General features: G+C 57.8%; 5 protein-coding genes across 14 annotated transcripts; 2 read left to right on the top strand and 3 right to left on the bottom strand.

The window, feature by feature from the left end:
• Positions 1-485: 485 nt before the first annotated feature.
• TMEM104 (transmembrane protein 104) lies at positions 486-44,576 on the bottom strand. 2 transcript variants are annotated; one of them, XM_037167271.2, is made up of 10 exons: positions 44,462-44,576; positions 43,738-43,853; positions 36,587-36,708; positions 34,198-34,279; positions 33,658-33,757; positions 32,947-33,027; positions 29,474-29,573; positions 28,926-29,034; positions 11,331-11,424; positions 486-3,097 (listed from the first exon to the last, which is right to left on the bottom strand). In XM_037167271.2, the coding sequence occupies exons 2-10, from the start codon at positions 43,780-43,782 to the stop codon at positions 2,337-2,339; spliced, it is 1,494 nt and encodes a 497-aa protein (XP_037023166.2). In that variant the 5' UTR covers positions 43,783-43,853; positions 44,462-44,576; the 3' UTR covers positions 486-2,336. The 2 variants fall into 2 exon arrangements, with proteins under 2 accessions (XP_037023166.2, XP_037023167.2); XM_037167272.2 differs by having other exon boundaries at positions 28,926-29,031.
• Positions 44,577-44,727: 151 nt separating this feature from the next.
• On the top strand, positions 44,728-48,671 carry NAT9 (N-acetyltransferase 9 (putative)). 6 transcript variants are annotated; one of them, XM_037167256.2, is made up of 8 exons: positions 44,728-44,794; positions 45,365-45,450; positions 46,312-46,421; positions 46,970-47,113; positions 47,708-47,767; positions 48,002-48,096; positions 48,200-48,353; positions 48,509-48,671. In XM_037167256.2, the coding sequence occupies exons 2-7, from the start codon at positions 45,374-45,376 to the stop codon at positions 48,320-48,322; spliced, it is 609 nt and encodes a 202-aa protein (XP_037023151.2). In that variant the 5' UTR covers positions 44,728-44,794; positions 45,365-45,373; the 3' UTR covers positions 48,323-48,353; positions 48,509-48,671. The 6 variants fall into 6 exon arrangements, with proteins under 6 accessions (XP_037023151.2, XP_037023149.2, XP_037023153.2 ...); XM_037167254.2 differs by having other exon boundaries at positions 48,200-48,671; XM_037167255.2 differs by lacking the exon at positions 44,728-44,794 and adding an exon at positions 44,818-44,836 and having other exon boundaries at positions 48,200-48,671.
• A 1,761-nt stretch (positions 48,672-50,432) lies between these two features.
• NHERF1 (NHERF family PDZ scaffold protein 1) lies at positions 50,433-66,921 on the bottom strand. Its single transcript, XM_037167253.2, has 6 exons — positions 66,227-66,921; positions 55,756-55,917; positions 54,855-55,008; positions 52,701-52,741; positions 51,507-51,596; positions 50,433-51,276 (listed from the first exon to the last, which is right to left on the bottom strand). The coding sequence occupies exons 1-6, from the start codon at positions 66,686-66,688 to the stop codon at positions 51,082-51,084; spliced, it is 1,104 nt and encodes a 367-aa protein (XP_037023148.2). The 5' UTR covers positions 66,689-66,921; the 3' UTR covers positions 50,433-51,081.
• A 917-nt stretch (positions 66,922-67,838) lies between these two features.
• On the bottom strand, positions 67,839-119,335 carry RAB37 (RAB37, member RAS oncogene family). 3 transcript variants are annotated; one of them, XM_053661095.1, is made up of 9 exons: positions 119,113-119,335; positions 81,081-81,191; positions 73,023-73,064; positions 72,462-72,528; positions 72,312-72,364; positions 70,635-70,700; positions 69,961-70,017; positions 69,809-69,885; positions 67,839-69,605 (listed from the first exon to the last, which is right to left on the bottom strand). In XM_053661095.1, exons 1-9 carry the CDS (start codon positions 119,182-119,184, stop codon positions 69,500-69,502), a joined length of 651 nt encoding a protein of 216 aa, XP_053517070.1. In that variant the 5' UTR covers positions 119,185-119,335; the 3' UTR covers positions 67,839-69,499. The 3 variants fall into 3 exon arrangements, with proteins under 3 accessions (XP_053517070.1, XP_037023170.2, XP_037023171.2); XM_037167275.2 differs by lacking the exons at positions 81,081-81,191; positions 119,113-119,335 and adding exons at positions 74,094-74,204; positions 76,908-77,329; XM_037167276.2 differs by lacking the exons at positions 81,081-81,191; positions 119,113-119,335 and adding an exon at positions 76,908-77,332.
• Positions 90,785-105,146, top strand: CD300LF (CD300 molecule like family member f). Of its 2 annotated transcripts, none has more exons than XM_053661112.1 (7): positions 90,785-90,934; positions 99,480-99,812; positions 101,081-101,144; positions 101,665-101,777; positions 103,441-103,463; positions 103,742-103,888; positions 104,356-105,146. In XM_053661112.1, exons 1-7 carry the CDS (start codon positions 90,892-90,894, stop codon positions 104,509-104,511), a joined length of 879 nt encoding a protein of 292 aa, XP_053517087.1. In that variant the 5' UTR covers positions 90,785-90,891; the 3' UTR covers positions 104,512-105,146. The 2 variants fall into 2 exon arrangements, with proteins under 2 accessions (XP_053517087.1, XP_053517078.1); XM_053661103.1 differs by having other exon boundaries at positions 101,039-101,144.
• Positions 119,336-121,896: the final 2,561 nt, after the last annotated feature.

The following is a 121,896-nucleotide window of genomic DNA, read 5'->3' as shown; positions in this document are numbered from 1 at the left end:
CTGGGGCCATGGTGTCCGGTGAAGGCTGCCATCTTCATCCTCCTCCACGGTGAAGGCTGTAGGGCTGCTGTCCTCTGCCTTCCCACCACCACCCCTGGCCCCTCCATGAAATGGAGACCATGACCCAACTGCCCACCTCGCCAAGCAGGTGTGAAAACAGATGTGCTTGATGCGCCTTGATGCGCACAGTGAGCCAACATCACCTGCGAACATCCTCCCCACCCAACCCTGAGGTTCCCCACAGGTGAGAGGGAGGCGACCCCCCCCCCCCCACCTCCAGTGGGACAGACAGCAGGGGACCACGGAGGCACACAGGAACCAGACACTGGCAGTGGGGAGCGCGGGCTGCTCCCAGTGATGTGCACACCTCAGGCTACTTCCCTCCGGGCCTGGGGCTGCCCAGCCCAGAGGGGATCACAGCCACCAGACTCTCTGCTGGGGCTGGACTGTTGCATAAATCAACCCGGGCTTTATGATGCTAATAAATTCACATCCAAAATTTGGCCTGGAGCCTGGGGAAGCAGGATGATTTAATTTGCTTTGTCCTTAAGCAAAAGGGAACGTGATTTGAGAAAGGTAAGTACAGATGTTTTAACTGAGTTTTCAGCAAACAGTGGGGCAGCTCCAGGGAGGGCTCGAGCCACAGGGCTGGCCCACCTCAGAGCCCCCCACTGCTCTGCCCACCTTGGGTAGGCTTCCTGGGAAGAAGCCACGATGGCAGGTGGAGAAGGGGCGTCTATTTTTCAGGTAAATGGGAAATGATGACACCTAGGGACAAGATGGGAACTGAAAATGTGTGACCTCGGTGAGAAAGCAGATCGTGGCTGATTATGACACCAGGTTCTCACAGGCTGGGGTGGCTGAGGCCAAAGGCGGGGGAAGTGTATCCTGTAAACGCCCCATGTTCCTGCGAGTCCCGCGTGCCCCTCTGCCCTCCCAAGACCACCGTGGGCCCCAGGAGAAGGGGCATGGCCACTCTGTGCAAGGCATGAAGCTGATGCTGTGCAAAGGGAGGCTACAGGTTTCCTGCCGAGGGCTCAGCAAGGCACTGAAATCAAAAGAGAACGGGGCAGGGGCCCAAGATCCCACCCAGAGAGGTGGCTGCAGGCCCCACTGCTCTGGGCTCCAGGCCAGGTGGGGCCAGGTGCCCAGCTGGGGCAGGAAGGAGCCCCAAGTCCTGAGGCAGAAGGCACATTGAAAAGATTCCATCAGTCAGCCGTTTCCGAGGAAGGCTGCCCTGAAGGTGCATGATTGTGGCAGGGCAGGGGTCACGGAGGGCTGGCAAGGTGGCGGGACCTGGGCCTCTTTCCTTGGGAATGGTGGCCGGTACCCCACCTCACCCCATGGCGCCCAAGGGATGTGAAGTGTGTGAACACAGAGCCCAGCAGCCTGGCTGGACAAGGAGGCGTGTTTAGTGTTGGTGCAGGGACGGTGGGGGAGGGGGGCCTCCCACAGGATGGGAACCATCACGAAGGCCACTCACGGCCATGGCCCGGGGCACTCTCCAGTCACTGCAGCGGCAGGGGGTGTGGCTCCCCTTTAGTGGCCCTTGCCCATTAACCCCCACACCGCAGGAGGCCCCAAGAGCTCCAGCAGGTCAGCCCAAGAGCAGAGGACTCCCTTTGGGGGTCACGAGCTGCTGTGCCCATGGAAGGGCTGCTCCTGAGTCATCGCGAGCTCAGCCCAGAACAGGAGCTGGCGCCCACAGCAGGGCCCTCACAGACCCCATGTGGGGACCGTGGTGCCAAGTAGCACCTCCTGTTCTCGTCACCAGGGCAGGCCAGGCAGGGCAGTAGGCTACTCTAGGCCTGGCGGGAAGGTGGGCCCTGCGCGTCTGCAGCAGGCCCAGTGGGGCGGGGGCTGGGCCCGGGAGCGTCCTGAGGAGGCAGCTTCCAGTGGAGTGGATTTTGCAGACAAGGACGGGGGAGGGTGCCGGGAGGGCGGGGATACGGCTACTAGTATAAATAGTGGCAGTGCCAGCGCTGCGCACCTACTGCTCGGGGAGAGGAGCCCACCCCAGCGGGAGCAGGTGGCGGGCGTGTGCGTACAGCAGAGGGGTCGCATCCAGGAACCCGTCCCAGAATCTGGGGGTGCCAAGCACCCATGTGCGGCTCCCCGGGCTGGGAGCAGCCCCGGGCGGAGACCAGGGCAGGTGCAGGCTGTGCCACAGGAAGCCTGGGCGGGGACAGGATCCCCGGCTGGAGGGTCCCGCCCAGAGTCTGGGCCTTGTCCGTCCCTTGGAGCCCGGGGAGGCAACCAGACATGGGCTCTGCAGACAGAGGGGCAAAGCAGGGCTGCCCTGGCCCCACCCCACTGGTCAGCAGACACACCTGCCATCAGAGCTTGGTCTCACTAAGGACGATGTTGGCTGTGACGAAGAAGAAGCAGGAGAAGGCCCAGAGCAGCACAAAGCCCACCCAGAAGGTGTGGTGGAAGGGCGACCTGTGCTTGTTGGCGGTCCCTCGGCCGAAGGCCAGAGCGGTGTCCTTGCGGCAGTGGTACACCAGGAAGGCCGGGGTGACGTACTGGATGCCGGTGCCCGCGTAGGCCCCCGTGATGCCCACCAGAGACTCCAGGTCGTGGGTGCAGAAGGCCACCAGCACCGGGGGCACCAGTGTGATGGTGGGGAACACCACGCGGTCCACTACCCAGGGGTATGTGCCCCCCTCGCGGTGGAAGAGTGTCTTCCAGTTGTTGCGCAGGGTCACGGCGATGATGGGGAAGTTGGTGCTGATGGTGAAGACGGGGAAGAGGCCCAAGAAGAAGCGTATGGCGGCCACACCCACGATGTCGCAGCCCGCAAAGTTGAGGGTGTACATGTCCAGCAGCCTGTCGCCGCGGAAGCAGAAGATGGCGGTGAAGGAGAGGAGGCCGTAGAAGGAGAGGATCAGCACGTAGTCCAGGAAGACCAGGCGCGTGAGGTGGCGCTTGGAGGAGACGGGCGTGAGGAGGGACGGCAGGGAGTGCTGGCACATGAAGGAGTACACGCACACCCCGAACAGGTTCCGGACCCCGGAGAGGTCGGCCAGGGGCGGGCGCCCCTCCCCGTGCCCGCGCCCGATGCGGACCAGGGCGAGCACGATCATGACGGCAAAGGCTGGAAAGGAGAGAGGCGTCAGCTAGCAGGCGCAGCAGCCCCGCTGGGGCTGTGTCTGGTCCGGGGGCGGGGGAGCCCTGTGGGCAGGGATTGCTGGGCTCACGTACCCTGGGTGGCCACAGCCTGGGGCGGGTCGGCAGTGGCTGTTGCTGCTGTGAATGTCCCATGTGTCCCTCCCTCTGTCCAGTTCTCCACACCATCCCACCAGCAGATAAGGGAATGCGTTCCTGGTGGGGGTGGGGCCTGGGCAGGACAGGAGGGTGGCCGCACTGTCTCCTCGGAGGGACCCACACACACTCCGGACCAGGCACAGCCCGCTCCCCTACCGGCCCCAGGGGCTCTCTGGGGGTGGGGGCCCTGCCAGCTTCTTGCCAGGGAGCAGTCCTCGGGTATGACTCGTTTGCTCCCTCCCCCTTGCTTTAAAAATGTGTCTGGGGGACGGAGGGCACAGGGCGTTTGGCAGGAGTTGTCCTCCCAGGCCAAGGGCACCTGAGGGGACATGGGAGGAGAGCTGGCAGCCCTGAGCAGAGCGGGCAGCCGGCGGCACCTGTGGCCACTCAAGGGGAGGAGGAAAGGCCCTGGAGGCAGAGCTGGGGGGGCGTGCGGCACATGGCCGTTCTCCTGGGCCTGTGGCTCGGGTTGGGGACCAAAGTGGCTCCAGGCTGGGCTTGCCGCCGACGGGGAGGGTCCCGGCCGGTTGCCCTGCAGCCTCTCACGGCAGGCCCCGGCCCCAGAGCCGCCCACAGGCGCTCCAGGACCTGAGCTCCCTGAAGACAGACTCGCCGGGTCTCACTGGCTTCTCAAACCTGCCTCCCAGATTACCCAGAGCTGCTGCCATTAACTACTCAGCACACAAAGGGACTGCTGGTGTCCCTGTCCCCAGGGCTGGAATTCACAGACCACCGCTTTGTTCACAGCAGACCCAAGAGCCCCTCGTGGCTGTGCCCCAACCTTTCAGGTAGAGCTTGCAGCGACACCTGCCACTTCTGGGCAGGTGACACAGGCATCAAGGGGCACTGGGTTGGCCTCACAGAGATGCAGGGCTCCTCCTGGGCGGGGGCGCTGGGGTCTCCTCACTGTCCCCTCCCTTCTCCTGGGACTCAAAAGGAAGCCAGCCCGCCCTCCCCCAACGACGAAGTGGGCCGGTGGGGACGCCATCTACTGCTTTTAGTCTGGTTGCCTGCCGCTGCGGGGGCGGGGTGCAGGAGGGGAGGGGCGGGGTGAAGGAGGGGGGACGGGGTGAAGGGGGGCAGGGTGAAGGAGCTGGCCGGTGAGCTTGGCCCAGAAAGGCGGTGGCAGGCTCCTGACTCCGAGCCCGCCCTGCCTCTGCGGGCCCCTCGACTCTTTGCTGCCCAGGGAGGTCACCAATCTTGCCAGCTCGGGTCAGCGAGGGGGAAAGCATGGACCCACCTCCCTCCTTGAGGTCACAGCCCAGGAGCTGCCTGTGGCTTAACCCTCTAGGGGGGCTGGGGGACGTGTGACAGGACACCCCCCCCCCCCGGGGCCTCCCTGCTCCTCAGGATGCCCAGGACCCTGGCAGCCTGCTGTGCAGGAGGACCAGCCGCAGACGGACGGAGCGCTGGGGCAGGGGGCTGGGGCTGCGGCTGCCTGGTGATTAGCTATTTAAGAGGCTGCAGCTGACAGTTCTGTCACCAGAGGCAGGGCACTGGGGTCAGAGCAGAGGGGACAGCGCTGTAAGGCAAGATTCAAATCCTGCTGTGCCTCCGCCGGGGCGTCCCCTCATGACCTGCTGCTCCTCCTGGCCAGGGACTCGGCTGGCGCGGACTCAGAATAAGCAAGTGGAGAAACCCGCTGGGAGTCCTGTGGGCCTTGGCCCCGGCCCTGGGAGCGTGTGAGTGTGTGAGCGTGTGAGCGGGCAGGAGGAAGCCGGCTGCTGGGGTGCCAGCGCCTCCCGCTCACCACTCTGTGGCCGTGATGCGCAGCAGTGCTGGTCCGAGCTGCTCGGCTCATCCTCCTCCTCAGCCCTAAATCTCCAAGATGGTGTAAGAAACACAGAAACTGGCTTGTGAGCTGTCCGGGCAGCGGTGACCGGGGGCTCTGCTGCTTGTGAACAAACAACTCATGAAGCAGGCTTCGAAAGCCACGAGACGGATCTTTAAAGCATGCCCCCCTCCCCACCAGAAATGTGCACCTGCTGATGGGGGCCCCCTATGGGTGGTAAGAAAAGTGCCCGTCACAATCCTGCAGCTGTAATCGGCTTTAGCAAACAACACTACCACCTAGATCACTCACCCACCTCATTTTCTTAACCAAGCAAGTCTATTTCCAAAACCAACAGGTCTGCTTCCAAAAGCTGGATCTCCCTTCACGGGCTGGATGCCAGGAATTGGGATGCCAGGGGCTCCCAGGAGGCAATTCCAGGAGCGTGAAGAAGTGGCCCCAATATGCCCTCGCCAACCTTGAGAGGGGGCAGGGGATGTGTGAGTCGTGGGCCCCACAGGCCCCCCTGTGAGGACGGGGCAGTGCTGGGCTGCTGTCGGGGGTGAGCAGGGAAGGGAAAACGCCCCAACGTGGTCCCCAAGTTGGCAAGTTCAAGAGAAACCAGGGACACCCCAACATGGCACTGCAGTGGAGGGGTGGAAGGAGGGGAGGGAAGGAAGCAGGAGGCCGGGCCCAGTGGCTCCGACCTTGGAGGGTCCTGGACCTAGAGGACCAAGTCCCCACCCCCCACTGCTGTCCAGCCCTGCCCCTGCGACCACGGTCCTCTGCCCTGGCTCCCCTCTCCCCTGCTGGCTGTCCGAGGGGCAGGGCTCAGTGGCCGTCTTCTAGATTGATGGCCCTGTCCCTGGGAGATAGCTGCTTGGAAAACTCATTAGCTCTGATAGCAAATCAAGATGAAGATGATAGGCCGTGAGCGACAGTCACAGCCGGGAAGCGCGACGCCAGGGCTCGCCGCCCAGCGAGGCAGCTTGCACCCACCTGGCTGAGGCTACGTGGGAGGCGGATGGGCACCAAGGTGGACGGAGCAGCGAGCTCCCCTCAACCCCAGCGACCAGGGCCTGCAGTCCCCTGGTGGCAGGGTGGCCTTGGCTGCTCTCTGACCCTCGCAGGCCGTGCTCAGGGGACAGAGCCCGTGTGGTGGACGAGGGCCAGTCCACACCCACCTGCATCCCGCACCGAGGTCATGCTCTGTGGCGTGAGCAGGTGGCAATGAGCTGCAGTGAGGGGGGAGGCTGCGGGGCTGAGGCCCTGGCACATGTCGCACGAGGAGTGGCTGCCGGGACTTGAGAGGTGCGGTCACAAGATGCGGTGGGACAGAATACCCCTCTTTTAATACCTGAACTAACAGCCCTCGAGAAAAAACCTGCACTTGTTCTGGGTACCTTACGGGGCTCCCTGGGGCGACCCCATCCTTGCAACAAAGATGAACTGAGCGCGCGCTGTGGGCTGGCGCTGCCCTGGGCCTCTAGGGCAGTGCCCCGAGCACAGGCAGACGCCCCTGTCCTTCTGGGGCCTCTGGTCCACGGGGACCATGGGGTGGGAGTTATGGGAGGCGGCCACCTTAGCTGGCCGGGTACATGGCGAGGTCTCTGTCACGGGAGGTATCCAAGCCCAAGGGTAGAAGACGACCGGGGACACCAAGGGGGACCAGGAGTGAGAGCCTGAAGAGGAGGAGCTTGTCGGGCTGTCCCACTCCGCCGGCCCAGGTCTCGGGCAAACAGGAAGCTCTGTCCCTCCTGCCCTTGCCCAGCTCTCCTTTTGCTCCAGAGGGTACACACCAGTGACCCCGTCTTCCCTGGCCGGGCTGAGGTGGTCACGACCCTTTCCAGGTGCCTCCCCAGCCCTGAGTGTCTCAGGCCCAGACATCAGGGTGGGGGTGGGGTGAGGAAGACCCAGGACGGCTGCTGACCCCTGCTCCTGCTGACCCCCTGCTCCGTGAGCCAGAGGACGCTTCAGCTCTTCTTGCTCCCCCTAATGTCACACAAGGCCAAGCTGTCCCCACTGTCACTTGGCGAAGGGAGGACTCTGGCTAAGTGACAAGGAGAAAGCATTCTGTTTGGGTTCTTCGGGTGCTCTGTCCTCCCCATCACCGCCCTCCCGTCGGAGCACGGACTGTGGGTCGGGGAGGGGCCCATTTCACTTCCCGAGAAGGCAGGACCCACTGGGGCTCTGGAGGGCAGGCGGCCCCCGCCCCCGCCCCCGCCGAAAAGCTCCCTGCACTGGTGTTCGCACCTCCCGACACCCCTTGGCCTTGGGTCAGGGTTTTCATCTCAGGCCTGCAAGACATTCTGTGATTGCTGGTCCTGCCTGTAATAACTCACCAGAAGGAATCACTTGGGTTTCTGCTGAAGGGAGGGAATTTAAAGCTAATCTGACTCTCTTCCCGTGCTGGGTCGGCCCTGTGGTTTCTGGAGGGTTCCAGCTCTGCCCTCCTCTTCCTCCTCCTCATCACCAGGGAAGCAGAGGAAAGATGTTTAAGGAGTCAGATGACTGGACTGAGGTTCCAGATGACTTGTCCCAGAGGCCTCGGCCCAGAGTGCTCCCCTTGCCAAGTGTGTCGGGGGAGGGGGTCGATGGTGACGAGCAGGCATGGAGTCTCTGGGGCAATCAAGCCTGACACACGAGCTCAGGAGTTCAGGCCTCTCCATCCTTCAGCGTTCCCCGCTGTGGCAAGCGGCGTCGGGGCGGGAAGGGTCTCCATTTTTCACCCGGGCTGTCAGAGCCGGCTGCGTCTGTGACTGTTAGGAGAGCGCAGCCGCGGGGCCTGGGGCTGCTGGCGGACCGGTCTCCCCGGAGATTGGAACTGTCACCTTTCCCGAGGGCCGTCGGCCTTCTCCTCTTGTTGCAGACTGTCCCCCCACAATTCTCCCATCGAAGCCTGACCCCCAGCACAACTGCCCGGGGACAGGGCGCACGGGAGGGAAGAAAGGTGCCTCGAGGCCCTAAGATTAGGTGGCACCTAATCTGGTGTCACCGGCGCTCTCACGGGAGGAGGAAGGGGCACCAGCCCCTCTCTCTGTGTGCACCGAGCACGGGCCACGTGAGGATGCAGCGGGAAGGTGGCCATGGAAAAGCCAGAAAAAGAGGCGTCACCGGAGACCAACCCTGCGGCACCTTGATCTTGGGCTTCCAGCGCCCAGAACTGTGAGCAAGCCGGCTTCTGCTGGCCAGGCTGCCCGGCCGCGGTGCTGCCTCAGCCTGAGCTAAGTCTGCCCAGAAGTGGCTGCTGGAAAGCAAAGCAGGGACGAGAGGCGGAGGAGCTGGGGCAGGGGGACCGGGAAGGTGGGACTGTGAGCAGCCTGGACTCCCCTGGGCCGAATGTCACTTCCCGAGCTCGGGCTGCCATGGGCCACCTGGCTCTGCAGACGAATGGGGCTGCCTGACTGCTGTGAGGCTCAGGTTCCCTGGGGCCGTGCAAAGCCCAGCTCCGCAGAGGCACTCCTATCACTGCTGCTGGTCAGCCCTGCCTTGCTTCTGCCCAGGCAGCACTGCCCGGGTAGAGCGGGAGACCCTTCCAACGGCCAGGTCAGTGCCCGTCTCAGCCACACGAAGAGCAAAGCACTGAGGGCAAAGGCTGCCCGGAGGGGCCGACAGGGTGGGCCTTTGCTCCGGGCCAGGCCTGCTGTGGAGGGAAGGGATTGTCTGTGGCTCGTGGCTGGCGCTTCTGCAGACTTGAATTAAGTGTCCACTCTATTGCCCTAAGAGACTTAAGATAGAAGCCCCGGGTTCCTCTCCTTTAAACTGACCTCTGTGTTTGCAGAGAGAACGTTTAGAAAACCCAGACTAAATCAAGACTAAAATGGATGCTTAATGGCCCAGGAGAGCCTTGGACAGGGGCCCAGAGGGCGGGCGGGCGGGCACAGAGCGCAGCGCTGGCTGGGGCGCCTTCGCTTTGAGAAGGGGTCTGTCCTGGCCTCCGAGAAGCCCTGGGTGAGGGTGTGGCTGTGGAGGAACGTGTGTACCAAGCTGGCCTCTGAAGCAACAGCATGTGAGCAGATGGCCCGGAGACAGAAGACCCCTGGCTGCTGCCGGTGACAGATCAGAGCGCTCCCACCAGGGGACACTCTGCTGAGACCAGTCACGGACCTGCAGGGGAGTCAGCCAGGCGGCCACAGATAATTCTGGGGACAGGTAAAACCAGAGAGCCCTTCTGCTCCCTCCCAGGTGGTGGTCTCCTCCTGGGGACCTTCTGCCACTCGGGCCACCACCACTGAGTCCCACCTCTCCCCCCAGTTCTGTCCAGAACACAAATCTGGGGCACCTGCCAGGGGCGGGTGGGGAGAGAAGGGCTGAGAAGCTTCCCGAGGCAGGGTCAAGTTTATCCACGGACGCTCGCTCGGAGAGGACGCGCCTGACCCACTTGGAGAGGCGCGTGGAGACAGGCGCGGCGTGTGCGGTGGCCGCTCTGAATACACAATCAGAGGCCAGGCAGCCCTGCGGGTGCTCGGCAGCCCAGCCCCCGGCTGAGGAGGGCGCTGCCTCCAGAGCCGAGTTCATTACGGAAAGTCGGTGTTTTAATAAGGCCACAGGCATCCTGGGTGGAGCCAGCTGGTTGCTCTGGGGGGTGCCTGCCGGTACTGAGGGAAGCTGGTAATGGGGGTGAAGTAACGACACCCCCGCCGGTGTCCCGGGGGGAACAGTCCACGGTCATCGTACGAGCAGCTCAGGGCTTGGGCTCTGGAGCCACAGCGGCTGGGCCCGGAGGCACGAGGCACAGGACTTCCGGCTGCGTCTCTCTGAGTGTCCCTGGCCTGCTGACCACGGACCGTGAGAGAGCCAGGACTTACAAAGGAAGCCCCCAGCAGCTCTGTGCGGGACCTGCTTCTCCTTTCCCTCGGGCCCAGGCGGTGGTGGGGTGGGGGCCAGTGCAGGCACCGGGCAGGGGGAGGCTGCACGGAGCAACCGGCCATGCTCCAAGGTCCCGCTGGGGCACCGGCGCCACAGCTCTTTCTGGGGGTGGCCTGGGCCACGTCCCTGATCTCTCGGCCTCCCCAAGGGAGAGGGCACTAAGAAATGGAAGGGCCAACAGAGAGGGCGACGATGGCTGACAGGTGGCTGCCCACCTCGGCCGGGCACCGTGCTACTGGTGCTTCCCACTCGGCCACTTGACCTGCGCAGCTGCTCCTCCGGGTCCGGCTTTCGCTGCTGCTGGACAAGGGACCTGGCAGGGCACCTTCGGAGTAAACGCTGTCCCACTCGAGGAAGCGAACAAAGGGGGGAGGTGCAGTGGGAAGGCTGGCAAGAGGCAGCCGAGGGTCGGGGGAGAGGGGAGCGGCTGGGTGGCCAGGAAGCCCGCTGAGGCCTGACCAAGTGTCACCTGCCGGGTGGTGATCAGAGACCGCCATTGCACATGTGAATTCAGAGGCATCTGAAATCGCCCCAATGACCAGCCTGGTCTCCCCAGAACTTATTTGGGGAGCAACAGAAATGAATCAACACTGCCACCTGGCATACATGTCCCCACATTTCCTGGGACAAGTGGCTGTTCCAAAAGGCCATCCGACCCTCTGGACCCCATCCTGGCAGAGCGAGGGGCTCTGGGCTGATGCCGAAGGACGGCGCAGAGAAAGTGGGGGGGCAGCCTCAGGCGTCTGGGCCTGCCCAGAGCCCCGGGGGCCGCTCGGGGGGCTTCTGCGGTCCTCCCGCCTTGTTCCAACAGAGGGCAGGACAAATTCTAATTAAGCACGAGGAAGTTTCCGGCTCAGCACATCTATGATTTTCCGGTCCCTTTGGTGCTTGCTTTTCCCTTTTGCCTTCCTAGAACCCAAGCCAGCTCACGGCCGCCCCGAGCAACCCGCTGGCTGTCGGCAGTCGGGGCCCTCGGATGGGAGAGGGGGGAGGCGGAGTGTCGGAGGGTCAGAGGGACATGGCCGCAACTCAAAAAGGGAGTTGGCTGCGCACTGACACCCTGGTGCAGACTTGAGAGGGCAAGCAGGGCTCTGGTGCCTCTGCCTTTGGAGTTCCAGAAAAGCCACCTGGGGCGAGCTCGGGCCAGAGGAGGGACCCTCAGACGCCTGCACAGGTCCAGTGGGCGGACCTCGGCCCCTCGCGCAGCGGGCAGCCTCGCCCGGTGCCTGGTGCTCCCGGCTCCCTCCTGAGGCCGAGCTGCTGTTTCACGGCTAAGTTCCCTTACCGGTAAAAAGTCAGGCGGGGCCCCTGCCTTCCCTGGGCCCCGGGAGCCCACAGAAACCCGAACCATACCCCGGCCGGGGCCAGGAGCCCACCTGGCTGTCTCCGGAAGGGCTGGAGAAGGGACAAGGGGGAGACTCACCGATCCACCTCATCACAGAGGTCAGGATCTGCAGGTACTTGGTCTTCTGGACGTCAAAGAAGGTGAAGGGTCCCAGGAAGAGAGTAAAGACAGCCTGGGTGACAAAAACAGGAGTGAGGGGGGCACAGACCTGCGGCACACAGCATACCCGGGCTCCCCGGGGTCCAACAGCGTCAGCTCTGAGTTTCTGGGGTCACGGCTGCAATGGGGACCCGGAGCCGCGCTTCGCTGCCGTTCCCCACACCTACTGTCCTGAGACTCCTGGAAAGGGGTTTCCTGGGGAGTCCCAGGGGACAAGCTGGGGATGTCTCCTGTGCACTGGTCTTCCGCACACACTAAGGACAAGCAGCCGGGCACGGCTGAGCGGGCACCGACCAGGCACAGGCGGCAGGAAGAAGCTGCCCGCACGCCGTGTGCCCCGGCGGCGGCTTACTGGGAAGGACACGGGGAGGAGGGGGCTGGGGGCCCTGGCGGAGCGGCGCAGTGCGGGGGGCACCGCTCTGCAGGGTTCAGAGGGAAGGGCCCACAGGGTGTCGCTCACTAGCGATGTTCGGAACTTCCGAGAAGGGGAGCAGAGAACCAGCGCCAGTGGCGTCCAGGGCCAACCGCTCAGAGAACTACCTGGGCCAAGGAGAGAAGAGCCCGCACCCAGGGAAGTGGGCGTGGAAGGTTGGCGTGGGGCTGGGGGTCTGGCCCGAGGGGTGGGGACCGCCAGCACCTCCGGTCTCTCTTTGGAGAGAGAACAGGGGAGAGTGTTCACTTTAAAGAAAAACCCTGAAAGCCTGTCTTAGAAAACTGGTCTGTGGGGAATGGAACCTTCTTTCCGGCCCCCAGCAGTCCCCTGAGGCCCAGGGAGAGAGCTGGGGACTCAGGAAGGTGCGGAAAGAAAATGGGCACACGAGGCCCAGCAGAGACGGGGTGGGGAATTAGGGGAGGCGGGGACCGCCATGCCGAACTGGCCGCCCAGGGAGCGGAGGCATGAAAGCACTGCTGGCTGGCATCACGGTGACGGCACCATTTCCAAGCTGCCACTCGGAAGCAGCGGAAGCATCAAGCCTAATTACCACTTACGCGGAGCCGTTTTATCGCGTCAACGCTAATGACACTCACCAGAGACTTGCAGCCGGCTGGGACGCCTGGCTGTGAAGCCTGGCTGTGGGGGGCGGGGCCGCTCTGGGGAGCCAGGCCCTGGTCCTGTGATGGGGGGTGAACATCTCACAGCTGCTGGGCCTCAGGGCCAGCTAGCTGCCCTGTGGCAGGCAGGCAGGAGCCCTGCCAGAGGGGGGCTGAGCCCAGCCCTCCCCCACCCACATCGCAAGGAGAGCAGGATGTGGCAGAAGCTGTGACCTCTTATCCAAGTCCATTATCACTGTGAGAATGAACCACAGAGAAGATTAAAGCACCCGCTTAAGAAAAAGGCTCTAATTAGCTGGGGTGGAAAGGCTTGGCCATTGCCAGGGCGGGGAGCTGTCTGGAGAGGGCTTCACACTGGGCGCCCACACCCCGATCCGCTTCCGTTCGGGGTGGGGAGAGAGGCACCTTCACTAGGCCAGGCACGACTGGGGAGCAGAGGACAGGGACAGTCGGGCCAGCCCCCAGCAGTCCCCTGAGGCCCAGGGAGAGGGGCTGGGGACTCAGGGAGGTGCAGAATGGCCCCCTCTTGGCAGAGCAGCTTCAGCAGTCACTTTGGAAAATTGCTGCTTCAGGGAGACTTTTCACTGACGGGTCTCCTCTGAAGGACAGGAAAGGGAGATGCCGTGGGGAAGAACACGGACAAAGCCACCGGCCACCAAAGTTTCCATGCACCTGTGGCCGGGCCGAATCGGGACTCCCGGTGCGCCCAGGGGCCTCTGACCTGCGATGCCTCCCACTGAGCACGCGGTGCTCCAGCTGCTGTGGGGCCTGGGCATCCCCAGGGGAGGCTTCCATGGGAGGTGAGCTCTCATCTTTGAAGGCTGACGACTGGTCTTTATCGAGCTCCACTGTGTAAAACGGGGGGAGAGCAGAGGCAGCCGCAGAGGCAGGTGGGCCCTTCCTTCCCTCCAGGAACCCTCCCTCGGATGCCAAAGCCACCTTCAGCCCCCCCCTTAGTGGATGTTTAAGAAGACCCCATCACACAAGCCCCTTTTATAAAACTCCATCGGACGGGACCCCAGCCCACTAGGGCATCCCGCTGTGTAGAGAGACCAGGGCACGGCACGTCTCAAGAAGGCAGAGTAACAGCTGTGCAGGCGGCGCCTCTCCCAGAGGAGAGGCTGCCCTTGCTTGGCCCTGTGATGTCCGGGTTAGGGACAGCAGGCCTGTGCTCAGAGTGGGGACGGGCTCTTTTGGGAGACTTGTTCTGTCACCAGCTGGGACACCCACAGCTGGACGGCAGCTGGTATGTGGTTTCTTTTTCTTTAAACGCCTAGGACCACAGACTGACTGCCCCACTTGGAAGGGCGCAGGGCTGCTTAGTCAGAGGGACATGCACAGACTGCCGCACAGGGGCCCAGGCTCGGCCCAGAGGGTGCCCAGCCCGAGACACACGGCGCAAGCTGGGGCTCATCACGGAACAGGTGTGCTCTGCGAATTAGTCAGAGCCCGGCTCTGCAGGGCCGGCATCCGGCAGGGCAAGGACAGAGGCTTCACAGCGGTGCACAGGCTGCCATGCCGTGGGGGTTCCGGGTCTCTGGGAAGAAGGGGGGATGCACAGGAGACCAAACAGCCCCGGTGTCCCGATGGTCTAGTGTGGACGGAGCTCGTCTCTGAATGCTGAACGGCCGAGCGTGGCTCCTTCTGTTTTCCCTTCCCGTTTTCAAAAAGAGAAAAAAAAAAAAAAGCCCAGAGACAGCCAATCCTCTGGGGCCTTCCTGTCTAGCCTACGCGACATCATCAACTAGCTCCTGAGCACTTTTCCAGCCCCCAGACGCCATCAATCAACTCACAGTCTCTGTTCAAGGGCTCGCCTAACCCAGCCCACAACAGAGCGCAGGGGCGCCAACTGCTGCAGCCAAATGCACAGGAAGGAAGAGAGGGAGGGAGGGAGGGAGGGAGGGAGGGAGGGAGGGAGGACACTACTTCGGGTTCTGATAAAATCTTCAAAACTGGTCACCAGGAAAAAAGCCCGAGAGAGACCTGGGCGAAGGGCTGCTGCTGCACCGCCCAAGGGCGGGGGGAGTTCAGACGTGCACCCAAGGCCCCCAGCAGCCCTGCCGAACTCAAGGGACACACAGTGGCACGTGTCCCCGAGGTGCTGCCGGCAGCGCTCGGCCGCGGCTTGGTCAGTGTCCTGGCGGCACTGCAGATGCCACACGGGGCCTGAGGCTCACGCGGCCACCTCCCCTCCTGCGTCCCCCAAGTGGGTCAAGCGCACCAGCCACCTCTGGGCGCCCTGGCTCCAGACTTCCAACATTCCCCAACTCCCCCCTCTGGCTCTGGGCTGGTGTCTCCCTGCTGGCGTGGCCGCCACAGAAATGGGCTGGTTGCAGCCCCAGGCAGGGAGCAGGGGCGCAGCGCAAGCACTCCCGACCCTGTCTCTCGGGGACACGGGGTTAACGGGGGAACTAACGTCCAAAACAAGAGGAATCCAGGAGGCAGAGGGCTGGGGGGGGGGGGAGCTGCGGACTGTCCCTGGGGAATCTGTCCCCGTAGACTTGTCCCTGTCCCCTCCCTCCTAGGCCCACAGCCAGCTGGTGCCAGCACCGTCCCCCCACACTCAGCCCTGGCCACGCCGGCTCTCGCCAACTCTCAAGGACTTGTCGTTGTAGAGAGGACACAGTCCGGTGGCCCATGGTCTGGTTCCAGCCGTGTTCTCAGCCTTGCTTCTCAAGAAGGCGCCCCAAAGCCCCCAGTCCAGCAGCCCTGGGCAGCACACGCCCCCATGGGCTCAGCACCTCCCGCCACTGTGCTCGGCCAGCTCCTTGATCATGTCTGGGGGCAGAGTCCTGCTGTCCCTCAGGACCCACTCAGAAGCCCGCCCTTCACTCTGCGGTTGCCTTCTGGTTGTCCTCTCTGAGACGAGCCATGTCCCCCCACAGAAGGACGGAGCCGACTGGGCACGAGCCTGGAGGGCGGGTCTGGCAGGGAGGAGCTGAGTTTAGGCAGCTTCTGCCAAAAAAGAGACCCGAGGACAGGGGACTAAAGAGAGTCCTAATGCAATTTCAGTCCTCTGTCCGCCAGAGGCAGGAGGGACAGCAGCTCCTTAGAACCCGTGTCACAGATGCTGGGCGGGACCGTGGCTTTGCCGAAGACCCGAGGTGCAGAGGCCCAGGAATCTGTGGCACCAGGGACCAAAGGTTCAGCTCCAATCCAAGCTGCCCCTTCCTCTCTCAGTCAGGGCAGCTGGCCCCCCGGCTACGGAGTGGGGGACACACGCTGTGCTGCCCGAGAGAAGGGACCCTTGCCCGGGAACCCCCAGCCCAGACCCGCCCTGTCTTCGCATCTCAGCCGCCCCCCTGCCCACCCAGTGCCCGCCGCACTTGGGGAGGGGAGGCTCCAGCACCAGCCGGCCTGGTCCCACGCACAACGAGGCCGTGTGCGCGCGCGCGTGTGTGCGGTGACATCAGAACACAGGCGGAGCACGCAGCTCCGCGTCTCTCCCTGACCCCAGATTTCTGTGCATTTCGCTGGTCAGAAACCGAGCGGAAATTTAAATGAGGAGCAACTCGCAAAGGGACTGCAGCGTAGCAGGCTGCTCGCTCTCCGGGCCCACCTTCTGCCTGCGCACCCCTCACGTCAACCCTGTCTTCCCAGGGGCTGCTCCTGCTGACCCCGTGCCATGGCCAAGCTGTTCCCCGGTCACACCACTGCCCTGGGCTGCAGGGCCCCTTGCTCATCGTCTACCTCAGTCCCCTCAAAGGGGGGCAGAGGGGACACAGGGTACGCTGTTCCCGGAGGAGAGGAGACCGGAGAGAATGACATGCTAAAGTGACAGCCCCCACACAGGACAAATGTCCCAAGAACCTCTGAGCCACTTCACGGGACAGAGAATGATGACCGAGATCACCTTCTGCAACAAATGACAGAGAGAAAATGCCCTAGAAGACGGGAGGGTCAGCCAGCTGACTGTGGATCCAGCTGGGGGGTCCTCCCAGCCCTGTCCCCTGACCTGGACGTGAGCCAAGGGCAGCATTGGGGCGGAGGGGGGCGAGGACAAATGCCTGGTGGTCACGAAGCCAGCAGCGGCCAGTGAGGCACAAAGGCAATGCTGCAGGGCCCCCTCCCTCTGAGGGCCGGTGACTTGCTACGTGGCCAGTTCTCAGAGAGCTGGCTCACTCATTTCCCTGGAGAAACAAGGGGCTTGGGGCTTGTCTGTGGCTCCCGGCGTGGAGAGATGGAGCTTCCGGGAGCCACGAATCCAGGCGCCAGCCTTCCCGTCACCAGTTTCTGGAGCTTCAACAGAAAAGATCTGCTTAGCACCGCCTCCCTCCTTGCTCTGGGCTGGGGGGACAGGGGTCTCTCTGTCACCTGACGGGTGGCGAAGCGACAGGTCTCAGAAAGTTGCCTGGCGGGTGTCACCTGGCGACCCCGCACACGCAGGCCCCGTGGGGCTGCCTGTGGCCGCATGGGCGCAGCAGGCTCGGGGGCTCCTTCAGGTGCAGAGGGCAGAGTGCCGATGGCCCAGCAGAGCTCTCTGCACCGGCCCGGAGGCCCCTCTAAGTGGTGGAGGGAAGGGGTGCCGGGCCCGCAGGCTGTCCCCAGGGAGGGGGTGGTGGTGGTGAAGAGTCAGTTGGGTTAATGGTGACTCGGCGGGAGCCCATCCCTGCAGGGACCTGCACTTGCACGTGACCTTGAAGTGCGGTGAAGGAGTGTTTGAGGGTTTCTATTTTTGTTTCTCAAGTGGCTCTGAACATTTTGATTTGGGAGCTGTCGTCTTTCCAACTTGAATGACAACGTCTGGGGCGCCATCCACCAAGAGGGGTTGGGGGACAGCACGGGGGCCACAGGCTTCAGGGCCACAAGGTGCGTCTGCCTAGCACCCCCCGCTCAGAGCGTGCTACCCTGGCGTCCGGCCCCTCTCCCCCGGGTTGCACCTGCCCCCTCCCCACCCCTCACCTAGGACACACTTGGGAGATGCTTCCTGAGTGGGTGAAAAGGTCGAGAAAGTCAGGCGAGGCCGAAAGAGACACCTGGAGAGTTAAGGCCTCGGCATTTCACAGGCGTGTGCTCCTCGAGCGCAGAGGGTCACTCGGTGGACCCAACGGTAGCTCACGGCGTCCTTCAGCAGAGCCGAGTCTGCTCGTGTTGAAGACTCAGCCCCACTCTGTGTGAGGGCCTGTGGGGACATGTGATGTCACCGGCTCTCATGGAAAGCTGGGCCTCTGGCTGCTACGAGACATCAAGCCCCCAGGACTGGGAGTGCTGAGCCCCCGAGGCAGCTTCTCAGTGCGGATGCAGATGGGCCAGAGCGGTGAAACCTCAGCCAACTGTGAAAATGCCGGCAAAGGGTCACCTGGCCCGGCTGCCGTCCCCCTCACCCTCTTATTGGACAAGACCGCATGCCTGCGTTCTGTTTCACCTGAAAGGCCAGATGGTACCCGATGGTGGGCAGACTCCCAAGGATCTGATGCCAAAGCTGCGACCTTTGTGGTTTGGGGGGAAAGATACATATTGTGGAAAACCCACACAGTCATCACTCCACGACTATAAGCCACCAGGGTTTATAAAGGACAGCCTGGCCGTGAAAGAGGGAGATGAAGCCCACACCCCGTGCACAGGTGGAAAGACGGAGGCTTGACCTTGAACTAGGACTTTAAGGTCTTAGGCCAAGGAGCAAGCGGAGACAGAGGGTGCGTGTGTGCGAGGCTGGGGGCTCTGCCTGGAGGAACAGACCTGACGCCTACCCTGGAACCTCACTGCTCGCACTTCAGGCACCAGAGACGGCGAGAAAGCATACAACCTGCTTCTGTTTGCTTCCCTCCACCCTCTGGCCCAAAGACAGGTGTCCCTGAGCCCTGGCCGAGGAGTAGCTTCTGCCCTGCAATGAGGCACAGAGGATGGCAGGGCCTCTGGGAAAGGAGGGGCCAGGTGGGCGGGGAGGTTTCCTGGCTGGGGCGGTGGCCGCCAGCTGTGGTGAGTGGCTCTGAGGCTGATGCAGGGATTCGCCCAGTGGTCGTGGCCCACCTGAGGGTGGCCTTGTTCATCCCAGCAACCTCGGAGCAAGCCCCCGTGTGAGGCCCCATGCTGGCTCCAGACAGAGCCCTGCCCGGGGAGCTCACAGTGAGGCAGAGCAGCTGCAGAGAAACATGTGCAAGTCCCAGGAACACCACGGCAGGGGCGAGGGGAGGAGTGTGGGCTGCAGGAGCCTCAGCCAGGGGCCCCGAGCTCAGTCTGGAATAAGTGCTCACTGAACTCAAGCGAGGGTAAGGCAAGCGAGGGCCACGGAGCTGGGAAGGAGCCCTGTGTCTCTGGAGGTTGGTGGCCAGCGAGGGTGGGCAGTGTGGAGAGAGAAGCTTCCAGAATGAGACTGGAGCAGACGATGCCCCATGAATTTAGATACTGCCTTACAGAGAGCAGCTTCTAAAGGGCTGTAAGCAAGGAAATGACAGTCAGATTCACTGTAGTCAGTAGGGCTGAAAGAATGAAACTCCAGAAGCGGAAAAGCCACCTGACCTTGGGGCAAGCCTCCTACTGGGAGGGGCCTGGCCTCCCCAAGCAGCAGGGCCTCTCTGAGGCCGAGCATGGTGGCCTTGGGGCTCTCCTACCTCCCCTGGGAGAGGGGACTCCTTCCTGTTCTAATGGGAACATTTGAATCCTTTGAACTACAAGCTCTGGGTGGCGGGAGAGCTCCCTGCCCACCCAGCTGGGCCTAAGTGGACACGCTGCCCAGGTCCTTGCAGTGAGCCTGGGGCTGCAGCGAGGAGGGTGTGAGTGCCCAGGGCAGGCTGCAATGCAGCCTCTGGGGCAAAAGGGAATGGGTACGGGGGGGGCGGGGGGAAGCGGGGCTGCCGCGCGGGCGGGCAGTGGGAACGCTCCAGAGAGCAGCAAGGTCCCACTCTCCTTGGGCCGAGTGGGCGGATCAGAGACAAAAACTTCCCTGGGCACCAAGGCTTGGTCTGCTGGCTCTCACTTTTTAGCCACTGAGGTCTCTGCATGGAGGGAGAATCAAACCAGCTGTGTCCTGGTCCATCTCCGCAGGAGGCCAGCGAGGAGAGGGCGTGTGCATGGCATTGCCTGCCCAGGGCCGCTCCTGGACAGCGGGGCCTGGGGAGGGGCAGTCGGGGCCAGGCAGGGTCAACTGGTCCTTCCAGGTCCTCAGCATGAAAGGACTTGGGAAGAGGTAGGCTGGGGAGTGTGCTGCACACCACGGACTGTCGTGAGTGATGCGAGTGGGAGCCTCGGGGCCATCAATCCTGCACCTCAGCCCCCCACTCTGTGGGGGACCCAGCTGCCCAGACGCTCTGGGTGAGGAGCGGTGTGTCTGCATCTCTGGTTACCCGCAGGGATCTGATTGCTCCCGGGCCCCTGCTCGGGGCTGTGAGGGGGCAGAGCCATCGCCCTCTGTCACCTCAGCAGCCTGGTGTTTGTGCTTGAGAGGTGCCAGGTGATCTCGGCAGATGCTCTCGCTCCTTCCCTCCTCGTTCCAGCTCTGCCGCTTGTCCCTGTGCAGCAAGCGCGGGTGGGTGGCGGCGGGAGGGAAGGAGTCAGGTGCCCAGAACACGGGGGCCCTGCCGAGAGGAGCCGCACAGGAGCTGGCTCCACCCCTCTGCCCGCTGACGTGAGGCCTCGAAATAGACCCAACCGAGCAGGGTTGGAACAGGACTCCTTCCCGGCTCTGAGTAACCTTGGAGGTGGGGAAGGCGGGGAGGGAGCAGTCAGGCCGGCTGATGCACTCGCTCGGTCCGACAGGGTGTACGAAGTCACAGCAATGACCCCCAGCGTCTTCCCCGGTCAATGGTCAGAGTGGGGCCCCTCTGTGGAGCCCACACACTGTGGGCTCCCAGAAGCAGCCCAGAGCACCGCCCGCAGGGACCCAGGAGGGACCTGCTGGAGCTCTTTCCCTTGGGGACACTCAGAGTCTGATGCCGGTTTGATGGGAGCAGGAGGGATGCTGTTCGTGGGGACCAAACTGCCGGAGGCAGCCACTCCAGCGTGTTAGCAGTGACTCGGGGCCACTGTCTGTCCCCGGAAGAGGCAAGGCACAGGAGGTCTCCGACCGCTGCCTGCACGGACATGGCTCGGGAAGCCGATCCCTAAGAGAAACCAGAGCAGGCACACCTGGGAGGGTCGGCCCTTGAAGGGGACGGGACACCGAGTCGGCCTCGGTACTGGTCGAAGGCACGGGCTCCTGGGCCTCGCAGTCTGCTACCCTAGGCCTGGGCTGGGGCCCAGGCACGTCCGCATTTCCCAAGTGCCTGAGGGCGGTCCTCTCACGCCAGCTGGTCCTGGGGCCAAACTCAGACACAGTGGAGGCTCCCACTGCTGACCTGATGAAGGGAGCGGGCTAAGCAGTGCCTTCTGGAGGCCGGTGCCCTGCCTCTCAAGTGGAGCCAGCCTGCCTGCACCGGGGAGGAGGAAGGCGCCGGAACTGCTCCGATGACCCGAGGACTCTGCGTGTGTGTCTCCCAGCCCTGGCCAGCACCCGGCACCTGCGGTCTCTTCCCTGCTCTGTCAAGGTTTTCAGAGCCGTCTCAACCTGTGACTACAAGCCCTTCCCATGGCCGAACTTGGTGTGTCCCGCACGCTCTGTGCCCCAGGATTCACGCCTGCCACACAGCATCTGCGGGGCAATGCCGCCTGCAGTCCCTCCCTTTGCACTTGAAGCCTTGTTGAAACTGACCCATCTCCTCTCAGCCAACCCCACGAGAAATCCCAAGCCCGTGCTAATTAACCAGCAGTTACTTATTCGTAAGCACGCTAATAGTTCATCTCTGCCCTGTGGCCACCACGCCCCTGCCCCCGGGCACCTCCCTGCTAGCTTCCGGGAACCTCTGAGGTTCTTGGGCCACTGTCCCCTCGGGGCAGCCTGCAGTCTAGAGTGTGCCAGACACTTTCGCTCTCTGCAAGGCCGGCAAGGCAGCCAGCACCGTGGAGGGGCAAGGTTATTATTACTTTAGAAGGAGCGCTTTATTTAATTAAACAATGACCGCAGAGGCCCTGGGGCGCCATTTAGAAAGGCACTGGATTCTGCTCATAGTAGACACCCTGCAAGGAGACTGAGTGTCGCTCAGGAAGCCGCGCGGCCTGACCGAACCCTGACCGACCACACCCACCGATGGACTCAGAGAACCAGAGAGATGCGCACCCGGGGAGGGGCGTGGCTTGGCATGGAGTTTTCCTTCCAGTTAGTACAAAATACTTCAGGGCGCTCCAGGTTCCTTAAGACTACTGGGATGCTGTGGATTCCTTAGACTACAGTTTTTTTCCTTTTGGGGAAAATAAAGCAAAAAAAAAAAAAAAAAAAGGTAGGGGAGAATAGGGGGCCTGAAATTCACAATCAGGACATTTCCTTCAAGGATACAGTTATTTTTAGCTCTTGGCCCAGAAAGGGGAGGACTGGACGCAGAGGGGCGGCAGAGGGTGGCGACGGCCTGGGCTGTGGTGTGGCGGGGGTCTGCCCGGAGCAGCTCCTTGGGGGGAAAAAGTGAACGCAAGCACGCACAGGTTGGCAAGCAGGGGCGTCAGGGACGCACCCGACTGGGCCGCTCGCAGGTGAGGAGGGCTCTGGCCGAGCGCTGGGTCTGCCCGGGCCGGTGTGAAGTGTGCTGGCCACGGTCCTGGGGAAGCGCAGTGCAGAAGGTCCCCAGCAGGGGTGAGCGCTCCCCACGGAGGCCTATTTGGAAGCTTCCCAACCAAACTGGCCTGTGTGTAAGTGTGGGCCGCGGGCATGTACCGGAGCTCCAGAGATGGGCTTCTAGAAGTTCTATTTATAAAGGCTTCGTTCTCACAGAATAACATTTAAAACACACTAGGGGAAACTCAGTACTTAAGAGAAACCTGTGGTGAGTCCTTCTGTAAAGTAACACATCGTTTTGTAACAAATAATCAGCCCCCCTCGTTTGTTTTCTACTCTTGGGTTTCCAGATAATGGGGTTTATTAAGAATCGTTGCCTACGCTGGGGGGTGGCGAGGTTATGGCACACAGGGTAAAGTCCCGTCTTGCTGTCTCTCTCTGGGTGAACTCGGGGGTGGGGGCCACAGGAAAGGGTGAGAAACCGGACGAGTCAGACTGACACTTTCCAGGAGCCCGGAATATAACGGGCTCGCCTCAGGTGAGTGCCACTTGCAAGACACACTCGTTCCTTTCCAGACCAGAGATGGGGTGGAGGTCACAGGGGCAGGGACACACCAAAGCCGCCCCCGCCCCCAGGAGCGGCAGCCACATTCCCTCCATCCAGCAGGACAGGAGAGCCCAGCTAACGCCAAAGAGCAGCTTTGCAGACTTGGGGGAGGGGCGGGGATTGTCCTGCAGGGACCACTCCTGTGGGCTTGTGACCCAGATTCCCACAGCTGGTGACCTTCCTGGGAGCGTGGAGAAGGGGCTCGGGGAGTCGAGCATCGTCCTCCAAGCTGGTGTGCCAGGTACTGGCCATGGCGGAGGTGGGGCCTGATGGATGGCGGGTTCCACACAGCAGACGGAACCCACATCCCTGATGGCTGCGTTAAAGTAACGACCCTCTCTCTGAGCGGGAGGGGGGCCTGATGGTGGTCACTGTGGCCCAGGGAGGCGCTACCCTGGTCTCCTGGGGCAGGTGGAGCTGGTCCACAGCAATGCTGGGCAACAGCCGGGCAGGCACTGGGGACGGACCGGAGGCCGCGTCCAGACAGCAGTGGCAGTGAGGGGTGATGAGAGAGTGGGGGCTCACGAGGTCTCCTGGCAAGAGTTTGATGGAAACACCACAGTGTGGGAGTGAGTGACAGAGGAACCTGGATTTAATTTAGAAAGGGCCGGGCTGGGGCTGGAACGCGCACCAGAACCCAAGAAGCCATTCCCGGGACGAGACACGGTGACAGCCCCACAGTGGGAAACAGAAAGAGAAACACAGGACTGTCCCTGTATTTACTGATTTTCTTGACAAAGAAAGGGACCAGCTGGTCCTTTCAACCTGGGCACTGGTCATCACTGGAAGCTGGAGTTCACTCAACGTCAGACACCCCAACCCTGTGTGGGTGGCGGGCACGGACACCCTAGGGTGTGCGGCAGGAGCTCACCCTTCCCCGAGACCCGGCATCATGAAGTGCAAGCAGAGGTTCAGCACTCGGTGGGGGTGGGGGTGGCAGGGCGCTGTTTGCTGGGACAGGGGTCCCGCCAGCGGCTCGTGTCCACAGAGACAGAGGAGCTGGCTGAAGACACCGCAGGCCACCGCCCGGCCGACTCAGGCCGAGAGAGCTGCTTTGCCCACTGCGCCCGCAGGGCTGGCCCAGTGCGCTGGGCACCTTCCCGTGGGCAAGTACGGAGGAAAGGGTGAGAGGCAAGAAAACACCAACCTTCCCGGCACCTGCCCCCGGAACTGAATGAGGAGGGGACAGGAAGCACACTGCGGGAGGAAGCACCAGAAGGACCAGAAAAAGACGTGCTTCTGCGCGTGTTCGGGCGGGTCCCCAGTCACCATCCTGGACGGAGGGGCCTGGGTGCCCTGGACCCTGAGAGCAGCACCCTCTCAGCCCCAGGCAACCAGGAACCTCCTCTTGGCTTGTTCCACATGAGGGGGACGCTGCCATCAGGGAAGGGAGGCCGCCCATGTACTGAGCGTAGGGCCCTGCTGTGTCCCAGACAGGACCGCCCCCCCAGGCCTCCATTAGGCTGGCCCATCTGTCCTGCCAGGTCCTCTGGGGCCGGTGGGGGGCACCCTTCCTAGCTGCCTGTGCTTCATTCCACCCCAGCGTCCCGACGCCTCACAAACATGGGGGCCGCATGCACACGCGTCCTGCTGCAGGTGTGCAGCAGTGCCCCGGAGAGTCCCCAGGTCCCGTGAAGTCCTTGCTGCTGCTACGGCGTGCTCCACACGCATGTTCCCTCCTCATGGGTCCTGGAGGCCTCTAGGCCACCTCTGGCCCCGGGATTGGTGAGAATGAATATTCAAGTGCTGGCAGCGGTGACCCACTTATCAGCAGAGGCCACGGCCCCGGGGCGCAGCGTGGAAGCTGACAGAACAGAGGAGGACCGCGCAGGGGAGGGAGGCGTCCTTGGGAGACGCCTTCAATTCCAACGCCCTCTGAGTGGGTGAGGGGTCTGCTTCCCTCTCTCGGAGCCGAGCGAGGAGCTGCAGGGCAGACAGCAAATCGATGAGGCAGACACAGGTCACCGCACAGACACTCTCCTCAGGCGGCAGCGTCCCAACCCCCTGCCGACGCAGCTCCGAGGGCGGAGGGACAGTGAGGCCCGCCCCCTCCTCCCCGGGCCTGGCAGCAGGGCTGCCCTGCCGCTGGGCAAGCCTGTGGCACCAGGACTAGAGGCCGACGAGCTGGCTGCTGTCCCTGCCTCAGCTCCCTGACCCTGGGGAGTCACAGCCTCCAATTCCCAGTCTTCTCTGCTGTGCAGTGGGAAGATGCCACGGACGGCACCACGCGGCCCGGAACAGAAGTGGGAACAGTTGGCACCGTGTCCGGTCAGTGGAAGACAAACCACAGCAGGAGCAGCCACGGCTCCGCACACCACCGCCCCAGGGGCGCATCGCTCCCTGCTCCACCCTCAAAGGGAGGTGTGCCCCTCCCACAGGGCTGTTTTAAGAAGAAGCTGCTGGTTTCAAAAAGAAGACTGCACACTGTTTTAAGTGTCACAGACAGCAGCCAAGTGTTGGTGTGTAAGACGGAGCCAAGGTGGGGTCAGAGGACACACCTCCCGGCAGAGAAAGACAATCCGGGCCCTCGGGAAGGCCCGGGAGGACCCTTCTGACGCCTTAACCCCGGTTCTCAGACTTCCTACTGCTCTAGGAAGAGGGAGAGTCCAGCAGACAGAACCGCCTCGAGGCCCCCAAGGCACACCCCGTTTATTCAAGGGGTGTCTGGAGGGAGTCTGGGGGGAACCCCTCTGTCCAGCAGAGGATGGCAGGTCATCTGCTGGGCACTTAGCGGCCACGTCTCTCTCCCCGGCCACCTGTGCCCTGGAGGTGGATCTCACAGCTCCTGCACCCAAGGCAGGAGGACAAGCCAGGGTGACCCTATCCTGCTCCCAGGCAGCCCACGAGGGGCCGCCTGCTCAACGCAGCCGGTTTGCGGCCCGGTCTCCAGCCAGGATGAGCTCCCTTCTGCCATCTGCGCTCCCGGCTCTGCTCAGCCAGGACCTGCTGGGCTGCCGGCGACCCAGCAGCATGTGCCCGCCTGTAAGTGGCACATGCCACTCCTGCGAATGGTGAGGAGCCTTCAGCACTTGGGGAGTCCCACTGTACCCCCAGGGCTTGCCTCTGACCCTCCCCAGCACGAGGCAGGGACAGGGCCCAGGCCCCGGGGGAAGGAAGGTGAGTGACAAGCCGGGAAGCACCGCAAGGGTGAGGAAGTGCGGCAAGAGCGCCTGGCCATGTCCTGGACTCCAGGGGACTGTGACGCATGTCCTACTTCCCGGGTACTGGAGACAGTCCGACTCCAGAAGGGACTGATTCACACACAGCCCTGTCACTTCCCCAGTGGTCCCTGCCGTGTGAAGAAGAAAGAAATGCTGAAGTCTGGCTTTATCTCCAACCAGAGCTGGAGAAGCTCTGCGGAAAGAACCCGGAGCCTGCCGCAGCCCAGAGGCACGGTTACGGACCGGAAGGGCTGGGGCAGCACACACTCTCCCGCTTGGTCCTTCCAAGGAGCAGGAGGGGCAGTGGAGGGTCCTGGGAATTCGAGACCTGCCGAAAGCAGGTTCCTGAAAGCAGGTCCCCGGGTCGATTCTCATGGGTCCTCGTAACAGGGCCCAGGTCATTGCTGGCCCCCGTTGCGGCCACTTGCGGGGACGCCCTTGACGGCTCATGTAACTCACAAGGTCCCCCCACCTCACAGCACCCTGTAATGTGGCCACTCGGAGGACGGAGGGGGAGAAACTGACTCATCTCAGCTGCGCAGCAACTGCAGGATGTGGGCGGAGGTCGCAGGGGGCGGGAGGAGCGGAGGAGTTTTCCATTTGTTAAGGTCAAGGGCTCTCAGAGAGGCCCCTGGGCGCTGCTGGTAGAGAAAGCTCCCTTCCTGCAAGTCACCCTGATGCTGCTGACAGACCAGCCCCTGGGCAGAGCTAAGGTCCCACATGTTCTCACTCTGTGCGTGCACCTCGGCGCTCCCAGGAAGACACAGAGGAGACTGTTTCCAGAGGACGTTCTGAAAATTGAGCCACAAAATAAAAGCCTGTATTTCCACCCCCCAGAACACACTGCCCCAGAATAGCAACGAAGAAGTGGTCCCTAGGAGGCCCTTTCAAACACGCAGCCCCAGATGGGGGCACCCTCTCCCCAGGACGGCGAGGTGACCAGCCGGGGTCGGAAGGGTGCTTCACCTCTGCTCGCTGCCAGGCCGGACCCTCGGGTGAGGTCCAGCTGGCAGCAAGATGAGAGCGAGCTGGTGGAAAGGGGCACAGGGGACTCGGAAGGGCAGGGCGACCTTCTGAACATGCACGACTCGGCGAGGGCAGGGAGAAATGACAACCCCCATGGCTTGGGAAGACGCGACCGTCTACGGCAACAGCGAGCCCAGGACGCAGGAAGGGAACCCGCGCCTCCTCACCCCTGCTCCTCACGCTTTGCCCCTCGACCTTGCAGAAAGGGACAAAGAGTGCCCAGCGTTTAGGGTCAGGAGACACTGTCCCGCAGAAGCCAGGGACCCCGGGAGACACGTCCAAAGTTGTAAAGCAACTTCAGAGTCAGAGGCGAGGTCCACCTTCCTGGAATTTCTCCAAACAAGGCAAAGGAGCACATCCGAACCAAGAACCTTCCTAGCAAACCAAGGCCCCCCTGACCCCCCCCCCCCGGCACTGGGCTGGGGGTGGGGAGGGAGGGTAGCGAGAAGCCAGAGAGCACAGGCTGTTTTCGTCTGCCCTTTGCTTCCTGTTGCTGCGGCTTTGGCAGGCCTGGCGGCAATTAGCTTCATAAGTTATAAGTACAACATCTGGGCGACGGAGGCAGTGATTAATGCCGGTCTGCTTTCCTGAAGGACTGCTCTGCTCTGGAGAGTTACTGAGATTTGGGGAGTGAGGCTTCCATCACGTGGAAAGTTTATAGGACTAGGTGAAGGAGTGATTTAATAAGGCAGTAATAAGGCTTCTAAATAATTCACTTGGCCAATGGCAGCTGCCCATGTTCCCAGGGCTCCCTCTGTCCCTGCTGGTGGGAGGCGGAGTGTGACAGGCAGACAGACTGCACCGACTCTAGTGGCCTGCCCGGGCGAGACCCACCCGAGGGGCTCTGCCGCCGTCCCTCTGCCCTGGACCCGCTCCCCTGCCCCGTCCGCGCCCGGCCTCTCGGGCCTGTCCTCCACCCTCTCCCACCTGTGCCAGCCAGAGACCCTGGTGGGGAGTTACACTCACCAGCGCTTCTGCCAGTTTTATCAATCACGGCCTGTTGAAGTGCTAAGAGACTAACAGGCCTGGGCTCTCCTGGCTGCCCTGCCGAGTTACTCTGCTCACCCCCACAGTGGGCAGGGGGCCAGAAAGTCCACTTGTTTCCAAATTACCCAGGGCCTGTGGAGGGGGAGCTTGGACACAGCTCTGCTCCCAGACTGCTCTCAGCCAGAGCCGCCCATGTGAGTGCAGCCGCAGGGACACCCGCCTGCTGTGGAAGTGCCAGGCAGGAAGCAGCGGTCTCTTGTGGATCGGGCCACGGGCTCCTCCGGCAGGCCCATGGGTGGGGTGGGGAGGCCGAAGCAATCGCTCGGCAGCCGTGGGGGCTAACTAGTTCAGACCAACCACCACCGCTGGGGGGGGCCTGTGGACTCCGCTGCCAGGACAGGCATAGTTAAGAGGCCAACTCACGGAAAGGCTTAGCTGCCTCCCGCCTCCAAATCAGCTAAGTGGCCACGTGTCAAACTGCGTGTCACCCGGCACACCTACATTTGTGTCAGGGCTGAGAAGGACCAAGAGGAAGCAGAATATTAATAGACACTGCAAAAGGGAAAGAGAAACATTGCTGAGTCCCGCCCGCGGAGCAGGCAGAGATGAATGACTGTCTGGTTTTGTATCTTATTGCTTCTTCTCCCCTCCGCCCCCGCCCCAGGCACAAAGCAATCAAGAAGGAGCCTGGAGATTCATCATCCTCCGTCCCTGGCGGGGAGCAGGGAAGACGGGGAGGGCCCAGGCTGGCCCTTGCCAGCGTGGAGAGCCTGTGTACGGTCGGGGGCGGCTGTGGTGGGGCTCAGTCCTGTCTGTCCACTCAGGAAACCTGATGCTCACCCACGCGCTCCTGGGCTGGCCAGGAGGGAGGGCGAACACAGAACATCTCCGAAAGTCAGCTTGGCACTCTTGCAGAGCTTTGCTACAAGTGCCCCAAAATCCAAGTGAGGTTTATAAGAGCTCACCGCCCAGGAGCTGGCAGAGACCCGAATGGCGATTCCAAACCACGTGTGACTGAGGCCCGGGTGCCAGGACCCTCTGGGCTACAGTCTTGGTGACCCAGCCCGTTTGGTGCCCAGGACCAGAGCCCCGGCCGTCAGCCAGAGCGGGAGCCACGCGGACCTTTCCCTGGGGGCTCTAGCAGAGGCCAGGCCGCTTACCAGGTAGATGCGGTAGGCGTCCACCCGGCGCAGGGGCCCCCAGCACTGGTCCGTGTCGTTGTGCTTGGCATCGGCCTCCACGCCGCAGGAGTCGTTGCCAGCGGCGCTGCTGATAAAAAGAGCAGGGGTCAGAGGGCCTCCCCGAGTGGCTGGAAGCACACGGGACGCAACGCTGCTGATTATTCGCAACCACGGAACCTCCGCTCCCCTCCAGCTGCTCTCGGTCCAATAATCGGACTGTCCCTGGACCCCAGCTTCCTGTCCTCGGGGCAGGCATCTATCACTTGTTCCTGTCACACCTCCACCAGCCCCCGTGGGGCTCCCTGTCACCTTCCCAATGGGGCGGGGTAGGGGACAGTGGTGTGGAGTGTCTCTGAAGGACAGAGTGCACAGCCGGCTGTGGTCGTGCAGAGGGGACCTCGGGCACCCGCATTCCTCGGGTGCGGATGGATTCCCTTGGCGTCCTGCTTCTACCCCCAAAACTCTGCCCTGACTGCCCGAGGAAGCCCAGGTGGCTGCACAAGAGCGGGGGACGAGGGGACACTCACCAGGACACCTGCATGAGGGAGAAGGGCACGGCCGCGGCGTAGATGGCCAGGTCCCCGTACAGGTAAATGATGATGCAGAAGTAGAACAGGTTGACCCCCACTGAAAGGAACGGGGTCGTCAGTCGGGGGGCCACCCAGGGGTGTCTGTGTTCTTTTGTGAGGGCTCCCTTTCCCCACTTCCAGGGCCTTTGGTTCTCCAGGCTGCGTATTTTACCCAAAAAGATTGAGGAAAAGACCCCACAGTCCTATTTCTTGTTCTGGCTATACTGTAATGCTGGCGGGAGACCCATTTGCCCATGACCTTCACCTGAGAGGCCACTAAGTGAGGCCTGGAGGGTTGGAGAGGTTCTGAATCCAGACAGGTACCAGGTGAGTGTGAGGTGTGGACTGGCTGGGGAGGAACCAGAGGTGCCTTCGGGCTCGGGATGGGAGCCTGGGGAAGGGGGCGGAGGCGAGGGGAGAGGTCCCAGCCAGGAGCCTCGGCCAGGGCCCCTTCACAGCCACACACAGGACCCAGGATAAAAGACTGCTACCGAGGAACCGGAAAGCAAAGAGGAGGCAACAGGAGATGGCCCAGCTTCTGAAGCTGAAATCAAGAGGGTAAAAGCCCTAGATTTCCAAAGACCAAATAAAAGCCAAGCCCCGGGGGTGGGGGTGGGGTGGGGGGTGGCAAGGCAGAGGGAGGGGCAGGCGCAGAGCCCAAGGAGGGCTCACTCTCCTTCTGGAAGCATTTGCGCGGGAGGAGGCTCGCTCTGCGGAGGCCAACCCTGGTGCCCTCTGCTGCCAGGAGGGGCCTGAACTAAAAGTGGGGAGTGCAGGTGCTGCTCCTGGTCCCCTTTCCCTCGCTGCCCGGCCCCCATGACCGCCCTGGTCCGGGACAGTGGGGGTTCCACCTGTGCTAAGTGCCCTGTGTGACTCCAGCCACAAAGACTCTGAAAACTGTGTCTGGGCCCCGCAACCTCAGGGTCACACCCCGACAGCCGGTCTCCAACTCCGGTCCAGACTGACCGCTCATTTTGATGTCACTGGTCTCAAGCTGCTGGCTTGGCTGGACACAGAAAGCAAAATGAAGTGACAGTTCCCTTCTAGTGCTGGTGGCTTGGAAAGGCCTCTAGGGTCCCCACAGGAAAGCCAAGGACATGTTTCAACGGGGCTACGTGAGGTCAGCTCTGCCCCCAGGAGTCTAAGGAGAAAAAGACCAGGAAAAAACGGTTCTTGAAAGAACCCAGAATGGCCTCAGATAGGCTCGCTGTCCAAGCTCGGTGGCCCCTGGGGTCTGCCTGCCGCTCACTCCCAGGCTCCAGGTACAGCCTGTGCCCCCACTTGTCTTTCTGCTGTGACAGCAGTGCCCTCTACAAGGCGTCCCTGTCCCTTCCCCAACCTTTCCTCTACCTGCCCACGGGGTCCAGTGTCAGCTCTGCCTATGAACTGCCACTGGGCCGCCCTGATCAATGAATTTCATTACTAGACATGAAACAGGAGGATCAATGAACTTCCTGAGAGGACCACAAGGAGCAGGCCTGGCATTTCTAGTTACAGGAAATGAGTCTGGACGCTAAGGGAGTCCAGGGGTGCTGCCGTCCCCTCTGTGGCGGGGGCGGCCCTCCCAAAGGTGACGGCAGCAGTCTGTAGATTAGGGACCGGGCGGAGCAGGGGGTTCTCAACTGGGGGCAATGCTGTCCCACGGCCCCAATGGGGGACGTTTGGCGATGTCTGAGGACACTTTTGGTTGTCATAACTGGGAGGTGCTGCTGGCAACTAGTGTGTTGAGGGCAAAGATACTACTCAGCATCCAACAACACACAGGATGGGCCCCACGACCAAGAGTGGCCCGGCCTGAACGGCAGGAGTGCGGAGCCCGAGAAACCCCGAGAAGACGGCTCCCGCGGAGTGGGCGGCTGTTCTCACTGGCGTGCCTTTTTACTTTTCTCTTACTTTAAAAAAAATATTTATTTATTTATTTTTAGAGAGAGAGAGAGGAAGGGAGGGAGAAAGAGATGGAGAGAAATATCCATCAGTTGCCTCTTACCCTCCTCCTACTAGAGATCTGGCCCACAACCCAGGCACGTGCCCTCACTGGGAATCTAACTGGCGAGCCTTTCAGTTTGCAGGTTGGCACTCAATCCACTGAACCAGACCAGCCAGCGCTATTTTCTATTCAATTTAGGACAACAGGAGCCTAGTCCACGGGGGAGGGAAGACAAAACGAACCCCCAAGTTCCTTGAATTCTTAAAAAGAAATCAGGACAGACTGTAAAACGTGAAAATCAGAAAGGACATTTAGAAGGTGCATTTTGTTTCAAAAGCTTGCAAGAGGAAGGAGAGTGCGTACAGCTCCTGGGAAGAAATGTTTACGCTCTCTTCTCTTAGCCTCGTAAGCCTGGGAGAGGCGGAGATGGAATGAACCAAAGACACAGAAAAGGGCCGACACAACCAGTCTGGTTTTCACAGACTCCGGAAACCCTCCGTGAGGCTGGCACGGGGACGGAGGCAGACCCTGGGCCACCTGTGGCCGATGATCACAACCTTTCAGACCAGACAGTCAAACACACCCCTGACGAAAGCAGAACGCTTCATATCCTACAGAGCAGCCAAGCAGCCTCTAATTTCCACAACCCCACCCAGCTCTCAGGCAGCACAGCCACGTTCGAGACAGAGAAGAACCGGTGGGCGTGTGTCCCCCTGCAACAGGGACTGGGACACGGGCGCAGGAAAATCTTCCAGGGTCACTGCAAAGGCAGGGATTTCTTAGGATGTGTCTGACTCTAGAAAGGAAAAACAGGCTTGGCCATTAAAAAGCCAAACTCTTGAACAGCTCCTCTTCCCAAAGAACGAGATTTACCACAGCGGTATAAGATGTTACTGCCCCAACACCCAACAGCCCAGCACCTGAGCTGGGCTGGATCCTTTCAGCTTGCAGCCAAGCCCCCCAGGGCGCAGAGCGAGTGTGAGGAGAGGTGGGGAGACGCTCAGATTCCAGGCAGCAGACCTGTGCTCGGGCTCCCAGCGCCCTCTGCTGGCCACGAGGAAGAGCCGGACAGAAACGCAAACACAAACACACGTGCAGCAGAGCCCAGCAGGCCACAAGGCAGCCAGGGGCTCTGTCGCCCCACGCACAGGAGTCCAGAAGAATAGAGCCGAGTGGGACGCAGCCGAGCGAGAGGCACAAAATGACCAGCCAGCCCCATGGGTTCCCTCCCCCGAAAATCTGCTTAGGACTCCTGCCCTCCACGTTCCGTAGGAGACAGGCGGCCTCCTCCTCACTCCTAATGCTGAGAGGAGGGGGAATCCAAGAGTCCACCAGGTGTGGTGGTGAAGCCCCTCTGGTGCCCCCGAGCGGGAGCAGGTCGGCAATCTGCTGCTCCCACCGCCTGCCCTTCCCCATCGTCAAGCAGCCCCGGTTCCAAGTGCCGGGTCCGCAGGAAGGGCCGGCCCTCCCCACGCCCTCGCCCCACCTGGGAAGGAGCCTGTACCTTTGTTGAAGAACATGGAGGCCATCTGTCCCATCTCCACCCGGTCTGTGATTTCAAAAAGGTTCGGAGACCCGCGTCTCTCTGTGGGGCCAGAGGACAAGGAAGAGGCGGTGGTTGGTTCTGGGGAGGCCGCTGAGCTGTCTGAACCCTCCAGAATAAGGAAAGCCCCAAGGGCTTCAAGCTCAGGAGGAGACGTTTCCTAACGCTTCCTCTCTGATGCGTCTGAAGACCCGCTGCCTGCAGGGTGCTCAGCCCAGGCTGGGCCAGGGCAGGGATGGGACTGCAGGCAGGTGTGGGTGCGAGTGTGAGAGAGAGTGTGTGAGTGTGTGAGTGTGAGTGTGTATGTGTGTGGTGGGATGGGAGGAGGGACAGAAGCCAGAGACCCCTTTTGTACTACCAGCTTCCAGTGTGCGCCAGGCCCCTGACCAGGCGTTCGCTGCCTTCCAGAACAGCAGGACGGGTGAAGCTGGGGAGCCCAGGTCAGCAGGTTTTCAGGGGCTGCCAGTGTGAGTTGGTGCCGGAGCTGGGGGTGGGGCAGGGGCCGGGGAAGCCTGCGCCCCGGCTCCTGAGCCCGGCTCTTCTTACTCTACCTCGGTGCCTGCCCAGGAACCCCCTGCCGCCCTCTGCAGAGACCCCCCCATCCCTGTCCACATGGAAAGGGGCCCTGTGGACCACAGGGGAGTGCGGGCCAGCCAGAATCCTGCCACTTACGCACGGACAGGATGGGCCGCGTCTCCGCCCGCTCGTAGCTGTCCTGGGCCAGACCGTCACTGTCCGAGGCTGTGGAGGAGCTGTCGTCCCCCTCTTCCTCCTAGGAGGGGTGGGCGGGGTGGGTGGGAAGGACGAGGCCCAGCGAGGAGAAAGAGCAGGTTACTACGGAAAAGCCCGCGACAAGGAGAACCTGTTTCCTTCCTTCCCTCTTTCTAGCAGGGGTCTGATTCGGAAGCTCTCAACACCCCCTCAGGAGGAGGCGCAGACACCCCCGGTTCCTGGGTACCAAAGTTAGGAAGACAGAGCTGGCTCAGGGTGGGGGGTGGCAGGGACCCGTGATGCGAATGTCAAGGGGCAGAAGCCGCGTGTGCTCTGTAAGCTTAGGTGGCTGTTGAGCGTCTGCTCTGGGAGAGGGTCCCTAGCAGCGCTATGGACACAGGTCCCTGTGCACTGGGTGGGAAAGGACTGGCCGCCTAGGGCTGCCTCTTTGGTGCACAGGTGGACAGGGGCCCTGCCTGGGGACAAGGGCCGTGCACACACCTGGTGGTTTTCCATCCTCTTCCAGCGGAGTTGCGCGTTGGCTGCGGCCATGGCCTCCACCACGAAGGTAGTCGTCACAAAGCTGCAGGGGAGGCCACCAGCGTTGATTGCAAAGGCAGGCAGGAAGGTGGGAGGAGGCACAAAGGAGAAGGAAAAGCCATTTGAAGGCCTGACCGGACCCACAAGCGGAGCCCTGCCTCCTCCGAGAGCGGCTTCCCAGGCCCCTCTCGCCGCGGGTCTAACTGGATTTAGAAAAAGGTGTGCCTGCATATGCCGGGCTCGTAGGCTTGCCTCGATGTCCCAGTCTCCAATTAGAATGTACATCGGACACACAGGACAGAGGTGACAGGCCTGTCGGGGCAGCGGTGGGGGGACAGACCCCACCTGGCGCTCCGGTTGGGAAGAGGAGGCTGGTTCACAAGGGGCCTCCCAAGGGGCCGGGAAGGGCGGCACCTCCTCTCCTTGCTGGGACACAGACACGATCTGGTCCCAATGACATACACTCACAGACGGAGCACGGGCCAGGAGGACGGGAAAGGGACAGCTGGCTCCGGAACCTGTCCCCCACCCCCTCTTTTGGGCAGTATTTTTGCTCTCCCAATAAGCTGGCTAACACTAACATAAACTTGCATTTTATGACCCAAATCAAAGGGAGCTTGGGAGGCGGGCCCAGACGTTTGCTGAGAAGTCAGACTGGAGTGACAAATCACCCTTGCTTGTCCTCGTAAGGAAACTGGAGACCGAGACGACAGCTGGAACTCGCCAACGCCTTTGTCAGCAGAAGGTAAAGGGGGCGGGCTGCCTCCCGCTCAGAGAACCTGAGGACCGGCCGCTCTGGCCGGGCGGCCCGGGGCAGGGCACTCCTTCCCCTCCTGCCTAAGGCCACACGGCTCTGCGGTGGGACGGGACCCTGAGCCCTCAGAGCCCGGTCCCCTGCCCTAGGTAGACTGCTCGGCCCAGCAGCCAGGTGGCAGGTGCAGCCCTGAAATTCCCCCCACCCTGTCTCCCCAGCCTGTCCCAGGAACGTTTCTCATTATCTTGCCTAACTGACCATTTTAAGGGCTTTAGATTTTCCCCTCTTTTTGGAAGTAAACGAAGATCAATCCTAATTAAGGCATAAAGAGGCCCAGCACACAAAGCCGCCTCATCGATCACGTTCAAACAGGCGGGCTGCGCCGGGCGGGGGCATGGTGGCCCTGGCCCGGCCTGGTAATCACTCCCCATTCAGGCGGCCAGCAGGCTGCCGCTGCTGAAGGTCCTTTAAAGGGGACAGCAGGGTCACACAAGGACAAGGACTTTTGGGGCTCCTGCCTGCAAGGCTCGCAGTACACAGTTACGAGCCGACAGTACTCCAAGGCTGGCCCCAAACACCCAGAAGAGAAAGCGTGAAAAGACTGAGAAACGAGGGCCCTTCCCCCGCCCCCCCGCCAGGCTCCTTGAGGGTCTCACTCCGCTTCCACCGCCAAACTCCTTCTTCTGGCAGCTCCGCCCCTTTCTCCTTCCAATCTGCTTAAGTGCTGCCCCTGTGACCAGTGACCGCCTTCCAGCTGCCCCACCCCACCCTCCCAACCCCTCAGCCCCGCTGCACTCTGGGTTTGACCCCTGTTGCTCACCACCTTCAAACTTCCTCTGCCATTGATGTATTTATGGCGTTACCCCCCACTGCCTGTCTCCCAACGAAGAAGGGAGAATCTGCAGGCAGGGCTCTTTGCCATGCTCAGTGGGACGGCCCGGGCCTCAGCCGCTGCCTGGGGCCGCCTCTCCGAAGGGAGGGCCCCACGGGCATGTTTCCCAGGGCTGCCGCCCACCTCCTTTCCAGGTGGGTTCCCACCTGGTCAAGGGGTCTGGAAATGCTCAGTCTGAAATCCATCATTAGCCTGGGGCACTGGCTAAACGGACCACGGCCCTGCCTGTGGAATGCCCGAGAAGAGCCTCGGGGGGATCCCGCACCCCTGGCTGGCGGAGCAGGGCCCTGGCAGGTGGCTGGGTGCAGCCGGGCACAGAGCTGGTGAGAGCAGCCCGGCCTGCGGGCACGTCGTATGTTCACCCCTTACTCTGTGGCCACCCGAAGCAAATTCTGAATTCCAAACTGACCTCCCCGGGCACCTTCAACAACTGCCAGGTTCTGCTTCTGAGGCTAGGCGGTATTTCCTCAAAAATATACACCAGGGAGGGACGCCACCCGGGGAAAAAACGCAGACCACCACGTGAAACGTTCCAAAGCCCAAGTGCCCCACTCAGCTTTTAATGGATCAGGGCTGCACCACGGCTCCATCGTAAGACCCCAGGCCCTCCGCCACTCCTGTCCTCTCTCTGGGCCCTGCTGTGGAGGACTCACCACGGACAGCTTCCTGCCCCTAGCCTCCAGCCCCGTGTGACAGCCGCTTACCTCATGAAGCCCAGGAACACCAGCAGGACCAGGCTGACAAGCCACCCGGCAGAGGCGAAGGCCTTGGGCATGGTGAGCGCGCCGGTACCCACGATGAGGTTAAACATGTACACCAGTCCAACCTGGAACCGACGGAGGCGACACTAAGCCCCGAAGTTCATTAACTCTCCCCGCCGCAGCTCCCACGGGTGACGGCAGAACCGTGGAGGCCACAGGAGCAGACCTCAGTCACGGAAGCAGGTGAGGAGGGAGCATCCCACCCAGGTTCTCGTCGGGAGGCCTGCCCTGCCACCGGATGTCGGGGACCAAACATGAACACTTGGGCAACCCGACTTTCACGCTCTATCAACCTCTTCGAATGTCTCCGGTGATGAGTTTTGTTCTCGATTTTGCTGTCCTCACCCCCACCTCCCTGTCATTTCATGTCCTGCAAAGCTGCCTCACAGGTGCGGCTTCCTGGGGACACTCCGAGTCGCGTGCCGCTCCATCGTCCCCAGGGCGTCGGGCACGTGACCCAGTCCTCCTCTCCACCCACTCTTGCCACTGTCCTTTGGGGACGCCGGCGTTCCTGCGGCTTCCTGTTCCTTCCTCCCCACACTCACTTCAGGCCTTTTTCCAAAAGTGGAGACAGACTCGCGGGCCCTGAAGTTTACCCACTTACAGCACAAGGTCGGTGGTTTTCAGTGTGTTCGTGGGGTCCCACCACCTTGCTCTACCTCATCGCCCCCAAAGAAACCCTCACCCGCCAGCAGCCGCACCCTGGCAACCAGCCTCGGTGCACCTGCCGGGCCACTGACTTCAGTTTCTGAACTCAGCTCGATCACGCCCACCCTCCTCCAGCTCAGCATTAATCACAGTTACAAGGCCTGTTCCAAGGCCTTGGCCATCAAACTCCTGTCAAGCTCCTAAAGAATTATGACTGGGCCCAGGACACATGCCGGTTCTATCACGTGCAGCGGCGTCACAGGCCCAGTCCTCCCCATGGACTTCCAAGCATGTCCCATGTCACTGCGCCCAGCCTCCACCTTGCAGCCCCCAGCCCCACGGCCCCACCTCTCCAGACAAAAGCTGCACCTCTATGCAATGGAGGCGCCAGGCCAGCCGATCTGTGCCTCACTCCTTCCTAGCTCAAAAATCAGGGTCTGCGTTCTCTTTACCCTATTGCTGTCTTTGGGGGACGTGAGTCCCTCCTTCCTGCAGAGCACCCCCCCTGCCCTGTTCTCTCAGGAATCCTCTCCTCCTACCAGCTCTTCCCCTCTGCCAACCTCTGAAAGATTACCCTCTCACCTCCCCTCAGCCAAACGCATTGAAGGAGCGTTTCCAAGTTCCCACACCTCGCGGTGTCCAGCCCCAGGGCCCTCCGGAAGCTGGACATCACCAGATACCTCCGCCTGCCAAATCCAATGGCTTTCCCAGTCTTTCAACCTTTCTTACACGCCTGCTATTAGTGGTCTCTTCTCTTTACATATCACTTCCTCAGCAAATTCCTATGGCTTGAACCTTCTGTCCCTCCTGGCGGGACCAAAGAGGACTATGTCTCAAACCTAACTGCCTGAGGGTCCCCTCCAATGAACACCCCCTCAGTGGCCTCAGCCCCCTTCCTTCCCCTCCACATCCCTTATTTCTGAAAAGCCTTGTGGCCACTTCCGGCTCCTATTGTCACTTACAATTCGGATTCATCTGGCCCGGACTCCGTGGGCAGATCCCTAACTGGCCCCCCTCTGGCTGACTTCGTTTGCTCTACCGCCTGGTGCTGATCATTTAAAAGCAACAGCAAACACTTTGCCTCTGCACACACCTGCCCACCTCTCATTTTCACTTCCCCATTCTTCGAAAGCTGTACTTTTCTACGTTTAAGTTTTTTCTAAGATACTCATGCGCTAGGTTTTTACATCAGAAACACAGACTGTAATGTGAAAGAATACGTGCACCCTATGTTCACTGCAGCGCTATTCACAACAGCCAAGCTGTGGAAGCAGCCCGAGTGCCCAGCAGCGGATAAGCGGACAAAACAGCTGTGTACGGGAATACAATGCAGTGTTCCTCATTCATAAAAAAGGGCGAAATGTTACCATTTGTGACAGCACGGACAGACCTAGAGAATGTTATGCTGAGTGGAGTAAGTTGGCCAGAGAAAGACAAATACCATATGATTTCATTTATATGTGTAATCTGAAGAATATAAACAAACAAAACAGAAACACGCTCATAAATACAGAGAACAGAAGTGGGGGGAGCTGGGGGACTGGGTGAAGAAGGGAAAGGAACTGAGGAGAAGTACAGGTGGGTGGTTACAGAACAGTCATGGGGAGGTGAAGCTCAGAGTAGGAGACACAGACAGTACTACTGTAGTGACTGCGTGTGGTGCCAGGTGGGTGCTGGAAATGTCAGGCACCACGTACACTAGTAAAGTGTGCGACCGTGTAAGCGCCATGCTGTATACCTGAAACTAATACAAAATAACAGTGAATGTCAACTGTAATGGAAAAACGTGTTTTAATAAATAAAAAAGGTTTTTAAAAAAAAGAGGAAAAAAAACCCACACGAATTGGGTTTCTTCCTCTGGCCTTAGTCAGATTTGTACGGAAAAAGACAGGGAGCATGGACTACCATTTTGGGGGGCCCCCTGATGGGCAGGAAGGAGGGGTGGGCAGTGGGGAGGGGCGGGTTTCTCCGGATAAAGACAACTTCCGCAGAGGGAAGAGCTCCGCCCACTGCCCACTCACACTAGGCACAGGGCGCAAAGCCCCTGAGCCTCCAGCCCAGCCCTCAGTTCCCACGGGGCATTCGGGCCCCATCCAGACGCTGCCTCCACCACAAAGCCCTTCCCAATCCCCCGTGGGTCTAGCTCCCACTTCTGAACGCCTGGAGCAAGAACACTCCTTGTGCCCCAGTCTTCTCTCTACGCTTCTCGCAGTGCCCGGCAGGACCCCTCGCGGCAGGGCTCCTCGGCAGGGCTGCCTGGGCCCGGCTCCGGCTGTCTCCAACACAAGTCTGACCGTCTCATCGGCCTTAAGCACCACGATCTCCAAGTGATCCTGCAGGCAGGTCTCGGAAGGATTAAAACAAGTTTGGGTCGTCTTCCTGGAGCACCGGACTGGATCACAACACTACCGTGCTGTCCTGGTGCAGGGAGGATGAGAAACCAAACGGAGCCCTCTGCTGGCCTTCCCAACTACAAGTTCACAGCGCTGCTGTTCACAGGTAGCTGAGTGTCTGTAACAAACTTTTCCTTTTGTTGGTTTCAATCACTTTCAGGCAAACATACCAAAAGTGTAGGTATGAGTCATTTAGCTGGCTCACTTCTGCTCATCCCCTCATTCACTCAGCAACTTCCGACGACCCTCCAAGGGGCTGGCCCTGTGCGGGCAGCGGGGGACAGGACACTGAGCAAGACAGGCCAGGCCCCTGACCCCACGTGGGAGGAGAGGCAGGAAAACAATGAGGACGGCCTCAGAGACGCCTTCTGAAGGAAAGAAGCATTCTTTGCTGTGGCAAAGAATGACGGGAGCACGTTAAATGCAGGACACTCAGGGAGGACCCCTGGTGACATTCCAGCAGGGACCTGAAAGACGGGCAGGAGCCACCCAGGCACAGGGCCAGGGAAGAGGCACCAGGTGAAGGTTGAGCAGGGAAGAGGCAGGCGCAGTGGGAGCCGTGGAGGGCTCTGGGGCAGACGTGGTGGAGGCGGGGCAGCCTGGAGACCAGGCTGCAGGGCTGGGCTACACAGGACAGGGAGCCCGGTGGTTTGCGGGGTTCTCAGCAAGACACTAACAGACCAGGCCCCCATCGATGACCTAACGTTTGACCTCCCTGAAGCTTTGTTCTCAGTACTGCTTTCATAAGCAGCAGCCTTTATGATAGGTAGAACCTTCTTTCTTTATGAAAAATGGCCCGGGCGAGGGTTCTTGTGAGAGAATTACAGAGACAGCGAAGAGGCCTGAGGCAGCGGTGGTTCTCAGCCAGAGTTCTGTGGGGAAATTAAACAGTACGGGAGGCATTTGCAAATTCAGGGATGCCTGAAGGTCTTGGGGTGTTAAAGTCAAGGTGTTATTGCAGATCAGGGGTGCTCTGTCTAAGCACCGCTGCCATTTGGGGCCAGGCCATTCTGTCATGGGGACCTGCCCTGTGGGTTGTAGAGTGGTCAGCAGCATCCCCGGCCTCTGCCCACTATCTACCAGCACCCATGGAGTGACCATTGGAAATGTCTGCAGACATTGCCAAATGTCCCCTGGGGAGCAAGACTGCCACCAACTGAGAACCACTGCTGATAAAGAAGCAATGAGATAAACATGCTCCCAACAAAAACTTCAAAGAAGTCTCGATGAGAAGGACCCTTTACAAAGCCCTGGCTGGTGTAGCTCAGTGGATTGAGCTGGGGTTGCGAACCAAAGGGTCTAGTGTTTGATTCCCAGTCAGGGCACATGCCTGGGTTGTGGGCCAGGTCCCCAGTAGGGGGCGCAAGAGGCAACCACACATTGATGTTTCTCTTCCTCTCTTTCCCCTCCCTTCCCTTCTCTAAAACTAAATAAAATCTTAAAAACAAACAAACAAACAAACACACAAACAAACAAACAAAAAACTTTAGAGAGAAGTCCATTTAGGATAAAGTGCTGGCAGTTAGGAGCAGAAATGGGTTAGAGCGTTGCTATTTTTCAGTCCCGAAGCAAGCGCTCTGGGCCTAGTGCGGCTCAGGGACCCTGCAGGGTAACAGAAGACTTGTTCACCTTCCTGGCAGGAGTTAAACCCTCTTTGCCTTCTGTGACAGTGACCAGGAAGGACTGATCACCAGGAGCAGACTCTGAGGCAGGCGGCGAATCTGAGCTGAGCCACAGGTCAGGTTGAAGGCAGGGGTGGAAGAAGAGGGAGCCATTCTCTTCTGCTGGTTATGAGAGAGTTCTGTGAGGACAGCCTCCTGGGAAGTATGGCCAAGAGCTGAGGAGTCTGGGTAAAGACCTGAGCATGCTGTGGCTGCTGCAGGCTAAGCTGAGTTTCCTCCCATTCTTGACCCTTCCTCTGTGGCTGAGCTGGAGAAGGCACACTGCCTGTTCCTTGGGGCAGCTAACTTGCTCCCCTACACTCCGGCGAGTTCAGTGCCACGTTCCAGCTGCCTCGTCTCCCGCCTGGTGGCCGCACCCACAGACGTGCAAGGGGCAGGGTCACGGGTGTCAACAGCTTCCCCAGTGACAGTTGTCAAAGGAAACAGAGGGCCACAGAGATGCAGAAGCAGCAAGTAGAAACCAAGGCTGTGACTAGTGCTCTTTCCTTTGAAAGCAACGTAGCGCTGTTGGGCAAGACTGCCGGCAGGAGGCGGCCTCAGCAGCTGGCGTATGTGCAGGCGGTGGTCCACTTCGCCCTCTCTTTTGATCGCACAACGCTTCCATCCTGTGCTGCTCCCCGTCCCCACAAATGGGGAAGCCCGCACGTCTGCTTTGACATCACTTACGGCAGGGACGTATGAGCCTGAATCGTGCCCCGGTGGTCCAGCACTATTCTTGAGAGGGCCCTCTGCCCACTACAAATATTTTATGCAGCATGAGGCAAACTAAAATAAACATTCCTGACATGCATGAAGGGAAAAAGCACTCCTAACAGGGCACACAGAGGTAGGGAGGGGCTCTGTGACGGCGATGGCCGGTTGCGGCACATCCGTGAACTCTGTGAGTGCCTAGCACCTCGTCTCCCAGGGCAGCCAGAGCAGGTTCTGCCCACACTGTGCTGCGCGGGGCAATTCAAAGCAGCATCCACAGTGAAGCTAGTTCCAGAACCTTCTGTAAGGTTCATTATCCCCTGAGCTCAGACCTTGGCCTCACAGGGGATTAAGAACTAGTCTCCCAGGATGGTGGAGTTAAGGAAACCTCAGGAAAAGGGCACATTCTTGCCTCAAACCCTGACTACCAAGGAACTCCGGGAATGTCGCCTCACCCTGGGAACCACCCAGCGTTCCTACACCCAGCTGTTTACGGCACATGCCCAGAGCAGGTCCTCAAAAAACTCAAACACATAGGAAATGAGCGAAAAATTTTAAAAAAGGAGAATACACTGAGGCTCTTGGGGTTCACTGCCTGACTGCCTAAGGGCACATGCGGCCATGTGACATGATGACAGGCTGAACAACTGCAGACGCAAGAAACATAGGCACGTCACAGTTTTTCCTTCCCCAAACTCAGCCACGGACATGACTCAGCTCCAAACTTGCCAACGCTGGGGGAAGCAGCAGGACACCTGGTGACTTTCAGGGACAGTTCACTGCTGACGCCGGGAGGAGCTGTGTGCAGTTACACAATTCCTACCATGAGAGGGACACGATTCAATTCATGCCAAGTTCCAGAAAGACCTCCCCAGAGGCACTGCTGAGGTGAAGCAGGCGCCAGCTGTTCTCAGAGCTGCCTCTGTCTCCATCACACCACGGCTCTGGAGCCTGCCAAGCTCGCAGGAACAGAGCAGGGATCCCCAGGCTAGGAAGGCAAGTTCAAGCAGGGCAGCGGTTTAAGGCTGGGTAAGTTCTAGAAAGAGAACTCTAGCTAGTTAAGACAGTGCTGCTTTCCCTGGGATACCTGGGAGCCACGGGAGTCATTTGATCATTCCGATCTTCCAACTACTTATCCAACTGAGTGTGTGTGTGTGGGGGTGGGTGGGTAATGTAGACCCAAGACAGGCAGCAATCAATGTGCTAGTTCTAACTACTGACTCCGCTAAACAGCAACTGAAAGTGTTTGTACGCTTTCTGTGCCTCTTATGCCACCCAAGACTATAAAGTTGTGCAACTAAAAATTCAGCTAAAGACCAAGTGGTTTCAAACTGCAGAGATGAGCAAAACCCGGAGTCAACAGCTGTCAATTAGGCCCTCCATTTGGAGGGCCGGCTACGCCGTGTACAGGTGGAATGAGCCACAAGATAAACATCACAGAGTTGGCAAGTCAGTTTGGTTTTCTTGACCATCTCAACATCTAAAGAGTAAACAAACCCCAGTCTCATATGTTCTGAGCCAGGACAGCCCCGACATGGCTGCTGCTGAACGGAGGTCCCCCGCCCTGGCTCTCCCCAGGGTCTAGGCAAGCGGCGCTAGCGCAGCCCATGGGGAGCAGAGTGCTCCTCCAGAACCCAGGAGCACTGACGCGGGCCAAACAGGTTCTAAAAGCAAAACTCACATAGGGAGAGTAGAGGTCCCCAGTCTCTGTGATTTCACCTGCCATTTCCAAAAGTGAGGAAGGGACCGTCGACGGAGCTTTCTTCTTCCTTGCACGGAAGCGGCTACGGCAGCCCCCTAAGGCAGAGAAGCAGACTTTCAGCTTTATGATGGACCTAGATGAGGGTGGCAGGAGGTCTGCAGATCCTCTCCCCCTGACCTTTCATCACAGAGAGTTAAGGTCTCTGCATAAGTCTCAAGGCAGCCAGCCCGGAGGGAAGGGTCTTCCTGGATGACTCACCCCTGGCTGCGTTTTTCCCCCTGCTGTGCAGAGCATGAATGCATTCAGTGCCGCTCAGACCCCAAGTGATACAAGAGCCCTTAGAGGCCACTAGCCCTCACTCACCACAAGCGCCCCCTTTGCATACTCTGCGGTGGCCATCCCCATTTAATGCAACAGCGAGCTCACTACTGCCCAGGGCAGCCCAAGTAACAGTCTGCCTCCTCTGCACAGGACAAGGGGCTAGGGGCTTTCCTAGGTCGCTCTTCAACCCAACTTCTTGCCCCAAAGACTCTTCTTTTTAACGGGGCCTTCACTTCGCGCCCCGCAACCGGCTTTCTGCCCTTAGCCTCCTCCTCTTTTCTAGAGCTCCGACCCGAGCCTCTCTCCGGCCTCTTCATTCCTCCCGGAGAAGCCCGGAATCTGGCGTTGCCCCAGCCCATCCCACCCTCGCGCTGTTCCTCACCTGCAGCGTAGCGCGCTACGGGCCGCCTTGGCCACCACCGTGGCCACCGCCTCCAGCCGCTTCGGGTGCAGCCGGCGCCAGCAGTCCCGCACCGGCGCCCACAGTACGCATGCGCCGACGCCGGGCTTCCACTTGTCTGCGCGCGGCTCTGCTGGGACGCTGCGCGCTGATTGGGGACCTCGTGGAGGCGGGACCGGGATTGGGCCCTGGAGGCTGCCGTCTGCGTGGCGGAAGTAGGTGGTATTACGCCAGGCGCAAGTGGGAGGGGCGGCTGTCGGCCGGGGTGGTTGGTAGAGTTGGCTCACACGTTTTGCTAGGAGCGCTGTCGTTGGAGTACGTGTGTGAACTTGGCTGTCCCAAACCTCGGTGGCTGGGGTGCGGGTTGAGGGTAGAGAAGGGAGCTAAAGCTCCGCACGAAGGGGAGTGGGCTGAGAACTCAAGTCTGTTTACCCATAAGAGGCCTGGTAGACCGGACTTGGGAGGTGGGGAAGACCTAGGGCCAGGGCCCAGTAGGCTGATTGGAAATAGATTAGAAGGCGGGGCTTGAAATGGATCCTGGGGCGGAGCCTCAGGACTGGGCAGGTGGTGGGCGCTTTGCGGGTAAGGCTTGGTGCTCGGGTTTGAGACATCAAAGTTCTGGGAGGCGGGGCATAAGGGACGATCAGAAATGGCAGCTCAAGCTTGGTTTCTGAAGATGCGAGGGAAGGGCTGTTTAACTGTCCTTAGCCAGCCTGGCTCCCTTAGTCTCAAGGGGTGTAGACACCCTGTTCTCTGAAGTGTTTCGAAGGAAATGCTCTTCTCATAACTCAGCCCCAGGAGGCAGTTAGCGAGTTGAGAGCCTGGGCCCCCACCCTATGTGGGAGAAACTCGGGGTCCCGCAGTCTTTGCCCTCCCCACCCTCAGGCTGCCACCATGAGGTTAAATCAGAACATCTTGCTGTTGGGGAAGAAGGTGGTGCTGGTACCCTACACCGCAGAGCATGTGCCTAGGTAACTGTTCCACCTGATGTGGGGGGGCAAGCCAGCTCTCCAAGGTGCACCGAGGAGTGTCAGGTCTCCTTAGCCCAAATTTCAGAGGCTCTTTTTCTCTAAGGAGCATTGGTGCGAGGTGTGGTTACAAACAGGGAAAAGCAAATAGTGAAACAAAAGACTTCCTCTTCCCTGGAGGAAGTCACCCACCCCCGTTTTTCCCTTTCACCCTCTCAGCTTCCTTTTTGGCCTTTCAGCGGGGAAAGTGTCTTCTCACCTGATTGTGAATTAGTGACATTCCTTTGGTGCCAGCGAATATACTCATTTCTTGGAGACCTAATGTTAGCTTGTCAGCACTGAACTGACGGATTGGGCTGCCATCTCCTGTTTTGAAAGGCCAGGCCTGAGTGGCCAGGTGGGACTCTGGCAGTCCCAGTGTGGGGGCAGTTGGCAAAGTCTGGTAGACTGGGATGGTGGTGTTGTAGGGGTGTGTTTTCTACTTGTTTTGGGGGGTTCCTCCAGCCTTTGTGGAGATCAGTCCATCGTTCTTTGCTGAGCTTGGCTTGCCCTATACTTCCCTTCAGGGGTTTGAGGAATGTTCAGCTTCAGACTGCGCCTCCACACTGACCCAAGAGACAGGACGGAAAGCTGGGCAGATAGCACTGACCACTCCTGCTTTTCTCTTGGACCAGCCTGCCTCTAGGTCTTGTGCCTATGCCCCTTTGCCTTAGGAGCAATTACAACCCTCTCACTGGGTCTCCTATGAGCCCTATGTTAGCCTTAGGGGGCTCGCCTTTCTGCCATCCTTTTTTCATCTCATAGTGTCACATCCATGCTTCTGAATCAGCCCTGCCTGCTGAAGGCCACCCTCTGTCCCTGCAGGTACCACGAGTGGATGAAATCAGAGGAGCTGCAGCGTTTGACAGCCTCCGAGCCTCTGACCCTGGAACAAGAATATGCCATGCAGCGCAGCTGGCGGGAAGATGCAGACAGTGAGAAGTGGGCCCTGGGCTGGGCCGGTTGTGGGAGGGCTGACTCCAGAGGTGGTCTCCGGGGCTCCTCCCATTTTCACTGCCAGCTGTAGCCCTTCTGGGGGCATGGAAACCTTGTGCAAAGCACTTCATGAAGCCTGGAAGGTGCCTGAAATCCTTGTACTTTCATGCCCACTGAAGCTGCTCCCTCTGGCTGACGCTTCTGCCCTCTTCCTCATTCACTGTGTCAGGCTTGGAAGGATTTAAAGGAAGTATTTCGGGCTCAGGCTGTAATTGAGGCCCCATTCCTCAGATCCTTTGCTGCAGGCCCAGTGGGGTTACTGCTCGTCTTTGGGTGCCCCGCTGTCTGAGAATACACTTGCCATTGGAGAAGGCCGTCATTTCCTTTGGGAGGTGGGTTGAGGTCCACCTGCTGAAGGGAGCTCTGGCCCCCCTTTTCTCCTGCCAGATTTGGAGACGATGGAAGTTCTCTGGCTTGGGTAGGAAGACTGTCTTCACTTCACTTCTTTGGGGAGTGTAGATGATAACCCTGTCGCCTCCCTCCTCAGAGTGTACCTTCATTGTGCTGGATGCAGAGAGGTGGCAGGCCCAGCCAGATACCACTGAAGAGAGCTGCATGGCGGGAGATGTGAACCTCTTCCTCACAGACCTAGGGGACCCCTCCTTGGGGGAGGTTGAGGTCATGATTGCAGGTTCGTTCCCCCTGGCCCCAGGATCCCTCTCTCCTGGCCCTAGGAGCTGCCGAACCTTCAGCTGTTCGAGGTTGCATAGGGCCCTCGGAGAGCTCAGTGGGGCTCTGGCTTTGGCGAGCCCAGCACCCGACAGGGGCTGACTGCCCACTGACTTTACTCCTGTCCTATGCTGAGGTGTGAAGTCAGTCTTTGGGTTTAGTCTCTTGAAACTCCACTCTGCCCCATTTTGGGGGTGGGGACCCTCAGCCCCCTCCAAATGGCCGGTCTTCCCTGGAGCATCTCCCCATGCTGTGGGAGGAGCCCGTCCAGTTTCTGCGTCCTTCTGGCCCTCAGCCTTCTCCTAAGAGGCCATGCGACTCCTCGTAAGGCAGCATGCTGAGGTTAAGGGGTCAGCCGTGGGGTCAGGTTGCTGGCTGTTGCCAAGCTGTGAGACCCGGGGCGAGTCATTGACCTCCCTCTGCGCCAGTCTCATCTGCAGAATGGTACTAGTGTTTATGAACTTCACAGAGTTGTGAGGACTGAAGGAGGCAGTGTCTGTTAAGGGTCCCGCCCGTGGAGCCCAGCACACAGCGTCAGGGGGTTGTTCTCTCCTAGAGCCCAGCTGCAGGGGAAGGGGCTTCGGCACCGAGGCTGTGCTCATGATGATGTCCTATGGTAAGGAAGTCAGAGCAGACGCCGCCGTGGGGAGTGGCCAGGCCTCGCGTGTGGGCCTAGGGTGCATTGGGAATGAGCCTTCTTCAGGTCTGAAGGCAGCGAGGGTGGGGGGGGGGGGGGGAGGGAAGTACAGGCGGCTCCACTGTGAACTGAGACAGGAGGGGCGGCGGGTGCTGGAGGGACCTTCATTCCACAGCTTCTCTCTCTCTCTCTCTCTCTGATCTCCTCTGGGAGGAGTGACCAAGCTCGGTCTAACCAAGTTTGAGGCAAAAATCGGGCAAGAAAATGAGCCAAGCCTCCGGATGTTCCAAAAACTTCACTTTGAGCAGGTCAGGATGAGGTGGGCAGGAGGGCGGCGCTGCCGGGGGGCTGCAGGTACTGGAGCCTGGGGCTGTGACTTACTCAGCCAGCCTTGACCTCTGGTTTCTGTAGGTGGCAGTGAGCAGCGTCTTCCAGGAGGTGACACTCAGACTGATGATGAGTGAGCCGGAGCGGCAGTGGCTGCTGGAACAGACCAGCCACGTGGAAGAGAAGCCCTATGGAGCGCGGTCCTAGCAGCCCCGGGGACAGAGCCCTGCAGCAGGGGGTGAGCGCACCAGGCCTTGGGGGCAGAGGGCTCCCAGCGCCTCTCCAGGCTGGGAGTCAGCTTCGGGGCCCTGCAGACTGGGCCGGACTTGTCTTGGCCTCCCTCAGGCCGGCAGTGTGACTGAGCGACTGCAGGGGTCCCCTCCTCCTGGCCAGGCTTGGACTCAGATTCTCGGAGACTGGAGTAGATGGCACGAGCCCATGGGAGGAGCAGGGCGGAGGTAGAGCCGGAGAAAAGCGGAGCCTGGTGAACTGGGCCCCCCCCGAAAGGCCAAGGGTGCCACTCAGGAGGCCAAGAATAAAGCACACTGAACGGACAGCTTCCTGTTTCCTCACTGGGCCTGGTCGGAGGTGAGCTGCCAGGAGGCCCACCTGCAACGTTGGTGCAGACCACTGTGGGAGCCACAGGGCAGGCTGGGTGTGACCCTGGGCGGTTTGGTAATGCACGAGGTTGGCCCTGTTGGGACAGGCAGGTGGCTTGGGAAGTGAGTGAGGATCCTTGCTCCTTCTCTCTCTTCTCTGGGCCAGTTTTGAGTAAGTTAGTTTTGGATACAGCTCCTTGTGGCAGGAGAGTGCCCTCCCGCTCTCCACTCCTCACTCCTCCACTCCTGGGAGCAGCTGCACCTGTCAAAGGCCACAAGGGGGCACCCGAGGCACAGGTTCTGGATGGTGTGGCCACCGGGCAACCTGTGCTCAACGGGCGGAGCTGGGGCAGGTCTGCCACCTCAGAGAGCTAGGGACACCCAGTGATGTCTGTCTGTCTTCATGCCTTGTCATAATGTGGGGTGGCTGTCCAGAAAGGCCAGTCATGTTTCAAAACATGGTTGTGGACGAGGCTGGTGAAGGCAGCAAGGGCGTTTTCAACAAGAACCAGTCCCAGGCGCGTTAAGGCGGCTTGCCTGAGGCCTCAGAGCTCCCCGTGGCAGACCCCAGCTTTACGGTTGAGGGTCCCAGCTCGCAGCCCCCTCCACCCTGGCCTCTGACAGCAGACCATGCTCCGGAAAGACTAGAATCTAACACGTGCCTGAATCCTAGGCCGAAACGGCGCTGGCTGGAGCCTCTTCACACCCGGCCCAGCCCACACCAGCAGTTCCCCCAGGTCAGGCTTCTAGGGCTTCCCTGCCCAGCAGGTGACCTAGTGGGACACCCTCAGGCCTGCTCACCTGCAGGCATCTCCATCAGGGGTCAAAGCCTAGAGACAAGGTTGGGGTTGGGCCAAGTGCAACTGGTGCTATAAGGGTTTGGGACCCAAACCCAGAAGAGGGAACCCGAGAAGGCCAGACAGATTCTTCACAGGTTCCCTCCCCAGTTCAGGGTCTCCCTTGTTCTCCTCTGTTCTGGGAACCCGCCAGCTTCTGAGTCTCCCTGGCTGGGTGCAGAGTAGCCTGAGGCTAATGCCCCCTCCTTCTGAGCACCTGCCCGGCAGCCTCAGCTCCCTCGGGCCGTCCTCCTGGCAGCCCTCCAGGAAGCTGCTGCAAGTGCCAGAGGTATGAAGGGCCTCTCAGGGAGGAACAGGGCCCTTCACCCTTGGTGAGTCCCCTGCACCCCTCCTGCCACATGGCACGTCCTGGGGCCCAAATGGCGGGGTTTGTTTTCCCTTAGGCCTGGACAACTGGCCTCCAATCAGGTCCATGGCCAGATAAGATAGAGTGGCCGGCGCCAGCTCCAGCCACCGCTGGGAATCCTGCACCCCACTGACAGAGGGCGAGATTAAAGTCTTCATACTCAATCAGGCTCCACACTTCCAGAGCCCCTGAAATTGGAGGCAGGCACAGAGCCCGCTCAGCCTGTGGGTCTGGGCTCCTAAGTCCCTGGATTGACATCTGGCAAAGGCCCCAGCCTGCCTGTGCATTAGACCACCCCACCGGGGGAAGCACGGGGAAGCTGGGTGGGTGGGGTACCAGGACAGCTGGAAACCAGCCCAACGCCCCCCGGCTGAAGCCACCCACTTCCGGCCCCCCATTCTGGACCATTCTCTCCCTCCAGCTGTACCCTACCCTCAGCCAGAGGCTACCAGGGACACAGGTTTGCCCCCTCTTCCCAGGCCAGGACAGTTCTCAAGGAAGACACAGAGGCTGAGGCAGTTTGGAGAAACCAGTTAGATTTCTGATGGAGTTTTCTTACAATGGTGGTGTCTGGCTCAGGGCTGGGCAGGGGGTGCCCAAACCACCCCCCACCTGCCAGAGTTTCTGCACTGAGAGTAGAAACAAGTTGAAGGCCAAGGCTGCTGCCAGGCTCGGGCGCAACAGCCTGGAAAATCACGTTAATTGGGAGATAAAAAACCCTCTACTCTGCGATACTGAACTCTTAAAATCAAACGAATGAAAAGAAAATGCCCAACCCACAGCCCTCGGGATGATGCGGCTGCTGCAATCCCGTCCCAGACCAACCCTAGACCTGGTCATCACTTGGGTCACAACCTCTCGCCTGGTCCCTTGATCCTCGCTTGGTGCAGGTCCCAGTGACATCCCAGGTGTGGTGGCAAGGGGACACTTAGTGGGCTGAAGCACTCAGTGAGGAAAAGGAGGGGACAGAGTCTGCTTTTTGATTGGGGTTAGGACAGGAAAACATTCACTTTCTCGGAGGTGAGGGGATAACATGGCTCTCTAGAAGAATCAGGTTTGCCAGGAGGGGGCATGCTGGTGCTGATCGGTTTGCCATTTGGGGGTGAGTGGGTGGGGTCGGGGTGTGGGCCCAGCCTTCCCGCTTCCCGGGGCTGGGGGAGGTGCTCAGAGGTTGCTGAAGAGTTCGTTTTTCTTGCTCCAGTCCATCTTCGGGGCCCGCTTGTTGCTGCGCTTCCGGTGGGCCCTCTCCTTGGCCATGGCCAGGGAGATGTTGAAGTCCAGGATGGGGTCGGAGGAGGAAGAGGAGGTAGATGAGGGTGCCGTGGAGTCCTGTTTCTTGGGGCTGTCTTGGGAGTTCAGCTGCAGAAGAGAGAAGGCAGAGAGCGGGAGTCAGTGCCCCGTGCGAAGCCCTGGGCCTCCAGCTTGGTGCGGTGGCTCCCTTGGGGCCGTGCCCAGGGGAGCCAGGTCACAAGAATGGAACGTGGCTCAGCATGTGACCTCCAGGGCAGACTGGCGCGCCAGGCACGAGTGGGGCAGGGGAATGGGGTACAGCAACCCAGGGCCACTCCTCATCCATCGGGCCAGCCTACCTCCTCGCTGGTGTCACTGGAGGCGGATCTTGCTAGGACTGGCCTGGGGTTCTCAGAGGCCGCCTTGCTCAGGGTTTCACGACTGTCCTCCTGGCAGAGAGAGGACAGCTGTGGGTTGGTGGGGGTGGGCTGGGGAAGGCCTGGGCGGGACGGGGAGATTCCAGGGAAGACAGGTGCCTCATCTGAGAACTCCACTTGAACCCTTGCCACCTACCCCTCAGCTGAAGGCCTGACTGAGCCCTTGGGGGCCCTATATCTTCACGTTCCTCCGAGGACGGCAGGGCAGCCTGCTTCCAGCTGGGAGGGACCATTGAGGGATTAGCCCTCAGGACTGACTCGCCTTTTGGGCCAGTGACCGAGGAGGGGCCTCCTGGGGCGTGGAGACACTGGAGACCTCCACTTGACACGGGAAACCCTGTGGTGTTCCCTGAATCTCCTGTGGCCCACCTGAGTATCACTTGGACTTGACCCCAGGAATCCCGAAACTGTGACCCTAAAGCAGCCAAGAAGGGCTTCAAAGGAATAAGGTGAATGAGGTTGTACACCCACAGCTGGAGCCAGAAGGTTCAGGTGCCCCAGGTCCCCCCCACCACTCCCAGCTGCGTCTCCCAGCAAGAGGCCCTGGTGCAGGACAGACGTTAAGCGGACCCTGCGGAGAGCTTCCCTCTGTGGTCGGTGGGTCTGTCCCTGAGCAAGGCCTTGGTTGTGGCTTCAGCTTGGCGTTCAGAACCCCGCCCGGGCTTCTCTGTGGCCTCGGCTGGCAGCGGGCCGCCATCCCTTCCCCAGCCTCCACCCCCTTCCCTTCCCTTCTGCCTGGAAGGGAGGAGGGGCCGAGGGGCTTTGTTCTTCTAACCCAGACTGGAAGTAGCCTGGCAGCATGCGGCCAGACACTGAAGCTCTGTTCTTGGGGGGAAGAATGGCCTCTTCTGTGTGGTGGGGCGTTGGAGGCGGGGCCTGTCACCCAGGATGGTGGGCGGCAGAGGGGCGTGCTGGGCCTCTCGCTCCGGACAGCCTTGGTCCTAGGCGGGCCAAGGGCACACCCCGGCAGGTACGGAGTGCGGAGCTCAGGAGGGAGCAGTTTGGAAACTGGAGTTTCAGCCCGAGACAGGCTGTCCTCCCAGCCACGCCACCTTCTCCCCTTGTCCCGCAGCCCCTGGGCTGGGAGCCGGAGAAGAGTTCGGGGTCTGCCTTTACCTTCTGGATCTCCCCGTTGGTAAAGGGCTCGGGCAAGGGACCTAGTGAAGGAAAAAAGCAGAGGTGAGTCGAGAGGCTCGGGGAGTGTGGGCGGGGAGGAGGTGCGGGGTGCGGGGCAGGCCCAGGGCCAGGTCTTCCTCCTGGGTCCCTGGTTACCAGTCTTGACTGCAACTCACTCTAAGCACAGCGGCCACTGATGACCCGGCGCCCACAAAACAGCGTGTGATGTAGGGAAGCTCTCACACAACAATCTGCCTTCACCACACCCCCAAACCTCACCCTCACTCATTGCAATGCTCTTTGGTATATTCTGCCCAATGTCATTAAAAAAACAAAACAAAACAACAAAATAGGCTGGTCTCTGCCTACTGAGTTAACCTCATGAACCACTAACGTGTCCTCAGCTGCCTGAGAAAAGCATTGTCCCAGACGGGGTTGAAATTCCCGGCCGGCTGCCTGGAACCCGCCTCCTACTGGCCAGAGTGGCGATGAGCAGACAGGAGGGGCAGGGAGAGAACACTGGCCTGGGGTGGCCCCCCCAGGCTCACTCGGGGCATAGGCCCCACGTGGCTACAAGGGGGGCTGGTCAGCCTGGGCGGGTTTCTTCTGAGCTCTTAGCTAAACGTCTGTGTCCACCTGTCCCTGTGCCCTGGACTGCGGCCCGGCAGGCGGGCGTGCCTGACTCTCCCCTCTCCTCCCTTCCAGTGCCTTTGGCCTCCCCGCAGTGGCCAGGCAGGGGACTCTGAGGACACAGGGACGCTCACTCTCCCACGGCCCCCACGCCAGCCCTTCCCCACCATCTCCGGGCTGCCTCACAGTGGTCAGTGTGAAGCCCCGGGGGCCGCGAGGGCGGGGGGCACCCCTCTCTGTGGGGTGCCCCCAGTCCCATCTGTTGGGAGGAATGGGCAGAAGACTCCACCCTAGAGAAACCAGGAGGGACACTGGGGAGACCTGTCCCTGAGCGGGTTCTCTGCCCAGCTGGGGGCTGCTGTCACCCCAGTTCTCAGGGCTCTTCCTGTCCCGCCAGAGCCAGAGAGGGTGGGGTGTGGGGGCTGATGACCAGTGCCGAGGGGGAGGCTGGGGGAGGCAGGGGACGTGTTTGAAGGTCAGAGTGGAATTCAGGTCTCAGCTGTGTCTTCCTCATGTCATGTCCCCAAGAGCAAGGCTGGGGCTTTCTGGGTCTCAGTGTCCCCCTCACTGAGGAAGGGCATTATCCAAGTTACCTGGTTTCCTTGAACTTGGGAGACAAGGGGGAGGTGGCCTCCCATCTCGCATGCCAAGTCTGCTAGGGACTCCCAACTAACCCATCTCCCCCTTCCAGCAACTCCTAGCACCCTGGACTGGGCTAGATAGGGCTGGGGCCTCCCCATTGGGCTCCTTTAGCTTGGGATCCAAGTCTGCGTCAGGGCTTTCACGTGGACCCCCCCTGTCCCACCCTACCCCCCACCTTACACCCTCAGGGAGGCTCCACCCATTGCAAAGAGCAAAGAGCAAAGAGCTACCCCAAACCCCCAGCCACCTTCCCAGGAAGGAAGTGCAGGCCAGGGAGCAGAGTGCTGCTTCGCGCCCCCCTTGCCCTGGTGTAGCAGCCCAGCCCCCTCTTCGCTGGAGTTGGGCAAGGGGAGGTGCCAGGCCTGGCAGGGAGGTGGTGGGGGATGGGGAGTGCAGGGGCAGAGGGGGGACCCTGCTCTTTAGAGCCGGCAAGCCTGGGTTTCCAAGACGACCTGAGAGAAGGGAGGGGAGGCACTGGGCCCCCATTGGACTCTGATCCGACCAGGCAAAGGCTGGAAGCCTCCCCAGAGTTAACCCTTTCCTTGAGTTCGGCCCTGAAAAACGTGCCGGAGGGGAGGGGCTGGGCCTCCTTTCGAGGCTTCGACTCTGGCCGGGGCCGCAGCAGCTCGGTCCCATCTCACTACCCCTCCTGCCAGCTCCATGTCACATGCCATCCTCAGAAAACCCAGGCGGATCCCACTTCCTCTCCGGACACTAGCTGGGCCCCACTCTCTCCCACCCCACACCCCTTGGCCTCCCCGAAGGAGAGGAAGGGAGCAGCAAAGCAAGATGCTGTCACCCCTTACCTGGGGCCCAGTCCAGTCCAGCACCCTGGCCAGCACCCCTCGCCTAGGGGGTCTCCAGCCACCCCACCCAGCTCACCATCCAGGTGCTCCTGAGATGGAATCACTTTGCATTTCTTGAAAAACTCATCGGTCTCCTTGTCCACCACCAGCAGCTTGGTCTCGTCGCCACCAGCCTTGATGGCAGCCACCACGTCCCCATGCTGCTTGCCCTCCATGCAGACCCCGTTCACCTGTGGGTGGGGGGCGCAGTTACCAGCATAGCTCTCAGTTCTTGGGGAGGGGTAGGGCAAGGAGATAATCCTTTGTCTTCAGTCAGTTGGCAATCTGGGGACACCGAGCCCCCCTTGCCTGTGGAGTCCTGAAGGAGGCCAAGTGGTCCTCCCACTTTATAGTCAGAAGGAGGCAGGACACGTGGGAAAAGCCAAAGAAAATATCCAGACGAGACTAAACAAACACAGCTGGGACCAACGGGCCAGGAAGGGTCTGGAGGCCCGGGCTGCACCCCAGCTTCTCCGTGTCCTGGCCGTCTGACTTCCCCCTCTGGGCTGTTGGTTTGCTCACACGTAAAACGAGAAGCCTTGGGAGAGCTGATCTTCCAGCGCTAAGTTCTAGGGCTGAGATTCTGGGTCCTGCCCAAGGCATTTAGTTCACGTTTCTTAGGAGACAGATTTCATCCTCCCACCCCAACCCTGTGCTTAGCATGGAAACTTAGGGGTGGCCCGGACATCTGCCTGGATGGGTGGGCCAATCATGGGCTGCCAGGTGTGTCTCCTAGGGGAGGAAGAGCCCAGGAAAGGTGGGGGTGGGAAAGATCACCCCCTCTGCCCACACCTCACCTCTCTCCTTCCCTCCCTCCTGCCCGTGGTCCACCACCTCTCCCTCCCCGCCACCTCTCCCTCCGGCGTCTCAGGGAGCTGGCCGTATCTGTGGGAAGGGGTCAGGAAGGAGGAACCTGGGAAGCAGGTGAAAAGTCCTACCTCCACAATACGGTCCTGGGCCTGGAGCCCCGAGGCCTCGGCGGGCGAGTCTGAGTCCACCGACCGGATGAATTGGCCTGGTTTGGACTTGTCGCTGTGCAGGTTGAAGCCGTAGCCATTGGGACCCCTCTTCATGGTGCAGAGCCGGGGCCGAAGCTCACGCTGGGGGGATAAAGCAGGGTCCCTGTCATTCCACTGTGTCCTGGGTCCTATTCTCCCTGCGCCTGATGCCAGCTCTTGCCAAGTAAGCTCTGGTACTAGGCAGGTCAGCTGAGACCCTCCACCACAACGGAGAGAATGCTGGTCTGGGCCTCAGAAGACCCGGGTGGGGACCCTGCGTTGCAGCAAACTGGGAGGAGGTCCTGGGCAACAAGGCCCCCGTCCAAGCCTCAGTTTTCTCTTCTGGCGAATGAGAGGTGGGAACAGGTCAGCTCAAGCCCCTCCTCTTTGGACATTTTGAGGTTAATCACCTTAGATTATGTCTGAGTGCCCAAGAGTGACCTGCCTGTGCCCTTTTGATAGGTCTCGTGTCCGGGCCACGGCTGCAGCCACACTGGGCTCCCCTCAGTCCAGCCCTGCGTTTTGGGGCCCCCGCCCCATCAGGCTCCCCTCTGCAGCAGGAGGCAGGACCAGGTGTTTACTGAAAGTTAGTCAGCATGTTTATAGTAAAGCCTTTTTCACCCATGGCTCCCAGCCCCCATCTGTCCTCCGCCAAGCCCAGTGGCCCAGCCAAAGGGAACCAGGTGGCCACCGACCACAGGCCAAAAGGAGGTACAGCCAGGGGTCCGGACAGGACAAGAACACTCCACCGGCAGAACCGAGACTAGTCGAGCGGAGAGGACAAAGGCAACAACAGAACCTCAGACACCCTGCAGTCCTCCAGGAGTGCGCCGACCTGCACGGCGACGGCTTCGCCATGCTTGGTGCAGCGGATGCCGCTGGACGTAGAAGCTGCAGTCCCAGGACCCAAGTGCATGACGGGGCGGGCAGGACACGGAAGTGTGAGCACTACGACTGACTCGGGGTCCCCCTCCCCCGAGTCCTGGGGCAGGGCCACGGCAGCCAGCCTGTGCGCTCCAGGTTACCCCCCAGATGCCAGGTAACGAGTGATGGCTGGAGCCAAGGCCCTGGCTGGGGTTCCGGCCTCCCCACCGTGTGTGTGACTGAGGGAAGTCCTGTGCTTCTCAGAGCCTCAGGATCCTCACTGAGACCACTCTAATGTGCCGCCTGGCCCCAGGCTCGCTCAAGGTGGCTCACCAGGGAACACCCAACACCTGTGAAACCACTGTGCCTGCGCAGGCTTTCCCGCTGTTACAAATACTCAAGGACGGTCAAATGAAAGTGAGAAGTGAGATTCTGGGGGGTGGGGGGCCAGGCTGCTCCGAAACCCTAGTCCCCAGCAGGGAGGGCAGAAGGCAAAAGGGTGGGTGGGGAAGGTGAGGAGGGCTGCCAGCCCATGTGCCCCAACCTGCCAAGCCCAGGAGGCAGTGCCACCCGTGGCGCTGCTGTCCCCACCCCTCCACTCTCAGGGGGTGGCCAAGAGGGTGACGTTGCTTTCCTTTAATTGCTGTGGCAGATCTTTCTGTGCTTCCGGATGTTGACGGGGTGGGGGGAGGTGGTGTGGAGAGGCTGAGACAGGAAGGACAGCTGGCTGACACCTGGGCCTTTGGGCCCTCATCTAGGTGACGGGCCCCAGGACCCCCCTCCTCCCAGCCCCCCGCACCCCCTCCTGTCCGGCAGCGCCCACAGCAGCGTGCCCAGCCGAAGCCTGCTTAGCAGGCCAGCCACAGCGCTCCAAAGAGATCTTGTTCCGGGTGTGAGCAAGGCTCTTCTCCCCTCCAGCTAATCCCTTGGCCAAGCTGCCAGCCTGCCCTCCCCCAGGCCAGGTGAGCAGGAACAGGTCTGACCAGCTGCCACCACCAGGGCAGGCTCAGCTTTCTGCCCCAGCAGAGCTGAGCTCCACAGCGCTCCCAAGAGTGCGGAGGGAGGGGCGGCTCCGAAGGCTCTGCCTCCCCCTGCCTCCCCTCCCTGCAAAGAGCCTTCCTATAGCAACCGTAGGCAAGATGGAGCAACTGAGACTCGAGATGGTCTGTCCACGGCCTGCCGTCACTCAGCTTTACAGTGGAGGAGCCAAAACTCTGACCCTGTCTCCACTCGGAGCCCATGTCCCTTCCACCACCTGTGAGCTGGCCCTTCGACACCCAAGTCCTGACTTGGAGGAGGCCCACTTGGAGTGGGAGACTCAGCAGGAGTCATAAACACCAAGTCTCTCCCTGAGGTGCCTGCAGTCTCTGCTGGGAGGGGCTTGGGAGCTGATGAAACCACAGCCTTCCTTCCGGGTGCTCAGAGCTCTCTTGCAGCCAGAGCTAAGCCTGAGCTGGGGACAGGCGCTGGCAGGGCCAGTGAGCAGGCCTGGGCTGGGGGTGGGGAGCAGCCTGTGTGCTCTTGGGGCTGGCAAGGCTGCCCCAGCTGTCTCTTGACGCCCACGTTTGGGCCCGGGTCTCTGTGCTCTGGGTCCCCACAATGATCCTCCACTTCACCCCAGGACCCCCTTGCCTGCTGACCTGCTCTTAAACCTGGAAGGCCTGCTTTGAGCCTCATTCCCCTCTGCCGGCACCAAGTCATGAGGACGGAAGAAATGAGGGGTGCAGACGGAGGGGCTCAGGGTCCCACAACTCCCTTCCCCTGCATTGGGACCCACCCCATTGCTCTCTGCGGTGGCTGGGCAGCTGGGCAGCAAACCCCAGGTAGTTTCCTGAAGTTTTCAGATACCTACAGAGCCCCATCTAGCACCATCCCCCCCTCCCCCAGTCCCTGGGGGCTCCCTCCCGACAGGGGAGGCCTCACAGGCTCCCCCAGCTGTCACTAGGAGGTGTCATGGCCAGCTGCTGAGTTGCCCATCCCATCCTGGGTGGAGGCTGGTATTGACAGGATTCCCAGGAGGCAGCCTTGGCTCGGGGGTGGGTGGCAGGTGGCGGGGGCGCAGGCAGCCCTGTGGGGCTGGCCCGGTGCAGAGAAGATGGGGAAGGACCAGTAAGGACCAGGTACTGTGCCCGGGCTTGGCCCCTTGACCCCGGAGCTGGCACACAAAGAGATGGCTCCCAGGGGGAAGGGGGCAAATGGCATATCCAGGCCATCTGGGACCTGCTGTGTGGCCCAAGGAGTTCAGGAGGAGCCTCAAGCCCGTGCTTGAGGGGTGCAGAGCTGGAGTGGGGGGGGGTCACTTCAAAAAGAACATGTCCCTGGGGGTTCAGAGCCTCAGGCAGGCCCCCCAGGGATGAGGACTGCCCGGGAGCAACACCCAGGGTCCACTCAGTGAGGAGCCTGGCAGAGACCTGGACGCGAGGGGAAGGAGCACGAGCCCATGGTTGCTAGTGGGCAGCTCGTGGGCTGGACGAGCCTTAGTCTCTCACTCCTAGAAAACACCAGACCCACTTTCTGGAACACACCCTGCCAGGAGAGCTGGCTCCAGACTCCTGGGACCTTCTCCCACTCACAGGTTCTCGGGTTGTTCCAGACCCGGTCCCAGGCCTACCTTCCTCTCCCCCCGCCCCCTGCGCCCCTCCCCCCCCGGGGGAGCCCGGCCCCACCCGAGTGGCCGCCCAGTCACCTCCACCCACGCAGCCCAGGGAGCGGATGGCGGGCACGGAATTCAATAGGCACCACCAACAGCCACCTGGAAAGCTGGGGAAAGTCGATACCCTAATCCCAGTGACTGTCTCTGGGGACCAGGCCCAGAGCCGCTCCCTATTCCTCCTCTTGGAGGATGGCTGGGGGGCCAACGCCCCACGGGCCATCCCCTCCCTGGCCGGTGCCATGGTGAAAAGCCCTACAAAGAACAGCCAGGCTGTTTCCCGTAGCAGGGGGACAATAGAGAGAGATTCTTACCTCCCAAGACTGCCCTTCCCCCAGCCCGGCCCCAGCCCAGGGCTCTTGTTTATGTACCTAAGGACAGTGTCCTGTTGCCTCATACAGAGAAATTGGCCCCAACCCCAGGGTGGTCGAGGAGGAGATGGGGGTGAAGGAGGGAAGGGCCCTGGCTGTTCTAGTGGGGGTAGGAGGAGGGTGTGCTGAGTGAGAGTGAGGGGCCGAGGCTGCCCTGGGAGGCAGCTTGGTCCATTCCGCAGGACTCTGGAGACAGGCTTGGGCCGGTGCCAGCTCTTCGGGGAAGCCAGGATGCAGAGAGCTGGCCCTGCCTGGGGGACCTGTCACGGGAACGTGGGGGTATTGTCCTCAGGGCAGGCTGGGGAGTGACCAGGAGCTCAGACCACTGGCTGGCGTCCATAGCTCTAGGCTGAAGGGATCTTCTCCAAGCCCAAGGTCCACAGGGCTTGGCTGCCACCGACCCGTGCCCTCAGGCCCCGATTCGGCTCCATTGCACCTACGGGACCTCTGCACGCTCTCTGCAGGCTGAGGACTGTTAGACACCTCCACTCGCACAAAGGGAGCTGCTCCTAGCCTGCGATCTTGAACTTCCTGTTTCTCAGAGGAAAGGCCCTTTTCTGGAGCCCCGCAGGGGGCATTCCAGAAGGGAGCCATAAACTATGGTGGGGCTGCTTCTCCCACAGCCCCAAGCAGGGCCCCTGAGCCAGAGGCCCCCCTCCGGCTCTCTTCTCTCTTCTCCGGGTACTCTCCCCAGAGGCACTGAGGGGGAATCTGGCCGAGGTCTCCCCAGTGCTGGGCAAGGCTGGGACGGCGCAGGCTGGTACCTGGGCTGCTGCCTGGCTGGCCACCTTCCAGGATGGCCACCCCACGCCTGCTTGCCCAGCAGGCAACGCTACCGCCAGGCCTCTTCATCCCTCACCCTCTTCCTCTCAGAAGTTGTTCGATTTAACACCAGGGGCTGTCCCAAGAGGCTACTATGGAAGAACATTTAGGGAGCTTGTGAAATTGGGGCTCTATTGAAATGACAAATAGCAGCTATTGTTACTGAGCACTTACTATGTGCCAAGCACTGCACTAGGGCTTGGTGTGCATTTTCTCATTAAAAGCTAATTATAGCCTTGCAAGGAAGGAATTATTGCCCTCATTCCACAGATGAAGAAACTCACATTCAAAGAGAGCAGGTACATTGCTCAAGTACACATAGCTGGTAGGAGAAGGCAAGCTCTGGGCGCAGATCTAGACCAGTGCTTTCCGATACAAATACAATGCCAGTCATGTAGGTAGGTGTTCAAGGAAGAAAACCCACAGGCCCAATATGGCGTCACTCATGGTAATAACCCATGACACTATGCCTAGACTTAACACCTAATCTAATTGCAGTTTCAACCTCCCCAAGACGTGTAATCTTAATCAACCAGTCTGGAATTTTCTGGGCAAGCACAAAGAGGCAACATGCGTGATAAAATCCCTTCCCAAGGGAAAGATGTCAAGCCCCCAAATAATCTTTTCTCTGGTCAATGGTTCCCTCGCGCTGCCCTTCCTATAGAATCTTCCGCTTCATATGGCCCCTCAGAGCTCCCTTCTAGTTGTTACACGGAATGCTGCCCAATGCATGAACCCCTTTTAAAGAAACGGAATCTATTGGCGTGGCATTGGTTAATAAAATTATGTGGGCTTCACATGTACAATTCTATATAACACATTATCTCTCTCGTATTGTGTGCTCGCCACCCCATGAATTGCTTAATAAAACCAATCTGATCTTCAAATTTGCTTGGTCGAATTTTGTGTTTTAGCATAGCTAGTTAAACATTTTCCTTTTTTAAAAGATTTATTTTATTTTATTTTTTTACTTTTAGAGGGGAAGGGAAGGAGAGAGGGAGAGAAACATCAATGTATGGTTGCCTCTCGTGCGTCCCCTGCTGGGAACTGGCCTGCAACCCAGGCATGTGCCCTGACTGGGAATTGAACCGCGATCCTCTGGTTCACAGGCCCTCGCTCAATCCACTGAGCTACAACCAGCCAGGGCTAATGAAACATTTTCTAGTAGCCACATTAAAAAGTAAAAAGAAACAAGAGAAACTGATTATAATATCCTATTTAACACACTAAGTCCAAAATATTACCCTTTCAACGTGAACCCATCTTCAAGGTTACTCATTCTTCCTCTTTCCCTCTGTCCTAGCCCCCCAGCTCCGTGTGGACTCGCACATTTCGAGGACTAAGGGCCATGTGTCGCCAGGGGCAGTGGCACCGGTTTGCTTAGGTCCTGGAGGGCTAGCTCTCAACCACTTGGCCATCAGCCCCAAACACTCTTCCAAATCCCCACCCACAACCTCCTCCAACAGGGCGCAGGGCAATCACACAGCTTGCAGAGCAGCACTTTGAACCTGGACCTCGGGGAATTGTATCACTTGCCCTTTTCTAGGGCGGAAACCTAAACAGTGCCTAGGGGTCTGGGGACATGATGACTTTGTCTTATCCCAAGGAACGGGGAAAGGAAGGCCAAGGCCAACAGTCAAGGCCGACCGTGAAGCCCTTTGGGTTATAGGGTAGTTGGGAGATAGCAAGGGTGGATTCTTAGAATCTGGGGGTGAAGGTACTTAGTCACCAGCTTCCCCACCCAGCCCAACCCATGTGCAGGGATGGGTTGAAGAGCCTGACTCTTCAGGCAGTTTTCACGTGCGTGAAGGTCACTGCTGGGGACAGGAGTGCCTGGGAGTCCTGGCCAAAAGGGCTCAGTGACATGGACCCTTGCAGGGAGATGGTTCAAGTAGCCCTGAGTGTGTGCCACTTAGATGGGCAGAGACCCCCAGCCTGAGAGTCAGGTCCCCGAGCACAACCCAGTTGGGCGACCAGATGGATGTGCGGGCAGTCAGAGCAAGGGTGGCGCCAAGACACACCCTGAGGGTAAGAGCCAGGAGCTAGACCAGGGGGTAAAGAGACCCCAGAAACGTGGCTTAAGAGGAGGAACCAGCCACAAGAGAACACATGCCCTGTCCATTTCAAATCCAACATCTGGCAGTTCAAACCCTGTTCTGTCCTCCAGAAATGGGGACGAGGTTGCTAGGCTGCCAGCTAATTGTCCCCATCCACCCACCATGTTACCTGGGGTGCCTGCGCCATCTTTGCCTCTGGGATCGGGGTCAGGTCTGGCAGGAAACCACCCCAAACTGGGCACTCAAATCCACACCCCCCACAGCGACCCTGCAGGACAGGTGCTGGGGTCCCATTTCAGAGAGGTGGAGGCTGAGGCTCGCAGGGGCCCAGAGCCCGTGGGTCGGCAGAGATGATCCCAAAGGCCAGGCTTGGGGCTTTCTGATTTCCAAATGGAAGCTGCTAGTTGGCAAGAAAACGGAATGGGCAGGTTCTCTCTGGAACTCTGATCTCTGGGTGTGTTGAAGCATAAACAGGCCCCACTGCGCCGCACTGAGATGATGTTAGGACAAAGGTCCCTGGTAGCTGTTGTGCATTGATTCACTAATTCCGAAATACTGCTTGGGCCCCTCCCTAGCAGGCGCCAGGCACAGCACTGGGGATATAAACACAAAGAAGCCACGCGTGTTGCCCTGGGGACTCACCATGCAGCGACTGAGATCAGAAACAGAGGATTCAAAGCCTGTGAGTTCAGAGCAATAAAAGATGTACATTCGGGAGCGGGAGAAGGTGAGTGGCCTTCCAGAGAGGCCCCGTGGAGGAGGGGCTGAAGGAGAGCAGGTGTGAAGTTGCAAAGGCCGAGCCAAAATGGTGTGCTCCTGTGGTGGGGTGGACACCGGAGGGCAGGTGGGAGAAGCAGGCTGCCAGACAGTGAAGGGCTGTGGACAACGTGATTATCCAACACGAGCAACCCCCCGACGGAGCACAGACTGAGCGTCAGGTGTGGCTGCAGCTGCACTCGCCCAACGAGGGAGGCAGATCCAGGGCTCTTTGCCCCATGGATGGGGCAACAATTGCTGTGAAATATTTATTAATTCAAATACCAACAACCAATGTTTTCTGAGCAGTTAGTGCCAGGCACCGAGCTTAACAGACATCCTCGAGTAATCCCACCAGCCCTGCAAGGCAGCACTGTCGCCCCCAACTTACATAAGAGGAAGCGGAGGCTTAGAGAGGTTTGGAGGCAGCCCAGCGAGTCCAGCTGAGCTGGCTTAGGCCTGCCCAGCCGCCACAGTGCCGGGCACCAAGCTCAAGGGTTTAGGTCCCCCCCTGTGATTGCAAGGTTCTGAGCAGGGGTGCCGCTGCCCTTCCCCCCATGGGCGGAGGTGGGGAAAGCATCACCAAAGGTGGGCAGAGCTGGAAGTACACTTCCCCCTCCTCCTACACCAGAACTACAGGTCCCCCCCCACCCTCTGCCCTGTGTCATTCCTGACCCAGGCTGGTCTTACCAGTGACATGTCACCTGCCACCCACTCTTTACATGGCACTATTCCGAGTGACACCTTTTTCATTTATGAGAACCAATGAAGAGACCTTAACTAAGCCCCCACTGAGAGGCCTTTTAGAAAAACCATTTATGACGTTTAGCAACATTTTTTTTGCAACGACAAGGTGGGTCACCTTCAAGCCCACCCTACCAGGCTTCACAGGAATTTCCTACTGGAGGGACTTAACATCGTAGACAGGGTGTGTGCCAGGCTAGTGGCGGTGGCCGCACGGAGCTCGCATTCAAATGCCTGGGCACGAAGGAGCTCAAGGCAGCATCGCACACGGGCATGAGGACTTCCCATTATTTGTCAAGTTCTAGAGGCCAGGTGTCACTGTAGTCCAAGGCCTCCCACTTCACAGACAGAATGATCAAGGTTCAGAGAAGTTCTGTGATTTGCTTGTTGACCCAAAACCCCAAGAGGCCTGATAACAGTGTTCCCAGGACTGGTGGGCTGGACAGGGGTGGTTCTGTCCCTGTGTCCTGGCCTGACACGGAAAGGCAGGGGTCACGCCACCACCTGGGAGAATCCGATTCTGTGCTCACTGAGAGAGCAGGAAGCCCAGGCTGCACGGGGGAGGGGGAGAGGCCTGTGCGAGGTCCTCGACCTCCCCCCAGGCCCTCCCACATCCAGCAGCAAAACCAAAAGGGTAACGGGAGGAGCTTAACATGATGCAATTCTGAATGCGTGAGGGCGGTGAGGGGTGGGGGCGCGACGGGTTACTTGTGCTAGTGGCAAAGTCCAAAAACAAGGCATGGCAAATCAATGCACTCAGCACGAAGTTCAAAGTAAACTGCCTGGGACCAGAGGTTATGGGTTCCAACTCCCTGGTGTCTAAACCCTGGCAGGGGTGCTCTGGCCCCTGCCCCACCCTTGTGAGTGCCGGCTTGGCAGTGGCAGAAAGTAGGAGCCTGGCAGCCCTGCCATTCCCAGCACCCAGGTCCGGCTGGACAGGGCTCCTAGTGACCTCACTTCCTTTTCTTCCACTGAATCAGTTGCTCCTCTGGCTCCACCTTCTACCTTTAGGCCCAACGGTGCCCTTTCTCTGTCCAGGGGGAAGCCCCTGCTGACACCACAGACACCTGTGCCACATGCTGCCACCAGGTGGACAGCTGGTGCAGCCATATGGGCCCCGAGGAGCTGCTCCCACAGCTGGCACCCTGAGACCTCGCCTTTCAATCTCTGGGGACACTGGGGTCGTTTTGGGAAACACCAAACATGGGTAAAAAGCAACCGGCCTTCTTGCTGTCCTGGGACTGGAGTGAGGCAGGTGACGCCTGGGGAAGACCACTTACTTGCAGCAGGCTCCGCGGCCCGGCAGGACAGAGGGCCACTCGGCCACTCCCTCCCCCCAGCCATCTTTCTCCTCCCCCAACATCCTGCCCGCGCCCAGATACAAGCTAGCGCTTACTCCTCACATTCCTGAGAATCATAAATCCTCCTGGGAGGCAGCGCCTCTGCACCACCTACCCGCACCCCCCCCCCCATCGCCCTGAGATGGTGGGGCTTCTTCTCCTTTTCTTAAAAGTCACGTTGGGCTTTCAGGAGGGGATGAAGCCCAGCAGACTGAAGTTGATGATACGCACACCGGAGGGCGGGTGGGGACAGAGCCCTGCCTGTCACCCCTCCCCTCCCAGCGCAGAAAGGGGGTCGTTATTTCTCCAGCTCTTTGAAGTGGGGGCCGAACTCGCTTCACCCCAACTTCAGTTACCACCCACAGGGGCCATGGAGGAAGCGGGCACCTCTGGGGAAGCTGGGAGTGGGGTGGTCGAGAAGCCGGCCGCGGGATGAGTTGAATTAGGCTTCCCAAAACACTGGCGTGGACACACCACCAACAGAGCTGAGGAAATGGGGCTGAGCTCTTTTGAGCTGCCGTCCCTCACTCCCACTTCCACAGGACAAGGGACAAGAGGTGCATGTGGAAAAAGAGCTCGGAGGCCCAGCCCAGTGTGGAGGAGAGGGGGTGAAGGTCGTGGGAAGCAGCCCCAAGCCTGCAACTACCAGTGCGCCCAGTAGGCGGGCGGAAGCAGTTTCCCCCTCGAGGATCCAGTTTCAGAAAGACACGGCGGGCGCAGAGCTTGGCGTGAGGGCTGCCTGGGTCTCTCCCCGATGACCCTCTACCGCTGTTCCGAACTCGCCGCCCGACCTGGGCCCCCACTTACGCGCTCCGGATGGCTCTTCTCGGGCTCACGGGGTTCCGGCACGGCTGCCTGAGCCTCATTTTCGCTGCCAGCCCCTTGCTCCTCGGCGGTGGCCGGCGACTCGGCCTGCCCGGGCCCTTCCTGGGGGCGGACCAGCTCCTCTCGGATCTGGACGCCCAGCTTCTGCAGCTGCTCGTCCGTTTCGGGGTCGACCACCAGCAGACGTACGGCATTGAGCGAGGCGCGGATGCGGCTCACCACCTGCTGGTGGGTCTCCTTCTCCACGTTCTCGCCATTCACCTCCACCAACCGGTCTCCCGCCAGCAACCCCGCCCTCTCAGCCGGCGAGCCAGGCTCCACCAGCCGGATGAACTGGCCCACCTTGCCCTTCTCCCCGTGCAGGTGGAAGCCGTAGCCGTTCGGACCCTTCTCCAGGCAGCAGAGCCGGGGCAGTGGCGCCCCGGCCGCCGCGTCCGTGCTCATCTCGCCCTGCGACGCCTCAGCGGTGCGACGCGGGGTGCTGTCCGGGGCCGGAGACCGGACGACCCAGCCCTTTTGTCAGTTCTGCAGAGCGGCAAGCTGGAGGGAGCGCCGCAAGAAACCTTTGCGCTGGCGGAACGAGCAGGTGGTCCGCGCGGGGGAAGCCGCGAACTGCGAGGAGCTCAAGCACAACTTACCGACCAATCCCCGCCCCGCGCGGCGTCTGAGCGTTCCAGAACCCGCCCCGACCCCTCTTTTCAGGAGGCGGGGCCTTGCCGTGGGTGTGGACCACCTCGGACCAATCAGAGGACAAAGGCAGGGGGCACTCTGCCCGGGTGAAAGACCCCGGCCAATGAGGACACGCAGGGGCGGGGCTCTGCGCTGGGCGCCGAGCCCCGCGGCGGCAGAAGAAAGAGGGCTCAGGAAGTGGAAGTGTTTGTTACTAAGTAGCCGGAGTTGAGGCGAGGGGCGGAGCGAGTTCCCAGGACTGGGCAGAAGGGCTTTCGGGCTCTGTTCTGATTTCCCCACCTGTGTCGGGGACTGAAACGAGCCAATCCGTGGGTAAAGGACCCTAAAGTTAACAGCCTTTGGCCAAAACCTTCTGTGCAGCTTCAATGCGGGGGTGGGAGGAGCGGGGTGGGACTGGGGGGGGGGCGGAGTGACCGTTGCTGGGGAAACCGATCTCCCGGGCTGCGTGTTTCAACCGGTCTTATGAAAAAAGGCTGAGGTCCACCTTGGACCCAACAGAGTTGTTTGAATGACGAAGTCTCCTGTTTGTGGAGTCACTTTGTGCTGTCCCAGGACCTGCTTATGGGGGTGCGTGCTCTAATCCTCACTGGGACAATGTGAGGACTCAGCAGAGGGACTTCACGAGGCTGCCCACTGAAGACGGGCCACCTAGGGCAATGGCATGAGTATTGGCATTAGCGTTTGACCAGGGAGTTGGGGACAGGCAGAACAGCACCAGGTAACCAATCTCTGGGTACAGTCTACAGGGAAAAGAGTCCTGCTTCTCCTCAATAGAGAAAGAAAAAAATTATTAGGACAGTAATATAAGCCCTCTTTCAGCTCCTGACAGATAAAAGGCTGGTCACAGGGACTGGACAGGCTGTTAAGGGTGAGGTGACTAGTTGGCGACATTGAAGGACGAGGATCTAGTGATTTTGGCATTTAATGACAGTTCCTCCAAAGAGCACTAACATTCCTTTCAACATGATCCTTCACTCCTCACGCACATCTCAGAGAAGCAGTGGACAGGATGTGTTTGCCAAAATACTGCAATTTAATTCTGAAAACACAAATGGGAGAGGCCCAGAGCAGCCTGTGTGCCGGATCCCCTGTGACCTGCCTGGGGCAAGGTCAGGCTCCTCCCTGCTCGTCCCGGGAGAGGCCTCGGAGAGCTTCCTTATCGGGGCCCAAGTTGGAGCTGCTGACACTGCCCAGACAGCAGGATTTCTGCCTTGAAAGCAAAAGCAGCAGCCTCAGAAATGTGCATAGCTCCCCCGGCCCCTGGCCTGGAGAGCTGGCATAAAGGCGACTGTGGGTCGTGACATATAGGTCTCCTTGCTCCTTCCAGTTGCTGGGATCAAGGCTTTGGGAGACAGGTGACCTTGGTCCCACATTAAACTCCTTGCTGCCTCTTTCCCCACCCCACACTAACCCACAGGACCCTGTTTTGCACACGTGTTTTGGTTAACAGGAAATGGACGACCCCTCATTCCCTAACCTGTCCCAGCAGGAGGGGAGGAAAAGCCTTTGGGCCCTGGAGTCTGTTTGAAAAGAAAGGGTGTGGGTGGTCAGGGGAGGGGCAGCACTTGGGTTTAGGGGGATACACATGGGGTGAGGTTTGCTCCCCACCTGCTCTAGGAATTAAGGGTTTCTCTTTATCTCACTCTTTACTCAGGAGATAGAAGCCCTACCTCCGTTTAAAGAAGTAGCCTGTGGGCTGCATACCTGCCAAAGGGCTGGGACAGAGAATAACCTTCCCTTCACTGTGACCCTAGGTGTCCGGGGGCATAGACAGAAAAGAAGATAACCCCAGGGATTCCGGGAGGTTTGGAAATAGGAACCAATGTCTCTAGGTGCCCCATTGTGCTTGCGAACTTGAGGGAAAGGGGTGCACCTCCTGGGGTGGGGCTAGTAAGGCCAGATGAAGTCAAACAGACCCAATCCCTGCTATTCCTCTCTCCCCCTTCCGGGCAGCTGGGCCCCTGCCCAACCTCGACAGTTCTTATCTCCCCTGATAAGAGATAAGCTTCGGTCTAGATCCTAGCACTGGGGCCCGTTTTATTGGAACCGGTTGTTCCCTGGGGAGCTGGAGGAAATGAAGGTGGGGGTGGGAGTGGGGTGAGGGGGTGGGGGGTAGGGGGGTCTGCTTAGCCTTTCTCCAGCTGAAGGGAGAGTGGGAACAGAGTCACTGGCTACCCTCATGCCCCAGAAGTACACGTTCCCTGGTAGTGAACTAGAGCGATACTGCCCTCAGCATGGGTGGGAGGGAGGCCTGGCCCCCGAGTCCTCGTATATACTGGAAGGCAAAGGGCCACCAGGTCCCTACCTTGGTTTTCTGGTGCGGTTCTTTCGTGCGTTATATTGTGTAGCACTAAAATGAAATATAAATGTTTTACCCTCCCTGGGGATACAGGGAAGCTCCAGGAACAAGGGTAGAGGTGGCGTATAGCCCCCAATTGGGAAGGGGCTATGCCCTGGGTCCCGCAACTCTTTCTCCATTGGCTCAGTCTCTCAGAATCAGTCAGGTCTGGGGGAGAAGGCTGCATCCTTGTGGGCCTTCGGAGCCTTCTCTGAGCCCCTTGGGATTCACAGGAAGGAGCAACAGCTGGGCCGCTTCTTCTGGGACTCGACGTAGTCTCGGATCTGAAAGCTGGGTTCACCAGCCTGCCGGTGGGCTCTGTATTTCAGCTCCCTGGAAGAGGAAGAAGCAATGAATGGGCTGCAGAGGGAGCGAGGTGCCGAGAGCATCCTCCCCTCTCCCACAGCCTGGGGCAAGTGGGCCTCAGAATGCAGAACTCAGCTGAGCTCAGGGGCTGGGCTGGAGGCCAGGCCCTGCTGGATTCCCAGATGGTGCCACCCCGCCCTGCATGCTTCCCTTCCCTGCTCAGCTCTCACTTGGCAATGGCCAGGAAGGCTAACTCCACATTCATGCCCGTCTTGGCGCTGGTCTCCATGAAGGGAACTCCGTACTCCTGCCAGGGAGAGTGTCCTCAGGACCAGCCTCTGGTTGCCCCCACCCGTCACCTTGCCCACAGTCAATCGCTTACCCTGGCCAGCATCTCTCCGTCCTCCGAACGTATCACCCGTCCACTGCTCACGTCTGCCTGTTAAGCCCAGGTGGGTCACTCTGGGGAAAGAAGCCTTGACCCCAGCTGGCCCCTCTCCTGCCCCCGCAGGCCCATCTTTTGCCCCAAGAGCAGGCGCTGCCCGCCCTCTGCTGGTGGCCAGTGGGACTGCGGGTGGTATGATCGTCATGGGGCCAGGGTTTTCACCTGGTTCAGGCTGAGTTCCCCAGCTCCCAGTCCTGGGACCTCACTCCCACTTGGGAAGGTGGGTAACTCTCCTCAGCAAATGTGTGGTGACCCAGTTTCAGAGGGGTGACAGTAGTTGGGGCTAACCCTTCGGGACTTAGGTCTGCATTTGTGACCCTAGTCACTACTCTCTAATAGGGACTGAAGAGCCGGGCAACCTCGGATCTGATGAGCAGCAGCTTGAGCTTTCCCTGCAGGGGGCCATTTCCAAAGCTTCCCAAGGGCAGATGAGAGGGGCTGAGGCCACCAGGTGGGTGTGACCCCTGAATGGAGACTGGAAAGAATTCTTTGCCGGAAGGATGTCCAGCTAACACTCTGGGGCAGCAATGAGGCTGGGCCAAGGTAATGCTGTGTCAGGCAGAGAGGAGAGGAGGTTTGGGGTAGGCTGACCCCGCCACGGAGCCACGCACCTTGTTGCCTAGCAGCATGATCACCACATCCCTCTGGGCATACTCGTGAATCTCAGTGAGCCACGCCTGTGGGAGGGGCAAGTTGAACACGGCTTAGGCTGAGCACCGTTCTCCCCCGCCCTTTCGCTCTTCCTTCTTCTGCCCTGTTGGATTATCCTGGGCTGCTCACTGTCCCCCAGACACCATGCCCTGTGCATTCTCTCATCTGCATTCTTGTTCTGGCCTCTCTGGTCCTAGGAGGCCCCAAACCCCATGAGTGCAACTCCTGGTTCTATAGAGGTGGCAGGGGCTCTGTCTCACAAAGCATTGGTAGTCACCAGCAATTTCTTTTTTTTTTTTAAAGATTTATTTATTTATTTATCTTTAGAGGGGAAGGGGGGAAGGAGAGAGGGAGAGAAACATCAATGTATGGTTCCCTTTCATGAGTCCCCTGCTGGGAACTGGCCTGCAGGGAACTGGCCTGCAACCCAGGCATGTGCCTTGACTGGGAATCGAACCTCGATCCTGTGGTCTGCAGGCCCGCGCTCAATCCACTGAGCTACACCAGCCAGGGCAGCAATTTCTTTTTGAGGATTCTAAGACTGCATCAGGGCTCCGGGATCAAAACTCCTGTGATTGAGCCCTGGCTGGTGCGGCTCAGTGGGTTGAGTGCTGGCCTGTGAACTGAAAGGTCGCTGGTTCAATTCCCAGTCAGGGCATATGACTGGGTTGCAGGCTGGGTTGCTGGTGTGGCGCATGCGAGAGACAACCAATCAATCTCTCTCTCACACACTGATGTTTCTCTCCCTCTCTCTCTAAAAATAAATAAATGAAATCTTAAAAAAAGGTACTGAGACTGGTTAGTGATGTCTGCTGTGAGCATGGAGTTGGAGGTTGCAGAATGAGTGCCATGGATATCCACCCTCTGTATTTATTTACTTTTAATTTTTAAAAAATATTTTATTTATTTTCAGAGAGAGGAGGGAGGGAGAAAGAGAGGGAGAGAAACATCACTGTGTGGTCGCCTCCTGCGTGCTTCCCCCCCACCCCGAGACCTGGCCCACAACCCAGGCACGTGCTCGGGCTGGGAATTGAACTGGTGACCCTTTGGTTTGCAGGCAAGGCGCTCAATCCACCGAGCCACAGCATCCAGGCCCCCACCCTCTCTATAAGTTGTTTCATATCTATATGTCTAGTTCCTCCAGTTTGCTTGTCAACCCCCTGAGGTCAGGGAGCCTGTGAAAGCTTTTCAGTGCTACGCACAGAGTCATTATTTGTATTTGTCGAATCATTAATCTCTTTTTGTCAATAGTTTGCTTGTGAGGACAGAGCCCCTGTTTGCCTGCGTCCCTTTCTGGCAGCTCAGCTGGATGTATGGGTGGCCTTTTCTGCGCGGGGGGGCCCCCCCCTTGGTCTCTGTGGGTAATTGACCAGGGTGGAGTGGGTACTTTCTGAACTTTTGTCACTGAGCGCACACATGACTCACCATCGGGGCCGAGCAGGTGGCAGAGGCGCACGACAGCCTGCCTGGCCTCCACGTGTCCATCACATTACTCAGTGGCAGTTTATTCCTCTGAGTCACAGCTCAGGTATGTTTCCAAGTCAGCGGAGTCCCGCGCTCTACTCCCTCCCCACAAAGCGGGAAGCAGTGGGGCTTCGCAGGCCCCCCGCTGTGGGGCAGTGGACGGAGGGACCTACCCGGATGTTGTCGAAGGAAGACTTGTTGGTGATGTCATACAGCAGGAGCAAGGCTGCAGGGGAGAGAGAGATCACACGGGGGGGCTTGGGGCAGAAGGGTGGCTGTCCCACGTGGGCTGGGGAAGGGGCTGGAGTGCACGAGGGACTGACCTTGGGCATCTCGATAGTAAGCGTGGGTGACACTGCGGAACCGCTCCTGCCCGGCGGTGTCCCAGATCTGAGAAGGGATGCACAAACGGTCAGAAGGGGGCAGGGGCAGGGACTGTGGTGGGCACACGAAACCCAGGCTGTGGTTCGACAGACGTGTGGGAAGCTGGGATCTTTCCTTCCCCAGGTTCTCACGGGCTTCTGAACACCTGACGATGTCGTGCCTGGTGACAGTTACGGAGTTCTCAAGCTTATTCAGTGCTGTCACCTCCTCCCCAGCCCAGGGGTTGGGAGACTCCAGCCTCCTAGAGCAGATGAGACCCGGGGAACAGGGAAGGACGGGGCAAGACAGTCTGTCCGCAGGCACTTGAGCTTCCTTTGGCAGAGGGTGCCTGGGAGCTGCTTTCTCTGCAGACATCACACGCACAGAAGTTGTTGTTCCTTCTTGTGTGCCCACAGGAAGTTAGCCCAGGTTGAGGGCAGGGCCACAGACCTCCTGCTGGTTGGGGTGAAGAGAAAGGGCAGGCCCCTCCCCCCGCCACCCGCCAGAGCCTTTGGTCTCACCTGCAGCTTTACCCTCACACCGTCCACGGTCACCACCTTGTTCTGCAAGAGAAAGGGGCAGAGGGAGGGGTGGTCAGAGGCCAGGGGAGGCTTGCCTCCAGCGCTCTGCTGACATCCTACTGAGGAGCAAACATCCTGTCCTTGTCCTTCCCCAGGGCTAGAGGGGGAGTGGTGAGTCTGAGAGAGGACTTCAGGCATATCACCCCAACAGGGCAGTGGGACCCTGTCCCCAGATGCCTCCATCGAGGAGCCCTCTCTTCTGGGAACTCCGTCTGCCCATCTCACAACATGCCAGCCAGGGTAAGGCCTGGCTCTTCCCAGGGCTCAGCAGGGGGCCCATTTCCCCCACTTCCACCTGCCTCTGCAGGAGCTCAGCCCCATCCTGCAGCCAAGTTCTTAGAGATGAGTTGCCTGCCAGCATCCTGGGGACCTTCTCCAGCTGCCCATTAATTCTCTTAAGTGGAGCTTCATTCCCTTCCCACTGGAAGGGGGGCACCCAGCGTCTGATAGACCCCCCTGCCAGGGTTAGACCTTACTCTCCCAGACCCTTTGGGTGTGCAGGGCTCAGAGTGCCCACTCAGCATCCTGATGCAGATTTGGCAAGGAGGGGTCTGCAAGGGGAGAGGAGGGGCCCCGGCGAGCCGCTCTCTCCCGACCTGGCCAGCCCAGCCCAGCTCTTCAACCCGGGCAGTGCGGTGCTTCCTGGCACACCTGGGAAGAGTGGTGGGCTTCTGAGGCCTCGCCAAAGAGCCCCGGTGAGAGGACGCTGAGCAATAGGGCTGAGGCCCGGGACGCTCAGCTCACACCGTCGATGTGTCTGCCTGGCTGGGGCAGAACTTCAAGACTCAGTCTCTTGTTTTTCATATTCTGTAGTGGGGCAAGGAGCCCATCAAGCCCAGACGCCTCAAACCTGGCCACCTCAGTGCTCCCAGGGGATCAGCCCTTGTGCTGTCCAGGCAGTGAGCCACCGCTGTCCTGCAGAGTCATGGTCAGCAAGGAGAGGGCAGCGCCCCTGTGCCAGAGCTGTACCCCTGGCTCACTGCTGGGAGGCAGAGCCTGCAGCCACCTCACCCTGAAGTCTATGCCGACGGTGGCTATGAAGGTCCCGGACAGGAAGGCCCCGTCTTTGAATTGGATCAGGAAACAGGTTTTCCCGACGCCTGTGTCTCCCAGAAGCATCACCTAGGAGATGGGGGCAGAGGCAGTTAATGGGGACTTGGACGTGTTTCTGTGCTTCCAGGAAGAGAGGCCCCGGAAGAATGGGCAGAGGGTGAGGGGAGGGTGCAGAGAGAGCCAGGGGCTCCTCTGAGTCTGGAAAGCCTGCTGCTGCCTTCCCTCTGCCTCTTCTGGTCCCTGCTCCTGCCTCCCAGGCTCCCCCTCTGACCCTCCTGTCTCTCCCCACTTTCCTGGAAGCTTGAGTTGAGACCTTGGCACCAGCAGGCCTCCAGATGTGCTTGGTGGCCCTGGAGAGCCACCTCACTCATCTTGGACGCCTCTGTCCCTGCCACAGCAGGCCCAGATTCCTTCCCACGGCACTGAACGTGCTCAGGCCACGCCTGAGTTCATGCGTGGCAGGGCTGTACTGCCGGAGAAGGGAAGGGAGGTGTTAACGCTTTGGACCTGGACAGGATTTCCACCCAAGGAGCTGATGGGGGTGGGGCACTGCTGTTTACAAAGGCGTGGCCCCAAGGGGCTGTCGTTCGGGTTCTCTCTTTGGTCACAACATTTATTTGGAAGTTTCTGATGACGTTTTACGTTTGTAGTAAGGTTGCATGACCTGGGGGAGGTTCAAATGTATACTGAGCTGGGGAGGCATTTCGTCTGAAGTTCTTTCAGCAGAGATCTCCCAAGTGGGACAAATGGCCACAAGTTGGCATTGCTGGGTCACCGTGGGGCAGGGAGTGTGGGGCGGTGGGGTGGGTCCCATCCGTGTTTGCTTGGCCAGTCTCTGCTCCCCTTCTCTGGGGAACATGGCATGGCAGGGGTCGGGGAAGGGAGCCCTCTGTCCAGGTTTTGTTCAGTACTGGAGAACAGAGGTCTGGACCTAATGCCAGAATTTTCCCTGATGGCCAGCTAGATACTTAGTGGGTTGAGCAGGGACAAAGTTTGGGTTATTCTTGAGGCTCTGACCTTGACAATGGCTCTCCCGCTCTGCACATGGGACACTGGGCTCAGCTAACAGCGGTGGAGAGGAATGAGGGCTGAGCAAAAGGTGTGTGAAGGCTGGGCTCCCGGCTCGTAAATAGCTTACTGGGGGGCCTTGGGAAGGTTCCTTAACCTGTGGCGTGGTTTCCACAGTGGCTAAGAGGAAGGAAGGATCATTTCTTTGAGGCCTTTCTAGAGTCTGTTAATGCTTAGGACCAATAACGTCAGCAGGAGCTATAAGACTTCATAAGAGTGGCCCATGGGTGTACTACCAGCCTGCAGCCCCATCCCTTCTAATGCAGTCCCAGCCCGTCCCGGATCAGACTCTTGGGGCAGGCTGAGGGCTCACAGGCTGGTGGAGGCCAGGGGCCAGTTCCCCACAGATGCTGTGGGGGCCCCTCTGTAGCCTGCGCTGCACCCTGGCTCCTGGGTCCCAGCCCCCAGCAAGGAGGTGAGGAGGGCGAGCTCCTGGGTCTGTTACAGGTCACGGCTGCCTTGAGCAAACGATGTCAGCCACCCACCAAGCCAGGCAAATCCCCTGAACACAAACAGCTGCCCAGCCTCCTAGGCAAACAGCTCAGCTGCCTCCTCTGGCTAGGAGGTCAGGCTGTTCCTACCAGCTCGGGGGCTGGCCCTTAGCAGCTTCCCTCCCACCAAAGGCCAAGGCGCGGGGCCCATTTCCTGCTGAGAGCCCACACAGGGCTCCTATCTCAACGGCTCTGGGCCCTCTGGGCGGTGACTTGCAGAGTGGTTTCCCCTGAAACAATGGGGGTGGAGGCCCAGGTTCCTAGCTAGACTGAGCCCCTGTGTGTGGGGAGGAAACCAAGGCCCAGAAAGAGGCAGGTCTCTTTCAAGGCCATGCCCCGTGCCACAGGACGGCCTGCTCACACGACTAGCAGCAAGCCTAGAAGACGCGCAGAAGCACAGGCTTCCCTCAGCCCCTCTTCCGGAGTTCCTGGTGTCTGCTGGCTCCAAGGTCATGGAACGAGGGGACAGACCAGTGTCCACTGCCACCCTCACCTGCTTCTGTACAGGGTCACCCTGTAGAGGGACTGAGACCCAGAGAGCTGACTTATACTCTCCCAGGAGGGGGACTTGTGACTAACGATTGAGATCTTTCTCAGGTTCTAAAAATTCCCAGGTGGGCCTCCGTTCTGGTTAGCAACATCCTCCTGGAAGAAGGGGTGAGGCAGGAGCGGAAAGGGAAGAGGAAGGACTTGTGGTTATTGGGGGACCTAAGGAGTTTCGGGTCTAAGGAAGAAACTGGAGGGTGTCAGGTCTCAGCTGAGAGCCCAGCTGGGAGAAGCGCATTAACCTCAAGTTGCCCCACTGCCCCAGAGTTGTCCACTCTGTGTGTCCAGGTGTCCATCCCTATTGCCTAGCCCCTCGGGTCCCTGTGTCCAGGAGAGTTAACCCTTATTGAGAAGCACAGGTGTCCCCGGGGACTCATATTAGCCAGAGTGTGGCAGAAGAAAATTGGGGTGGGGAGTCACTTCCAAGCTTCCTCTCCCAGCCCTGGCAGAGCCACCCCAGATTCCAACAGGCTGGGATGTGTCTCGACCCTCCCTCTCTACTCTGGGACACTTGGCTGCCTGGGGGAAGGGCTGAGTCCAACTTAGGCGGAGCCAGAAAGGCGCTTGGTACCAGGAGCCCCAGGGTCTCAAGCCAAAGGGCACGGGGAGGGATGGCTCTCAGAGCCTGCACGGGAGTCCCCAGCTACCTTGCGTAGTGTCCACCCACCTTGTGCGTGAGATCGTAGCTCGGACTGCAGGGCAGGGAGAGCTCGGGGACCTCGCCATCCTGGGTGGCAGCGGCGGCACCAGGCTTGCCTGTCATGTCTCTGGACGAGGTGAGCTGGGGCCAGTGGCGCCCAGGGACAGCGCAGCAACAGCTCCGCCTTAGCTCCACCCACTTCTTCCATCCCTCCACCGCCAGGGCCAGGACCCTGACAGGCTCCTCCCTGTGTCTTGCCACCCCAAAGACACCGGCGGGAACCGGCTCTCCTGCCAGGGCGCGTAGGACCGCAGGGTCAGCGCCCGTGGAGCAGGCGGGCCCCCTTAGCAACACTGACCCGGCTTCCTGCTCTGAGGGCATGGGCCAAATCCATCCTTAGGTTGAGTTCCCATAGATGGCGCTCCCTGGAGACCCCGCCGCTGCGGAAGGTCCGGCATCTTTAGGACTCGAGCTCCAGTGCCAGAGTTTCCGCTGTCGCTGCGCAGCGCGGCCAGCAGGCGGAGCCCAAACCCAGCCAGCTGGCGGTCAACAGGTGTAGGGGGGGGGGGGGTCCGGGTCCCGGAGAGGCTGCGAGGGCCCTGCCCAGCGCAGCACAGTGCAGCGCTGCGTTTGAGAGAAGGTGTACATTCTGAGGAAAGCGCCCAGGCAGTATCGCTGTTAATATAACGCAGCCCAGCCTGAGCGCATGTAAAAAAAATTTTATTTACTGACCAATATTCACCTTGCAGCCCAGGGCCCCCGACTGGCTGGTGCTCCAACTTTGACCCTGCAGTGCAGGTCCCCTCTCATTTCTCCCCAACCTGTCGGACTGCGTCCAGAATGTTCCACCATGGGACAGCCTTCGCCACACGACGCTACTGGTCTAGGCGCTCCTGAAGGCAGGGCTGGCCCTCGCACCTGGGACCCTCTACCTTTACTAGTTTAAGGCAACTAGTAAGCCTTAAACACTTGATACCAAATGAATTCTGACGCTGTGAATCCTTCTGAATAGTCTCTGGGAGACCCCAGGAACCCTGCAGCCCCTGGTGACGGAGGTTGCAGCATGTCCTGGGTTGCCCCCAGCAGAGGTCAGGGACTCTGCGGCCTGGGCCAACCCTTCAGTTATGTCTGGCCCAACATTCTATACAAGCCGTTTCAGCTTAACAAGGCCAGGACACAGCGCAGGGTGGGCGTAGTATAAAGGAACTGTTTGAGGGATGTAAAGAGGGGAGGAGCACCTGTACCTCTGCTTAGGTGTTGGGGTGAAGGACAAGAGGTAGGCGTGGCTTATGGGTGATGGTAGGTCACCTGTGTCCAGCCCTGGGATTTTTGGCATCAGCTGGAGTTACTCTGCAGAGGCGGGCCTGCCAGAACCCCATCAGGGTGTGGGGTGGGACTCCGACAAGGAGGAGCTGTGAATGGGAGAGGAGAAGCAGCATAGACAATGGATTTGGATTTTACTCAAAAGCCAGTAGTGAGCTAGGGAGGTATTGGGTGGGGTGTGAGCAGAGAGTGCCTTTCGGAGGATGAATTTTGCAGCGGTATTTGGGCAAGACTGGAGAGTGTGGGGAATGCCGAGCCAAGAAGTAGCAAGGAGGACCCGAACCGGGCTGGCCGGAAAGACTACTGCATGGACCCCGTTGATGTCAGCACCCCAATAAACCCGCCTCCAGGACCTGCCAGCCAGCTTGATGGAGCTGGGAATGGAGGAGCTGGGGAAGACCTTGATTTGGGAGGTGTCCACAGAGGATCTGGGCAGGTGCCACTCCCGGAAGCCACAGGCTTGGTGGTTTCTGGGCTGAGGGTTGCTCCAGAGGCCCTGGGGTCTGGCTCGGGGGTCCCCTAGTAGTGACCCCATTCACCCTGTGTCCTTTAAAGCAGAAGTCCCAGGCCTCTGTTTTTCTCCTGCTGCCCGGGCTGCTCTCAGCCTTGTGAGCCGTGCCCACAGGTGTGTCAGAGATCCTAGTGCCTCAGTGACCCTCCCGCAGGAATTCAGGCTACAGCCAGCGCCAGCCACGGGCCAGCCACGGGCCACTTGCGAATCAGCAGTCCTTGAAATCTCCGTGTGAATGACAGATGGATAAGCACGTGTCTTGGTGCCTGGCTCTCCGGGGACCCCCAGACCACTGATATTTGAAGGAGACCCCAGCGTCCCCAGCCCCCTTGCTCAGCATGCCACAAGAGTCTTTCGCTGTGGTGCAAAGAGCTGGCTGCTCTGAGCAAGGGTTGGAAAGAGACCTTTCTCTGGGAAGGAAAAGAATGGGGGGCCCTCAGAGACAGACATTTCCTTAGCAATGGCTACAAACCTCTTTGCAGATAAGCAGCTGTGTGGAGTGGGCCCAGGACCCACCACGTATCCTTGGCGTGGCTCCTACCATGAGCTGCTCTTGCTACACTCAGACACCAGCAAATGGGGTCCCCTGGGTCTGTGCCACAGCTGAGGAGCAGGGTACGTGTCTGTTTGTGCTCCCGGGCCATTCACTGGACCCAGGTGTCCCCAGGCTCGGGCCTAGGTCATACCCTCAGCCTCTCCCCCGTGTAAGCTGCCCATGGGTTTGTCCTGAGTGAATCAAAGCTTCCCGGAGCTGACCGGTGTCAAGGAGACAGTGAGGCTCTAGAAGGTCCAGCCGAGGGGAGAGGGAGAGCCCGGCCTGCCCCATCTCAGGCTGTTCATTTCCAGCTCTGAGTTTAACCACGCTCATTCTTCCTCCCCACAGGTGGGCGGGGGCCTCACTTTCCCTACCAGGCTAGTGGCAAAATGTGGAGGTCCCCCTCCCCCCACTCCCCAAGCGTGATGGGCATGCAGTGGGCCAGGTGACTTGAGTGTGACTGTGAGGGGGCAGCCTGGGCAGGGGCCCGTGGTGGGGGACACCAGGCACCAGACATGCTGGCTCACTTCCCGGGAGGCCTTGGGGCTATAAGGGAAGCCTCCCCCCCCCCCTCCCCCCCCCCCCCGCCCCCGGACGCAGCCGGCACTCTGGAGCCCAGCGGGCTCCCAGCAGCAGGAGAGCCCAGGCACTGGTGGACTCCAGGCTCCACACCCTGGCTGGGCTCTCATTTCTGTTTTGCTTTGAAGCCCTGTCCATTGCGGGCCCTTGACTTCCTGTCTGTGACCCACTGGGCAAGCTCCGGGTCTGGGGTTCCCCTTCTCTTATTCTGCAAACATGACCCTACTGTGTGTGTCCCAGCCCCAAGTGTGGCCTCACGGGCCTGTGTTCTGCTCAGTCCCAGAAGCTGGCCTCTCAAACACCAAGGCTGCCCAAGAAATGACATTCGTTCTTCCCCAGGATTCTGGAGACCCCAAAGAAGGGCCCCGCAGCTCCTGAGACCAGTCCGGGAGGAGAGCCAGACCCTCTCCAGGGGACTGCTGGGGCAGAGTTACCCAGAGCAGCTGGCAGTAGTGGGGAAAGACTATCCTTCTGAATAGTCTCTGGGAGACCCCAGGAACCCTGCAGCCCCTGGTGACGGAGGTTGCAGCATGTCCTGGGTTGCCCCCAGCAGAGGTCAGGGACTCTGTGGCCTGGGCCAACCCCCAAACTCACGGGCTGAGGGAGGCCTTCTTGGACCACAGGTGGCTGTGGGTTGGGAACACTTCCCTAATCTGAGCTGTCCCCTCACCCCCGTTCTGGGTCCAGAGAGAAACCGAGAGCTGAAAATGAAACTTTCACCTTCGGCCAACCAGCACCCTAGGACCATAATGCTACGATTGCATCATTTTAAAAATGTGAAGCCTTGCTCTTGCCTCCCCAGGTTCCTATTGTCCTGGAAGGTGGACCGGAACAATCCGAGCCAACGCACTCCCTTGCTTTCCAGCTTCTGGGGTGTATAGCCAGTGGGGAGCCCCGCAGGACCTGGGGGAGCAAGACGAGGGCAGTGTGGGGGCGGGGTAGTAGGCGTGGCTGTCTTTCTTGTTCCTCTACAACTACAGTCACTGCTCCTGCCTGCCGGCCCGCTCCACACCGCCGCCCTCTCTGCCCCGGTCTGTGACAGCTGTCTCCTTGCATTTCTTTTAGGCCGAGGTGGGGTGGAAGCCTTAGCTGCTGCCCAACACGGCGCCATCCCTCCTGGCTTTCCAACACCTGGTGCACATTGTGGTAAACAGGCTTTTTGTGAAGCCCCCTTAAGTGATCCAGTGTGAGGCTGTTTCCTGCTGGGATGCTGGCAGAGGCCACCCAGGGCCCGGAGGCTGGGAGCACTTACTGTGAATCCGATGCCCACGGTGGCCGAGAAGGAGCCGGGGATGAACTTGCCCTGGTCGAACTGAACCAGCAGAGATGTCTTCCCCACACCACTGTCGCCCACCAGGATGGTCTGGAAGGGGCAACAGAGAAGCGTGAGGGCCTGTGTGTGAACCAGGCCTCCGTGGGGTTGTTGTGACTGGGACCGTGGGGTCCTTGCACGCACACACAGACGCACACACAAACACAGGGACACACTCATACGCACACAGAGGGCACCCCCACACACGCCACACTCCTCGTTGCCCACTGAAGTCACTAAAGAAGGCTGAGAGCACAGAGGAAGTCCCGCTTCTCCCCACGTGAACAAACATCTGAGGGGGCCATAAGCATGTGCCTCCCAGACTTCCAAGCACAGGGCCCTGGTGGACGGGGCCCTGAGCTGCACTCTGCAGTCCACTGTGGGCATGTTCGCGATGAGGCCACGCCTCTCATGGGCGGGGACTTAGAGGTACACCTGGTGTCTGTGGGACACAGGACTCCCCTAAGGGCTGATTTTGGCTGGAGGACCTCCTCAGGGCTTTATAGAACCTTCCAGAGACTGCATGGTGGTCTCGGACACCCACACGCAACCTCCCTGGCCTCTCTCTTCACTTGGGGTCAGACCTGCATCGAGGTCTCCCTGTCTCTCCTGGTTTCTGCCCTGTGTTTCCCCAACAAAAGCCCTGCACATTTAGTTCCCTTTTGACATCTGCTTCGTGGGAGACCTGGCCCAGCGCCACACATGTCCTGTATGGGAAAGTCTAAAAAAATACTCTGTAGAATAAAGAAAGCCCGGACATCTGGCTGTGTGCCTTGGGGACTGTTTGCCCTTGGCCCTGGAACGAGGCGGTGGAGAGAACAACGCTTCAAAGAGAGCAGAGTTTGGAGAAGGAACGGAAGGCCACACTGTCCTTCAAGGGGTGAGGACAATGAGCGTGGCAGTTCAGGTGCTGTCTGTGAAAGGGACTCAGACGCAGCCGGGGAGAATATGCAGGGTGGGCAACGGCAGGTTTACAGCTGTTTGTGGGGAACAAAACAATAATTAATAAACAGTGATACGAGGATGAGCTCCATGTTTCGAGGACTCACGACAGTAAACCTGCTTTTGCCTCGCCCTGTGCACGCACCCACGGGCTGGTGCCCAGCCGTGTCTGCCGAGTAAACGAACGGATGGACAGAGGAGCGGCTAAGTGCCCGAGTTTCAGAGTGGACAGAGGACACTTTTCAAAGGCAAGCCTGCAAGGCTGTTGGAAAGGCTGAGAAGATGCCGATTCCGGTGGATTTGCAAAACCATAAAGACATGAAAGTACAAGAACAGGAAAGCCTGAAGACGTTCAGGCCCCCCGTGGGTCAGGTCCCCCCCCCCCCCCCCCGTAGGTAGGTCTCTGATGGTGCCATCAGGTGCTGGCTGGGCAGATGGGAGGCTGCTCGTGGTGTTGATTTTGTGCGTTCCCCACACCCATTTCCCAGACCAAATTCCATGCAGCTCTCAGTTCCTCTCCGATAAAAGGGCTCCATTGGTTTGTTATGTGCAGTGGCCTTAACAATTTACATCCCAAATCCAACTTCCTCAGGCTTGAAGAAGAGAGAATATTCCAGAATGTGTGGCACCTGTCTGTCCATGTCCACCCTCTTTGTTCATACACTGAAGGATATAAAAGAGTCTCCTTCTTCCCCTTTTATCCTTTTCCTTCCAGGGTGAAGCGTTCTCATCACTTTCTTCTCTCCTTCCCTGAAAACGGTGCCATCGTATCTCCTTGGGACCTTTTCTGGTTCCGTGGGAACATGGTCCAGGGTGACTGGGTTCAGCATTTCAGACCCAGCTGCATCCTGCTTTGTGCCACAGGCCGGGTGATGCTCTCAAATAGGCCTTTCTAGAAATGCAGCCCCGTGGAGACGATCGTACCAGGAATCGGTGGGTGACTCTGAGAATTTCCCTCTGGGTCCCAGGGGAGAGCTCGGAGCTGATCTGTTTACAAGCACGATTTCCCTGTGAACCCAGGACATCCCTTAGACCTGGGCCCCCTGACCCCTGCCCCATTTATGCCAATGAAACAAGTGGTCCGTAGGGCCAAAGGCCGTATCCCTGCCAGAGACGGTGCTCTGGCCCGAGCTCCGCATTAGCAGTGCTGACTTTGAGGGGTGGCCAAGGAGGCGCTCTGCAGGGGTGTGGATGACTTAGAGCTGAGGCCTGGGTGCCCACATCGTTCCCCTGAGGACCCTCAGGGTGTGCAGGAGGGGGAAGAGCCAGGAGCAGCTGTAGGCAGGGGGCGCTGAGGACCGGGCGTGGCTGTTACCAGGCTGCCACGTTTCAGTGCAGACTTTCTGAGATTCCTGCATTCAAACTGGGCTTCCAGATTAGTAGGAAGGCACACATGTCAAGGTAGAAGTACAGGATACACCTGATTTGATAGTTTTTAAGTTCGTTTTATTTAGAACATTAAGATATGGAGACATTTAGCTTACAGGCCTTCATCGGTGTCCTGGTCGTGGCGCCCCGAGGTGAGGGATGGGCCTGCCAGAGTGTCTCCACTCAGTGGCTGCTGGGATTTTCCACATTCATTTACTGTTCCACTTACTCATGCATTCATCAGTTGCTTCTTGTATGTGCCCTGACTGGGGATCGAACCTGCAACCTTGGTGCATCGGGGTGATGCTCTAATCAGCTGAGCTACCTGGCCAGGACTTGGTTCTTTCTTCTTTTAAACCATCTTGTCTATGTCTGTGTTTGTGCTTCATCCATTTCCAAAAGGAATTAGAGGTGGTTTTAAACAAAACTCACATATACGAGAGAGCAGTTATAGATACTGCCTGAGGAAATCTTTCTCCCAAGCGTGAGGCTGGGTCTACATTTGGGTCTAGATGTCCCGGGAGCTGAGACGAGATGGGAAACCAGATCAGTGGGTGCTTCCTCCTGGTACGCGAGGCCAAGGAGCCTCCGTCCTGTGGGTTCCTGTACGAGGGGTCTTGAGTGACAGAACCGGCAATGGGGACTTTGCAGCAGGTGCAAAGCTTGTCCCGTAGCTTTTGCATTGGCACGTTGTTAGAAGCAGGGGCCTGGCACCAAGTCACACTGTGGCGGAGGCCTCTTCCTGGGGACTGGGCCGATGCTCTCTCTAAGCACCTTGCTTTCCTGGGACTGCAGGATCCAGAGGGAACATTCGCCGGAAAATCTAAACAAATGGGGTGGTTACCACGGTGCCCACGGGGGCTCTGAGTGACCCTCTTCACAGAACAGGAAACGCAGGCGCCGTCAAAAAAAAGATTGATACATCGGACTGTGTGGAAATAAAAACGTCTGGTTGACAGAAGATGCCAGAAACAAAACCAAATGGAAAAGCGTAGCAGGAAATACATGCAAGACATATGACAAAGGATGAATATAGCCAGTCACGTAAAGAGCTCACAAAAGCAAATCCCAGTAGAAAAATGAACAAAGGCTATGAGTTTGAGTACCGTGTGTGTGTGTGTGTGTGTGTGTGTTTGATTTCGTGTCACGGTGGCCAGGCTTTTGTGCCCAGTTACTCAGCCGAACACGAGTCTAGGTGTTGCTGTGCAGGCGACACACACCTGTCCTACAGATGTGGTCACCAGCTGTAGTTAGTTGTCTTGCCTAAGTCTTCAGTCCTCTGGGTGGGCCTCATCCAATTCACTGAAAGACCTTCGCAGCAACACTGAAGTTTCCCGGAGGAAGGAGGGATTCTGCCTCTCGCCTGCAGCATCGGTGCCTGCCCTGCAGAGGGTGGACCTGGCAGCCTCTGGGGTCCAGTCAGCCAGTTCCTTAAACCTCATCCATGTATTGGTCTGTCTGTCTATCGCTCTGTCTCCCACCGGTTCTGTTTCTCTGACTGCTACAATGTAACATTTAATGGTTTGGTAAGGGTTTGAAAATGCTCAGTATTGGCTGACACTGGGAGGCAGGCACCCACATGCACCCTGGTGGGAGGATGCACAGGGCAGCCTTTCTGGAGAGCAACTGACAATATCCATCCAAGTTACAAGTGCAAATGCCTTGGACACGGCCATTCCATGGCTTTACTTGCGAAAGTGCACTAAGACACGTGTCCAAGGGTGCTCATCATCCTGTTGATGGGAGCCAGGGGTTTGGCAGTTGGGACTGGTTAACAGCTCCAGAGTGTCGGCACAAAGTGATCTGGGAAACCCATGAAAGGGCGGGCGAGGTATGTGCCGTCTGGGGAAACTGTATCGTTATGAGCCCGGAGGGGCAGTGAGGCGTGCCTCTGAGTCCTGTGCCCTCCCTTGGGGTGAACCTGCTGGTTAAGTGACTGCTCACACTTTTCCCAGGGAGCCTGCGGAGGCTGACTGGCACCTCTGAGGTTCCAGGGGTGGTGAGGCGGGGAATGGAGAGGGACGTTAATTGTACATTTTCTCTCCCTATTTTTTAAACCACTGCTTGCCTCATCTTTTTTTTTTTTTACAAAAAGTGTTTGGGGAAGCAGAGTTTGCCACCCCAAAATATGCTTTTGGGGACATTGATTACTTTATCAATGGAAGCAGGTTATTTTTAAGAAGCAAAAGACCTTGACTCTTTCCCCTAACTGCCTAGAAGACTTTAAATAGAAGTCCTGCTCCAGGCAGGGAGCTGTTATCATGGGTAACTACGGGCTAGTACGCACTAGGTTGCTAGACAGGCAGGAACCCAGCAAGGCCCGTCTGGCCAAAGTCCACCCTACACCTCGTGGTTAAGGACGGCCCAGCAAACATTTGTTTACCAAATGTTTGCATTTCCCTCTCCATGTGAATTACCTGCCTGACCTTGGAGCCTGCCCAGCCCCTGTGTCCTCAGCTCCAGATGGCACCTGAGCCTTAGCTGACCCCTCTGTCCAGACGGTCTCATGTTCTTACGGAATCCCCAAGGGCACTTCTGTAAGAAATTCGGTTCTTTTCTCCTGCTAAGCTGTCTCACGTTAATTTAGTTATTAGTCCAGCCAGAAGAACTTAAAAGGGTAGGAGGAAAGTTAGTTTTTCTCCCCCACAGCGTTAACTCAGAGTACTTCACCGAGGGTCTTATTGGCCACATTCTCTTTTTATACTTTCCTGTATGAAGAAGCCCGAGTAAATGTAATAGACCAGTTGTGAAGTAAATTTACTCATAAGTGACCCTTTATTTTACCTGAAATAAATTGTTTTTCTACAGAAAAGAGTAGCCCTGGCTGGTGTGGCACAGTGGATTGAGTGCCAGCCTGTGAACTAAAGGGTTGCTGGTTTGATTCCCAGTCAGGGTACATAGCTGGGCTGTGGGCCAGGTCCCAGTAGGGGGCGCATGAGAGGCAACCACACATTGATGTTTCTCTCCCTCTTTCTCCCTCTCTAAAAATAAATAAATAAAACCTGTAAAAAAAGAATAAAAGATTAGTAACGAACACACAGGCATGTATCTAATGGAGGTCATCTCTGTGTGGCGGGATTAGGGGCGGTTTGAAATGCGTTCTTCGAGTTCTCTGTGTTTCCTTATTCTCCTATGACACAGCTCTCTGTGCAGTCGGGGGACACCTGCGTGTTGTTGGGTGGGGGGGCAGGCTGTGTGAAGAGGGAGGCCCCTGCTCGGCCTAACTGTTGCTGGACAAACACTTTCATTTTTCTAAATACATCGAGCCCACTAATTGCTGCTTTTAGAAAGATCAAACTCCCCGGGCAGACAGAGCCTGGATTGCAGCTATTCCGATTTGCCCGTTTCGGCAAGGGCCCCGCAGCTTAGATTCCTGAGGGGCAGGTGGCGCCAACGGCAGACCCTCTGCTCTGAGAGCCGAGGAGCCCTTTCACCTTCTCACCCTTGCGGGGGGGCTAACCACTCTTTGGAGACCCGTGTTTGCCTCACAAACAAGCTTTGCCTCTGCCTGGATTCCCGCACAGGAGCCGGGCTGAGAATGGTTCCCCATTCCGGAGACTGCAGACCGAAGTGGGTTCCACCGGGAAATGACAAAGGCTGGTGTTATCAGTTACTGACGTCATAAAATCAGTTTCCAGTTCTGACAACACATTGTCTCACTTTTGGGGAACCTGTTTTAAGAACAGCTGCGGAGTGGGCACGCCGATAAAAACCAGCTCAAGGGTGCCCCATCTTATTAACTCTTTGAGGGCAGGCTCCTTCTTCACTGCCAGCCCTGACCAGGACCGGAGGGCAGCTGGCCTCTCTGGCTTCTTCTCCAGCAGGAAGCAGGGGCGCAGGCTCACTCGGGCTGATCAGGTGCTGGATCCTGGCCCTGTCAATCATTTGTCGTGTGACCTTGGGTCAGTTATTTGCTCTTTGAGCCTCGATTTTTTAATTTTGAAAAGTGGAATTAACATCTCCTTCCCTCTAGATTTGTAGTGAGGATTCACTGTGGCAACCACATCAGATACAGAGGTTGGCACACAGTGGGTAGAAAAGATGAAGTGTGCTCGGGACCCAGGCGAACCGAAGGGGTTCAGGAGCGGCGCTGAGAACAGTTCTGCCTGACCGCTGGTTCCTGGCTGCTAGACAGAGTTTCTTAGCAGAGCTGACAGTGCTGGGGACAAGAATGACAGTGACGTGAAAAGAGTCCAGTTCCCATCAGTTATTTATTGAGCACCTACTACGTGCCCAATGTGGTTTTAGCTGTTGTAATCCCGAATGGGAGAGACCTAACCGACTGGCCCTTCCGGGGCAGGAGCTCCGTCACCTACGAGCAGATTGGGTTCTGACAACAGATGACGTGCGGCTTGCAAGCCCACACGGGCCACGGGGGGCGTGGGGTCGCAGTGCCTGGACGCGTTTCCACCAAGCGCAGGTGTGAGCTGGCTCTCCGAAGCTGTCAGACCATCCTTCTGGGTGATGTTTGTTTATAGCCCGCCTGTACCCAGAGTATACAGGGCTGTTGACCATGAAAACCTGTTGAGCCATCGGGACACGAACTCATATAACACATTAGTGACCCTGCTTGATGTGTGAAATTATCGTATAAATCTCAGTGTTGAAAGCAGTTATCTCAGGTGGTGAGATTAGAGACAACCTCATCAGAGGGAGAGATGTGGGGTCGGGGGACCAGTGAGGAGCTTCGAGGGAAAGGCAGACGGCAGAGAGCCCCCGGGTGAGCAGGAGCGGGGGCAGCTCCAGCTGCTGAAGGGCTGGCTGCGCGAAGCGGGTCCTTCTCCCCGGTTTCCTTTGCCACAACAACACTGCAGTGACCTGTCCCAAACACAGTGGCACAGAGTGAGTTTGGGTTGGTGGTTTAAGCTGGGTGGTGCCTCAGGTCTCAGGGGGGCTCCCTGGAGTGTTGGGGGTCCTTGGCTGTCGGCTGGGTCAGCGTGGCTCGGCTCCACATGTCTCTCAAGCCACCTGCTGGCTGCTTGGTGTGTTCCCAGAGCAGAAGCAGAGGTGACGGAGAGCAAGGGGAAGGGCAGGAGGCCCCTGCAGGCTGAGGTTCGGAACTGGCGCACCACTACTTCCGCCGTGTTGCCTTGGGAAAGTAGGTCACAGGTCTCGTTCAGATTCAAGGATGAAGTGGGCAGTGAGGGAGGGGGCAGACCCTGTCCATCCAGTGAGAACAGCTATGAAGTCAAAGGGTAAGTGGCCAGGGTGGGACCGTGTGCCACAGCCTGACGCTTACACAATGTTGAGGCCCCCTTTCAGGAAAAAGAACCTACATTATAAATATGAAATTTGACCCAGGGCTCTGAAAGGAGCCTGGTCACAGGTGGGGTGTTGGTGCTTCAGCTCCACCCGCCTCAGAACAAGTCTTCCTCTCACCGTGACAAGGAGGTGAGAAGCCTGAGGCCCCCGAGCAGGGGAGCCACCCTCATGCTGGTGGCAGAGCCCAGAGAGGAAGCCCCCGGCCCTGGCGCCCGGATTCAGGCCGCTGTCCCCTCGGGGCTCGGTGGAGTCTGGCTGAATGCCGTCTCCGGCTGCTCCTCCGTGGAGAGGCTGAGTGCCTGGGTTTAGACTTGGGTTTCTGTAAGTCTCAGACTCCCCCAAGTGAAAGTCACGGGAGACCCAGGGGAGGCCCCCCCATGTAAGGGCCTGCACCCATGAGCAGGTGGGCTCTGACAACTGACTGTCTGCTGTTCGCAAGGCCGCCGTGTCCGTGAGAAGGAGCTTGTGCATTTCTCTGTTTTTTGTAACCAGGAGAAAAACGTGTCAATACCCCTGCCCACGTGCACACACACACAATGTACACACGCATGCACACACAGGTATGCCAGGGCAGGAGGGACCTCAGGTGGCCTGTTCAGTCCCTTCTTTGACAGAGGGAACCTGGAAGTGTGGGGAAGCCGATGGCCCAGCTCAAACTGGGGCCTCAGAGGATCTTTGGGGACACAGGGTCCCCAGAACAGCCTGACTCTCCCGTGGTCCCCAGAGGAACCTGTATAGAGGAACAGTCTTGCCGACACTTAAAGACAACCAGAGAATTCTCTGTCCCTGAGTCAAAGGGCAACTTCGCCTGGGCAGGCCGGGCCTGGGAAAGCCCAGCATCAGAGTGTGGGCCTCAGGCAGCTCAGAGACTGTCCACTTCCCACCGTCCGTGCCCAAGGAAGCAAAGGTTACCCCAGGACCCCTTGTTTTTTTCAGGGCTGTCATTTTTCCTGGAAGCCAGACAGGGTCCCTATTTACAGAGGGCCCTGGGTGGAGGATGGGCTTACCCAGCACCGGCCCCCAACCCCACCCCCCAGGGCTGACCAGGCTCCCAGCCTGGATTGTTGATGCGGCTCTGGCCACACCCTGGAAAAGCCCTGGCTTATCGGCAGCTGTGTTTTCCTGTCCAAATAGCCCTCCAGCTCTTGTATTTGTTCCTGATTAGGGTACAAGGGGCTCAGGGCCCTCCTTGGGACTCGGTCGTCCTCAAGGTGTCATAGGAGGTGTGTGACCCATAGCAAAAGTGGCTCCAGGAGTAAAACAAGGGAAAGCCTCTATCTTTTTTCTAACGTCTGCACCCCACCTCTGAGGGCTTGCAGGGGTCCTGAGGGAGGAGGGAGTGGGCACAGAGGTGCCAGAAAACGGGCCAAGACCCACAGAGCTGGTGCTTTCTTCTTCCTACCGTGGCAGAAAGATTTTGTAAGGTGGGGGTTGGGGAGGAGTGAGGGATAAGGAGCCCTTGGCATTACTGACAAGCTTCTGGAAGGTTCAGGCTGGGGTTGGCTCTCACCTGGAGGGCTGGTCACAGCTATAAGCGTTTCTGGTCTCTTCCTAGGATAGAGGCCGCTTCTGCCCCTTGGGCCAGCCGTTGCTCTGTCTTTGAGCCCCTTGCTTTGCAGCCTGGCTTTTGACGCCCCCTCAGCCCCATCTTCATGCCAACCTCTAGTCTAGAAGCGCCCCTCTGGCTTTTTGACTTCGGCCCTAAGTTCTCCTCAACACCATGAAACTCCTCACCTGGGCTCCGGAGAATCTGGCCACACCTGAAATTCCGGGCTTAGGGCCTTGTGTCTGTTGTTCTGGCTCTGATGGAGCTGCCGCCCACCCCCCGCCCTCCCCTTTCTGCCAGTTGAGAGGGTTGAGTAAGAGCTGGTCTGACCTGATGCGTCTGTCTGCAATTTCCAGAGGGCGACGCCATGCCACCTCGAAGTTCTCATTTCAGAAAACCCATCGTGGCTCTGTGTAGGGAGGTATTTCTTAAAAGCTTATTCACCATCATTACAGCACTTTGCCCGTTACACCTCCTTCCCCTTTTAGTTTCGTCCACCAGCGGGAAGTGGCTGAAGGAGGAAGTGAGAGTGTGGCACTGAGCAGAAGCAGTAGGGCTGGAGGATGAAGGAGTCGAGACCGTAGTTGGCGCTTGCTGAGCGGCTGGGCCCGAGGGGCCTGTGCGCGGAGGAAAATGCACCTGCTGCTGCTCTTGCCCCTCCTATTCCGGCTCTCAGGTGAGTGAGGCCTGGGTCTGAACTCGGGGGAGAAGCTGATGGGCAGGAGGAGGTGGTGGCAGCAGGGGAGGTGGCCCAGGAGCTGTCCTGCTGAGAGGAGGACCCCATGTCTAAGGAGCCCTGAGCCTGTGCATTTCATCCACTAGCTCACCCAGTGTTTCAGTGCCCGCAGCTGCCAACGCAGAAATGTGCAGCTTGGCTTTCGTAACGAACCTGGCACTGGTGCATAATTCCTCCTACCCGGGGGCTGATCATTCAAAATGCACCGGTGGGTGGAACCCGCTGGTCCAAGCGGTGGAGCCCTGGCTGCTCAGGAGGCTGGTGCTACTTGGTCCCGGATCTTGGGAGTGTGTTGTAAGCCAGGCGGGGCTTCGGGGAAGAAGGGAAGGTGGAGGGCACTTTGGGAGGAAAGCGGGGAGGTTGCCCGACAGGGAGGGGGAGGTGATTCTAGGTATTGGGGGTAGAAGGAAATAGCAGAAATTGCCAAGGGATGGGCACAGTCAGAAGGAGGTGAATTGGTAGGGTGACGAGGGAAAGAGGGGATGAGACGTGGGCAGGGACAGAGGGCTGAAGTAAACTTTAAGTTGATGGATGACATTTTGATTAAAAATCAAGAGGATTTTCTTGAGAATGTGTCAGGGCTTGAGGGTGTTAGGGCTTGACCTTTGGGCTTCTCTCTCTGGGGTCACGCCCTTGTCGATCTCACCTCCTCCCTTGGCTTTAAACACCAACTGTATACAGGGGTCTCCCCATTTTGGATTCCTATCCAGGACATCTTCCTGGACTCCAGAATCTTCTATCCAATCGCCCATTGAACATCTCTGCTCGGTTGCTGACATTTCCTCCAATGTGACCTGACCACACCTCCCCCCTTGAATTCCTTTCTCATCCACCTTTGTGTTTGGGACTCCCATCCTCCCAGGTGCTCAGGCAAAACCTGGGGGACAGCTCTCCTTCCTCTTATATCCCATAACGAGCCTTTGAAAATGTAAGCTGGGTCCTGGCTCTCCTCCACTCAACACCTTCCAACGACTCCCCATTCTACTCCCCATCCCACTCGGAGTGGAAATCCCAACTCTTTGCTGAGGCTACGAGGTGCTCACCACCCAGGTTCTTCCACCACATCATTGCCGTGGTCTCCTCTCTCCTCTGTTCCCTCCAGTTCAACCCTCTTTGGCCACACTGGCCTCTTAGATGTGCTTCGAACATGCCAGGCACACTCCTACCCCAGGGCCTTTGCACTGCTATTTTCTTTGCCCAGGATGCTCTTCCCCAGAGCCACAGGCTCGAGTCCCTCACATCTTTTGTGCCCCTGTTTCTGCCTGAGGCCTTCACTGATGACCCAAATTATAAGAGCAATTTCCTCCTATTATTATTCTCCACTGTTGGTCTCCTCCCTCCCCCCACCCTTGATAAAATGTAAGCCTCAGGAGGGCAGGGTTTTTTGTGCCTACAGCCATCCCAGGTACAGATTGGACAACCAGTACTGGTGTGAATGATCGTATGTATCTCATGGACAGGAAACAGCGTGGTTGCTGCCACTTCCCCCCACCCCAGGCCAAATCTTCCTACTTTTACAGGATTGAACAAGTGAGGCTCTTATCACTGATCAGAGAGGGTGTATATCACTCAGGGGGATGGAACATGGTGTGGCCACTTAGGAAAACAATTGACCTTCTTCCAAATGCTAAACACGTGGTTACCATGTGACCCAGCAATTCCGCTTCCAGGTAAATAAATACCCAAGGGAGTGGAAAGTGTACATTCCTGTAAACACTTGGAACGCCAGCGTTCGTGGCTACATTATTCATAACAGCGCAAATGTGGAGACAGCCCACCACGGGCTGCGCACCACCCGGTGGGCAGGTAAATAGGACAGGGTCGGTCTGCACGGTGGGACAGTCATCGGTCCTACACAGGGGTGCAGCGCTGACAGGCTGCAGCCTGGGCGAACCCTGAAAACGTTAAGCTAAGTGAGAGAATCCAGACACAAAAGGCCACACATCGTGTGAGTTCCATCTGCAGGCAAGTCCAGGAAGTGTAAATTCATGGAGACAGATCGTAGATTAGTCGGCCGGGCGGGGACAGTGACGGCTAAGAGTTGCAGGGGTTTCTCTTTGGGGTGATGAAACTGTTCCGGAATTGGTGCTGATGTCCACACGGCTCTGTGAGCAGACAGAAAACCACGGAGGCGTGCACTTCGGCAGGGCCGGCTGTGTGCTATGTAAATAAATCGTGTCTCAGGAAGAATATGGTCAGTGAGCAGAGAGAAGAACTGGGAGCAGGGGGTTCCGGGGCTGCCTTTGGGGGGCGTGTGAGGACCTGAGGCTCTGGAGGCAGGGATTCACGGGAGCCAGGCAGCCTTGCACGGTTGTGACCCCTGCAATTCGATCGTTTGTTCCATCGGTCACAGAAATGACGTCGATAGTTGCCGTGAGGGAAGCCGAGCTGGTGCCTGGACAGTGTGGGTGGGTGGGATGTTTTAGACGGGGCGGGCTGGAAGGAGCCCTCCGAGGAGGGGACATCTGAGCTGAGCCTGGATGGCGAGGAGGAGCCGGCACTTACGATCGATCGATGGATCGGGGACAGCTTTCCAGGCACAGGAAGGGGCCAGGGCAGGGCTCTGGTGTGGAAATGAGCTTGGCCTTGGTGGGTTTGAGGGACAGAGGGGCCACGTGGCTTTGTTACATGCTTCAGAAAAGCCCGGTGAGTCCGGTTGGAAGGGTAGTACTGGCTTTGGGGGGGGAAAGGGTTTTAAGGGAGGAAAATGACCCGTCCAGGACCGCAGGCTGGTGGAGAGAGAGCCGGGGGCGGCTTGTTGGTGCGGACGGGGAGGAGGCCGACTTTGGGTGAGACATTAGGAGACACGTTGGCAGGGAGCGCACACTGGGACTGCTTTCCCTCCAAGGTCCTGATGGTGAGCGGATGTGAGCGGTGCTGTGTGAGTGTGCGTGCGTGTGTGCACGTGGTTTGGGTAGACTGAGGCAAAGCAAAGGGGAGAGTGTGTCGGAAGCGAGTGGGCATTGCTGTGTGCTAATTAGGAACCTGGTCACTGGTGTGAACCTCCGAGTCACCTCTCACCAGCCTCACCCCCAGAACGTCCAATCACAAGTGACACATGTCCCCGGTGCTGCTTTCCTCTTCCAAGGGGCTTGTTGTTTTGAAAGTGCACGGGAAGAGCAACATCAGCTGGAAAGTGCCCGCTGGGCTTCGCAGCATTCATGTGCTGTGAGAAAGGAGGAGACTCGTAATTACTCCGTTTTTTCAGGGAAAACTGTGCTGCCTTGTCCAACTTGTCCAGCTGCTCCGCAAGGGGCAGCTGAGACAGACCAGATGGGGGTGCGGACTGGAGTGGAGACCAGCTGAGGTTCCTGCTGGGCTGAGGAAGGGACCCAGTCACTGCCAGGGGCTCAGCTTCCGCCTGAGCTAAGAGATGTGCCCTGAGGTCTAGGCCGTGAGTGAGAGACCACGCCTGGTGAGGGCGCTGTTCCGTGCAGCTCAGAGCTGCCCTCTGGGCCAGGAGATGCTCTGCGGGGCTGATGGCGAGTGAGCACCTGGACAGAGGGGTCCAAGCAGAGAGTTGCCCAGACGGTTCAGGTGTCGGGTCCCAAAGCCAATGCTCAGCAGAGATGGGCGGCAGGGTGGCTACGGATGGAGAGCGTGTGGCCATCTGTGTGAGTTAGTTGCCTGGTGCTGTTGGAACTAACCGCCCGAAAGTTAGAGGCTTAGAAAAGCACAACGCTGTTGTGTTGTAGTCCGTCAGCGACAGGCCTGTGTTCCCTCTGGAGGCTCAGGGTGAGAGTCCGGTTCCCTGACTTCCTTGGACTCCTGGGCCGGGCCTCATGCTCTGCTCTCGTCCTACCCGTCAGGTCTCTGGCTCCGCCCCTCTGCCCCCTCCTGTCAGCACCTCGGTGCTCATGCTGGGGAAGTGTCCCCAGCCCCAGATGCTTAATTTAATCACACCTTTAACTTAGCAAATTGGAAAAAGAGACCAAGTGGTAATCTGAAGGAAGTAAAACAAATAAAGTTACCTATATGAGAAATTAATAATTTAGAAAATAAATACAGTAACATTTACCAACGAAATCTTAAAACTGGTTTTTAATGCCGGGGAATGGTCAAGGTGGCGAAGGGGGAGGAGACACAGCGAAGGAGAAAATCTCGTGGTGTCTGTGACCAGTAAAAGGGGGCAGTGCGTGCAACCCAAACGTGCAATTTTTATCGCTGCGGACATTTTCATTATAAAAGGAGACTTTGTAATTCTAGTACCGTGTGCCAGACTTCCTGGGCAAAACAAAGTAAAACAAAACAATAGAACCAATTCAAGAACAATATTCACGAGAAAACACTTTTAAGTAACCAAAGAATTTGCCCCAGTCATTGGCCAGACAGTTTTGTGGATGAGCTTTTAGGATTCTGTAGAAACAAAAATTCCTTTGCTCTGTTCATGTTCCGGTCTCAGAGCATAAAAGTGATGGAAATCTGGAAACCAGTGCGTCTCTAAAATCGGACCTGACGGAGCCCAGGAAAGTGAGGACGAGGGCCTTGCCCTGGACAGACCGGTGGTGCCGGGTGCTGGTGCCACGCCCAGTGGGCCAGGGACGTTCGTGTGGCCTGTGTCGCACCAGCTGCTGCTGTCTCCAGTTAAGCCGTGTTCTCAGATCGAGACGTTCCGCACAAAGTCCGGGTTTCTGGCTCCTCCAGGACAACGGGCTGACGAGAAATGGGGCGGCTCCTTCCCAAGGGCCCCTCCTCTCCTCGTAGCCTGGGGCTTCACGACGTCCCAGGTCTGTCACTGAGGGCTGGTGACAGCTGTCATTTTTCATGGTGTTTGAAGTGGTGTTTCTCTTACAGTAAAGAAACATTTCTCTGAATCCTGACTCTTTCAAAGATGAGGAAAAGTTTTAGAAAGACCCAGAACACATATGATGACAAAAGCTTTGCTCAATCGCACCGGCCTTCCTGTAAAGCGACAGCAGCCAGGGCAGCCTGTGTCCGCAGGAGAGACAAAGGGTCAGTGGGTCAGAAAGGACAGTCCCTAAAGAACTTCCATATTTACTTTTTGACAAAAAAATCAAAGTAATTCAATGGAAAATATGGGATTATGTAGTGTCGGTCCCACAGTTGGTGTCACCTCTTTGGACAATTTCAAAGGTGCCCCTGTGGGGGGCGGGGCTCACAATGGCACCACTGGGGCCTTCAGAACCACCTGGGCCTTCCTCTGCACAGACAGGTGCAGTGGGTGTTGCAGCAGGCCTCCAAGGTCATGGGCACAGTTCAAGCACGACCTCCCTCCTGTGGACACGGGTCCTCTGCCGCTGACTTCCCAGGAGACCAGTTTAACACAGACGTGGGTGACAAGGGACATTGAGGAGACACAAGGATTTCTTGGCCACAGTGATAGGGAGGGGTGATTTGTCAGAAGCTGTCACTGCTCAGTGTCCACATCGTGTCTCTGAGACCTGGGGCTGTGCTGTTGAGGGATTTTGGAGGCGGCTATGACGCAGTGGAAATCTGAAGGACAAAGGTCTGTCTTGAGGAAGGTGATTCCTCCCTGGACTCTGTGCCTGTCACTGGGCAGGTGGACTGACTGGGGCTGTCACTGTGCAGGAGGCTGTGGCTCTGCCCTCAGTGTGGGGGTGGGGAAGGTGACAGGCACATGGGTTTGTGTTTTCCAGGCTCAGCAGCTGTCACCACGTGTCCAGAAGAAGTGAGAGGCCCTGTGTGGGGCTCGCTGACTGTTCAGTGTCGCTATGTCCCCGGGTGGGAGCCCTACGTGAAGTACTGGTGTCAAGGAGCTCATTTCCGTAACTGCAGGATCCTTGTTAGAACCAGTGGATCAGAGCAGGAGGTGAAGAAGGACCGTGTGTCCATCAGGGACAATCAGACCAGCCGCACCTTCACCGTGACCATGGAGAAGCTGATGCGGGAGGATGCAGGCACTTACTGGTGTGGGGTTGAGAAAAACGAAACTGATGACACTGGGACACCAGTTAAAGTGACTGTTGGCCCAGGTAAGAGAGTGTGTGTGGGTGGCTGTGTGACTTCAGGGCCTGCTCTGTCCTTGTCCCCGAGGTCCCTGTCCAGGGACTGTGCTCACTCAGAGGGAACTGTCACAGAGGGTGGTTGAGTCCTGAGGTTTCATGGGACCTGCTGTTCTCATGTGCTCAGAGGGGCAGGGAGTCTCTTAGCAGCTCTTGAAGAGAGGGACTGTCACTCAGGAGTTGGTTAGAGTGAGCAGTGTCCTGGCTCTAGTTCAGACCCTCTCAGGGAGGGGGGCTCAGGAACCTGGGCTGTTTCAGAGCCTCCTCAGCTGGTGGTGACTTGTAGCCAGAGCTGAGTCCCCTTCCCTAAAGCACTCAGAGTACTGGGAGGGGACAGGCAGTGAAGCCAGGGTGACATGCTCTCTGGACTGTCACTCTACCCGGCTCACCTACATGCCTGAGTCTCTGCTTGGGACAAAGAAAGATGGGACCATCATCAGTGTGGTCAGTGCAAAGTCGGAGACACACAGAGTGGTGCCACAGGGAACAAGACCAGAGGTGAGAAGGTGCCTATTCTGGGCCAATGGTCAGCCATGGGCACAGTTTGTACTTGATGTTCAGAGGTCCAGGTCTAGGGGGCAGGGCCACTTGGCTGCCCAGCTCTGCTGCTTCCCATCCCCCAGGTGAGCGCCCAGGAACCAGAACCTCAGTGCTCGGGGCTGGTTCCCTGGGTCCCCCTGGGCCACCCAGAGACTCTCCCCGTCTCCAGGCCTTAAACTCACATCTGCAGAGTCCCTGCTGCCATGTGAGGGCCGTGTTCACAGAGTGGGGACGGGCGTGGTGTCTACACAGACTGCTGTGCTGTTTAAGCTCTATCCCCAATTTCTATTTGTAGTGCTTTCTCTTTCTATTTAGTCAAAAGATTTCACCGTTTCCATTCTAACCGTTTTCTTCTCTCACTGGTCATGTAAGAGGAGTGTATTTTCACCTGGGAACATGTGTGAACGTTTCAGCTCTTGGTTTCTGCCTCAGCTGAACTGGACTCAGAGACACATGCAGGGGTTTCATCTCGGAGTTTTTAGGGACCCGCTTCTGCCGGGTCTCGAGATGCTCAGCGTCTGCCCCTGTCCTCTGTGCTTTAAAAAATGTTGGAGCTGCCGGACACCTGCTTCCCATGCACTTCCGGCTTCCTCCCAAACGTGTGACAGGGAAACAAAAATCTGCAGAATCAATTCAAAAACAACTGTGTATTTATTGTCTAATAAATACATGTTTAAACTTCCGTCTCCTTCCAAGTCCTTTCCGTCTGATGCAACACCCCCACTGAGACATTTTTTCCACTGCTCAAAACATTTTTGAAATCGTCAGTTTGAGGCTTTTTTTTGTGTTACAGCCATTTTTCTTTTTATCCTCTTTCACATCAATGAAGTATACACCGATTATGAAATGGGCAAACATGTTGAAAGAGTCTTCAAAAAACATTCACTGGTGCTGAACGCAGCCTCTCGCAACAACACCAGCTGGTGCACTGGTCCAGATGGGCTCCTAGGAAACTCCCCTAGTGGGGGAGCTGTGCTCTACAAGGGGCCCGCCCTCCAGAAGATAATTCAGGTTGTTTGGGTGCCCCCTCACACACTGCAGCATCCACACCTACTGGTCTTTGGCAGCAGATCAATCATCAGAGTCTATCATTTCTGTGACCAGTCTGCCTATGGTTCATAAGCTTAAGGGATTTTTGATGGAAGTTGTATTTAGTTTATTTCCTTTGCCATGGGTGCCTTCATGAAAAAGGTCACATGGAAAATACTGGGAGGGCTGGTGTCCTTGTAGGTTGTTTGTTTGAAGAGAGGAGGTAATAAGGCTTGTCAGTTTTCTCATTTTTTTAACTCTTGCTTGACTTTTTTTCATTAAATTTAAGAAAAATCTTACAAGACACAGAGGTCCTAGCCCAGGTGTTTTTATCTTACACTGAAGTTGATGGAAAAAATGGGATCATGTGACATGGGTTCCACAGTTGGTGTCACCACTTTGGTCACTTTCAAAGGTGCCCCTGTGGAGGGCGGGGCTCACAATGGCACCACTGGGGCCTTCAGAACCACCTGGGCCTTCCTCTGCACAGCCAGGTGTAGCGGGTGCCCTAGTCCTGCCTCCAAGGTCAAAGGCACAGGTTAGACCCTCCTGTGGACACGGGTCCTCTGCCACTTCCTCCCCAGGAGACCAGTTTAACACAGACGTGGGTGACAAGGGACATTGAGGAGGCACAAGGATTTCTTGGCCACAGGGAGGGGGACAGGTGATTTGTCAGTAGCTGTCACTGCTCAGTGTCCACATCGTGTCTCTGAGACCTGGGGCTGTGCTCTTGGGGGATTTTGGAGGCGGCTGTGACGCAGTGGAAATCTGAAGGACAAAGGTCTGTCTTGAGGAAGGTGATTCCTCCATGGACTCTGTGCCTGTCACTGGGCAGGTGGACTGACTGGGGCTGTCACTGTGTAGGAGGCTGTGGCTCTGCCCTCAGTGTGGGGGTGGGGAAGGTGACAGGCACATGGGTTTGTGTTTTCCAGGCTCAGCAGCTGACATCACGGGTCCAAAAGAAGCGAGTGGCCCTGAGCAGGGTTCGCTGACTGTTCAGTGTTGCTATGTCCCAGTGTGGGAGACCTACGTGAAGTACTGGTGTCAAGGAGCTCATTTCAGTAACTGCAGGATCCTTGTTAGAACCAGTAGATCAGAGCAGGAGGTGAAGAAGGACCGTGTGTCCATCAGGGACAATCAGACCAGCCGCACCTTAACAGTGACCATGGAGAAGCTGATGCGGGAGGATGCAGGCACTTACTGGTGTGGGATTGAGAAAAGTGGATATGACCCTGGGATCCCAGTTAAAGTGGCCGTTTTCCCAGGTAAGAGAGTGTGTGTGGGTGGCTGTGCGACTTCAGGGCCTGCTCTGTTCTGGTCCCCAAGGTCCCTGTTCAGGAACTGTGCTCACTCAGAGGGAACTGTCACAGCAGGTAGTTGAGTCCTGAGTCTTGGGACTCACTGCTCACGTGGACTTGGAGGGCAGGGAGTCTCTTAGGGTCTCTCTGGCTCCGGTGGCTCCTCCAGGGCCGGGCCAGGCCTTTCTGGGCAACTGAGTTTCTCCGCCCACCTCCATCCCTGACCTGTTGCCCAGAGAGATCACAGTGATGGTCCCTGATTCAACCTGGGGGCCATCGGGACCCTCCTTGGTGGGATCCAGAGATCCCAGTTCCTGCCACTGCTGTCCTGGGACCTCTGGTGTCCAGGTGTCCCTGCGGTTTGCGGAGTTTGGAGTCCGGACTCATAGGTGCCGATCCTGTTCCTTGTTCCACAGTTGGGGTGCTGTGGCCCAGTTCCTGAGGTCTGCAGAGGTCTCCACAGTCAAAGAATTATATCCCGGTTGCCTGTATTTTATTCACGAGCTGTGTATGCACCTGGGCTTAAGACAGTATCTCCCCGTCCTAGAGGCTGACTCCTCTGAGAGTATCTTGGTTTGAACCAGTTTATCTTTTGGGCTCTGCTTCTGCTGACCCTCAGACAGCTAGTTCCAGCTCACAGGTCACTCCTGGTGGCAGCTGGGGGACACACTCCACAGAGTCCCCACCACACTGTAACCTTGGGGGGGCTGTTAAAGCTGCAGAGTGTGGCACGTTGGTTGTGTTGTAGATTCCTGACCCTGTGTCTGAGCAGGAACTATTTTAGTTGTAGAAACGTAATAACTTGTCTGATGTAAGGGATCATCCTGAATGTGGTGATTCTGTTAAGGGCTGGTCCCGACCTTAGAGTCTCTTGGGTACGTTACCCCCAAGGCAGCCCCGCTTCTGCCCCTGTACATACTGGGTGAACCAGATGGGGGGGGGGGGCTTTGGCCAAAGTTGTGTGCCACGCAGCACATTGTCTTTGACCTTGCCCAGACTCCCCACCATCCGAGGCCCTGAGTCTGCCAGAGGCCGAGGAGATATGGGCGGTCCAGGCTACAGGCCATTTCCCATGGCCCTGCTCCTGAGTCCTCAGCCAGGGCAGTGCCCACGCCTCCGGGCTGAGAGCCAGGTGCAGGGCTGTGGGAGGGGGCAGGCAGAGTGGAATGTCACCTGTTCTGTGTGCCGAGCAGCCACTACAGTGTCGACCACCCCCACCACCACCACGTCCACAGTGCCAGTCACCACAGAAGCCCCTACAAGCTCCCCGACTGTGAGCGGCCTCCACCCTGAAGGCAGGTAAGTCAGCTCAGATGCTGCTGTTCCCTGTGGCCCGCTTGTCCCAAACTTCTCCAGTGTGGGGATTCATTGCAGCCCGAGGTCCTAGCCAGGATGCAGGGTCCCTAGCCCCTGCCTCCTGCTCTCAGGGAGCACAGGGTCCATGGTGACCCCCTCCCAGACCTGCCTCCTGCAGCTCAGGGCATTGGGAGGTTGTTTTCCTTCCTCATCCCTCCGACTGCACTGAGTGAAGTCCTGAGTACCAGCCCTGTGCTGAGTCTGGTCACATGGACATGGAGTGACCCCCATGGAGCTGAGAGTGTGGGACATGGACGAGCAGCTGGTCACGACAGTGGATGGGTTGGGCTTGGGGGAACGCCCTCGTGGGACCCTCCTCTCCTTTTATTACAAAGCCATTTTGGAGGGCACCCGGGGATGGGGGCTTCCAGGCCGGGAGCTGCAGGTCACCGGGTGGGGGCCTCCCTGCCACCAGGAGGGTGGGATGAGGCCCAAAGGCAGAGGTGTCTCCTGCTGTTTCCAGGGGCATCTTCTCGGAGCTCAACATCCTCCTGCCCCTGCTCTCCACTCTGCTGCTGCTCCTCCTGGCGGCGGCCTCGCTGCTGGTGTGGAGAATCGTGAAGCGACGTAAGAAAGGTGAGAGGCCTGGTGGGGCTGGGCGGGGGCTGGGCGGGGTGGCAGCGTGTGGGGCCCATGGCCGGAGTTGTCACCCAGGAGCCACCCACCTGTCCCAGGGATTACCCATGTGGCTTGGGAGGGGTGTTGTCCCAAAGGCCAGTGGCAGCGGAGCCCTGGAGACCTCGACATGAGTGTCATCTGCCCTACACATCCCTCCTTGCTCTCCTCTGCTCTCTGACCTGCTGCCTCCCTCTCTGTTTCCTGGCTTGGCTCTGGCTGGCAGCAGTGACAATGGCCTTGGGCCCATCTCAGGTGCCCAGTTTCTTCAGTGGAATTCATGTGGTTGCCAAGGAGGCACTGAGCAGACATGGGGATATGGAGAAACGCACCCATGTAGACGTGCACACACATATGTGAATAAATGCACACAGGCCATACACATGCACGCACAGTGAACACACACAGATGCATGTGCACATATGACCACACAACCACACATACACACACCACACACATGACCATACACATGTGTGCACACGACCACACATGCACACACACATCACACACAGAGTCCACCGGGTTTTATAAAAGGGTCGGCAGTAGTTCCTACGTTTGCTGCTCCTCTGCCCCAGCCCCACACAGGCGGACCTGCCGCGGGCACACTTGCTCTTCAGAGAAGAGCCCCCTGGCCCAAAGCCAGCGCTCACCCAGCACGAGACCCGGCCTTGACCCCCCTCCTCCTGTCCGGGTCCGCTTCCACGTCCTCACACAATGCACCTCGCCCTTCTCAGAACCCACTGGGACCTACGCTCCAGCACCCCCCACCCCACAGCCTGGGGGTCATGGAGTGTGGGAGGAGGGAGCCTGACTCTTGTTCATCACAGTGTCTCCCGAATGCGTTGTCTGTGGCTCACACTGCAGGTCTCTCTGCTCCCTGGCACCTAGACATCCGAAGCTAAAAATCGGCAGGGGGAATATTTCTGGTTTCCTCATTGTCTCTGAATCTGGGGGCGGGGGGGTGCCAGAGGGTGGGAAGAGATGGGAGCCAGTGGACATGTGGACGGAAGCCGGTTCCTCTGTCGCTGACCCAGCATGAGCGCTCCATTCGGATGGCAGCCTGGTGCAGTCCTGTCTCCGCAGCTGACTTTTACTGGCGGGGCACTTGCGTGCCAGGCAGGGCAGGCTCAGCAGCCCACTGCCCACAGCCCCCCAGACGACTAACCAGAATCCACTGGGACAAAGGCGAGGAGACAGACATACATGAAGCCGGGCAGGGAGGGATCAGACGGCTGGTGGCTGGGGAAGGTAGGTGTGGACGACCACTGAGGCAGAGACATGGTGGCATTGCAGGCAGAGTCCTGGCGGGAGTTACGGGCTGAGGCTGGGGTGGCAGTGAAGGAAACTCAATTCCTTTGATGGCTGACGGGGCCACCCAGTCAGGTGGCGTCACAGTTCTGTGATGTGACAAACAGATGGGCTGAAGGCCCCTTATTCTTCACGTCAAGAAATGGAAGGAGGGCCCCATGTCACAGCCTGTGTCATGGGAAGACTCAGAATGAAAACCAGGTCCCTTCTCGGAGCTTGGACCCCCATTCGCCTCTTCTGCATTTCTCTCCACCAGGCCTGGGGACTGGTGAGCCTCAGGATGAGCTTTCTAATTCTGATCCTCCTTGTCTTTTAGCTGCCGGGATGCCCCCAGAGCAGGTAAGAGCATCCCTGAAGTCAGACCAGTGACCCCAGATGACCCCTTTCCCGTCTTCTCCTTTTCCATCTCCCAGGGGCCCTGGCTGGCCGTCTGCTGCAGGGCCTGGGAAGATGGAGTGTGTGGAAATAGCCAGGCCGGAGGGGAGGAGGGGAGGAGGGGAGGGAGGGGGCAGGTGCGGGAGACTAGGAAGTGCGGCTTCCAGGGAAGCTGGGGGTGGCGGGGCAGCAGACAGGCTCATGTGTGTCTGCAGCAGCGGGACGTGGGCTTCCTCTCCCAGGTGCTCCAGCCCCTGGAGAGCGATGTCTGCTATGCCAACCTGACCCTGCAGCAGCCTGGAAGCAGCCCCAGCTCCACCAGGAAGAGGGCCCCCGCAAAGCACTCTTCTGTCCGGGAAGGCCAGGAGGAAGTGGAATATACCACCATGGTGTGTCCTTGGTGGGGCGGCCATGGGCCTCAGAGACAGACCCGCCATTGTCCCCTCTTGGAGGGTGGGCTCTCTCCCTGCCCGTGTGGGTACCGAGGAGGGTGGGTGCCGGGCAATATTGCAGCCGTTTGAAGACTTGCCTGCCAGGCTCCCCCAGGCTCTTGGCCTTTGGAAGTGTCTCCAAATTGGGTCTCAACACTGGGGCCTCAACACTGGAGCCTGGTCCACATTGGGTTGGGCAGGGGAGACCCAGACAGGCCCCGGGACCTGGGACTCCATGCAGAATGGAGGCCCTGGCATGGAGTTGAGGAGAGCGTGGCTGGAGCTCAGGGTGCCTGGCAGGGGGGAGGGGGGCGGAGCCGGAGGGTCCCGGAGTGGGCTTCAGAATGCCTGAGGGGTCCGTCCCCCCTCCACCCGTGAGCATGCCTCTCGCCAGACTCGCTGACCGGTGTGCGTCTTTACTCCAGGCTTCCTTTCCGAAGGAGGACATTTCCTATGCAGCTCTGTCTTTGGACGGCTTGGATCCGGACGCAACCTACGTCAACACAGGTGACATTGTCACCCACCTCCCCAGCAGGGGCCATGGGGAGCTCACAGAATACAGCACCATCATGAAGCCCTAGCCTGTGCTAAGGACCCTTGTCCGACCGCACACATCTGCCCCGTCCGCTCCCTGCTCCCAGCCCTCTCGCTGCCCCCAGCTCTGAACTGGGCTCCAAACCTGGTCTCAGGGGGCTCCTGGGAGATAGAAAGGGATCTCTCTGCATCCCTTTTTCTCCTGCATGGCTTGGGAAGAGGCTAGGGGTCTGTTCTGGGGCTGCTGAAGGAGCAATACTGATGATGAGCACAATAACGGCGATGAACTTTATTTATTGCCACGGTGTGTGGTGGGCTGCACCAGGCCCCTAGCGCTGTGGGTGTGCTCATCTCCAGGACCCAGGAGCAGTAGCTCATATGGCCAAAGGGGCTGTGCAGATGTAATTAAAACAAGGATTTCGAGATGGGGAGATTATTCTGGATTATCTTGGGGGGCCCTTGATATAATCACAAGGGCTCTTGTAAGAGGGAGGCCAGAAGGCAGAGTGGCCACGGAAGCAGAGGTTGGAGCGACGCAGCCCGGAGACAAGGAACGCACAGCCTCTAGAAGCTGGAAAAGTCGAGGGATGGGCCTTTCCGCAGGAACTGTGAGCCCAGTGAAGCGGCAGGCATACCTCCGGTCTCCAGAGTCGTAGGTGAATAAATTCATGCTGTTCATTGAGCCCTGCATTTGTGATGATTGACAGCCACACCAGGGAACAAACAAGCAGTTGTGGCCAGTGCTCTGCCTGCAGCCACCAATGTAACCCTTGTCACCATCCTACCAGGTGCCTTGTCACAGCCTCACTTCACACCCGAGGGGTCGCGGTTCAGAGAGGCTCAGTGACTTGCTGAGTTTTTCTACTCACAAGTGCAGGAGCTGGAATCTGGGGTCTGGAGTCTGGGCCACCACCCGGCACTGTGGGTTTGAGGAGGGTCGTGTGCGTGCGCCTCTCTTGCATTTTGTGCCCCTGAGCCCAGTCTCTTCCAAGTAGCCAGAGCAATCTTTGCAAAGCACGGACCTGCTCACTCCCTGCTGATCACCGTCTGGTGGCTTCTTCCCCAGTCCCCAAGGCCACCAGGACCCCTGGGTGCCTGCCTGCCCCTTTGATCCAGTCTGCGTCCACTCTCGTGGATAACAGCCACACTCTGTCACCTGCTGTCCTTCTAACACAATAAGGCTTGTTTCCTTCTCAGGGCACCGGCATGTGCTGGTCCTTCCTTCCAGAATCCGATTCTTGCAGCTGTCTGAGTAGTGAGCTACTGTTCCATCATCACACCCCTGCTCAGACGTCCCCTCTCGGAGCGGCCCTCCCTGTGAGCCCCGGTAGGCGCAGCCCCCAGCAGGCGCAGCCCCCAGCACGCCTCTGATGTCCTGTCACGTTGTCCCGTTTCGCCTCCTTCACAGTGTTCACCACCCTGTGAACTGTTTACTGGTAGGTGGGTTTGCTGTGTCCCACGCTCCCCTCGGCTGCAGCCTGCCTGCAGGCGGGGACTCGGTCTCCTTTACTGCTGTGTCCCTGTGCCTAAATTAATGTCTGGTACATTCCAGGGAGGGAGCCCTGGGCCACCCTGGGCCACCCGGGCAATGTCAGGAATTCTGGGATTGACTTTCTGAAGCATGAAATGAAGAGACTTCTTTCTCACCTCCTGTGACAGGGAAGAGAGGTGAGGAGCCATGGTCCCTTCCGACAGGGGGACAAAGGTCTGTTACTTCACTAGGCCCCTTTTGGAGGGGGGCTGGGATGACATGTCAGGGAAAGGGGCCGTGGCTTAGGAAGAGACGATCTATGAGCTGAGCCAGTGTGGGCCCGGGCGAGGGGCCCAGCAGGTAGAGTGTTTAGCGGGCCATTCTCAGTGGGTCCTGCGGCTGGCCTCAGGCTTCCCATGGCTCTGGACACCCAAGAGGCCTGGGGGCAGTGGATGGCCATCTCAGCATGGTTCTGCTCCCCCTCCCTGGATAATTCCCCAGGATCTCAAGAGCTTTTGTGTCCTGGGAATTTGCAGAGCCCGCGCAAGCTTAAATGTTCTTGGGCTGGTCGTTTCTGTTGCCTGGGTCAGAGTGAGGCTGTCTGATCCAGGCTGTTTGAAGATCTACAGAACAAAAAGTGCCTCCAGGGAGATCTTTCAGTGGAAAAGGTCAAAGCAGAGCCAAATTAGAGCGAGTCCAAGTGTAAAAATGAGAATCAAAGCAGAAAGCCTCGGGCTAGGGCAGCGCTGTGCCACTTTGCTGTGAGTAAGAGGCTTTACCGCCGAGTCACTAAGCAGCTGGCACAGACAATCCCTGAGCACAAGGTTACGTCGGACAGCAAGGAGCTCGTCTGTTCTGGGAACCTGATCCTAGTGAAGGTGACCGCCATGAATCTTCTGACATAAATCGAGAAACTTGGGGAAGAACAGAATTCAGCTCCATGTGGTTTGGATCGCACTTGCTTTTTATCTGGACCATGGACAGGGGCTGGAAGTGCAAGTTTCTGGCAGCCTGGCTGAGCCGAGGAGAAATAAAAATCAGTTTAGAAAGACAGGTCCACTCTGATCGTTTTTAATGCTTTCATCAAGCGTAACAAAAGATGTCTACCAGATGCATCTCTGGGTAGAATGTTGCATCCGGAATTCCAGCTCTCTGAAAAGGGCCCCTCCCATGTCCTCGGAGATGGAGTTGACTGGCCCACGACATTCAAGACACCTGCCCAACCCATTCTGTAGCTGGACGGAGCACGTTTCTCGCTGGTGGTCCTCCTGGGAAGCATCCAGTTTCTTTCTTTTTCTTTTTTAATAAAGATTTTATTTATTTATTTTCCAAGAGAGGAGAAGGATGGGAGAAAGAGAGGGAGAGAAACATCCATCAGTTGCCTCTTGTACGTGTCCTAATGAGGAGACGCAATCTGCCGCCCAGGCACATGCCCCGACCAGTAATTGAACCAGCGAACTCTTGCTTTGGGGGACGCTGCCCAACTGACGGAGCCACGCTGGTCAGGGTGCACCCAGGTACTTTAAGTGTTGAGTCATGACTGCAGGAACCTGCCTCAAAGCCGGCCCACTCTGTTCATGCCTGCACTGTAGTTTACAGAGTGCTTGGGAAGTGGTCGGGGGTGGGGGAAGGGAAGCAAGCATACGCAAGACGTTTGAAAGGAAGTCGTTTAATAATTTTCACCAATCAGTATCTTGCTGTTGTCTCAGCCATGTCCGGCTGTTCCCTAAAGTCTTTGCAAAGGCAGCTTTCGGTGCCGGAATGGTGTCTGTGGTGCATGAGAGAGTCCAGCTACGGTTCCTGTAGCCCGAGTGGCGGTGGCATTGACCACTTTGCTGTATGGGTTCCAGGAAAGCCCATTTCTATCAAGGCCAATGCCAAGATATTTAACCACTCCGCTCTGATAGATTGCCTCATTATTTCCAGCCTGTCCAAAGTTGCTGGGCTTTCCCCCCTCTGGGTTTTGAATTATTAATACTTAAAGATTCTACTTGATAAAAATTGTAGGGTTTGGATGGTCTCCTTTTGAGAACTGTGTGTATGTTATTGGCTTCCAGGAGACTGAGCCTTGCTGAGAATCAGTTGGCAGAGACAAATGTACTGGGCTGGTGACCTTCAAAATACACCATTAAGATAGATGTTGGATTGAAGTGAGCCCAATGGCTACCTTTGCTCGATACCTTAAAACAGAGCAGCCGCTTAGTCTCGGAAGGGCCAGCCTGCTGGAACCAGTTGATTTCACGTATCTGTAATTTTTCTGATCAGAAGGGGCTGATATAGTGGTCGGCCTTTCATTCGACCAAATAAGTGCATTCTTATCCAATGTCAATGGAATCGGTCAGTTCATTGAAAGAGTTGGTTAAATCATGGAGTCAGAAGAGAGTGAATCTTTTTCTCAATGCTTCCTTTCACTCAAAATACCTAAATGTGCAGCAATTTGCTAGTCCTGTGCTGTAGACCGAAGCCGTTGCTTTGCCTCCGGGCCTGTGGGAAGAAGGGGCCGTTGCGGGTTCTGCAGAAACTGCACACACATCGTGTGGGCTGGAGCTCCAGTTCCAGTTTCTCTAACATGGAGCAAGATGCTCTGGACGCTTGTGGAGCAATCTGGTTGCAAAACCCCTTCTTCATTTTTACTCCGACCATTTCACAGCTGTCTCGCTCGTTCCTAATTTGACAGCATTTAAAAAACGATGTGCTGTGATGAAGCCTTTCCAAAGCATTCAGTTTAGTTTTTGTAGCAATAAATAACAGTTCTCCTTCTGTTTATACTCTTGTTCATTTGTCAACACCCTTCCCGTTTATACTTTCATTGATTAGTTTATGGGTACATTAATTAAGTCACATAGCTGTAATTAATATGTGCGACAGGCCTAAGCAAGCTTGGGCCCAAACACGGAGGAGTGTTGTTGAACATGCACCTGAACAGGTGAGAGTGGGAGTGAGCGGGCCGTCAAGGGAGGGCTGAAGTCAGTACATTTCACCAAGAGACTGAAGGGTTGGTTGATCCAGTAAGTTGGTTAAGAGAGGGACTGATTAAGAAAGTTTATACTAAACCATCTGTTACAACCATACTTTCATTAAAGGAAGGACATCCGAGCGCCCCAAGTCACAACAGGAGTCAGTGTTTCCCAAGAAAGGACAGTTGGCAACTTTCTGCCAATATGCATTCATGTTGTGTGTGCCTCGTGTCCTATGCACTGACTGACAGTTTGTTAAGGGCTGGCACTCATGTGTGGACCGAGGATCGGCAGCCACGGGTCTTGTTTATACTGTTCTCTGGACATAGATCCCTCCGTTCAGCCCCGCTGGCCCAGAGTCCAGCCTCCCCCAAAGGCCGCTAGTAAGCTAGTAATCATACGCGTCTGGAGGCTGACTGAGGTCGTCAGTCATGAGGGCCCTGTGGCCCAACATCCCTGGGGACCAGGGGCACTCAGATGCCCCCGCCCAGCGCAAGCCCTTCCCCACAGTGACCTCACACTCATGTGGTCCTGTCCTGAGGCTGTGACGTTCTCATGTCAAGGAAGGGTGACCGCCTCACTGGTTTTGCTGAAGGAGGCTGTGAGGATGGGTTCAGAATGAGGAGAAGGGTGAGACTCTGGTCTTGACAGTCAGAAATAGAGAGGAGACATGCTGAACCTCGTGTGGCAGGAAATCTCCTCTTAGCAGAGGGTAACTTTCTCCCGTGTTCACTGCAGGTCTCAGAAAGAAAATCCCATGGTGGGGGGGGGCTTCCGAAGCCCCCCCAGCCCTCCCTGTCACCTTCCTACCTTCTGTGACGTGAACCCAGGTGTCCCCAGTCCTATCATGTATAGCTTATTCATTTTCATTTTAAGTTACAAACTGCTCAATGCATATGATATGTTTATGTAATGTGTTATATAGGCTAGTGAAACAAACTCCATGGCCAGCCACCCTGCTGAAGAAATGGAACAATCCAAACACCACTGGTTATTTGCCCTTTTCTCCTCCCAAGGAGGAATACGCTGTGCTAGGCAGCTCTAGGGGTCTGGGGCTGCCCTCGGACCACTATCCTCTCTGTCAAGTGAATCAGCAAGGTCACCCGATGAACTTGTCTGCATTGTGCGGCGCTCTGTACTAAACTGACACCTCTACGCAGCTCTTCTGATTTCAGTATCTTTCACCCCAGCCCCCTGCCTCCAAACCACAGCCAACTTTCAATTGTGCCTTCATGTTACTTAAGGATCTGGTGACTGGTTTGTCACTGGGACAGCAGAGGGAGGAGGTGCAAAGTTTGGACACGTGCTCATGTCAAAGTTCGTACAGCCTGAGCAAGAGGAATAACAAGCCACAAAAGCAGAAGGACCAAACCCAGAGACCCAGTGACCTCGCACTGAGACACCTTGCTGTCTGGCTCATGGCAGATGAAAGGAGAACTGGGAGAGAAAGTGTTTTATCTTCAAACACAACGAGACACAGGAACTGATGTGGGGGAGGTGGAGGGAAAGTGGAGGCTGCTGTGCCCCGGAGCAGACCTGGGGCCAGTTACCCTGGCCGGCTGCCCTGCGGCCGGTATCCTGCAACTGGGTTTTGGTGGGGCAAATCCCCAGGGGACAGCGTGGCTTGGCTTCTCTGCCCCTAACACCCAATTAACAGGGACTCAGTGCGTCAAGCCTGCTTTCCAGCAGCTCTGGAGGCGGAGTCTTGAATCTGCTGGTGAATCAATGTCCCCACTGTGGCATGGACTCTGTCCTGGGCTGAGACTGTCACCAGGGCTCCTCTAGAATTTCATGAGGTCTTTGTATGAAAATTATTAAGATGGCGACAGGGAAGTATTAAACCAATCATGAGGCCCTTCTAACTGTGGGGGCCCTGTGTGATGGACCACCCAGCATGTGCCCCCAGGAAGCCAGCCTGGTTGGGCAGGCGCGCCCCTCACTTCTCATCTGCCTTTGTGTGGCCGTGGTTGCTTTTGCCGTATGTCCTGGCGTCTTCACACGTTCACCCTGGTCCCAAAACGAGGAGGAAGAGCTTTTCCTAGTTCGAGCCTGGGCTTCCCCTCCCGTCCCCACGGTGACCTTCTTCCTGGGTGATTAAGAGTTGGGGTATCTATTCCTTCACAAGGAAGTCTACTCTCCCCCCGACAGGGTGAGCTCTGGCCCCAGGAAGCCAACAATTTTATGGGGTGACATCAGTTCTTTGCCTAAGTCCAGTTATTAATAACCTAAGTCTGGTTATTCTGTCTCAAATAACACCAAGTGTGAGACACCACCGGCCCAGTTTAGGTGCGAGAATGACAAGTTCGGTTTCTTTTCCATCACTTCTTTTTTCCCCCTTTATTTTTATTGTCGACACTGTGGCTGATGTCCCCATTTCCGCCGCTTTGTTCCCCTCCTCCCAGCCCCGGCTCCCCTTCCTCCGGCCGTCCATCCCCACACTGTTGTCTGTGTCTGCGGGTCATACCTACGTGTTCTTTGGCCAATCCCTTCACCTTCTTTCACCCTTTTTTTTTAGTCACTTCTCACTGAAGGCTTTAAAATACTGGGACCCATGTTCTGGCTGGTGTGGTTCAGTGGGCTGAGTGTCAGCCTATAGACTGAAGCGTCCCTGGTTCGATTCCCAGTCAGGGCACATGCCTGGGTTGAGAGCCAGGTCCCCAGTAGGGAATGTGCAAGAGGCAACTGATCGATGTCTCTTTCTCTTCCTTCTTTCTTTCCCCTCTTTCAAATAAATAAATAAATAAATAAAATCTTTAAAAAATCCCAAAATATTGGGACCCAGGGTCCCCGGCCATTACCCTGGGGGCGGCTGCCGTGGCTGTGTGAGTGCCCACAGCTAACAACACCCTCTTCCCCTGGAAACCAAGCCCTTCCACTCGCCGCCTTTGGGCTGGGCCTGGGACCTGGTTCAGTCCAGTGAGCACTGGCTCTAGGACACGCCATTGTCGAGTCCCCGGACCTAACTGGGCAGCCTCCCCAGGCTTCTCGGTTTCACGGGCCAATGAACTCTCTTCTTTGCTTCTGGTGGTTTCAGTTGGTTTTGGCATAGAAAACGCTGGCTGCCAGGGTTCCCTTTACCTGCCATGACCACACCTGTGCTGCTCACACCCAGCGCCTCGGGAATGGGTGAGACCCCACACACACGCTCTTCAAACTCTACAGGGCTGTTTGAACGGAATGACCGAGGAGGTACTGTCAGCTGATGGCAGAGCCTGCACCGAAGCCCAGTGTTTCTGACACCTCCAAGCCCAGCTCTCTCTCTCTCATGAGCTTTGGCTCATGAGCTGCCCCCTCCTCCAAGGAAATCGGTGAGCAGGGCCAGCAGTGGACAGAGCAGCTGGCAGCCGGGACGGGGTGTGGGCAGGACAGAGGTTGAACAGAGCAGAGGGCAGGCAGGACAGGAGTGGACAGGACAAGTGGTAGACAGGCCGGGGCAAACGGGGCAGGCGAGGGAGCAGACAGGGCTCAGCGACTTCTCTGGACGGCCCGTCGGGTGTTTGTGGGGCTGCGCTACCAGGTCTGGAGGAGACCGGGCTCCAGGTGCAGGGTGCTGAGGGTGCTGCAGGGCACCGAGGGTGCTGCGGGGCAATGAGGCTGCGGAGCTTGCCTGGCCCGTCGTCACGGTCTCTCCCAGGCCTCTCTTTGTGCACCAACCATCACCCTGAGAGGTCAGGACCCTGGTGCTTTTGAGTTTGACTGGATGTATTTTGGCTCAGATCTTCGGGGAGGCTTTGCCTCTCTGTATCTGACTGCTGAGCTTGGGCCACGCATCTTTGCTCTGGGCACTTCTCAAAAGTGCATTGGGGAATCTCTTCCTTTCTTGAACGTGGACTTGAGGAGATCCCTGTGTGGGGAGCCCAGAGACATTCTGGCCTTCAGAGGTGGGGCCCCTCCTGGGTCTGTGGAGTCTGCAGCCCTTCCACCCAGTCCCTGAGTCAGGTCCCGGAGCTGGGCAGCTGGAGAGAGCTGCCAGCATTCGAGCAGGTACCTGACCTTTAAGAAATCCTCATGGGTGCCCAAGTCATGTGTCACATGGGGCTGAAGTCACTGTGGCCTGAGTCATCTTTCTGTGCCGCCTGTAGACTGCCCCAGCCTGCCAGACGCAGCTTCCTGGGAGTGGAGAACTGGCCCTGGTCCTGGTGCTTGGACCTCTGGCACCCAGCAGCAGTTTGCTGAACCGATTCTCTGCCAGAAATGCCAGACTCCAGGGGGGCATGTGGGACGGGACAGCAGTGAGACACAAGGAAATGGCCCCAATCACCTCTTTGCTCTCTCACGGTTCCCTCCCCCGAAACCCGAATCCCTAGGGACCTGAGTGAGTGAGAGGGAGGCAGAGATGTGAGGACCATCCGGGTGTGGCTGAGGGAAGCTCCAGACAAGGAAGCATCTCTTCCCCTTTCCTCCCTTCCTGTAACCGGGTCAAGTCCTGAACATTCTCAAGCTCAAAGGCAAGTGGGAAACCCTAAAGGAGTGCAGGGGACTGAGGTCCAGAGCAAACAGAAATGGTCACGGGTGAGCCCCGGGGGGGAGGCAGAGGTCAGGGTGGCGCCCGAGGTGGGAGGGGCCCCGAGAGCTGTAGACCGAAGCTGTCCTCGCAGCCACTGGCAGCTGGCCAACCCCATCCGCCCGATGTCATCAAACACGGGAATCCTCCAAGTCTCTCTCCCTTCGTCTTCTGGACTTCACGCTTAGTGAACAATCCCCTGATCCTAATGTGACTTGGCATCCAGGGCAAGGCACTAGTCTTGTGAGTGTGTGATTAACACAAGCCTGCCCAGAGAGAGACCCACTCTTGAGTGAGAGAGCAGATCCGGGTCTCTGGACCCACGGACCTGGGACCAGACCCTGGACTACAGAAATGACGGTCTGTGTGACCCCCTCGGCCAAGGCCTCTGTCCCCTCCTGGCTCCATGCTGCATCCCCAGCTGTGGGGTTGGGAGGGGCTGAGAGAAGCTGGTGCTACCAGTTCCTGACTGTGCCCTGGGGCCACCTCACTTCCCTATTTCCCTACGGGGAGTTGCTGGGGAGTGGCATGCACGCAAAATTCAAATGGCAGGGGGAGGAGGAGGAAGAGGAAGGTTTGCTTTGCCTTTAAAGGGCCACAACGAAAGCTAAGAAGGGACAGAGAGCGAGACCACATCATCACCGGCCCTGCCTATACCTTGTAAGCGGAGGAGTATGTGTGTGTGAGTGTGCACGTGTGTGTGTGTGTGCGCGCCCATGTGTGTGACAGCCGGGGCAGAGGGACAGAAAGCAAGAGGAGATATGAGCTTAAACTCGACTTGCTTCAAGACACCTAAAAGCATACCAGTGGCATCGGTAGAAGCAGAAATTATTAAATAACACCCCCACGTTGCTGGGTAGAAGCTGTCCCTGGTGAGCGCTATGCAAATAAAAGGGAGGGAGCCGACTTTGGCGTGGAGGTCAGGGAAATAGGCATCACGGGCCAGGGGCTTTGTGAGCTCCGCTCACTTCAACAATTCCATGATTTTCCCTGGGAGCGTGTGCCAGGGCCGCTCCAGCGCTCTGCAAGTGAGCTGGGTGTTAAGCTTCATGTCACCCGCCGTCTCCAGGGACGGCTTCTCTTCTCCGAGAAGGGAGCAGGCTGGGATAAATTTACTTTGAAAGGTTGGTATGAGTCACCGTCATTACTAGGACCATGGGCACCGGTCCCCATGCCAGCTGCCTGCTGTGGGCCTGGGTGGGCCCCACTCGTCAGCAGTGACGTCACCCACACTTTGTTTATTTATCCAGACTTTCCAGCCAGAAGAAAACAGGCGGAGAGCTCCACAGGGAGTGGGGCGGCTCACTCCTGTGCGCTTTCTTGTTCCTTCCTGAGCCGAGGGTGGAAATCTGGCAAGAAGTGGAGCTGCTGCTGTCTTGGTGGTTAAATATAATACTTCTTTAAACAAACAAACTGCTCTATCGAGGTGTGATAGACTCACTTTGGAAGTACAATCTCTTCATCTGCAGGGTTTGGATTTTCCTGTGGATCCAGATATTTGGATCACAAATGTGTGTTTCACTAACATCATTTAATTGAAAACCAGAAAGGTCCCTGAATAATAAAGAATGGTAGAGGGAGGCAGAATAGGGGGAATAGCCCTTTTTGGTTGATTTGCTTTTTCTGGTAGGAAGGAAAATACTGTGGAATCCAGAGCCCTCTCTCGGTTCAGTGGGTGGCGGCCCCATGGGTGGGGAAGGCTGGCTGGTATGTGCAGCTCTGTCTCTCCCTGACGCCGTGTGAACTCTTACTCAGGGGCCCTGAGAGCCGAAGGGTCTGGGCTCAAGTTGAGGTCGGATCAACCACTTCTTCCTTAGGTTATTTTCTTGTATCTTCTGGTACCTTCCTCGGGGCACTTCTGAGACTGCACAACATTATAGCAATTTGTGTGCGGGTCTCACTGGCTATGAGATTATTGAAGGTAGAAGCCATTTTCTTTTGGTGTTCATGTGTTCTCCACCGTGCCCAGCTGTACAGTTTGGCACTGGCGTACAGTTTCTCACACACTGGAAGCTTGATACATGTTTGCTGAGGGACTAGCGGAAGCGCGCAGACTCGTGAGGGATGTAGAAATCACCAGATGTGCAGCGAAAGACGGGAGTGAAGGACCAATGCAAGGGAGTGGGGGGGGTGCAGGTGACCCGCTGGCCTTCCCTGTTCACCGAGAAGCCGTGTGAGAGCAAAATCCTTGCAGGACAGAGACCTTCGGTCCCAAGCTCCTCAGTAACTTCATTTTTTCCAACGAGGACAAAGCCCTGGGTGAATGGACACAGAGTCTGCATCTCTGAGCCCCCTGGGTGCTGGTCTTTCCTGAGGTGCTGTGGAGGCAGCTGTGCTGGGTGCAGTGGCTGCTCACCCCTCTCAGAATGAGATTCACACATGGGTGGCAGGAGTGAGTTAGAGCTCTTGGACCAAAGTCCCTTTGTCCCGATTCACTAGCATCTGGGCAAAAACTGCCCCTTCTCTGTGCTTCATGTTTCCAGAGCTCCCAGTCAGGCCCTGGCACAGCTGGAACCCAACCCTTGGGTGGTTCCTGAGCCTCTGACTCACGTCACTGCTCTCTTGGGCTCTCAAGACCGGACTGGTGGCAGGAGAGGGTGGGGGCCTCTCGGAGGGAAAGAGCAACAAGGCTGTTCACATGTCTTAAATGATCGAGTTGCATGAAATAGCTTTGCGAGCATAACAGCAGCTCTATTTAAAAAACTCTGAGCATGTGATGGATGAACTCGATGTTTCCGGGCAGTTCCCAGCTGCCAGCCCACACTCCAGGAAGAGTCAAAGGTCACTCAGGCTCATTTGGGTCAGCTCCCAACTCTCGGGAGTAGCTGCAGTGTGAGCGCCGGCCAAGGCTGGTGGCACTTGGCATATATTTTTCATGTGAGTGACTTTTGAGAGGTTTCACTGCATCCCACACCTCGCCTCCCATATTTCCCAGGAAAAGAAAATATTCAACTTGTGAAATTAGGGTCGGGACATTCTCACGGAAGTCATGATTTTTGTATAGATGGGTGTGGAGCTCCATCCTACGGGCCATGCCTGTGAAATGTGTGTGTGTGTGCACATGTTTCTGTTTACGGAGCTGCTGCCACTCTTGCTCACAATGCTTCATCATTGTAGGTGAGACCCAATGTGCTGCTGATCCGGAGCCCGAGACACGCGCCCTAATAACCATCACTGGTTACTGAATGCTTGCACTATGCCAGAGAAACAAACGATGTTATATTACCTAATATCTTCACTCAAAAAACAATAGGCCTGGTGTTATTCTTCCTATTCATAGATAACTAAAGTTAGGCTCACACGGGTTGTTCTACGTCACATCATGGTCTGTCTGATTCCAAGCCGGCAGATTCCTTCCCCCACGCAGTGACGTCTCTCCTCTGGCAAGTTTCTAACATTGCCAGAGAAGGATGCTGGCTGCTCTGTCAAACATTAATGATCCTCTCCCCGCCCCATAATGGTAACCTTTGGGGAGGAGAAGGGAGAGTACGTGGAAGGGGCTATGCAGGGGGACAGCGAGTTCTGGGAAGCTGGAAAGCTTCTATTTATTCTGGTAGTGGTTGCACAGAGCTGCTCACTTGGTGATAATCCATCAGGGTATACACGAATGATTTGAGCTTTTCTTGTATTTGTTATACTTCAAATGAAAAGTTTATTTAAACATCCTCTTCCTGGTAACTAATGTTGGAGGGGAGCCTGCACTGAATAGTCAATGTGTTCTAATGAATCAGCAGAAATTTCTTGGACTCTGCTGTATAGAAAACTTAAAAATAAGACAAATACGTTGATACCCTGCCCCTTTACAAGTAGATTTTTAGGTGGATTGAAATAAAAAGTCACGCACAATAATAAAATCACATTAGGAGGAGATAATCGGCATTATAATAGAAAGGCAAAATTTCTACACACATATGTTGCTCTGTTGGGTACCACGAAAGACTCAAGCCAGCATCTGCTCTCAAGATGCTCGTGGCCAAGGTGAAAAGACCTAGCACATTTATTAGCAGTTAGTAGATACCTGTCTTAGAATATAGTGGAACCTGTGGGATCAGGCTCTTTCCCAATTTGATAATCAATAAACCCAAAGGAAGTCAAGGTTCTCACAGAATACATCCCTTATGTGAGCGATTGAGGTGGGGAAGACCACACTCGATCGATAATTTGACAACTTTGACCTCCAAATCTTAAATCTTTCGAAGGAATAGTTTTATCTTTCTACAATGGTTTAAACCTGGAGAGGCCCACACGTCTAGACACCAGGATGCTTTTGTAATTGATTCATAACTACGTTCCTCTGCTTGTTTACACTTTCTATTAAGCACAGACGCACATCCTCAAAGACACACAGATTTGATAATAGTTTACTTCAAATTGTAATGGTTTAAAAACCTTCAGGCTGGGGCAGTTGTTATACATTTTCTCCTCTTCTATACCCCATGGGTTCAGAGACATGGGGGGAATAGTCCCAGGGAGTATTCAAGTCTCCACACCTGCTTCCCTCCTATAGCCAATTTTCCTTTATTTGTGTCAAAAATTGCCAACGGGACACAGGGCTGTGCGTCTGAAGCTTCAATGTGCATGTTTAATTTCCTAAGGATCTTGTTAGATTACATATTCAGATGCAGTAGAATGGGTGGAGGCTGAGCTCTCACACTTCTAACAAGTTCTCCGGTGCTGCTGATACTGCCGCTCTATGGCCCACAGTGGTGTGGAGAAAATGATGGCCATAGCTCCTGGCTGTAGCACCAGTCTACCATTTTCTGCCTTGTTTTCTTGGACAAGTCACTTTGCCTCTCTGGACTTCAGTTCCCTCACATATAAACTATGTAATAAGGGAAAAGGGTCAATTGTATGATTTCAAAGCTTGGATTCATGGGATTTTCAGAAACCTCTGAGTACAGGACAATGCACAGTCTCTCAGGAGACCAACAAATAAACTGATATTAGCTGAGTAGAAAATATAAAGGCCAAATAATGAGGGCAGAGAGAGGGATGAGGAACCACAGAGACTTCCAACAGCAAAGATAAGGTCCTGATGCTTTCGAAGTAATGGATCTCAGATTAAAAAGTCTTGCCTAGAGCGAGGCTGCCACTTTCCCCAACAATCACTCCAAGCTGAGACCTGCATTACTGAGGATCGAGTTGCATAAGGAACTTGACTGAGGGAAGGATGGGTGATTCAGAGCTTTGAAATAAACAAACACTCTCAGGAGGCTATGGGTCAGTCAAGGCTGCAGGGCAGTTTTTTTTTTTTTGAGTCACGAGGGAGTCTGCTTTGAAAACAACAATTGTTTTCCTGCTGTAGATCATTGTTTCTGTGTCTAATTTTAGCCAGTGTGGCCAGGAACGCAGGCCTCTGACCACAACTGTCAGATCTGATAGGGCTGGAGCTTGGGAGGGAGGACCAACAACCTCCCCCCGAGGTGTACACAGGAGTTCACACAGATGAGAGGCAAGAGCGAGTGAACAAGACATCAGTGACTTAAATGAATGAACGAAGCCCCTGACAATCTGAACCTCTGGCGGCGGCCCCTCCCCAGTGCTCACGCATCAGTGTTTTGAGCAATAAACAGGATCACAGAGAAAGGAGTCCCCAGGCTCACAGAGAGTGTCTAGTTTCTTTTTAAGTACCAAAACCAAGTACGGGGACCAGAGAGGACTCTTCCGGAGGGCGCCCTCTGCCAACGTTGGGACGGGGGACTGGAGGGAGTCTTACCTTGTGCAGGACGTGCTCGTTGAAGTCAGGGCCCGCTCCCCCCTGGTAGGAGTCGAATCTCTGCAGGTCCATGCTCGGCTGGGAGCTCGCTGCCGCCCGCTCTTCCTGCGTTCTGCGTCAGAGCTCCCAGAAGCTCGATCGGGGCTCCGCTGGGTGCGGCGGGCTGGGTCTGCCGGGCTGGGTCTAAGCCCCGCGGGCCGGGCCGCATCCGGGTTCAGCACTGGACAGCTCCCGCGGCGTCCTGGTGCGGTACCCAGAGCGCAGGGCCGCGCGTTTCAGCACCAGGAACAGCGGCACCGCCCTGTGAGCCTGGGACGGGAGTTCTGAGAGGCCCCGTCTGCTCTCAGGCCCCTGTCTTGTGACTCCAGGATGCTGGGAAGGCCGTGAGCTTTCAGTCTAGCCAGTGGTCCATGCGTGTCTCATTCAGTTATCCGTCTCCGCAGGCTCAGCGACGCGGCTGCGTTCTCAGGGCATTGCGGCGGGAGCTCACGGTTCCTGATTCTCAGTGAACTGGTGTCCCGTCACACCACGCAGCTCCGCTCTCCTGCAGTTGCAGAGGCCAAGTCCTGCGTCGCTGGCACCGCTTCTCCTTTTTCCCTGGACAGTTCCTGCCAGTGCGTAGGAGACAAACAGCTGTTTTAAGCCTGAGATTGATAGATGATGGGCTTTAGGAAGTCCCGGAGACTCTGAAATATTTTGCAAAATTCTGCTTAACTGCATTTTCCTAAGGAGAGCGTCCAGAGCTTAAATTCTACTCCCTAGGATGCACATGACCCTCAAGAGTTAAGAACAACAGTCTTGGAAGAGGCAGAACGGTGTTGGTTAAGAGTGGAGCTCCCAGGGTTCAAATCTTGACTTTGAAAATTATTAGCTGTGTAATAATGGCAAGTGCCAACTATGGGCAAGTTACTGAACCTCCCCCATGTGCCCACGAAATGAGGTAATAATACTACCTGCCTCATGGTGTTGCACTGAGAACTTAATGAGTATAAAAAGTGTAGATCAGTACTGGACATGGGTTGGGAACTCAAAATGTGTTCTCTGATGTCCTTCCTCTCTAGGCAAGGGGTGGGGGAGCCATCCCCTCAACATCAGGAGAGCTCGGCTGCGGGACCACTGACTTGCAGAGCTGCTTTGCACCTGCGTTGGGGGAGCACAGAGCTGATTGTCATGGGAACTGGGGGGCTGAAACTGCGGCCCCGGAGGTCATCTTCATATGATAACCCTGGCATCCAGCAGACACAAGTCCTGTCACCTCCAACTGTTGGAGCTGGTATCAATAGGGAGAGAAAAGGCCAGGCCTAGGGTTTAAAGGGTGCATTTCACTCCTGGGGTTCATTTTCTTGTTGTTGCTGAAATGGGTGTTCTCTGAAAGTCCTTACTCATTTGTAAAATAAGAGGAGTGATGTACACCCACCTCACTGGCTTTTTGTGAGGAGTAAATGAGACAATTATGTGAGAATATGTTTCTTTTAAACCATAGAGCAAGCTTCAATTTAGAAGGTTTTTTTACTCCTAGAATCTCTACACTATAGATGCTCAATAGATACTGATTCAGAGGTGTCAAACCCATTTTCACTGGGGCCCACATCAGCCTTACAGTTGCCTTCAAAGGGCCAAATGTAATTCCAACTCCTTAACAGTTAAGGAGTAGTTACATTTATACAGTCCTAAAATTATTTCAACCCTTGAAGGTAACCACGAGGCTGATGTGGCCCCCGGTGAAAATGAGCCTGACACTCCTGGATTAAATGAACAAAGCCGTAAAGGCAGGGTGTGCTTCTGTGCATGACATCTTCACTAGGCCTACAGTTGGGGTTCTTAACCTGGGGCTTGTAGACGAACTTCAGTTTGGGGGAGCTGCGACACATTGAAAACAGTGTCAAAGGTTTGCTTGTGTGCATTTCTGTGGGGGAGAAGCCCCATAATTTTGTTCTGTCTTCCAAGCTGCCTGTTCAAAAAAAAGTTCAGGACCAACAGCTTAGGAGACACTCACTATGATTTTCTCACCTGAGCTTCTCTTCATTCTTGACAGCTGTAGAGAAGAGGGGTTCCTGAAGCCAGGGGTGCTTTGCCTTGAACCTCACATTCCTGGGAAGGGCCCCAACTCCTCAGGGTCTGTTTTTGAGATCTGAAGATTCAGAAACATGATCTCATCTGTTTTCCTGAGGGTTGTGAAGTGCACATCGCAGAGGATCTGGACTCGTCTGGAGTGGATCAAACTCGAAACCTTGGCGTAGTGGGATGATGCTCTAACCAGCTGAGCCACCGGCCAAGGCTGTTTTCGTTGATCTTAACAGTTTTGAGGAGGGTTGGTCAGGTATTTTGTAAAATGTCCTGTCATGTGCGTTAGTCTGAAGTTTTTCTTATGGCAAGACAGGAGTTAAGTGTTTTTTGAAGAGAAGGCAATGGGGATAAGAAGACGTCATTCCCAACACATCATATAAAGAGGGTGTGTCACCGGCATGGCTTTGCTGGTGAAGTTCCTCCGGGCCACCTGGCTGTGGTCACGCTTGTTGGGTTTATCTAGTGACATTTATTCCTTCTTTGACATTTTCCTACTGTTTGGGGCATTTGGGGGAGCACTTCTTCCTTTCTGGAACTAGGGTTCCAGGGCCTCAGCTCCAGGTCGGGTTGTAGATCCCTGAGCAGCCACGGAGCCCTGGCTCCTGTCACGGCAGGTCTGGGTAGCCAAGGATTGGGTGCCTGGCGTGGGTATTGCGACTGGGGTTTTGTCAGGTGTACCTTTACTTTAAAAGCTGTTCAACTGACAGATTACATAAA

This window comes from Artibeus jamaicensis, unplaced genomic scaffold, assembly GCF_021234435.1.
Source record: "Artibeus jamaicensis isolate MK-2021 breed Jamaican fruit bat unplaced genomic scaffold, CSHL_Jam_final contig_2259, whole genome shotgun sequence".
NCBI lineage: Eukaryota > Metazoa > Chordata > Mammalia > Chiroptera > Phyllostomidae > Artibeus > Artibeus jamaicensis.
This window is presented reverse-complemented; position numbering and strand designations above follow the sequence as displayed.

What these genes read in the sequence shown, in the direction of transcription:
- NHERF1 (XM_037167253.2), bottom strand. Translation starts at nt 66,688, where the DNA reads ATGAGCACGGACGCGGCGGCCGGGGCGCCACTGCCCCGGCTCTGCTGC. An exon ending in ATCTCAGGAGCACCTGGATG is followed by an intron (nt 52,742 to 54,854) that starts GTGAGCTGGGTG and finishes TTCCTTCACTAG; the next exon opens with GTCCCTTGCCCGAGCCCTTT. An exon ending in CCAGTGACACCAGCGAGGAG is followed by an intron (nt 51,277 to 51,506) that starts GTAGGCTGGCCC and finishes TCTCTTCTGCAG; the next exon opens with CTGAACTCCCAAGACAGCCC.
- NAT9 (XM_037167256.2), top strand. Translation starts at nt 45,374, where the DNA reads ATGAGGTTAAATCAGAACATCTTGCTGTTGGGGAAGAAGGTGGTGCTG. An exon ending in ACCGCAGAGCATGTGCCTAG is followed by an intron (nt 45,451 to 46,311) that starts GTAACTGTTCCA and finishes CTGTCCCTGCAG; the next exon opens with GTACCACGAGTGGATGAAAT. An exon ending in AAAAACTTCACTTTGAGCAG is followed by an intron (nt 48,097 to 48,199) that starts GTCAGGATGAGG and finishes TGGTTTCTGTAG; the next exon opens with GTGGCAGTGAGCAGCGTCTT.
- TMEM104 (XM_037167271.2), bottom strand. Translation starts at nt 43,782, where the DNA reads ATGGCAGGTGAAATCACAGAGACTGGGGACCTCTACTCTCCCTAT. An exon ending in GTGTTCCTGGGCTTCATGAG is followed by an intron (nt 34,280 to 36,586) that starts GTAAGCGGCTGT and finishes CCTCCCCTGCAG; the next exon opens with CTTTGTGACGACTACCTTCG. An exon ending in CTCTGTGATGAGGTGGATCG is followed by an intron (nt 3,098 to 11,330) that starts GTGAGTCTCCCC and finishes TCTCCTTTCCAG; the next exon opens with CCTTTGCCGTCATGATCGTG.
- CD300LF (XM_053661103.1), top strand. Translation starts at nt 90,892, where the DNA reads ATGCACCTGCTGCTGCTCTTGCCCCTCCTATTCCGGCTCTCAG. An exon ending in TAAAGTGGCCGTTTTCCCAG is followed by an intron (nt 99,813 to 101,038) that starts GTAAGAGAGTGT and finishes TGTGCCGAGCAG; the next exon opens with CCACTACAGTGTCGACCACC. An exon ending in CGTGAAGCGACGTAAGAAAG is followed by an intron (nt 101,778 to 103,440) that starts GTGAGAGGCCTG and finishes CTTGTCTTTTAG; the next exon opens with CTGCCGGGATGCCCCCAGAG.
- RAB37 (XM_037167275.2), bottom strand. Translation starts at nt 77,261, where the DNA reads ATGCCCTCAGAGCAGGAAGCCGGGTCAGTGTTGCTAAGGGGGCCCGCC. An exon ending in GTGTGAGGGTAAAGCTGCAG is followed by an intron (nt 72,529 to 73,022) that starts GTGAGACCAAAG and finishes ATCCCTTCTCAG; the next exon opens with ATCTGGGACACCGCCGGGCA. An exon ending in ACGGAGAGATGCTGGCCAGG is followed by an intron (nt 69,886 to 69,960) that starts GTAAGCGATTGA and finishes TCTCCCTGGCAG; the next exon opens with GAGTACGGAGTTCCCTTCAT.